This window comes from Culex quinquefasciatus, chromosome 2 (assembly GCF_015732765.1).
Source record: "Culex quinquefasciatus strain JHB chromosome 2, VPISU_Cqui_1.0_pri_paternal, whole genome shotgun sequence".
NCBI classification, from domain to species: domain Eukaryota; kingdom Metazoa; phylum Arthropoda; class Insecta; order Diptera; family Culicidae; genus Culex; species Culex quinquefasciatus.
Genome location: NC_051862.1, coordinates 182,496,364 through 182,639,242, shown reverse-complemented (window position 1 = coordinate 182,639,242; position 142,879 = coordinate 182,496,364). Strand labels below are relative to the sequence as shown.

General features: G+C 39.1%; 10 protein-coding genes across 23 annotated transcripts in view; 4 read left to right on the top strand and 6 right to left on the bottom strand.

Moving 5' to 3' along the window:
• Positions 1 to 3,596: 3,596 nt before the first annotated feature.
• LOC6041532 (cyclin-dependent kinase 9) lies at positions 3,597 to 5,295 on the bottom strand. Its single transcript, XM_001850728.2, has 2 exons — positions 4,918 to 5,295; positions 3,597 to 4,849 (listed from the first exon to the last, which is right to left on the bottom strand). Exons 1-2 carry the CDS (start codon positions 5,079 to 5,081, stop codon positions 3,817 to 3,819), a joined length of 1,197 nt encoding a protein of 398 aa, XP_001850780.1. The 5' UTR covers positions 5,082 to 5,295; the 3' UTR covers positions 3,597 to 3,816.
• Positions 5,296 to 6,537: 1,242 nt separating this feature from the next.
• Positions 6,538 to 7,933, bottom strand: LOC6041533. Its single transcript, XM_001850729.2, has 2 exons — positions 7,710 to 7,933; positions 6,538 to 7,648 (listed from the first exon to the last, which is right to left on the bottom strand). The coding sequence occupies exons 1-2, from the start codon at positions 7,783 to 7,785 to the stop codon at positions 6,636 to 6,638; spliced, it is 1,089 nt and encodes a 362-aa protein (XP_001850781.2). The 5' UTR covers positions 7,786 to 7,933; the 3' UTR covers positions 6,538 to 6,635.
• A 98-nt stretch (positions 7,934 to 8,031) lies between these two features.
• On the top strand, positions 8,032 to 9,492 carry LOC6041534. Its single transcript, XM_001850730.2, is given in 4 exon segments — positions 8,032 to 8,223; positions 8,310 to 8,396; positions 8,460 to 8,881; positions 8,883 to 9,492. Coding segments are annotated over 4 exon segments (1,155 nt in total). The 5' UTR covers positions 8,032 to 8,138; the 3' UTR covers positions 9,444 to 9,492.
• A 17,459-nt stretch (positions 9,493 to 26,951) lies between these two features.
• LOC6041536 (locomotion-related protein Hikaru genki) lies at positions 26,952 to 65,182 on the top strand. 4 transcript variants are annotated; one of them, XM_038253246.1, is made up of 13 exons: positions 26,952 to 27,124; positions 41,400 to 41,744; positions 48,461 to 48,743; positions 58,618 to 59,346; positions 60,206 to 60,412; positions 60,748 to 61,085; positions 61,150 to 61,312; positions 61,378 to 61,551; positions 61,787 to 61,921; positions 61,976 to 62,119; positions 62,178 to 62,387; positions 63,256 to 63,456; positions 63,886 to 65,182. In XM_038253246.1, exons 3-13 carry the CDS (start codon positions 48,587 to 48,589, stop codon positions 64,098 to 64,100), a joined length of 2,673 nt encoding a protein of 890 aa, XP_038109174.1. In that variant the 5' UTR covers positions 26,952 to 27,124; positions 41,400 to 41,744; positions 48,461 to 48,586; the 3' UTR covers positions 64,101 to 65,182. The 4 variants fall into 4 exon arrangements, with proteins under 4 accessions (XP_038109174.1, XP_038109173.1, XP_038109176.1 ...); XM_038253245.1 differs by having other exon boundaries at positions 60,194 to 60,412; XM_038253248.1 differs by lacking the exon at positions 60,206 to 60,412.
• Positions 65,183 to 67,905: 2,723 nt separating this feature from the next.
• On the bottom strand, positions 67,906 to 68,783 carry LOC119767723 (general odorant-binding protein 66-like). 2 transcript variants are annotated; one of them, XM_038257035.1, is made up of 5 exons: positions 68,681 to 68,783; positions 68,565 to 68,609; positions 68,377 to 68,499; positions 68,055 to 68,322; positions 67,906 to 67,996 (listed from the first exon to the last, which is right to left on the bottom strand). In XM_038257035.1, the coding sequence occupies exons 1-5, from the start codon at positions 68,717 to 68,719 to the stop codon at positions 67,944 to 67,946; spliced, it is 528 nt and encodes a 175-aa protein (XP_038112963.1). In that variant the 5' UTR covers positions 68,720 to 68,783; the 3' UTR covers positions 67,906 to 67,943. The 2 variants fall into 2 exon arrangements, with proteins under 2 accessions (XP_038112963.1, XP_038112964.1); XM_038257036.1 differs by having other exon boundaries at positions 68,380 to 68,499.
• Positions 68,784 to 69,326: 543 nt separating this feature from the next.
• On the top strand, positions 69,327 to 70,193 carry LOC6041538 (general odorant-binding protein 66). The gene is made up of 5 exons (XM_001850733.2): positions 69,327 to 69,432; positions 69,487 to 69,528; positions 69,591 to 69,698; positions 69,756 to 70,026; positions 70,088 to 70,193. The coding sequence occupies exons 1-5, from the start codon at positions 69,385 to 69,387 to the stop codon at positions 70,135 to 70,137; spliced, it is 519 nt and encodes a 172-aa protein (XP_001850785.2). The 5' UTR covers positions 69,327 to 69,384; the 3' UTR covers positions 70,138 to 70,193.
• A 2,231-nt stretch (positions 70,194 to 72,424) lies between these two features.
• Positions 72,425 to 73,297, bottom strand: LOC6041539. The gene is made up of 4 exons (XM_001850734.2): positions 73,204 to 73,297; positions 73,100 to 73,138; positions 72,921 to 73,034; positions 72,425 to 72,852 (listed from the first exon to the last, which is right to left on the bottom strand). Exons 1-4 carry the CDS (start codon positions 73,255 to 73,257, stop codon positions 72,532 to 72,534), a joined length of 528 nt encoding a protein of 175 aa, XP_001850786.1. The 5' UTR covers positions 73,258 to 73,297; the 3' UTR covers positions 72,425 to 72,531.
• Positions 73,298 to 75,449: 2,152 nt separating this feature from the next.
• LOC6041540 (homocysteine S-methyltransferase) lies at positions 75,450 to 79,142 on the bottom strand. Of its 6 annotated transcripts, none has more exons than XM_038256877.1 (4): positions 78,759 to 79,142; positions 76,218 to 76,771; positions 75,846 to 76,153; positions 75,450 to 75,786 (listed from the first exon to the last, which is right to left on the bottom strand). In XM_038256877.1, exons 2-4 carry the CDS (start codon positions 76,725 to 76,727, stop codon positions 75,630 to 75,632), a joined length of 975 nt encoding a protein of 324 aa, XP_038112805.1. In that variant the 5' UTR covers positions 76,728 to 76,771; positions 78,759 to 79,142; the 3' UTR covers positions 75,450 to 75,629. The 6 variants fall into 6 exon arrangements, with proteins under 6 accessions (XP_038112805.1, XP_038112803.1, XP_038112806.1 ...); XM_038256875.1 differs by having other exon boundaries at positions 76,218 to 76,759; XM_038256878.1 differs by lacking the exon at positions 78,759 to 79,142 and adding an exon at positions 78,611 to 78,730.
• A 10,794-nt stretch (positions 79,143 to 89,936) lies between these two features.
• LOC6041541 (protein phosphatase 1L) lies at positions 89,937 to 131,915 on the bottom strand. Of its 2 annotated transcripts, XM_038255033.1 has the most exons (5): positions 131,354 to 131,915; positions 95,554 to 95,740; positions 91,565 to 92,189; positions 91,163 to 91,479; positions 89,937 to 91,096 (listed from the first exon to the last, which is right to left on the bottom strand). In XM_038255033.1, the coding sequence occupies exons 1-5, from the start codon at positions 131,412 to 131,414 to the stop codon at positions 90,880 to 90,882; spliced, it is 1,407 nt and encodes a 468-aa protein (XP_038110961.1). In that variant the 5' UTR covers positions 131,415 to 131,915; the 3' UTR covers positions 89,937 to 90,879. The 2 variants fall into 2 exon arrangements, with proteins under 2 accessions (XP_038110961.1, XP_001850788.2); XM_001850736.2 differs by lacking the exon at positions 131,354 to 131,915 and having other exon boundaries at positions 95,554 to 96,860.
• The window catches only part of LOC6033224 (dedicator of cytokinesis protein 9), a 136,303-nt gene continuing 94,971 nt past the window's right edge, over positions 101,548 to 142,879 (top strand). For 2 of the 4 annotated variants that reach the window (XM_038255030.1, XM_038255029.1), the window contains exon 1: positions 101,548 to 102,462. In XM_038255030.1, coding sequence (XP_038110958.1) covers positions 102,364 to 102,462 — 99 coding nt within the window. In that variant the 5' untranslated portion in view covers positions 101,548 to 102,363. The remainder of the gene's footprint in view (positions 102,463 to 142,879) is intronic. The other 2 variants (XM_038255032.1, XM_038255031.1) reach the window with 2 other exon arrangements.

Here is a 142,879-nt window from a genome sequence, read left to right as displayed (position 1 = left end):
AATTTTTTACGGTAAAAAAACATAGGGTAAAAAAATTAAAATGCTTGAATCAAAGATTATTATACATAATTATATTTACTCTTCTGGATAGATATCAGAACGGGTCAAAATGACAAAAAGTTGCTCAGATCAAATTATTTGCTCGAAGTGAAGTAAACCAACTGGAATATCGAAGCAAACACACATATATTAAGAATTCAAAAATATATTTTTTTAAAAGTGGATTTTAAATCTGAGAAGTTAATAAAAATCGGAGATTTAAAAAAAATATCTTTACAAAAAATAATCACCAATTCTTAGTTTAATTATTCAAATAATTCAAAATTAAAAAAAATGCTTAAAAATTCAAAAATTTCAAACCGCAAAAAAATTAAAATATTTCAATCTAATCTTTTTAATCTAACACAAACGCAGCCAATCCGATGAAAGCATGCTGGAAAGTCTTGTGATTAGATTACGCCCCAAGCAGCACTTTTCTTGAAATTATTAAAAATTGCAGTACATCCAAGAACACCCGAAAATGTATTACAAAAATTAAAGCGGCTAGCCCTACTGCGTTATGTTTACCGCAAAGAGGACTCTGAGAACAGATCACATTTCACAAAATCTACAGGGGAGCAAGAATACGTGGACATACCATACCAAACGCTCCGATTTATAGTTGCATAGGAGCAACTCGACCATTTTTATTTTTCGAAAAAATCGAAGTTTCATGCAAAAACAAGTTTGACATTATTTTATAATGCAAAATTGAATTTGGAATCGAAAATTGCTTTACAGATTTTTTGATAAAGGGCTCCGTTTTCAAAATATAGCCACCAAAAGTTTGATTTTAGCGAAATATTTGAAGTTTTTCAATTTTTAAAAATAGTGACCATGAGTGACCATTTCTTAAAATATATTTTTTGAAAAGTTCAGAAAATTTGCTATAAAATTGTGTAAGAGACATTGAAGATTGGACCTCGGGTTGCTGAGATAGAGCCGCTTTAAGAAAAAGAAACAGGAAAATTGAAGTTTTCTAAATATCACCAAAACAACCCACCATTTTCTGATGACGATATCTCAGCAACTAATGGTGCGATTTTCAATGTTAAAACGTGAAACATTCGTTTTTTTTTTAAATCAAGACTAAAATTTTAAAAGGGCCAAACATTGAATATTACGCCCCATTTAAAATGCTAGTCTTGATTTTTTTTTCAAAATATTTTTTTCGAAAAGATCGGGAAATTTCACGAATGTTTCATGTTTTAACGTTAAAAGTTGGACCATTAGTTGCTGAGATATCGTCATTAGAATATGGTGGGTTGTTTTGGTGAGATTTAGAAAACTTCAATTTTCCTGTTTCTTTTTCTTAAAGCGGTTCTATCTCAGCAACCCGAGGTCCAATTTTTAATGTCTCTTAGACAATTTTGAAGCAAACTTTCTGAACTTTTAAAAAAAAATATTTTCAGAAATGGTCACTCATGGCCATTATTTTTAAAAATTGAAAAACTGCAAATATTTCGCTAAAATTAAACTTTCGGTGGCTATATCTTGAAAACGGAGCACTGTATCAAAAAATCTGAAAAGTTTTTTTCGATTGCAAATCCAATTTTGCATTAAAAAATAATGTCAAACTTGTTTTTGCATGAAACTTCGATTTTTTTCAAAAATCACTATTTTTTCAAAAATTCATAACTCGGCGGCAGATTTTTTGACCATGTTTCTCTATGCCTCAAAAGTTGCGGATTTTTGTCCCCTAAAATATATCAAAAAATCTCGAAAATCAAAAAATACGTATTTTGGGAAATTGAGTTTTAGTGAAAAAAAAGTTGATTAAAAAATCTGCAATTTTTTTCCTTTTCCCTTTTTTTCTCAAGAGTCCTCAACAATACCTACAACTTTGCCGAAGACACCAAATTGATCAGAAAATTTACTCAAAAGTTACAGCTGCTTGAATATTTGCGTACCATTTTTGTATGGACAGCAGCCAAAATTGTATGGAGACTTGTATGGGTGAACCTGGGTGCAGAATAGTTGTTCGCAAAGCGGCCTCAATTTAGAACTGTCAAAGTGGAACCAATTTACTGTTCGCAAAATGATACCAAAAAGTGACAAGTATTGTAATCGATCTATACAGGGCCCCGGCGATGGCCTAATATGAGCTACCAAACAACATTGGCAATATGGCGTCGTTTGTTTACAAACATGAGATTGTTTGTGGACGAACCGAAAAATTTACTTTTTTGTGAGAAATTCTATAACCATTGTGCAATAACATTGAGTCTTACAAAACAGACAAAATTTCCTTAAATTCTAGACCAGAATTTGCTTTATTATTATTTTTCAATTTAAACCGCTTTTACCGCGATTCTGATCAAGATTGCACATTAAATCATCGTGCCTTTAGTGTATCTTTTGTTTTCACATCGATTCGCTGTAGATTCGTGTTTAAATTTTGAAATTTAGCATAAATTAAATAAGTTGCCAAATTCCCAACTTCAGTCAGGTGCAACAATTTCCACATCACCCATGCGGGAAACCGATAATGGGGTAATTCATGCGTTCCAAACTGTCAAAATTCCAAAACGTCATTGCCAATCTTCGGTTCGCTGCTTTTGTTCGTGTTTGAAGTTTCGGGCCGAGACTCTGGATCTATAATTTATTTAGCCGGTGGTGTCGAGTTTTTGCGGTATCGAAGTAAACAAATCCTAAAGAGGGTAGAAATCGAGATTGGGTAAATTCGTCGCTAGCATATCAATAAGCGCTATGTCTTACGCAAAACCTACGTTTATGACGCTTTGTGAAATATTAGCGACGAATTATCAATGAATGGCACATGCCAAATAATATTGAATAATCTTACTCCAACATTATTATTGCGCTTCAAAGATACACAATCTCGGAACTTCGATTCGGTTGTTTTTCTGATTCACGAAATTCCACCTACTTCTGAAGCAATATTTCGTCACGTGGAAATCAAAAAAAGGCCTCTTTTGGCCGCCCATTGATTAGTCTACGAACATAAAAATTGCGAAGCCCTTAATTTTTCAACGAAAATTTAAACATAAACAGATTTAAAAAAAAATCAAAACAAGTCATTTCCGCAGCAAAAAATATGTCACGCTTGAGCTTGAACATAGCCTTCCACTTTGTTTATGTTTACAGCTGTATTGCAGATGTATTAGTGAGGAGCAGTGGGGAGCATTCAAAAATCACGTTACGCATTCTGCCTTTTCAGCACCCAGGGGTGAACCAATGGCACAAAATAGCTAAGGCCCCCACAAAATTTGAGTCAAATCAAAAAATACAAATAAAATCCATTTCCGGTTTTGGTAGAGAATTGCTCATAGGTGTTATTTGTTTAATTTCATTTTTTGTTTTATGAATTAAAGATTTTATGAATTTAAGAATTCTAGAAACTTAGAATACAAAAAAACTGAACTTTTGATTTTCCAATTTTAAATTCAAAACTCAGAACCGTTTCGCTCTTTCCTATCTCCATACTTGGCTTAACGCCGAAGGTGCCAAATACCCTTTTTTACACTTAGATTGTGAGTTCAGTGCGCGGTCCAATTTTCGAAGTGAACTGTGATATAAAATAAAATAAGGATAAGTTAAGGTACTTTATTGTTTTATTTAATAAATTCATTCGGCTGAAAAGGTAATTCAGGACTCTTTTTGGGAAAATAAATGTAAAGATAATATTGAACCCCGCGTAAATAACAAACGCGTTACTAAACTAACTACTTCCTACGATTATGATGACGTATATCAACTTCTACGCTGCGATTAAATAATAATGTGTGTAGAAATTGTATTCTTTTGTTGGACCTCCTAGTAAACGCGATCCTGATAGCTGTTGTCCTGGGGCCGAGGCTGCATGGTGTTGACCATTTGCTGCTGATACTGGCGCATTTGGCAAGCACGGCGCGGCGGAGTAAGATACTCGAACATACTCTGCGTGTGCTGGGACAGCATCTTGCTGAGATCACAGGGCATCGGGTCGGTCCAGAAGAAGTCATGGTTGAGGGCGGAATCGGCGTCGGTGCGCTCCTTCGGATCCAGGATGAGCAGCTTGTCGAGCAGATCGACGCCGTGCGAGTCTTTGACGTACGGCCGCAGACGGTCGCGCACCTTGCGCTTGTGTCCCATCGGCAGTTCCATCTTCTGGTACAGCTCGAGCGATTCGACGCCGGGCCACACGTCCGGTGTGAACGATCCGCACAGCTGTGAGATGAAAATGAGCTGCTGCTGCTCGGTGGCGCCCTGCATGATCGGTGATCGGGTCCACATTTCCGCCATGATGCAGCCGGCGCCCCACATATCAACGGGAGGACCGTAGTTGCGGTCGCCGAGCAGAAGCTCTGGCGGACGGTACCACAGTGTGACCACGCGGTTCGTGTATCGATTGGCTTGACCGTTTTTGGTAATGCTGAAGGCACGCGCCAGACCGAAATCGGCCAGCTTGAGGACACCGTTCTTGGTGATCAGCACGTTGGCCGCCTTCATGTCACGGTGCAGAATCTTGTTGCTGTGAATGTAGTACAGCCCGTTCAGCAGCTGCTGCATGACCTTCTTGATCTCGCCGAGGCTGAACTTGACGTTGATGTTCGACAACAACCCGGCCAGATCGTGCTCGCAAAAGTCAAACACCAGATAAAACGTAGACCTGTAACGATTGTTGGCCGTTGCCTTCGTCCGGCAAATCTCAATCAGATTCACCACATTCTCGTGCTTCAGCAGCTGCAAGATACGAATCTCCCGCAGAGCCGTAATCGGAAAGCCCTCCTTTTCGTTGTCCATCAGCACCTTCTTCATGGCCACGAACTTTTTGTTGGACTTTTTCTCCCGGGCCTTGAACACCTCCCTAAAACGAAGCCATCGGAATTTCAATCAATGACGAAATGTTCCCTCCCTCTTCCAAGGTCAACCTACCCGAACGTGCCCTGGCCAATCTTGGCCACCTTTTCGTACTTGCTCGACTCGTCGCAGTACGGGAAGTCGTAGTCCTCGATGTACTTTTGCTTCTCCGCCAGGCTCAGCACCGTCGACGAGGTGGACATCTGCAGGCCCGACGAACCGGAAGTGCTGCTGCTCATCGTCGTCGTGGCTGTGGTCGCGGACGCGACGGCAGACGAACGGCTGCGGGAAACCTTTTTGGGTGAAATTTTGAATTGGACGCGCGTTGTTTCAGCGCTGCAGCAGATGATGGGGGAAAATGGAGGAAAAGTTGGTTTTTCTTTCGCGACGACGATGGAGATCTGCAGAACCAGCGCAGGAGAAAACACAACAATGGACGATTTTGGCAGATATGCGTCATAAACGGCAAGGTTGGTAGAAGTTGTGAGGTAGTGCGGAATGTTGGTTTTTGAGCGAGGGCTAACTTCACGCGTTATGTAGGTAAATTTGCTTACTTGTTGCTCACTCAATTTTGGGTAAAATTTGAACTTTGCCACGGCATTTAATAATTGGGTACTAAAGCCCTATGTAAACTTTATGTACAACCTCGTGTACAACGGTAAAAAACACGCTTAAAAAACATTTCTGATTAATTTTTTTCATTTTAATGCAATTTTTTTTTTGACAAGACAAATTTTTTTCGATGGATCAACTATGGTACCCTTGGAACGAGCTGTCAAGTAGGAGCTTTTCTGTCAAGAAGAACCGCGAGGTAAATTTTTCAAAATTGATTTAAAAATCCATTTTAAACTTTTTGTGGTCGTACAAAGGGTCATTGTACTCAGAAAAATAAGCTTTATCGCTGTAAACAATAATATCAGCAATCTAAGCTTCATTTTAGGACCCAATTTGGATACAAATTTGCCATTTAAGCATGAATTGGGTCCTAAAATTAAGCCTAAATTTGTGATATTATTGGAGAAAACGATAACGCTTATTTTTCTGAGTACAATGACTCTTTGAACGACCGCAAAGGATTTAAAATTGATTTTTAATTCAATTTTTAAAAATTAACTTTACGGCCCTTCTTGACAGAAAAGGTTCTTACTGACAGCTAGTTCCAAGGGGACCATAGTTGATCCATCGAAAAAATGTTGTCTTGTCATTTTTTTTTTGAGTTAAATGAAAAAAAAGTATTCAGAAATGGTTTTTGATCGTGATTTTTACCGTTGTACATAAAAATTGACATAGGTCTTTAGTACCCAATTTATCAGCAAAAATGGAATAAAAATCTTGAATAATGTCATATGGAGCTAAACGAAAGCATTTTTATTTTATTTTTTGTAAATTTCTTCTAAATTGTTATTATTTACGGCTACGATTGACTCCATTGAAAAATATTTTCTATTTAATCAGCAAAAGCTTATAAATACCAGTCACGATATTCTAGCGGGATTCTGACAGGGCTGGATAATATTACAAAATTCTAGCACAAATGTTCTTCCGTTCTAGTAGGACTCTGGCAGCCATAACCACTGTTGACAAAGGCCGTCGAAAATGTATTATTTATTTTCTTTCTTTCCCTTTTCCTAGCTGTTGACCGAAAAGAAAATCAAATGGGGTCTCTGGCTTGGTCTAAGAACATAAAAACTTTGCTTAGCTTTTATTCATTCAGTTTATTAGTACCTTCAACGTATAGAATCCTTACAAATCAAGCTTGTAAATAAAATCAAACTCGCGTACTTCATCCCACCTCACAGCACATCGGAAATCTCGCCTGGCCCGATGCCGAGCTGCTGTTCCTTCACCTTGCGCCGGTTCAGCTTGGTCGTGTGCGCTTCGTTAAAGTTCTGCAACGCGCGCCGCAGCTCCTTCTCGATGGAGTCCCGCGTCAGGTGGGGGAACTTGTCGCAGGTGGTCGCGACCAGTATTTCGATCAGATTCATGTTGCACGCTGGGAGCGGGGGCGGCGCGTCCGGGTTGCTGTTGTGGGGCGGTTTGCCCGTCCAGGTGTGCTTGGAGCAGTTCTCGAACAGGTTCGCCATGTTACGCCGCAGGAAGTCGTACAGGCTGGTGGTGGGACCGTCGGAGAACAGCGTTATGACCTCCTCGCGGATGTCGTCGTCGGTTTGGATGAGCTCTTCGAGGCGGTACAGGTAGTTGTCGTCGGGGACGGGGAACAGGACGAGGCGTTTCTTCTCGCGTTTCATTGGGGTGTTTTTTCGTTTCTGAACTTCGAATGAGCTGACTTCCGCCTGTTGGCGAGTGCTGTTTTTGAGGTCCACCCGCAGGTCGCGAATGTTGTACTTTAGAACTTTTAGGGCACCGTCGTGTTGGTTCAGCTTTTCCAGGATCATGTCCAGCTTGCTCTCGATGCGCTTCATCCGGGCTTCCGACGGATGGTACGTGCTTGTGGTTGCTTGATCTTCCGGATTTTCCACTTGTTCTTGGTCTGCTTCTTCAGCCTGTTCCTGATCCTCGTCGTCGAGTTGGGAACGGGAGTCATCGTCCGAGGTTGGGGGCGAAATGCGCTTCTTAATGGTCACTGGCAAGGCGACAGGTTTGCGGGGCAGTGACCTCACCGTTGGTGGAGTTATCTTGGACCAGTTTGGTTTGGCTTTGGGCTTGAGCATCGGGGAAACTTCGACGTTTGCGATGGTCCTCAGGTGCATCGGAGTGACCACCTCGCCGGCCTTTCGAATGATCGGAACCTTTTTCCCCGATGACGAGGGTTGTGGCCGAGTTGGTGTCATTTTCAACTTTTTCACTGAAATGAACCAGAAAGTTTTTATAGAACATTTGAGATAAGCGGAACCACCCCAACATACCCGGAGTTTCCAGCAGATACTCGGTGTCCTCGTAGACTTCGGCTTCGCCCAATATCACTTCCTCAAACTTCGACATGAACGCGGCGTGTGTTGAACATACGAAATCAGTCAACTTTCGTCAGCTTCAGCAGAAAAATTGACTAAATTTATAAAATTTACGCGCAACAAACAAGTTTCACGCGCAAACTGAAGCCAACACTCGGAATCAACAAACAAAAATTTGTAAACATGCCGCAGTTGACAGCTGCTTGTAAAGGGCTGACGTCGTGCGCCGCTGGTGACGCTACCTCGGCTGTAAACATTGCTCCTTCGTTTGTTCAAAACGTCAAACTGCTCAAAAGTTGTTTGGACGGCAGCGAGTCGATTTGGCCGCGGAAACAGTTAAATTTTTAGGTTTGAGTAATTTTGGATGTTTTAAACAGTGACCAAATGTACGAAATTGAGAGAGTTCTGATGGACAACGATCAAACCATTGAAGAGGAATATTTGGACGAGAATGAGCATTCTTCTGAAGGTATGTTAAAAAACATTTTTCCTCAGAAAATAGGGCTACCGTAGAACACCGTTTGTTGGGCAGTTGGTTTATACTATTATTTTCAGAACCGCCCAAGAAGAAGACTCCCATTATCCGCAGACCCGGCGAGGTCGTTACGCCGATTCCAAATCATCGCACTGGAACGGTGAAAGGTGAGTTGAACATACTAATCAAGACGTCCAACGAATAAACTAACTTCTGCTCCATCGTTCCAGTTTCACCCTCGGTCTACGCCCCCAGCCCAACCACTCCACGTGTGACTCCGAGCGGCCGTGTCAAAAACACGTGGCAACGGGTGGCCCCGTACGGAATTGACGTGCAGATGAAACCACCGGTCATTCGTTCCGCCCCGGTCAAGCAGACCCCGCCAGCGAAGCGAGTTCAGCAGGTCACTGAAAACAACGACAACGACGACTCTGCTGCTGACAATGACGACGATCGCAATGGTTTCAATGCCGTCTACAGCCGAATTAAATCCGAACCGTCTCTAACATTGTCGACAAGTATGGTAACGCTCGAGACGTTGGACGCCAAGTTGGACGCGTTGGATGAAAAACTAAACAGGATCGTGGCAAAACTGGGCGCGCACGACGGTGCGTTAAAGACGGTCAAGAACAACATCATAGACCTGCGCAGCGAGCTGGCAACGGTTCGCAGCGGCACCACAGGCTACAAAACGGAATTTTCCCCACGCAGAACAAACTAAAGCGCGGCCACTGAAGCGTCAGCCCCAAATCACGCTCCCCATCGCCGACGACAACTATCTGTTCCGGCTGGAGGAGCTAGTCCAGTCGGACAACGCAATCCGCGAAGAGCTGTTCGAGCGCTTCCTGGAAGCGAACGGCAAGAGCGTGTTCGCGTACATGCGCAAAAACGTAGGCTACCTGTTCAACAACACCTCCAAGTACACGTGGACCGGTAGGCCGTCCAACAGCCACAAGGACGCGGGACCATCGGGCGTCGCGAGCCAGCTGACCCTGGTCGACGTGCTGATCGACAGTGGGTGCGAAAAGTTTGCCGGTTGCAGCCGGGAAGAAATGGAGCAGGAGTTTCGACGCTCGCTGCAGCGCTTCAACGATGCAAAGTTTTTCAAGCGCAGGAAGCGTGTACTGGAGCAGCTAGCGGCCGCTGCGGCGAGGGATGCGCAGGAGGACAAAGAGGAGGAGGAGGAAGAGGAGGATGATTGTGGGGAACATTGAAAAGAAGAGGATGCGCTGATTTGAAATAAAGTGTTACGAATAAAAAATATAATTACCATATTTTTATTTAATCCGATAGCCGTTCTGGAATTATTTGAGCAAAAAAGTTTGTAATTTATTTTTTGCAATTCCGTCGTGAAACTACTTTCTTTTCCTGTCATTCTTGAACGACAAAATAGCCTACTTTTCTGTACCAAAAATAACAGAATCGAATAGCAACACTTTTCAAAATAAATGCTGAAAAGTTCTACTTTTCAGCACTAAAATGGGTGCTGAAAAGTTGAACTTTTCACCACTTGTTTCGAATAGTAACACTTTTCAGCATTTTTTTGATTTAATCGATTTATTGACAAAATACATGAAAATTTGACATAACATTTCACTCAGTGTGTGTTTTTGAATTGCAAAAATGTTGTATGGAACTCGTTGCAAAACTTGATTTTTTCAGCACTTTTCGTATTTATCCAACTCGGTGAACCTCGTTGGATAAATGTACGACTCGTGCTGAAAAAATCCTCTTTTTGCAACTTGTTGCATAAACTACTAATATCATTTAAATATTCAGCAATTCCATTTGAAAAACGATACTTAATCCACCTTTAGGTGGTTGGTGCCTTCCTCACATTCATAAAGTCAATCCAGGTTTTTAAACGAAAATGGCGTTCGAATGATGAACACTTGAAATGTCAAAATCACGCGGTGATATATCAATATATATATCGGTGGTATACCAACATTACGAAAAAAAAGTGTACTATGGCATGACAGCCACATTTTTTTCTTATGTTGGTGCTACTGCGCGATTTTGACATTTCGGACGTTCACCATTTCGAATGCCATCTTCGCTTAAAAACCTGGATACATTCAGTAAAAATAGCAACATTCCCTTAACATGTTTAACAAATCAATTTTATTACTGATTTCTTTTGATAGGGTTCGCAGACCTTCAATTTTTCTGGTTCATCGGCAAGGTCTGATAAAAAAAACTATCCAACGAAAGTTCACATGGAAGATTCAGACAATATTTTTTATCACAATATCTCAGATCCGGCCTCATGAAAGTATATAAATAACACTTAAGTGCCACTAACTTTTGATAGGGTTGTCAGATCCTTGATGTTTTAGGCTCATTTGAAAGGTCTTTCGATTATCTAACTAACGATGGGTCGCATGATGGACCCGGATGTAGGAGATACAGCCAGCCAGGTAACGATTTATTAAAAACTTTCCATAAACATACTTTAATGAGTTAACACTCTTGATTATCGTTATCTGTGTCTTGTTACGGAAAAGAGGCACCCTGTGATAAAAGGTCTTTCCGGAAAGCGCGCTAGTTGACAGTTGACGAAAACGAAAGAAAGGGAGAAAAAGAGAGCGAAACAGGATAGTGAGTTCTGGCGTTTTGAGTTCAGTCTTCAAACGGAAGTAAAAGCGGAAAGACGTTCGCGGAATAAAAAAATGAGTGAGAACAAGTGCGACAATGGCGCGGCCAACTCGGTCACGACGAAGACGCGGGTGCAGAAAACGTCGATCGTGCCAGCGACGACCCCGGCGGGGGCAAAGAGGGCAAAAGTTGCCAAGCCCGACGGATCAGGGTAAGTGGAGCAAAGTTTATTGCAAGGTTGTGAATTCGGCAAGAAAGACGTGCTTCTGTTTTTTCGTCGGCGGTACTGTAAGCAAGGCCCAAGATGGCGTCGATTTTCGATGGCAAAAAAAAAGAAACAAAGTTAATAGACAGCGATATAGTGTTATTTTTTGCATTCAAATTTGACTTTATGCCAATTTAAACAATTATTATCACCGCCGACAAATTGTGCGTTGCGTGCGTGGAGAATAAAATCAAAATGGCGTCATAAAAATGTTTTCGTTGCTAGAGTTAAAGATGGCGTCTGCAAGGTTTACTTTGTGTGAAGTAAATAAAGAGAACTGTAAATCGTCACCATTGTGTCTATTCTAACAGGCAGCTTGCGAGTAAGACGACATCTCTCAGGCAAACTGAGCGTACCCTTTTTTGTAGCTCCGGTGGGTGTGTGGTCTGAGATTTTAATTTTCGTTGCGCCTAGCCTAAACTTTGAAATTGACGCATATTTGTCATTAATAGATCTTGAAAATTTGATTGTATGCAACGTTCAACCGTTTGTTTGGGCAAAACGAAGGGAGTGTGTCACAAACTCGAATAAAAAAAAAGAAATTCATTGTTTTGTTAACTTTAATTTATACGTTCATAATATTATTGTTGAATCAGTTGAGTTGGAAATATTAACAGTGATGTTGGAGTTGTGTAGTGGTGTGGTATCAGATGGCTTATCAGTCTGGGTCTGTGTGCGACAGTGGCGTCAATTGTGGTTGTTATAAAATTTACTGTAGAAATGGAGACTAAAACAAATTCTTGTCACTGTAGATCTTGAATCTAACTTTTGAATATGAAAGGTTCAAAATGTTATTAAATTGTTCAAATAAAAAAACTAAAAGAGTGAAAGAAAATTAAAACACAGCATTAAGGCCCAAATAGTTTGAAAACACAGAGTCTGACAGCCTTGAAATCTGTCACAGAGAACCAGAAAGCATTTCTGAGCTCAATAATTAAATCAAATTTTGTATGAAGTTGTAAAACACAATAGTTATAAAAAACTAAACACAGAGAGTTTAAATTAATAAATAAACAAAAGTTTATAAGCAGTGGTAAGATAATACAAATAAAACTAAACGCATAGAGTGAAAACATAACAAAAAAAAAGTGAATCCCAAAATAGCTTGGAAGTTTGAAGACTCAGAGTCTGACAGCCTTGAAACCTGTCACTGAGAATCTGAAAACATTTCTGAGCATAATAATTAAACAAAAGTTTATAACTTGTAGTAAGATAATACAGATAAAACTTAACGAATAGAGTGAAAACATAACTAAAAAAAAACAGCTTAAAATAGTTAGGAAGTTTGAAGACTCAGAGTCTGACAGCCTTGAAACCTGTCACTGAGAATCTGAAACCTTTTCTAAGCATTATAATTAAACAAAATTTTGTATGTTGTAAAACAAATAAAAAACACAGAGAGTTATAATAAATAAATAAACAAAAGTTTATAAGTTGTGGTAAGATAATACAAATAAAACTAAACGAATAGAGTGAAAACATAACAAAAAAAGTGACACCCAAAATAGCTTGGAAGTTTGAAGACTCAGAGTCTGACAGCCTTGAAACCTGTCACTGAGAATCTAAAAACATTTCTAAGCATAATAATTATTCAAAATTTTGTATGAAGTCGTAAAACAAAATAAAAAAAAAATAAACACAGAGAGTTATAACTAATAAATAAACAAAAGTTTATAAGTTGTGGTAAGATAATACAAATAAAACTAAACGAATAGAGTGAAAACATAACACAAAAAAGTGACACCCAAAATAGCTTGGAAGTTTGAAGACTCAGAGTCTGACAGCCTTGAAACCTGTCACTGAGAATCTGAAAATATTTCTGAGCATAGTAATTAAACCAAAGTTTATGACTTGTAGTAAGATAATACAAATAAAACTTAACGAATAGAGTGAAAACATAACTAAAAAAAACAACCTAAAATAGTTTGGAAGTTTGAAGGCTCAGAGTCTGACAGCCTTGAAACATGTCACTGAGAATCTGAAAACATTTCTAAGCATAATAATTAAACAAAATTTTGTATGAAGTTGTAAAACAAAATAAAAAAATAAACACAGAGAGTTATAATTATTGACTAAACAAAAGTTTATAAGTTGTGGTAAGACAATACAAATAAAACTAAACGAATAGAGTGAAAACATAACAAAAAAAATATAACCCTAAATAGTTTGGAAATTTTAAGACTTAGAGTCTGACAGTCTTGAAACCTGTCACTGAGAATCTGAAAACATTACTTCAGCATTAGCGATGAATAGCGTTTGCGACGAACAGCATTTGCGAGTCTTTGCGATGAACAGCATTAGCGATGAATAGCGTTTGCGATGAACAGCATTCGCGAGTCTTTACGATGTACAGTAAAGGCGATTGAATAGCACTTGCGACGGACAGCATTTGCGAGTCTTTACGATGTACAGTAAAGGCGATTGAATAGCATTTGCGACGGACAGCATTTGCGAGTCTTTGCGATGAACAGCATTGGCGATGAATAGCGTTTGCGATGAACAGCATTCGCGAGTCTTTACGATGTACAGTAAAGGCGATTGAATAGCACTTGCGACGGACAGCATTTGCGAGTCTTTACGATGTACAGTAAAGGCGATTGAATAGCATTTGCGACGGACAGCATTTGCGAGTCTTTGCGATGAACAGCATTGGCGATGAATAGCGTTTGCGATGAACAGCATTCGCGAGTCTTTACGATGTACAGTAAAGGCGATTAAATAGCATTTGCGACGGACAGCATTTGCGAGTCTTTGCGATGAACAGCATTGGCGATGAATAGCGTTTGCGATGAACAGCATTCGCGAGTCTTTACGATGTACAGTAAAGGCGATTGAATAGCATTTGCGACGGACAGCATTTGCGAGTCTTTGCGATGAACAGCATTGGCGATGAATAGCGTTTGCGATGAACAGCATTCGCGAGTCTTTACGATGTACAGTAAAGGCGATTGAATAGCACTTGCGACGGACAGCATTTGCGAGTCTTTACGATGTACAGTAAAGGCGATTGAATAGCATTTGCGACGGACAGCATTTGCGAGTCTTTGCGATGAACAGCATTGGCGATGAATAGCGTTTGCGATGAACAGCATTCGCGAGTCTTTACGATGTACAGTAAAGGCGATTGAATAGCATTTGCGACGGACAGCATTTGCGAGTCTTTGCGATGAACAGCATTGGCGATGAATAGCGTTTGCGATGAACAGCATTCGCGAGTCTTTACGATGTACAGTAAAGGCGATTGAATAGCACTTGCGACGGACAGCATTTGCGAGTCTTTACGATGTACAGTAAAGGCGATTGAATAGCACTTGCGACGGACAGCATTTGCGAGTCTTTACGATGTACAGTAAAGGCGATTGAATAGCATTTGCGACGGACAGCATTTGCGAGTCTTTGCGATGAACAGCATTGGCGATGAATAGCGTTTGCGATGAACAGCATTCGCGAGTCTTTACGATGTACAGTAAAGGCGATTGAATAGCACTTGCGACGGACAGCATTTGCGAGTCTTTACGATGTACAGTAAAGGCGATTGAATAGCATTTGCGACGGACAGCATTTGCGAGTCTTTGCGATGAACAGCATTGGCGATGAATAGCGTTTGCGATGAACAGCATTCGCGAGTCTTTACGATGTACAGTAAAGGCGATTGAATAGCATTTGCGACGGACAGCATTTGCGAGTCTTTGCGATGAACAGCATTGGCGATGAATAGCGTTTGCGATGAACAGCATTCGCGAGTCTTTACGATGTACAGTAAAGGCGATTGAATAGCACTTGCGACGGACAGCATTTGCGAGTCTTTACGATGTACAGTAAAGGCGATTGAATAGCATTTGCGACGGACAGCATTTGCGAGTCTTTGCGATGAACAGCATTGGCGATGAATAGCGTTTGCGATGAACAGCATTCGCGAGTCTTTACGATGTACAGTAAAGGCGATTGAATAGCACTTGCGACGGACAGCATTTGCGAGTCTTTACGATGTACAGTAAAGGCGATTGAATAGCATTTGCGACGGACAGCATTTGCGAGTCTTTGCGATGAACAGCATTGGCGATGAATAGCGTTTGCGATGAACAGCATTCGCGAGTCTTTACGATGTACAGTAAAGGCGATTGAATAGCATTTGCGACGGACAGCATTCTTTACGATGTACCAGTAAAGGCGATTGAATAGCATTTGTGGCGGACAGCATTTGCGAGTCTTTGCGATGAACAGCATTGGCGATGAATAGCGTTTGCGACGGACAGCATTTGCGAGTCTTTACGATGTACAGTAAAGGCGATTGAATAGCATTTGCGACGGACAGCATTTGCGAGTATGTGCGATGGACAGCATTGGCGATGATTAGCGTTTGCGATGGTCTTTACAACATAGGGTAATGTTTATCGATATTTTGAGTGGTAGAAATAGTTTTAATAATTAAAATTATATTAATAATAATAATACTGAAGATCTGTATATTTCGATGAAAGCAATTGTGTGTTGCGAGAAGAATGTAGAATATTACGCATTTTATCAATCTTAACCAAAAACTATCAGTAATTTGAAAGTCTTACACAGTTAAAACTGCAAGAAATAAATGAATTAACAGCAACAACTACACAATTATTTCAGGAAAAAACGTCTGCGTAAGACAGCAGCGGATTCGGACGACATAGCTCCACTGGTCGGTTCGACAAAGTCGAAACCAAGCAAAGCGACTGAGTCGCTAACGAAAGAACTGGCTGCACAAAGGGATCAGAATGCGATTCTGTTGCAAGAGCTGCAGCAGGCGCGGGAAGCGCTGCGAGTCCAGCAGGCAAGCTCACCGCCAGCCTCGGCATTTGGTGACGATATGGGTCCGTCAAGTACCGGATTCAGTATGTTGGAGAACAGCCGTCTTCTATCTTCAATATACCAACTGTCGGCGAACTCGATCAACGTACCTGAGTGTAAACCGATGGCGGGAGATGAGGAGATTCATCGGGTTACTTTCGAGACATGGAAGGACCTGCTGATTGACAACATGAACTTGGCCGGGATAGAGGATGAAAAGACTAAGTTCACACTCTTCAGGGTGAAGGCTGGAACGCAACTGCTCGAGGTCTTCAAGAACACGATCTCGGACTCGGAGGCTCCGGATGACACGCGATTTCCCTTCCAGAACGCGATGCACCGCCTGTCTGCATACTTTGCCTCAGGCTCAGACATGATGCTGCAACGGCGCAGGCTGGCACTCATGGCACAGCAAGCCACAGAATCGGATCTGGCATTCGTCATGCGAGTTTCGACGATGGCTCGCCACTGTGGTTTTGATGGATCGAAACAATTCGAAGAAGTCGTGAGTGTTATTTCGCAAAACGCGCTTGATGAAAAAGTTCGAGCTATCGCCCTGAAGATGACAAGCCAGACACAGCAGACTGACAAGGAGGGGAAAGCCAACTTCAAAAAGCTGACGGACAAGGTTCGAGAGGTGGAGGCAGTTCGTTTGAACGAAGAATTGGTGTGGAAGAAGAAAGGAACGCAGGAACCAGCAGTCATCGCGTCTGTTCGAGCAGATCACCCCTCGCAGAAATCTCTGCCGTACGGGAACGCTCAGCGGTTTGGAGTCGGAAACAACAGATACCATCCATATGGAAACCCTCAGTGGCCCGGAGCCGGAGACAACAGATATCATCCGTACGGAAACGCTCAACGGCCCAAAGCCGGAGACAACAGATACCGTTCGTACGGAAACGCTCAGCGGCCCGGAACCGGAGACAACGGATACCACCCGTACCAAAACAATCAGCGATTCGGCCCCGGTGGTAACCGGCAGAGGAACTTCTCGAATAAAAGAACACCCACGAACCAGTTCGATGGTGCGAAGCAAGGTGGAACAAGCAGTTATCCGTCAAAATCAATTCCTCGGCGGGATCCCCCGATCGAAATTTGTTGGAGATGCAAGGGCAAGGGACACACGCCAGAGCAGTGTTACGCAGCAGACAAAGATTGTCGAGTTTGCGGAAAAATTGGCCATTTGGGGCGAGTGTGCCCTCCGATTATACCAAAGCTGGCACCGGGAAAGATTGCTATGGTGGAGAAGGACGATATCGAAGCAGAAGCGGATGAAACTGTAAGCTATACAGAAAACTAAAATTATATTTTTGAAAGTTCGGTAATCCATCTGAATTTCTATGGTATTGAACGTATTATAACGCTGAATGATAAACCGTTTCTAATAAATGTTATAAAGAATAAGTGAAAATGGATGTTGTTTTCTCTCGTTTATTGGCAACAATTAGAAGTTCAGATAGATTTCGGATACACCAGGTCCAAAATTCAATTCTAATTTGTAAATATTGAATAGGTTATCAAACACCCCGCGGATTACGAACAGTGGTTTCCGATAGCTGCTCTTCAACAAGCGAACGACGGTTTCATTAAGGCTAGGGTTGCGGGCATGGAGTGTGAATTTCTCATTGACTCCGGAGCCATGGTGAATACCTTTACCAAAAACTGTTCGACAGATTAAAAGGCGATCCAGCTTTGAGTAAAAGCCTACTTAACGTGAGAGATCGGGCAGACATTCCGTTGAAGGCCTACGCCTCACAAGGTAATGAAAATAAAACTAAAAAAGAAATTAAACAATTACACAGAAATGTGTTTTTATCGATAGGTAACATCCACGTGCTAGCAACGTTTGAGGCAGACCTGTACATCACAGAAGATAGGCCTTATCTGGTAGAAAAGTTTTACGTCGTTGACGAGAACCGTTCGCTGCTTGGGATGTCTACAGCGACCAGGTACAGTGTGCTGCTTCTGGGGTTGGGCGTCCCGGTGGCTTCTCACGATTATCGGGCGTATGGAGGCGAAATTTCGGTGGTCGAGAGGAACACGCTCTTCCCTAAATTCAACATTCCGCCGGTTCATATCAGTTACAACAAGGAACAACCTCCATGTCGTAACATCTACATGAACATTCCTCTGGCGTTAAAATTACAAGTACACCAGAGGTTGCAGCAGTTGGTGACTGCGGGTATAATAGAGCCGGTGACAGATGGAATGGAGTTGGGATTCTGCTCATCGATGATCACCGTTCCCAAAGGCAAGAATGACTTCCGCTTGGTGATTGATTTGCGAGGACCAAATAAATACATCTACCGCACTCCATTTGCGATGCCTACTCAAGAGAAAATTCTTGCTGAGCTGAATGGAGCTACTTGGTTCTCAACGATCGACCTGGAAAGCGCTTTCTTCCATGTCGAGCTGGACGAAGACTCAAGACACCTGACAAATTTTTGTACGGAATTCGGAATGTTTCGCTGCGTGCGGCTACCCTTCGGTCTCACAAATGCACCCGACATCTTCCAGGAAAGCCTTCAAAGAAAGATTCTGGGAGGTTGTTCAGGAGTGAAAAATTACCTGGACGACGTACTTGTGTACGGCCGGACGAAAGAGGAACATGATCGTAACCTGGAAGCGGTGCTGGCACGTCTGAAAGACCACAATGTTAAGCTCAACATAGCAAAGTGCGTGTTTGGAAGCAGAAACGTCAAATTCTTGGGGTTCACGCTGACGCCAGAAGGATGGAAAATCGAAGACGACAAACGGAGTGCGATCGAGAACTTTCGTCGACCAACCAGCTGCACCGAAGTGAAAAGTTTTTTGGGTCTTTTGACGTTTTTCGATCGGTTTCTACTGAATCGTGCTGAAGCTACACTGCAGTTGCGTAACTTGGTAAAAGCTGACCATTTTTACTGGACAGACGCCGAAGAAAAGGAGTTCCAGTTCCTGAAAAAGGCGGCGTTGAACGCTATAAGCAAGCTTGGTTATTACAGCCCAACAGATGAAACTGAACTTTATGTGGACGCGTCACCTGTCGGTCTAGGAGCGGTTCTCGTGCAGTTCAACGACAAACGGATTCCGAGAGTGATCGCTTGCGCTTCAAAGGTTCTTACACCGACCGAGCAGCGTTACCCGCACACCCAGAAGGAGTCATTAGCGGTAGTGTGGGAGTAGAAAGATTTTCGTACTACCTGCTGAGCCGATCATTTGTGGTGCGGACTGATTCCGAAGCTAACGCGTTCATATTCGACAGAGATCACTCATTGGGTAAAAGAGCCATTTCTCGGGCGGACTCGTGGGCACTAAGACTCCAAGCATACGATATGACGATAAAAACAGTCCCAGGAAACGAGAACATAGCTGACGCGCTGTCTAGGCTGATTTCGAAATCCGACGAGGCGCTACCGTTCGAAGGCGACGACGATCAGCATTTTCTGTACGCAGTGGAAGCAGGGAGAATGACGATCGATTGGAATGACATTGAAAGGTGTTCAGCGGAGGACGAGGAACTCCAGGCAGTACGAGCGGCAATTAATGGCAAAAAGTGGCCGAAAGAACTTTTCAGGTACGAGGCTCAGCAGGCTGTCTTGTACAGCAGAGGAAATTGCGTGTTTAAGGACAATAGGATCATCTTACCAAAGGAATTACGAACAAAATCACTTAAGTCGGCGCATGAAGGCCATGTTGGAGAATCCGCTATGAAGAAAATTATGCGTGACTATTTTTGGTGGCCAGGGATGGCCAAAGAGGTGGCAGAATTCGTTAAGCATTGTGGAACCTGTGCGGTGTTGTCTAAAAAAAATCCTCCTCTACCGTTGTCCTCACGCGAGTTACCAAGCGGCCCTTGGCAAATACTTCAGATAGATTTTCTGGCTCTTCCGGGATTTGGCTCCGGAGAATTCTTGAGTGTTGTGGATACCTATTCAAGATATCTAACAGTAACCGAGGTAAAACGAATTGACGCAGAGTACGTGAATGCTGCATTGTGCGACGTGTTCAAGCAGTGGGGCCTGCCACTTATACTTCAAAGTGACAACGGGCCCCCATTTCAAAGTGTTGCTTTCACACAGTTCTGGGAGAATAAAGGGGTAAAGGTCAGGAAAGCTATCCCGTTGAGCCCGCAATCCAACGGCATGGTTGAAAGGAACAACCAAGGAATCACGAAGTCAGTATCGGCCGCAAAGATCGACGGGTCAAACTGGAGGCATGCGATGAATAACTATGTACACAAGCACAACACGCTCGTTCCACACGCTCGCCTCAACGTGACTCCTTCGAGCTTTTGGTGGGGTGGAAGTTTCGCGGATTGTTCCCCAGCCTAGGCAGCCGACAGGAGAACGATCTGGATCGTACCGATGTTCAGGAACGTGATGCTGAAGCTAAACTTAAAAGCAAGAAATACGCGGATTCATCAAGGGAGCTAAAGAGTCAAGTATTAACTGCGGTGACGAGGTGCTTGTGTGGCAGAACAAAAAGCACAAAACCGATCCAACATTTTCTTCCGAGAGGTATCGAGTGATAGCAAGGGAAGGAGCCAAAGTCGTTATAATGAGCTCAACTGGCGTACATTACACTCGCAACATCCAGGACGTACGTAGAGCCCCGGAAAATTGGCGTGAAGTGGGTGTCTCTACCGAAGAAAACGAGTTAACCGCGGACAAGGGTACAGAAGGCTTCGTGGAGCTTGCCGGTGAAGCAACGATCACTGAAGCAGGATCGAGTGCGCTCGCGGATCGAAAGGATCCGCATCAGGTTGCAGGTCGTGAGCTGCGACGTAGAGACACCATAAGAAAGCCAACAAAGTACGATGACCGGTTTGTGTATAATGTGTATCAGTAGGGTAGAAACGGCGACCGATGAGAAGATAGAACAGATAAATAAAGGCGTACTTAAACACTAATCTAACAGGGTTATATATCTCTTCTGGTCGAATAGGTCTACGAATAGAATGGATAAATACGACGAAAGGTTTCAATGAAAACAATGTAAGGGTCTTTAAAATAGAAGTGATAGTGATTTATTTGATAACATTAGCGACAAAACCACAAGTGAACCTTTGCGATACACACAAAAAAATCCGTTATGAAGGGTTTATAAGGGTCTTATCTTCGTTTATTTATACGATGTAATACGTCCAGAGTGGAGCAGAAGGAGAATGTAGGAGATACAGCCAGCCAGGTAACGATTTATTAAAAACTTTCCATAAACATACTTTAATGAGTTAACACTCTTGATTATCGTTATCTGTGTCTTGTTACGGAAAAGAGGCACCCTGTGATAAAAGGTCTTTCCGGAAAGCGCGCTAGTTGACAGTTGACGAAAACGAAAGAAAGGGAGAAAAAGAGAGCGAAACAGGATAGTGAGTTCTGGCGTTTTGAGTTCAGTCTTCAAACGGAAGTAAAAGCGGAAAGACGTTCGCGGAATAAAAAAATGAGTGAGAACAAGTGCGACACCGGACATCATTTTTACTGAAATATCTGAGATCCGGCCTCCAAAAAGTGTATAAATAACACTTAAGTGCTAATAACTTTTGATAGGGTTGTCAGATCCTTGATGTTTTAGGCTCATTTGAAAGGTCTTTCAATTATCTAACTAACGATGGGTCGCATGATGGACCCGGACATAATTTTTACTGAAATATCTGAGATCCGGCTCCCAAAAAGTGCATAAATAACACTTAAGTGCTAATAACTTTTGATAGGGTTGCCAAATCCTTGATGTTTTAAGCTCATTTGAAAGGTCTTTTGATTATCTAACTAACGATGGGTCGCATGATGGACCCGGACATAATTTTTACTGAAATATCTGAGATCCGGCTCCCAAAAAGTGCATAAATAACACTTAAGTGCTAATAACTTTTGATAGGGTTGCCAAATCCTTGATGTTTTAAGCTCATTTGAAAGGTCTTTTGATTATCTAACTAACGATGGGTCGCATGATGGACCCGGACATCATTTTTACTGAAATATCTGAGATCCGGCCTCCAAAAAGTGTATAAATAACACTTAAGTGCTAATAACTTTTGATAGGGTTGTCAGATCTTCAATGTTTTGGGCTCATTGGAAAAGTCTTTTTAATACCTTTATAAAAATGTATAACATGATAGGGTTTCTTGCAAAAACCACCCTTTTTACAATCTTCCGGACATACGCCAAAATCGTTTTTTTAGCATAACTTTTGAAGTACTTAACTAAACTTGCTGATTTTAAATAGAGACCTATGGGACCCCAAGACGGATCGAATGAGACTAATACGGTCAAAATCCGTTCATCCAGTCCGGAGATAATCGAGTGACAATTTTTTGTCCACCCACCTACACACATCCACACAGACATTTGCTCAGAACATGATTCTGAGTCGATAGGTATACGTGAAGGTGGGTCTACGAGGTCGAATTAAGAAGTTCATTTTTCGAGTGATTTTATAGCCTTTCCTCAGTAAGGTGAGGAAGGCAAAAAGCCTAAACCGAAAAAAAAGTTCTCCGATCGGGCTCAAAACTTTTCTGGGGGTTCCTTGGCCAAAATAATTAGACCCGTATTTTTTTTGTTTGGCCATTAGGGTGACCTACATCGTGCTAGGGTGGATCGAAAAATGGCAATTTTCGTCATTTTTCGCAAAAAACACTTTTTTCGAAAAATCATGCCACCGCGCCATTTCATCCGATTTTTGCTGTCTTAGACGCAAAAGAAAGGTAATGAAAATCTAGCTTAACTATTGAAAGATCGTATGAAAACTTAAAATGGCGTTTTGAACCGTGTCTGGACCAAAAAGCCTATGCCTGAAAATATTTTTATCGGATTCCTCGGAAAATTTCACATAACATATAAAAAAATTGGCGATGTCGAACCGTACCACCCTAGCACGATGTAGGTCACCCTAATGGTCAAACAAAAAAATACGGGTCTAATTATTTTGGCCATGAAACCCCCAGACAAATTTTGAGCCCGATCGGAGAACTTTTTTTCGGTTTAGGCTCTTTTCAAATGGAATTGCTGTATTTTTAAAACATAATATTGTAATTAAACATAAAATAATTCACGTCAGCTGATGTTTACATTAAGAAAGAGCTGGAGTATTTATTTAGAAATCCATTTTCTACATTTTACGGTCGTTAAAAAGTTTCATATTCTTCAGTAAAATAAGCTTTATTGTTAAATAAATTTAAGCTCGAATTCAGGACCCAATTGCCTGAAAATTATAATATTAAGAAAGGTTGTTCACGAAAAAATTATCAATCGTTATTTCGATGATTCTATCAGCAATAATCTAATAGACGACAACATACGATAACTATTTTTTAAATATGTTTCTCGATTTAAACCAAATTATGTTTAATTTTAAAAGCATTCACTAAGAATGTAATTTGATGTTTGTCTGATTTTACAACATTTTTTGCGGAGTATCCTCGGGAGTATTGACTCAGAATCAAATTCTAAACAAATGTCTGTGCGCCTGTCTGGATGTGAGTCCGTGCACCCAAAAAATGCACTCGATTATCTCCGAACCGCGCGGGTAATCGGCCTCCCACTAACATTTTCACACAAGATCCTCTGTAAATACTCTTGCATAGCTTTAAAAAATTGTAATTACAAAAGCCGACTCGGTCCTAACCAGGTCCCAGTAGAGAGCCTGGAGCATATTAATAAGCTCCAAGCTCTCTAGGTCCCAGTACCGAAAAGGACCTAATAAAAACAATTTTATGAAAAAAAATCTCCGAACTGGCTGAACCGATTTTTACTGTATACTCAACCCCCGGTGGTTGGAAAGTTTTTCGTTTGACACTTTTTTAGTTAGGGAAACAGCCTCTAATGTTGGCAGGTCAGAACTTTGACATTCAATTAAAGCTAATTAAAAGTGTTTTCAACAGAAATCGAGTGATAAATAGCTCAATAAGAAGTGAGCAAGCAAGTTTCTATCAAAAGTGTTCCAAAATTAGTTGTTTAAATAGTGAAAATTAGCAAATTGGATGGAGTTAGGAGCGAGTGCTTAACCTGCCAAACATACGAGAATTTCCCCTAGTACCCCGTTGGTTGGTCAAAGTCAAACTAAAAAGTGACAAACTGTCACTTTTTACACGGCGCTCACGCACACTATCAAAACAAACGTTTGGTAGTGCGTGTGAACTACGTGTAAAAGGGGAGTCAAACTAAAAAGTGACCCCGTTCGTTTGACAACAGTTGGTGTCAAACCATCGGGTTTGAGTGTATTGGTATCATATGATCCGTCTTGGGGTCCCACAAGACCCTAGTTAATATTATGAAGTTTAGAAAAGTACTTAAAAGTTATGCTAAAAAAAACGATTATGGTTAAACTCCAGAAGATTGTAAAAAGGGTGGTTTTTGTCAGAAAACACGGCTTGTTATATATTTTTAGGAGGGTATTTGAAAGATCTTTAAAATAAGCCTAAAACATCGAAGATTTGAGAACGATATCAACAGTAATAAGCACTTAAGTGCTATTTATACACTTTTTGAAGTCTGTTGTAAAAAGTTAAGTCGTGTAACAAGATAGTACACAAGCGACGATGTACTATATGAATGTGAGGAAGGCATCAACCTCGGGTCATTCCATCTGAAGTGAAACATCATTTAAAAATGATCTTCTCCGATCCTTCAAATCAAATTTAGCAGGGCTATTGATACTATCAAAAGATGCATGAATCCCGAATTTCATCCAAATAGAACCACTCCCACCTTTTTAGTACCTCCCCAAAAAACCAACTTTTTGGCGATTTTTGAGCAAACCTTAATCTTAGAAGATCGGTCAAGCTCAATTTTGATGGAAATTGGACGTAGAATCTATTTCCGTGATAAAGAAGTACACAGTCGTGCTGATCAATAGCTATGAGAAAAAGTCAAACCAATCCGGGATATTTATTATACATTTTATAATGATGTGTTAAGATTTTTTTTATGTTTTTTGGAACCAAAACATCAAACCTCGTTTGACCCCACTTCCCTTTGACGTAGAGGGCTCATATTTGGGTCTCGTGGCGCAGGGGTAGCGGCTTCGGCTGCCGATCCCGATGATGCTATGAGACGCGGGTTCGATTCCCGCCTTATCCACTGAGCTTCTATCGGATGGTGAAGTAAAACGTCGGTCCCGGTTTCTCCTGTCTCGTCAGAGGCGCTGGAGCAGAAATCCCACGTTAGAGGAAGGCCATGCCCCGGGGGGCGTAGTGCCAATAGTTTCGTTTTTTCATCTCATGTAGGGGAGAGTGGGGAGACTTGATCCCCGGGGAGACTTGATCCCAAGCCTTTATCTCGTCAGCATGCGGGTAAAACAATTAGCTTTGTTCTAGATAATTGTGTGAAATTGACTAAAACTCATTGTAGAAAACAAAGAAAAAAATTAAAAAATGTTTAGATTGAGTTACACACATTTTTCTAAGAAGTACTGCAAAAAACTTCCAAGAGATCTTTTTTCTTTGTTTTGATAAGTATAGAAAACACTCAAAAATTATTCAAAAAAATATTTTTTATACATGAATTGTTTGATAAACATATCAACTCCGAAACCCTTACGCATTTGACGTTAAATTTATCGTCATACTATTTTTACAATCAATTGTTTAAAAAAGTGCGTTTAGGGAGACTTGATCCCTGCATTTTTACAGTCACTGGAATCAGCCTCAAGATTGAATAATTGGGCTGGGTTTTCCTACATAGCTTCCTTTAATATAGTTGTACATAACTTACTGCAGTTTGAACCATTTTTCAAAAGTTTTGTGAACAAAAAATAACAGCTTTTGTAAACATGCTAAATTTTGGTCTTAAAAAGATAATTTTAAGTTTTTAAATACTTGTTATATTTTGAACACAAACGTACAGGTTTAATGTGAAATTGTGTAACTTATAGAAAATTAAAAGTTTTGATGAATAAGAAACATTTTGCTTACGATTTCTTCAAAATTTTGATAGGGGGATCAAATTACACCCAACATTTTGAAAATGCCGGTTTAAAATATTTTTTTAAAACGCTTGGCATGATTCGAAGAGTTTATCTGATGAAGTGCCCTTATCAGCCAAACATAGTTGAATGTTTAAGCTTTCTATTCATGCAAAAAGTTCATAGTTTTGTGAGAAATTGACAGAGTTATGTGCGATACAAAAAAGGGGATCAAGTCTCCCCACTCTCCCCTATAGACAAACGCTGAAAGTTTCATCCAATTCGGAGCACCTCTATACGACCTGTTCCACATTGGGACATCAGCCGGAAACCCATCCTCGATTTTGTTTTCTTCTGAAACTGGTATATCTCGAAAACTACAAAAAAATATCAATTTTGATATCGATTACAAATTTTGAAGTTTCGTTAAATTGCCGTCCACGTGTAGACGTGGACACCTCAGGGGAGGGGGATTTTTGAGAAGGTTTCATGAAAAAAAAACTGGATTTGAATGTATAGCTTGCCAAAGGCAAAAAATGCCTTCTAGCTTCGCATTTCCCTGGATGGACCTCAATCTGAATTCCGCCTAAAACCAACCACTTTCAACTTTTGGCAACATCGGTCTGGGTGGTCCACACACAACCCATATCATAACAACCCGTATCGGTTACAGCAGCAGCTTCCAGCGAAACACTCTCTCTTTTAGATGGCGACGCCGCTCGCAGCAGCCGGAAACGTAAACCGGAAATTGAAAACACAAACGACGCGTGCAGCCTCCGCCGCCCCAAAAACGAAAAACTGTTTATAAACTTTCCCACCCCCTCGGGCTGCTTGCGAGATCGAAAGGGGGTGGCATTTTCCCCACTCCCTTCGCAAAAAAAACGACTTTCCACATGAGAGAAAACGAACTCGCAGGAAATGAGAGTGAGCTTTTGTGTTCACGAAGGTTGGTTTGTTTTGATTCCTGCCCGCTGGCAGACGGCATGGTGCCACCGGGTCCCACGTGGTCACTCGGAAAAGCTCGGAAAACGGCATGGTCGGTCGGGTTTTTGAGATGAGTTCGGCAGGATGAGAAAAAAAAAAAATCACGCATGAGCTTTCCATGCGCTCGTTGGAGAGCAAGCTGATCTTGCCATGCTGGCTGACGACTCAGTCCTCTGATGACTCGCGAGCTGTTCGGAAGTGTTCCGTCTGACCTCCGGTGGTCCCCGCCCGTAAAAGGCCAGAATCTGGTCCAGTTGGGGCAAGTGCAGGCCAGTCTTACCTGGCAGTGTGAGTGTTTGTGGCGCTAAAGAGGCGCCTGTGTAATTTGGGGTTGATTGCTTTCTGGTAGGTGAAAAATCGCGTGAATTCGAGCGGAAAATTCGCAGAACAAACTTCGGAAAAGTGCAAACAGCGCAGAAAATTAAAAGCGCTCAAAACAAAGACGAATCGCCCCCTCCATTTTTCGTGCGGACAGCATAACCAACATAAACTTTCCCAAGCCTCCAGCAGCAGTGTCGAAAGTGATTACATAAACTAGTCCCCCAGGAAGGTAGTAATCCTTTTCGGTGGGGTTTCCCGCCAGAATGGAGGTGGTGGTGGTGATGGAGGACATGGGTTCGGTCTAATCATTATGCAGAGCACAGAAAAACGGCAAAAGTCAATGTTGGTTTAGAGATAGCATAAAATGATAAATTGAGATATTTGCGAGCGCATCGGTCCGTGCGACGGGAGATGCTGGTGGGTCTGGATAGTGGGAGTGAGTGTATGGTTTGGTCAAATTTCCATTTGAAGTATGTTTATTAGGGTGTTAATTGAACAGAATTTTTGAGAACATTTTTATCGATGAATTAGGCAAAATTCAGTATCTGTGTCAAATATGAGCAGTCGCTGCAAAACATTGCAGTTAGCTTAACCCTTTAAGGCCTGAGGGTACAAAAATTGAAATTTCCAAATCTATCCAAAGTTCATATGGTCATATAAATCATTTTTTATTTCAGGCCTGAAAGAGTTAACAAACTTTTTCATACAAAAAGTTGCTTTGCATCGCTGATAACTATTTAGGCCAACATGAAATCGCGTTGGACTCTTGAAAAAAGTTGTAGGGCATTAAACTTTACTCTTATATTTGACTTAATTCAAAATGTTGAAGCTATTATCCTAAATTATCAATTTTACATCTCTCAAAATTGGGCTGTGGAGTAAGATACTATTTTAAAGAACTCCAATTTCAACTTCGGATTCTACAAATATTGCGACTCCAATACTGAGAGTGAGTAACTGATATCGAAATCCATCCCGAAAGATAAAAATATGAATATTTACTGCATTACACCTGCACCTAATTTTGTTTTTACGATTATTTGGACATGGCTTCGGATAAAAATAAAGTGAAAACTGGAATATTTGATGAATTGTATTGGAGGCTATAGTAAATACCAAAAAATTATAAAATAATATAAAATGAGTACCGTAATCTGGGGTGAATCGGGACTAAAGTCTGAATAGGGACAGCTGTTTTAAGAGCACTTAAAGCTTTTAAATTTGAAAATGGATGTACACATTTTGTTGGCCTGAGTCTGTTCTAACCAAAACCAACCAGAAAAATCAAAATATTGTGCTCCAACATGGTTAAAACTGCTGTCCCAGTTCGCCCCATGTGTCCCGATTGACCCCGGTTTACGGTATGCTTAAAATGTGAAACATGCTACTGATTTTTTTCTTTTTTTTTCAATGTTAACAGCTTTTTTGAAACTTAAAGAACAAACACAAGATTTTTGGCAAGCTATATAAATATTTAAAAGCTATTAAGGGGTTACATACATGTCAAAAATCACAAAAAATCATATTACAGAAAATTGACTAAATCCACTAAAAAGATGATTTTCAATTACTCTTGAAAGCTTATTGTATGAAAAACATAAAAAATATGTTTATCTTTTTTTTATTAGTTTTTGAAAATTGGCCATCGTCATGCACCGGACTCGTTGAACGAGTCTTCACATAATGTTTGAGCTGATTGAAGTGTTGAGATTTCGTGGCATCCGTTTTTTGAAATAACTAACTTCGATTTAATTTTTTTTAAATTTGCGTTTTTATTAGAATTTAGCAGTTCTGTTTCAGGATGTCACATTTGCAATTCAGAGATTTGGAGCATCTTTCAACTGGGATCAATTCATAAGTCTTTGCAGAAAGGTTACATATTTCTACGATTAGATTTTGCTAGCTGGGTGCTAACTTCGAAAAAATATTTTGAAAAAAAAATAAATAAAGACTAACATTTTAAATGGGCGTAATATTCAATGTTTGGCCCTTTTAAAATGTTAGTCTTGATTAAAAAAAATTCAAAATATTGTTTTCGAAAAGATCGGAAAATTTCACGAATGTTTCATGTTTTAACATTGAAAATCGGACCATTAGTTGCTGAGATATCGAAATTAGAAAATGGTGGGTTGTTTTGGTGGGACTTAGAAAACTTCAATTTTCCTGTTTCTTTTTCTTAAAGCGGTTCCATCTCAGCAACCCGAGGTCCAATCTTCAATGTCTCTTAGACAATTTTATAGCAAGTTTTCTGAACTTTAAAAAAATATTTTTAGAAATGGTCGCTCATGGTCACTATTTTTAAAAAATGAAAAACTGCAAATATTTCACTAAAATCAAACTTTCGGTGGCTATATCTTGAAAACGGAGCCCTTTATAAAAAAATCTGTAGAGTACTTTTCGATTGCAAATTCAATTTTGCAATAAAAAATAATGTCAAACTTGTTTTTACATGAAACTTCATTTTTTTCCAAAAATCACTATTTTTTCAAAAATGCATAACTCGGCGGCAGATTTTTTGACCATGTTTCTCTATGGATCAAAAGTTGCGGATTTTTGTCCCCTAAAACATATCAATAAATCTCGAAAATCAAAAAATACGTAATTTGGGAAATTGAGTTTTTGTGAAAAAAATATTTTTTTTCTGTGTACCTATTTTTTTCTCAAAAGTCCTCAACAATACCTACAACTTTGCCAAAGACACCAAATTGATCAGATGTTTGAATATTTACATACCATTTTTGTATTGAAAGCAGCCAAAATTATATGGAGACTTGTGTTGGTGAACCAACGAAACAAAATAGCTTATTTGGTCATAGGGAAGGTCCCCACAAAGTTTGAGCCAAATCAAAAAGTACAAAAAATAAAAATGGTTGAAATCGGCCGATTTCGTAGAGAGTTGCTCAGGTGCCAATTGTATGGAGACTTGAATGAACGATCTAATGATAACAATAAATCCCCCTCCCCAATCCACCGGGAGGGTTAACTTTAAGCCAAACCAAATTTCGTACACAGTAAAAACAAAGTTGTATTTTGGACAAGATTTTGGAAGGTTGAAAAATTTAAATGTAGACTCTTTTTGAATATTTTTTCTAACGTAATGTGTAAAAAGGTGAGATTCAACAGACGAAATTTCCGCAAGTACCAGATGTACAATTATACTTTTTTTGATACAAAATCTGTCACTACAGAGAAATCTCTGTTTACGCGGTGAGTTACGTTTTATAATTTGTCGATTTCTCTGGAATGACGCAACAATTTTGCAATCTTTTCAAAGCAATTTGTAGGTTATGTTCAGAACTACAAAACGCCTTTTGAAGTTGCATTAACATTAAATGGCTTTAGAGAAATCGACGAAATAAAAAGCGTAACGCCCTCGCGTTTAAAGAAGTTTCCCTGTATTCCCAGATTTAATGTTATCATTTGTACTGTGTAGAAACATATTTTTCTTACAGTAAAAATTTCAGTTGCTAGTTACAAAAACTTAGCTAGTTACAAAAAACTAGCTGTTTTCAAGGTTTTTGGGGCAAATAAAAAATAATGCATAGTAATCGCATTGATTCTATAGGGGAGACTTGATCCCCGGGGACACTTGATCCCATGCCTTATCTCGTCAGCATGTGGGTATAACAATTAGCTTGGTTCTAGAAAGTTGGGTGAAATTTACTTAAACTCAGAAAACAGAGAAAAAAAAAATTAAAAAAATGTTTAAATTGAGTTTCACACATTTTTCTAAAAAGTGCTGCAAAAAACCTCCAAGTGATCTTTTTTCTTCATTTTAATATGTATAGAATACACTTAAAAATTTATTCAATTTTTTTATATGCATGAATTGTTTGATAAACTTATCAACTAGGAAGCCCTTACGCATTTAACGTTAAATTTATTGTCATACTATTTTTACAATCAATTATTTAAAAAAGTGCGTTTAGGGAGACTTGATCCTTGCATTTTACAGTCACTGGAATTAGCCTCAAGATTAATTAATTGGGCTGGGTTTTCGTACATAGTTTCCTATAGTATAGTTGTACATAACATTCTGCAGTTTGAACAATTTTTCAAAAGGTTTGTAAACAAAAATTACCAGCTTTTATAAACATGCTCCCTTTTGGTCTAAAAAAGAATATTTTATTTTTAAACATTTTAAATACTAAACTTTTTATATTTTGAACAAAAACGTATAGGTTTTATATGAAATTGCTGTAACTTATAGAAAATAAAAAAGTTTGGATGAATAAGAAACATTTTGGTTGAGGTTTCTTTAAAATGTTGAAAGGGGGATCAAATTACCCCTAACGTTTTGAAAATGCCGGTTTAAAATATTTTTTAAAACGCTTGGCATGATGCGAAGAGTTCATCTGATGAAATACCCTTATCAGCCAAACATAGTTGAATGTTTAAGCTCTCAATTCATTCAAAAAGTTCATGGTTTTTTTTGAGAAATTCACAGAGTTAAGTGCGATACAAAAAAGGGGATCAAGTCGCCGCACTCTCCCCTATCTGATTTAATAAAAAAAGGAAAGGAACTTTTTAAAGGAGTGAATAATATATACAAATGCAAATTTTTGAAATTTATAAGGAAAATAATAACAACAAACTGTTCACATGAGTTTAACCTTTTTCAAGCTTTATATTTTTAATATTTTTTTCCATTCTTTTGCTAGTGTCCTTCCCACTGTTCGAAATGGTGCCAAAAGCTGCGCATGTTCCGAAAAATGTTGCCAGCCTCTTTGTGCCTCGGCTCGGTGTGTGTTTTGTAGCTTCTACATGTTACGATTATACTTTTCCGTGCTGTTGGTTTTCCAGCGAGCTTTTTTTTTGTGCACTTTTTATTTCATTCCCTCCTCTCTCTACCTACCAAAAAAAAGTCTCACAAAAAAAATAAAAAGTTCTATGTTTGGACAGCCAGTGATTAAGTGGCATGGAGATTTTCAGAGCTGACGCGCGGCCAACAAGGTTTTACGTTTGAATTATGGCGAAAGGGGATCTTCCGGTGGCGGTGTGCTGCTGTTTGTTTTGCGAATGTGCTGAGCTGTGTGTGTGTGTGCAACATTATGGTAGGGGCAGCCTCGTAGCCTAGCATATGCAAATGGGCCCCTGAGAAGTTGTTATGCTAAACAGCTTTTACGTGTAGGTATTTTTGGTTTTTCTTTTTTTTGTGTGTTTGCGAGTGCGACCGACGAAAGTTATTATGACTGTTGATGGGGGCAGGGGGTGAGAGTTAAAATGCTCAATGACTGTGCAGGATGAAGTCGTTAAGTGTCGCGTCCTTCTTGAGAACGGTTTGAAGGAACTAGGCACCTGACTTGGTTGATTTTTTTTGTTTTTTTTTTATCTTGACGTTTTTCTATATTATACGGAAAGCAAAAAAAAATATTGAGGGCACATTTTTAAACTTATATATTTTACAAAACACTTTTCCAAAAATGATACGCAATGGAAATGGTCCAAATTACCTTAAAAAGCTTATAAGTGAAATGCTTATGGTTCATTTCATGCCTGAATCATTTTTTTGTCATAAAATTGAACTTCTTTTGTACAAAGGGTGACATTAAAAAAATCGACATTAGGGATCAGGGGCGTCGACTCTGGGGGCACGGTGTCCCCCCCCTAAAAATTGAAAAATAGGACAAGGAGGCCAGTCCATACCCCCCCCCTCCTCCCTTTTCCCATAAATATTGGAAGAAAAATATTGTGATTTCACATAGTAAAAATAAAATTTGAAAGATGTAATAAAAATTATTATTGACATTGTTTGACAAAGATACAATTCTGGCAAACTAATCCGTTATGTTATAATAGAGAAATTCTCACCAACACGTTTTTTTATTTTAATTTTTTTATTTTTTTATCCACCTGAAACTTTTTTGATGCCTTCGAAATTCCCAAAGCAGCCATAGGCGCATCATTAGTTTGTCCATATAATTTTCCATAAAAATTTGGCAGCTGTCCATACAGAAATGATATTTAAAAATTCAAAAATCTATATCTTTTGAAGGAATTTTTTGGCTTTCGCAAAGCTGTAGGTATATACTATACTGAAAAAAGGTGCAGGTGGTTATGTTACACATGACCAGTATGACAAAGAACTTTGCAAGATGATTGTTGAAATTTTCGATTAGAACGTCCGGTCCAAATTTCCCCCTTATAATTACCGTCCTCTCGAACTAAAGGGACGGAAATTGCTGAAATAGAAATCGAGGTGAAATCAATTGACTTTCCTTCACCACTCGAAAGTTATCAAGATGCGGGAATGTTTTTGCAAGGCTGTTGCAAGCAATCGGCGGCAGTAAAGGAAATTTGAACAGCAGACATTAAATCTGCCCTTTACAGGGCTCTAATTGATTACGAGATCAAAATCAAACCATCCACATTAACGACCCCCGGGTATTTTGTGGTCTCTATTGCAAGTTTCTGTTCGAACCTAGGAGTCCGAATGCTTGAATGGGGAGAGCACCCAAACCTCTTTCTATTCCAAGGAACCTTTCACCTGAGTGTTTGAACTGACGACCTTTGAATTGCGAGTCCAACTGCCGCCAGCGATTCCACCGGAGTAGGCTTGGTTTGATGTGTTGTTTGTACTTATGGCATGGAGACGACTCCTACGCCTGGAATGACTTAACGGCCTAACAACCAAGGACGGTTCCGACATTTTTACTTCCTCATCCGATGGAAGGTTGCAGCAGATGGGAATCGAACCCAGAATCATCCGCTTACAAAGCGGACAGCGTAACCATTCGGCCACGCACTGCCACGAGATTACGAGATAGTTATTCTAAATTTCCAGAAACAGCTTTTCGCAGTGGCACAAAAAAATGTGCATCGCAGTAATCTATTTATTATATACTTCCTGCCTAATAAGCAATATATTTTAACTGCTTAACTTCAGATAATGGCCAAATGCAACAGTCCAGTCCAGCCAAATGTCCAGTATCAAAAATCATAAAGTTTGATACCCATATTGCCAGAATTCTTACGGTTCGGCAAATGTCCCCCATCGGAACATCCGTGGGGCCTCCGGCCACTCCGGATTGTGGCCACTACTGCCGAAATGTCAAATTTCATATCCAGTATCAAAAACCATAAAGTTTGATACCCATATTGCCCCAACTCTTACGGCTCGGCAAATGTCCCCCCATCGGAACATCCCCGGGGCCTCCGGCCACTCCAGTCCAGGTGGTGGCCAGTTCCAATGATCGACTCCCGCGACTGGCATGTCTTAGCTGGTCCTTGCCTCCAAGCCATCTGCTCCCGGACCTCCAGGCCGTCTGCTTCTGATGTGTTCTCGTCGACGTCCAGCAATAGAATGAATTTTCGGGACCGACCGAGCCGCGTTTTGTTGCCTCGTCGACGATCCGAAAATTATGAGGTGGAGTGGAGGTGATTTTAGATACATCAATCTCACGTCTCTCGATTGAATGATTGGGAAACGTTCGTTCATCCAACCAGCGTGCACCAAAAAGAGGGGAAATTTGCCGAGAGGGGAATTCGTCACGTAACGTTTTCGATTCGCGAAAATTTTGGATTGACACCACGTATAGAAACCTTAGGACAAAGTTCTTTGTCAAAAATGATACTAGGTATTTTTTGGTGATTTTCAGTTTCACTTTTTGTCACTAAAATTTGATTTGCCAAAAAATAAATACTATTTTAATAGTATTATATTTATAATACTATTTATTTTTTTATATGTTTTAGGAGACATAAAATGCCAAATTTTCAGAAATTTCCAGAATATGCAAAAAATCTTAGACCGAGTTATGAATGTTTGAATTTTATACAGATTTTTTCAAAAAATCGATTTATTGGGCGTAAAAAATTTCCAGCCTCATTTTTCGATCTAAAATCAAATTTGCATCAAAAACGTTTAGTGAAATTTTGATAAAGGGCACCGTTTTCAAGTTTTTGCCTTTTTTATGTATCTTTTTTGAAAATAGTCGCAGTTTTTCATTTTTTTAAATGCGAATGTTTGCCCACTTCTGAAAAAAATATTTTTGAAAAGCTGAGAAAATTCTCTATATTTTGCTTTTTTGAACTTTGTTGAAAGGACCTTTAGTTGCTGAGATATTGCAATGCAAAGGTTTACAAACAGAAAATTGATGTTTTCTAAGTTTAATCTAAAAAAACTAATGGTTCGATTTTCAAACATTCGTGAAATTTTTCAAACTTTTCGAAAACAATACTTTCATTCTTTTTAAATCAATACATTTCAAAAGGGCGTAACGTTCAATGTTTGGCAAGGTTGTCTGTAGAGGAGACCAAAAAATCGCATTTTTTTAAGGCTTATAAGCCCCATGAGAGCAGAAACCAGTTATTGTCAGCGTTCTCAGCCATGATAGACATGTTTTTTAAACACAGATAATAGTTTTGCTTTGCTGCTCGTCTTTTTATTAGATGTTTCTAACTTTTAGCATCCAATTTATATTTCGTGAGAAAAATGCGAACATGTTCCGCACAAAGGTGAATACAGCCCAAAACTACTAACTAATGCTATTTTCAGTTCAAAAAACGTTTTCAGTTTCAATTCATAGCCGGTGTTTTTTTTTTCAAATGCGGCGCAGCAATTAATATTTTCGACAAGACAACATCCTCTATATTGCTCCCTCGATTTCCGACCGGAGCTATCACACCGCATCCGCTGCTCTCTATACTGTATGTTTTATGTTCCATCAGAAACCATTAATCCTGATAGAGGGGGCCAATGACTGTGTCTAGAAAATTGAACGGCACAAAATTACTGTGCACTAGAGTATTTTAAAACGTTTTTAGATTTTATGATTTTTTCTAAGGAACATTTCCAAAAAAGAGCGAATTTTCGAATTCAGTTTTTTGTCTAATAATTTTGTTTTAAAAAGATTGTTCAACTCAAATGACGGTACTTTTCAGCTCGCGATGAATTAGAGGGAAAACTGGGAAACCCCCAAAATTGGGCCCGCTGAGCTGAGGAATTGAAAATATCTCTTCCTGGTCACGATTTCGATACGGTGCCTGCCTGCAGCATAGAATAAAAGCACCAAACCACCCCCTTTCATATGATGTATGATACCGAAGCTCGCTCAAACGAACAGCACATATAAAGCTCCCTGATGCAAACACACACACTCTCTCTCACACACAGGATGTGTGAACACAGAAAGAAAGCCCCGATGAATGCTTTGTAGTCGTCGGTAGGTTTTCCGAGCCGGAACTTTTGCGGGAAACATTTTCGAGAGGTGGTCGGAAGTTGAGAGAACGGTGAGGAGGGGGCGAGAAGAAAAACAATGAATTTATTTTTCCTGTCATTCACACGGCGCACACCCACGGAGGCAACCTCTCGCTTTCAAGTGGGTAAATGGAAGGAAAAAGGATTGCTTCCAGCAGGAAGAGGGGAGCTGAAAAGCAGCAAAAAATAAAAAAAGAGTGCTTCTACATGTGTCCAACTTGTTCAAATACCCACTGAGAAAGGGGGATATTCAAATTCAATAGCTATTGGAAAATCGGAAATGTTTGTTTTGAGCGAGTCTTTGGATAGCGGAATTGTAATGCTGTGAATGGAATTTCTAGCTAAAGGAGAGAACTCTTCTTTTGATCAACTGAAACCTATTCTTTACCCCGGCAAGGAGGAAATGTATTGATCGTTGGAAATTGTGTCAATATGTTGCAAACCTTTATTGCGACGTTTTTTACATTCTTAAAGCGAACATGTTTCCTAAATTCTGTTTGATTCCCATGTATTTTCTTAATCGACAAATGAAGCCTAACATTTCAAAAGGGCAAATAACTTTTATAAACATTAGTGTGTGAAAGGGACACACCCTTGCCTAAATTTTTTTCCCCCTAATGAAATGGCAAACACGAAATGTTCATGTGAATACACTCAGAGTGATTATATTCGTGAAAGACAACATGACCTTTCTTAAACTAAGTTTTACTTAATATTGAAAGAAGATAAAGTTTTTTGATTCCATTAAAGTGTTGAAAAATTGGTTCGAAGATCAGAAGGCAAAATTTTTTTTCAAAAAAACATCAAAATTTCAATGGAAATAGAAGTCTAATCAACTCAAAACAATCTAAAATGCCTTTTACTGCATTAATAATCTTATTTAGCTTGTTTGGGCTAGCATTATATTTATATTTTGAACTTATATAAAATTATATATTCTGCACCGAAGAAAAAAAAATCTCCCAAAAAAGTTTTTTTGACAATACTTAAAAATTTATGTATTATGCATTTTGAAACACTTCTTGCATTCAAATTTTGAAACAGTGGCCTGTAATTTCAATATTTTAACTTTATTTTTTATTATTTTATATTATTAAAATATTAAAATGTACATGTTTGCAAATAAGTCAAGATATCAGAGAGCATTTTTTTTTATAAATTTTAATAGTCTTAAAAAACATCGAAGAAATTCGAAGAATAACGATTTAAAAACTAAAAAAGATATAATTTTCCACACTTTATAAAATTTGAACATTTTGTAGAATAGTTGAATATATGTGCACAACAAAACAACAAGTTTTTTTTTGTACAGAAGATTTGGATCCAAAAGTTTATTCAATAAATGTTAACATGTCTATTAAACTTAAAAAAAATGAAACGATCAAGGATATAAGATTCTTTAAGTAAATGATATTAGGGTAATTAGTTGTTGGCGATAAAAAAAATAACAATAAAATTTTAAACAAAACATAATAAAAATAAATGGAATAAACACATTTTTTTTAAATTTATATTAGTTTTTTTTTCTTATAACAAAGATCTATGAATCTTATTTTCTAATATTTGTATATTAATTTGTTTACCGTAAAAGAACCTAATAAAAAAATAATGAAAAAAATAGTTTGTTTTATCAACTCTTATCAAACATTAATTCAGGCCCGCCGCTGCTTCAGAAAAATCAGGTCCGACCCGCAGAGCCAAAAGTTTGGGCACCCCTGAGCTAAACCAAAAGAAAAAGAAAGCGAAAAAAGTTTTTTTTTTGCAATTCCGTCGTGAAACTACTTACTTTTCCTGTCATTCTTGAACGACGAAATAGCCTACTTTTCTGTACCAAATATAACAGAATCGAATAGCAACACTTTTCAAAATAAAAAACAAAGTTCTACTTTTCAGCACCCATTTGAGTGCTTGAACTTTTCAACACTTGTTTCGAAAAGTAACACTTTCCAACATTTTTTTTGATTTAAACGATTTATTGACAAAATACATGGAAATTTAACTTAAAATTTCACTCAGTGTGTGTTTTTTGGAATTGCAAAAAAATGTTGTATAGAACTCGTTGCAAAACTTGATTTTTTCAGCACTCTTCGTATTTATCCAACTCGGTGAACCTCGTTGGATAAATGTACGACTCGTGCTGAAAAAAACCTCTTTTTGCAACTTGTTGCATAAACTACTATTTTGTTATTCCGCTATCAAACTGTCAACTTTTCCTGTTCTTCGGGAGAGACGTAGAATTTTTCAGCGCTGTTTTGAAATGTATCAACTAGAGGAAAAGAATGTATTTCCATCGGAACCTGATGTTGGCATATTTGCTTCTAAAAATCATTTTAACCGGATATCAAGTAGAAATCAATTTTAGAGGAAACAATTATCTTTAAAAACATAAACAAAAAGTTGTTTGTATAGTGAAAACTGCAAGTAGCAAAGCATGAGTACGGCGGGAAAAGTGTCTTCGGGTTTCCGGAAGCCATTCATTGCTGCTCCGCCCGCTGCTTCAAAACCCATAAATGTCGTAATCTGTGAGTGAATCAATCATCTTCACAAAAATCAACTTCATCCGAAGGTTGGTTGAAAAAAACATGACAAAACAAAATATTTCTGTGCTCAGAGACTACTGCGTCAGAAAAATGTAAAAAATGGCTAGATGCTTGGACGTCAAAACATTTTGGTTTCTTTTCGAAAACTCATTCAGCGATTATTTTTCAGAACTGCAAAAAAAATTTGTATGGAATTCGCTACAAAACTTGATTTTTTCAGCACGAGTCGTACATTTATCCAAGAGGTTTACCGGGTTGGATCTTCTTTTTGCAACTAGTTGCATAAACTACTCCGAAGTGATTTTTTTCGCGGCCTTCGGATAAAAGATTCTGGACTGTATTTGCATTCCATGTTTTAATCAAATGTGATCAAAATTGAGATTTTATTAATTATTGCAAATCAACTGTAAAGGTGCATTTAAAGTCCCTTTTTTTATTGAAATGTTGAAACCTTTGCTTTTTGTTTCTTTTTTTACAGACTTTGGTCAAGGAACGAACAGTTAAAAAAATATTTGCATCGGCCTAAATTTTTTTTAACATAAACATTTTGCCTGAAGTGCAATTTTGTTTAGTTTGCAACCAAATTCTTTTTTCAGTACCATTTGAAAATCGAAAATTGGATTAAAAATGGTTTTATTTATCGAAGCCCGTCTAAAGGTTGTGGAGGGTAAAATTGGCAAAAAGTGTTCTTGGTTTGTGGATGGTTTGTGTTTTGAGATTCCTCGTAAATACAATCCCCCCCCTTAGCAATCAATGAACAAAACCTTAAATGCTTATAGGCAAAATCAAAATAAATTTATCATTTGACCTCAAGCTGATGTCAAAGAAGAAAAAAATGCTCATGTCTAATTTTTTAAATGTCCATGCGAAAAGTTTCAGTAATGCTACACAATAAAAAATAATGTAATTTTGAAAGCTGTAATTTGGGAAGGTTGAATATTACCTCTTTTATATTACAGCAGAAAAGTCAAATCAAATTACACATTTGTTGTGACATAAAAAATGTACCCCTTCCCAGATGTAATATTACCATGATTTTTTTACTGTGTAGAAACACGTTTTCAGTTACGGGTGTTTAAAAAAAAAAAGAATTTTAGTAAATATAAAAATAATTATCAAGTCTCCTTGAATACTTTTTTTTAACAACTGATTGTTGAGGCAATTGCAAATCTCTTTTTAAACCTAAGCTTCCATCAAATCCGGGATTCGAACTGACGACCTTTTTCTTCCCTATCCGACGGAAGGCGTGGTCAGCCAAATCTCGTCTCGAAAATTGCCACCGGGACCGTCTACGATCGAACCCAAGCCGACTGAGTGAGAGGCAACCAAGCTTAACCCTACACACGCTGTACAGGCTAGTAATTGAAAATTGGATCAGTTTAGAATTGAATATGCTCGCTTTATATCTCTTAAAGCTAAATAATCAAATTCCAAAAGCAGTTTGTTTTTCAGCTCCCTTAGTTTTTAAGAAAATTTAAAGGGGGAAATGAAAATATCAGTTTGACAATGTATTGGTGAAAGCCTGTTTTACATCCAATACAAATCATAATATGTGATTCAATTTCCAAAAGGAGACATTGAAATGAGCTAAACTTGTTTATCTCAATAAATTATTCCCATTTCAATATGCGATGAGCACATACCCGTGCGCCAGATTGTGAACATTCTTCGTTGGCTTCCATTTGTCAGCAATTTTTATGGCACATGCTGGTCTTGCATATTTCATTTGCAAGGATCGCTTTTGCATTCCAGCTTTTTTTTTCTTCTCTTACTTCACCATGCTCTGGTAATGTCACCGATGTAAGATTCTTGCCGCTGATGCTCCATACATATTTCACACAGAGCACAGGGCACAGGGAACCATCAGGAAGGCAAATAATGTCCTCGTCCTGCTGCTGATGCTGCTTCATGCAGGAAGCCTCGGAAAAATCATATCAGCCGCTACTAAAAATATCCCATCTGAGCTTGTTTGGTGTTTGCTCAAAGGGTTTGCCCTTCTTCGTCGAACAGCGCCGTTGGCCCCACTGCAGCCGCTGGTGATGAAAAATTAGGGGCCAGGTGGGGTTCAGCTGATGTCTTTAGATTGTTTTTGCAGAAATGTGTTTAAAGAAGGTATATAAATAACACAAAATGTATGATTTTTAACTATTTTTCCATTTACATTTTATAACTTGACGTATCAAATCCTTTTTGAAAAATCTTTACTTGCAAACAGTTATAAGGCAATCTCACCATCCTTGCAGTCAAGCCGAAGGGCTAACATTCGACACTTTTCAGCACAAAAATTGGTGCTGAAAAGTGTTAACCAGTACTGTTTTATCAATCAAGAATGACGAGATAAGTATGAAGTTTCATAAAGGAATTTCAAAAAAAAAATCATTTCCAAAAAAAATATTAAATTCTAATTAGCAATAATTTCCATGGAGCCGCATGGTACTTCACAAGCAATTTTCCCACGTTTGCACCGGATGGCGACCAAATTCAACCCCGTTCTAACCCCTTCTGTCCTTCCCTATTAGTGAGCCAGGTTTTCACCTGTTCATTTTATCCTCCATTCCAGGGGGAATTACCAGCAAACACACCGGCGGCCTCCAACCCCTTGGCCCGTGGAACCCGTGGTGGCGACGGAGCGTGTCACGGCGGAGATTATATTTCCATATCACTTTGGAATATTATTGCCGGTGCTGGTGAAACCTGGGGACGACGACGACAACTGTTTGCACATCCACACACAACAGTCGAGGGAACGGACGGAACGGTTTCTGCATGAGCAAACAACATCCTGCAGGTCCTCTCGTGGCTGCCAACCGGTGGAACCGTTCCGCGTGCCAAGTGCCAAGCCAACTAGAGCGCGTGAAATTGTCTGCCAAGTGGAAGAAATCAAATTTCGTCGAATAAACCGTGTGTGAGTGTTTGTGAGTCGTACGTTGCCTCTTAATCGAGGCCAACAGCCCAGGTTGTAGTGAGTGTGTTCCAGCTTGAGCAGTCCTTCTGGGAACTTGCAAATGAACAGTTCTCGAGAAAATCAGCTCATTTTTTAATATAATTTGAAAAATCATAAGCTTTCAATGACCAAAGAAGCCATTTTGTAATTTACAAATCGTGGTGATCATATTATCTTGTGCCACGTCGATTTTGGGCCAAATTGTGTCCATGATGCCATTTCAAATTCAAGTATATTATTTATATTCAAAATATTCAAATATTCTTTAAAAACCGTCAACACTCTGTGTAATGATGACCTGAGGATCAGATCGTGTTATCTTGACACAGCTTGCAATTGCGACAAGTTGGCAATGGAAAAAAGTTAGAGGTTGTATTGACATTTTTGCATGCACACTGACACTGTTTACATTTTATAATTCTTATGGTACGTTCGTTTGAAGAACCGGTGCGGCACCGAGTGTCACACTCGTCGGTGCCAGTTTTGGTTCAATCGAACGTCATTTGTCAGTATGCGTGGAACTCGCATGAAACTAAAAAAATATCGAGTGCAGCACTAGAGTTTCACTTCCAAGATGGCGGCGAAACTCGTGCGGAACTAGCGCGAGTTTCTTAAAAAAAAAAACACTGACAGTTCCGAGTGCGGCACTCAGTGTGGTACTAGCCCTCAAACGAACGTACCATAAACTTCGGCAATTGAGGTTAACTGCCCATAAAAGTTCACACAATTGTCACATACAAGCTGAAAAATGGGCAAATTTGTCCAACTCATGTTAGGATTTTGTGAAGAAGATTCGTTTTATCGAGCTAGAACGAAATCATTTTTTTGCGGAATTTCTGATGTTTTAGAACCATGACTTCATCAATATCTCAAAAGTAATGAAAATGTATATGTGTCATGTTTGCGAAAAGGAGCTGTTATGTTTTATTTGTTGAGATTTTTTTTCAATTTATTAAGAAAACAACGATAAAAAATTTCTCAAAATGATGAGCTTTGCAATCAATAATCTATGAAGTCGTTGCTAAAATGATTTTCATTTTTTGAAGTTTCTGAGCACAGAACAAAATGATAGTATCCGGGAAGACGGTAATAACTGTTAAAATAACAGAGTGTTATGGTATCTTCTTGAAAAATCCATTTTTGCATAAGAGATCAATAACAGTTTATGTTATCATAACAAAATGTGTTATTGGTCTGATATTCGTTGAAAGCCAAAACAACTTTGGAATAACACTTTTTGTTATGGAAGAATACCTCCAACTGTTATTGGGATGATCGGATTAGTTGTTAAAATAACGAAAAATATTAACAAAGATTTGTTCGAAGAATAACTAAAAATGTGATTAGTCTGTTATTACAATAACAATCCAATAACAAAAAATGCATAACGGCGAATTACAAATCTTGTTATAAATAACATAAAATGTTATTGGCTTAGTATTTTCAAATTTCAAAAAATGTTTTACCCAAGTTATTTCCGTCTGCTCGGGTACTACAGATTTTGCGCCAAAATAAATGTGTTATTTAACATCACAAACCCGTAAAATTTTCATCAGTTTCTGAATTTAACATCTTTGCACATTTTGGTAAAATTGCTTTTTTCAAAAATTATGTTTTTCAACCATCCCAAATTCAACTTTTTTTTCTGTGTAATATTTTGTACAAACCTTGATTTTAATTGTTGTATTAGTTTTATTTGTATGAAACTATGTCCATCTATTATTTTTGTTCAAATAAGCTATTAGTTTCTTCATACAAGTCTTCATATAAATTTGGGGGCTGTCTTCAGAAAAGTTCTGTAAAAATATAGAAAATTATTGCTGGGGGGACTGATCCCAAATTCGATTTTCAAACTTAACCATCTTTTTTCTTTTTTTATATATGTTTTTGTAGACAAAAAATGCATACTTTTGAACAATGGGTATGACAAATTGTGGTTTGGTTGAGCGTTTTAGCAGAATGCATTACTGTGAATACAAAGAGACGAGTTGTTCCTTTTAATTCCGCTATATATTTTTAATATCTTGACAGATACGTATTTCGTCTACTACTTGCAGACTTCATCAGTGTTCTGTTCTCGACTGAAGGTTCATCGCTGGTGTATCCATATTTGTAGTTACTGTAGGTACTACCTCCTCGTTCTTCTTTTGTGCCTGTATAGGTAACAGCTTAAACAGCCACGTTGAGCCGTTACCTGAATCCTTGTTGAGTAAACGTTTGTTGCCTGCCTTGAAGATTTCCAAACTTTCAGCGACAGCCAGCTTCGATGGGTTAGTGATGTGTCTTAAGATGACCGCGTCGCTAGTTGTGATGTTATGTTTTTCCTCGATGATGTGTTCGGTTACTGCTGACTTGAAAAGGGGGGACAAATCCTTTCCGTTTTTCCTCCATGGCAATTTTGACATATGTGTGTATATGCTCATCCAACCTGGTTTGCAGCAATCTCTTAGTTTGTCCAATGTAGCTCATATCACAGTGGCCGCAGGATACCTCGTAGATGCCGGGTTTGCCTAAAGTCGGTATGGGGTCTTTCGTTGAACCTAAGATGGATTCCAACTGGCTGTTTCTACTGCTGAACACTAAATCGATGCCAAATTTAGCCAGTTTTTGTCGTAATGGGCGTGTTATCCTGTAGTCGAATTCTACTGCTGCTCTTCGCAGTGGCTCTACTGATGGCGTAAGGGTTGTGAGTGAAGTTCTGTGCAGTTTTCTTTCCTTCTTATCGATGATTGCTTGGATAGTTATTCTGCTGTAACCGTTGATTTCCGCTGTTTCAAATATGTACTCCAATTCTTTCTGTTTTCCTGCTTCGCTGAGGGGTAAAGTTGTCATCCTATGTATAAAATAATGATATGCTGCCATCTTATGTTGGAATGAATGGTTTGACGTGGCTGGGATTGTTCTTCTGGTGTTTGTTGGCTTCCTGTATATCTCGAAAGAAAACGAAGATGGGCAACCTGGTTCTCTTAGGATCAGGATGTCTAAGAAAGGTAACTTTCCTTCGACTTCCATTTCGTAAGTGAACTTGATGCTCCTGCGTGCACTGTTTATGGTGTCCAGTACCGTTGTTAGTGAGTCCCTTTTGATGATGCAGAAGATGTCATCTACGTATCTCCACCAACGTTCTGGTAGTAGGTTTTGGTTTGTAGTTCGTGTTCCAAAGCTGCCATATAAACATCGCTCATGAACGGTGACAGTGGGTTACCCATCGATGCTCCCATCCTCTGTTGGTAGATGCAATCCCTGAACTGGAAGTAGCTCTGTTCCATGCATAATTTGACGAATGTTATATACTGGATCGTTTTTTGTCTCCAAGGTTCTCCCTCGTATTGTGATTGCAGCCAATCCCGTAGAGTTCCTATTGCGACGAAGGTGAAGGTAGCCGAGAAGTGCGAATCAGAAAGGAAACGCAAGATACTGGACAACAAATTCCGACAACTGATTTCCCACAATGCCCCTACAATGAAACCAGTAGTTAAACCTTTAGAAGAGTTCGTTGTTAATCGTTCTTCTGAAACTTTTTCAGAAGAACAGTTAACTTTACTTAACAAAGGTCTTAAGTACGCGGTATCATCAAAACCAAACCTGGAAAACATTGTTATCGACATCGAAACTGTTATCAATGCTAACAGCATCGACGGAAAACAGACAAAACCTCCCCCGCTCCTTCCAGCACAAATCAACAGCGTCAGGATGACGGTATCCAAATTAATACGAGAAGCAACAACAAAACACCAGGACAACGCCGAAGTACGAGTAGTGAAGGAACTCAAGGAGAAACCCGTGTACTACCTAAAAGCGGACAAGGAAACCGGGTAGTAATCATGGACCGGGACGAATACGACAAGGAACTTTGAGAAACTCGGAAACAGGGAAAAATATTCACTACAACGAGGATACACGCTAATCGATATGGTCAAAAAAGTAGAGAACACCATCAAAGAATGTGCAGGCCTTTTGAAATCGGTTGGGAAAACTGCAAAATCGTTGAGAGTACCGAACCCAACTCTACCAAGGATTAAAGCACTACCTAAAGTGCATAAACCAGGCAACGAGATGCGAGAAATCATTTCAGCAGTGGATGCCCCAACCAGTCGGATCGCAAAGTGGCTTGTCGAGGAATTCAAGAGTATGCCAAAACCCTTCCCGAGCCGTTCGATCATCAGTTCGCAGGTGTTCACAAAGGAGCTCTTAGAGTCGGGACCGATAGCTGAGGATGAAATAATGGTTTCCTTCGACGTAACAGCACTGTTCCCAAGCATACCAGTAAAAAACGCAATAGGAACTCTACGGGATTGGCTGCAATCACAATACGAGGGAGAACCTTGGAGACAAAAAACGATCCAGTATATAACATTCGTCAAATTATGCATGGAACAGAGCTACTTCCAGTTCAGGGATTGCATCTACCAACAGAGGATGGGAGCATCGATGGGTAACCCACTGTCACCGTTCATGAGCGATGTTTATATGGCAGCTTTGGAACACGAACTACAAACCAAAACCTACTACCAGAACGTTGGTGGAGATACGTAGATGACATCTTCTGCATCATCAAAAGGGACTCACTAACAACGGTACTGGACACCATAAACAGTGCACGCAGGAGCATCAAGTTCACTTACGAAATGGAAGTCGAAGGAAAGTTACCTTTCTTAGACATCCTGATCCTAAGAGAACCAGGTTGCCCATCTTCGTTTTCTTTCGAGATATACAGGAAGCCAACAAACACCAGAAGAACAATCCCAGCCACGTCAAACCATTCATTCCAACATAAGATGGCAGCATATCATTATTTTATACATAGGATGACAACTTTACCCCTCAGCGAAGCAGGAAAACAGAAAGAATTGGAGTACATATTTGAAACAGCGGAAATCAACGGTTACAGCAGAATAACTATCCAAGCAATCATCGATAAGAAGGAAAGAAAACTGCACAGAACTTCACTCACAACCCTTACGCCATCAGTAGAGCCACTGCGAAGAGCAGCAGTAGAATTCGACTACAGGATAACACGCCCATTACGACAAAAACTGGCTAAATTTGGCATCGATTTAGTGTTCAGCAGTAGAAACAGCCAGTTGGAATCCATCTTAGGTTCAACGAAAGACCCCATACCGACTTTAGGCAAACCCGGCATCTACGAGGTATCCTGCGGCCACTGTGATATGAGCTACATTGGACAAACTAAGAGATTGCTGCAAACCAGGTTGGATGAGCATATACACACATATGTCAAAATTGCCATGGAGGAAAAACGGAAAGGATTTGTCCCCCCTTTTCAAGTCAGCAGTAACCGAACACATCATCGAGGAAAAACATAACATCACAACTAGCGACGCGGTCATCTTAAGACACATCACTAACCCATCGAAGCTGGCTGTCGCTGAAAGTTTGGAAATCTTCAAGGCAGGCAACAAACGTTTACTCAACAAGGATTCAGGTAACGGCTCAACGTGGCTGTTTAAGCTGTTACCTATACAGGCACAAAAGAAGAACGAGGAGGTAGTACCTACAGTAACTACAAATATGGATACACCAGCGATGAACCTTCAGTCGAGAACAGAACACTGATGAAGTCTGCAAGTAGTAGACGAAATACGTATCTGTCAAGATATTAAAAATATATAGCGGAATTAAAAGGAACAACTCGTCTCTTTGTATTCACGGTATGACAAATGTTTTGATTTTGGCAAAGCAATTTATGTTTAAAAAAAATCATGAGAAAATTTGGAAAGCATCAAAAATACACACCAAAAAATTTCAAAAATCATTTTTAAAATTCTAACTTGAAAAAAGGGAAAACTCTCGTATGTTTGGCAGCTTTAGGACTTGGTCCTAATTTCGTCCAATTTTCAAAATCTCACTATTGTTTAAAAAGATTTTCATAAAAAAACATGCATACTCCCCCCCCCCCGCCCTTCAAAATTTCCCCAAAAAATCTGGGGCAAAAAAAGTTAATGAATGAAGTTTAAATATTAAAAAAAAGACTTGTAAAATCGATTGTGAACTTTTCAGAATAGATGTGTATAACGCTTATTTTTTTTAAAATAATTTTTACAAAAAAAAAACATATTTTGATAAATTAATTGATATTTTTCCAATTTTTGTTAATAGCATAACTGTAATGATGCATAAAATCAGGTTTAAAATTTGTTTTTCTTTTATTTATCTGTCCCACTCATCAGTCTCGGCCTCTACCATTGCCGAGGACAACTTTTAATAAAATTTGCACTATCCTCAACTAGTATTCACATCAATTAGGATGAACACACTTTTGAGGAGCCGTAATAGAATGCCAAAATACTGATATGTCAAAATTAGGTGCCCGATGGAATTACATTACGATCTCCCCCTTTGGAAAATTTTGAATTAATGAATTGAATTAATAAATAGTGTCCATCATTATCAATCTCTGATAAAAATATTTTCGAAAGGCTGAAAAAATTCTCTACAGTTTCCCTTATTTGACATTGATAGAGCCATTTTCAATCGATGTTCAACAGGTCGTGGAAATTTTTTTTAATGATTTTAAAGTGATGATTAAAGCCTTGAATCCAAATATCAGACAAATGGAAAATATGTTAAAATGGCTTCTTAAAACCAACGGAGTTAACAAAAATCTCAAACAATTAATTCAAAACTATAATTAAGCAAAAACGTATTTTCCACAGAACTGTTCACTTGCAGGAAAAAAACGAAGTGTTTCATCCAACATACGTAAACCCATCGGATTCTGAGAAGGAAGCCAAAAAAAAAGACCCCGTAAAAGTGTGTGTCTGTGCTAAAGTTGATGGAAAATGGCGACGGCAACCGGGGAAATATGTAAAATTGAAATCGGAAAATGTTTGCTTTTCGTCACGCTGCTAACGAGTGTTTGCTTCCGAGCCATCCGGAGCGATGAGGCGGCCGCGTCGGCCCCGGACGCCAACCATCCGCAACCGTCGGCGGAACCGGGTAAGGATTCTGCATGATTTTTTGCGTTGTTGTTGTTGTAGTTACTCTTGCTGCTGGGATTTTTCCTGTTTATCTTTTTGTTTGTGCGCCCGCTGACTGACTGTTTCTGGGAAATGTTTGCAACCGGGGAAGAGTTTTTTTTTCACACGCGCGCCAAAATTAAACCCTACTTTGCGCGCTGTGCTGGAGAGAGTTTTTCTCCCCTCGGTAGACAAACAGTCGACCGGGTATTACTTTATAGATTCTTTTGCAAGGAGGGCCATTGCAGTAAAACATCATTGTTATCCGAGCATTCGTTGGTGAAGGTTGTCTGAATCAACATGACTCGTCGCGTCCCGGCGCAAAACGCCGGCAATATTGCCCTACCTGCGGCTCAAGCAGGCAAAAAAGTGGGAATTTCCAAAAGGAAGGTTGAGGCCTCAACTGATGGCCAAAAACCGGGAATTTCCAAAAGGAAGGTGCTTTTGGAAGTGACATCGAACAGCAAAAAGACGAAAAAGAGCGACGGTACTGTACCGATGGATGAGGAGGAGGAGAACTCTTCATCGCACGAGGAGCAGCTTTTGAAGAACAACAAGTTTGCTGGACTGCCTGACGAGGACCAGGTAGCGGAAGCAAAGGAGAATGAAGTGAAACAGCGAAAGGAGAAACTGCCTCCTTTTTATGTGCGGCAATCAGCAGCAACGATCGACTTTCGAGCGGGGCTGGTTGAACTCATCAAGTCTGGGAAAGTCCAAGGCAACATTCGTCTGTGTCAGGACGGATTTAAGGTGCTGGTGCAATCCAGGCAGCACTATCAACTGGTCAAGGATTACTTGACCGAAAACGAGGCGGAGTACTTTACCCATGATGTCGTCATGGATAAGCCGTACAAAATCGTCGTCAGAGGTCTGTACGACATGCCAGTGGAGGAATTAGCTGCCGAGCTAAAAGTTTTGAAACTGGATGTGTTGGCCGTGCACAAAATGAGCCGACGCAACAAAGACATCAAGTACCGTGACCAGCTCTACCTGCTGCATTTGGCTAAGGGATCGACGACGCTTCCTGAGCTGAAGGCAATTCGAGCGGTTTTCAACATTATCGTGTCGTGGGAGCGATACCGACCAGTGCATCGTGACGTCACACAATGCTTCAACTGCCTGGGTTTCGGGCACGGAGGTAAGAACTGCCACCTGAAGCGTCGTTGCGCCAAATGTGGTACCGATGCGCACATCACATCCCAGTGCATCCAAGATTCGCTGGTGAAGTGCCTCAACTGCAACGGTGAGCACTCGTCAACCGACCGAAAGTGCCCCAAGAGAGCTGAGTTCGTGAAAATTCGGCAGCAAGCATCGACGAAGAATCAGCCTCAGCGTCGTAGAACTCCTCCAGCCCTGGTGGAGCAAAATTTTCCACCTCTTCAACCGCGACGCCAGGTCCCGAACTTGGCACCGTTGCCGTTGGATCCCAGGAAGAGAGCTGAGATGAATCATCCACGGCCGGGTTCCAGCCAGGAGCCGAGACCGCCACCACCGGGCTTCAGCCAGGAGCCAAGACCAACCCAAGAACCAGCAGTTGAGGAAAATGGTAATGATCTTTACACCTCAACCGAACTCCTCAATATTTTCAAACAGATGTCCGCTGCACTGCGTGGATGCAAAACCAAGACCCAGCAGATTGAAGTGCTGACCTCGTTCGTCATCCAGTATGGATCGTAGGTCCCTCAAGCTGCTGAATTGGAACGCTTGCTCCATTAGGAGGAAGAATTTAGAGCTGGTGGATTTTCTTCGCGAGAAGGAGATCGACGTAGCTGCCATCACGGAAACTCATCTGAAGCCCGGTGAAAAAGTTTATCTGCAAAACTACAAGATCGCGACGCAGCTCGATAGGACCACCTCTGGAGGAGGAGGTGTGCTTGTCGCTGTTCATCGTGATCTCAAGCCACGCCGGCTGCCACACTTCAAGCTGGACATCATCGAGGCCGTTGGGGTGGAAATTCCCACTTCGGTTGGCCCAGTACTCTTCATTGCTGCATACTGCCCACGTCAGGTGAATTCCAGAGATGGTTCAGCAGCAAAACTGAAGAGCGATATCCAGAAGCTGACACGGCGGAGCGCAAAGTACATCATCGCTGGTGACCTCAACGCGAAGCATGAAGTTTGGGGCAACAGCAGGAGGAATCGGAACGGAGTGATTCTGCACAACGATCTGCAAAACGGATACTACAACGTTGTGAGTCCGGATCGTCCAACGAGGGTGGCTCGGTCTGGGAATCACTCAATCATCGACTTCTTCATTACCAATATGGCTGAGAACGTGGCTCATCCTGAGGTGTTTGAAGAGTTGAGTTCTGATCACTATCCGGTGGTTGTGGAGGTTGGAGCTTCCGTTACTCCGCAGCGGCAACCAACCCGGAAAGATTACCACAACGTTGACTGGCAGCAGTTTCAGCAAGTGGTCGACAGCAACATCGACTATGATCAACACCCGGAAACTTCTGCCGATATTGATCGTTCGCTGGAGGTGATCCAGCAGGCTATCAACCAAGCAGAGGCTGCCAACGTTCGGGAGGTTCCTGTTAATTTTAAGGTAACTGATATTGACGTAGATACTAAACACTTGATTAGACTTAGGAATGTTTATAGGAGACAATATCAACGGACTGGGGACTATGACAAAAGATTTCAGTTAACAATTTGAACAAAATCATACAAGACCGACTTGACAATATCAGAAATCAAGAATTTTCAAAACATGTAAGCCAGCTTGGGAATTATTCAAAACCATTTTGGAAACTTTCAAAAGTTCTTAAAAACAAACCAAAGCCTATTCCTCCTCTTATTGTTGAGGATTCTCCTTTGATTACATCCGAGGAAAAGGCAAATGCACTTGGGCTTCATTTTGTTAGTTCACATAATCTTGGCGCTTCCATGACCAGCCGTAAAGAAACATCAGTTGCCAATAGTATTTCAACAATCAATGACTCTACCTTTGAATTTCCTGCAGATTCCCATGTTTCTGGTGAGGAAGTCAAAGTTGCAGTTAAACAAATGAAAAATATGAAAGCTCCAGGCTTTGATAACATTTTAATCTAGTGTTGAAAAAACAGAGTGATCAGTTCTTTCAACATCTAGCCAATATTTTCAATAAATGTTTGCAACTTGGTTACTTCCCCACCAATTGGAAACTGGGCAAAGTCATACCAATTTTGAAGCCTCAAAAGATCCAACATCGCCAACAAGTTATCGTCCCATTAGTCTTTTGAGTAGTCTGTCCAAACTCTTTGAGAAGGTCATCTATTCAAGGCTTTTGGATTTTACCAACGATAATAATATAATTTTGAATGAGCAGTTTGGCTTCCGAAAGGGACATAATACTGCTCATCAGCTTACGAGAGTAACTAAAATCATCAAGCAGAACAAGCTTGAGTCTAAATCAACTGCTATGGCTTTGTTGGATGTTGAGAAGGCTTTTGACAATGTTTGGCATGATGGTTTGATACATAAACTGTATTTATACGGTTTTCCAATGTATCTTATCAAAATTATCCAGCACTATCTTTCGGAGAGATCGTTCAGGGTTTTTCTGAATGGGATTGCTTCTGGATTATTCAACATTGATGCTGGGGTTCCCCAAGGAAGTATTCTTGGCCCACTTCTGTACAATATTTTTACATCTGATTTGCCTACTCTTCCTGGTAATGGTGTGTTGTCACTTTTTGCTGATGACACTGCCGTTATTTATAAGGGTAAAATAACCAGATATTTAGTTGGCCGTCTTCAGAAGGGTCTTGACGTTCTTTCCGAATACTTTGGCGACTGGAAAATTCGCATAAATGCAGCCAAAACTCAAACCATCATTTTTCCACTTTCCAAATCGGCCCGATTTGTCCCAAAGGATGATGTTTTGATTAAAATGAATGATGTTTCAATACCCTGGTCAAAGGAAGTTGTCTATTTAGGTCTCATACTTGACTCGAAACTATTGTTTCGGCAGCATGTAGATAAAATATTGAACAAGTGCAGCATTCTCATCAGGTGTTTGTATCCTTTAATTAACAGAAAATCAAAGCTATCTTTGAAAAATAAGCTAGCAGTTTACAAACAAATAATTTACCCCGTTATTGAGTATGCAGTACCTGTTTGGGAGTGTTGCGCTAGAACTCATAAATTGAAGCTCCAGCGTGTCCAAAACAAGGTACTCAAAATGGTTTTGAATGTTCCTGGCTGGACAAGATCAAGTGAGGTTCATGAATTAGCAGAAGTAAAAATGTTGGATCAGAAGATTCAAGAAAAATGTTTGAAATTCAGGGAAAAATGTGCTATATCTGAATACCCCTTGATTCAAGGATTGGTTTAGTTTATGGTAAGATTAAGTTAGTTTTAGGTTAGGTTATGTTTTCTTAAATTTTTTTCCTCATTGTACCTAGTGTTACAAAAATGATAAATCATATACTTTTAAAGTTAAGAAAATGAACAGTGTTTAAATCACGAAAAGCAAACTAAAGCTGAAGAGCCACAGCTGACCACTTATTATGTAAACCAAATGTAATTATTATAAGAAAGATTCAATAAAGTATATTTAATTCAAAAAAAAAAAATGCAGTAAAACAGTTTTCATTTTTATGGAAAATACACGTCATATCTTGGAATAGAAGTGGTACTATCAAATCTTTGATAGAATATAAGAAGGTGTTTTGTGTTGATGATAATATTAACTGGTTTAAACATGGGTTTAATTTTTTTTGTAAAGCGTTAAAATGGATGAAAATAATCACTTCTAAGCATGTTTCTATTGTGAAATTGACTCAAGAACATTAATATGAGCAAAAATTTACACCCAAAAAATCCTCTAAAAGAATAAGTGTCCATTTTATGTGTGTCTGCCTTACCTAAAGCGTTATCAGTCTCAGATGGTAGTTCCAGATGTCCCCTACAAGCTCCAGGTCTAATCGAGTTGATATCTGGATGGAACACTTTTTTATTTGAGTTTGTAAATTGTGCTATTTTTTCACTAAATTGCCACTATTTTTTTTATTGTAGAGCCTTAATAACCCCTGCGACGAATTATACGAATATTGTGGTGTGACCCATTTTTATGGCAAATCAGGTTAACCCATCACCATGGAACGGTGAGAGGCAGCTCCTGTTTACTGCATTTTGTCCCAGTTAGGGGCGACTCTTTTGATGAAGTCTATTACCCTACTGTGACGGAACCTAATAAAGTTGGAACCCTTTTCCGAAAAATATAATTCTGCTTTGAATCAAGGCACCAAAATTGCATAACAAGTGCTCTGATGTTTCTGTTTCCATTTGGCAAAATCGACAAATAGAATCTGAAGTTTTCCCCATATTAAATAAGTGGTTTACCTAATTTCAGTAATTCCTGAGTTGATTTCTCATTCGGGACGATGATTTTTTTAGCCTGTCTAGAAGTATCAGTAGTGTTCCAGTGTTATGGTATGTATGTTAAGCTCCATTTTCATAGAACAGTCAAGAGCACCAAAGAAAGGCTCCGGGCCTATAAAATTAGTCTCCGATTATTTCCTTGCCAAACTGTTTGCTATTTCATTCCCTAAGAATCCACAATGCCCAGGTACCAAGTAGAGATTTACCACGTTGTTTTGGGATAATTTCTTAAGTAAACTAACACCTTCCCAAACTAATCTTGATTGACAGGTATACTCTTTGAGAGCATTCGAAGCTGTTCAACTGTCAGAGAAAATACAAAAGTTTGTGAATCTGTAGTTTCTTATCAGACAAATACACGCACAATCCAATATTGCCTATATTTCAGCTTGGAAAACTGTTGGGTATTGTCCCATAAGAATAAATTTCTTAATTCCTGGGCCAAAAACCTCAGCTCCCGTGTTATTATTCATTTTTGAACCATCCGTGTTAAACTCAATCGACCCTGGACGAAGATTAGGCCCACCGTTATCCCACTCGTAGCGACTTTTAGCGTCCACTCCAAACGGAATGTTATAGTTTGCCTTGGTCGGCATCCAGTCTACTATTGAGTTTAACGCAGGATTCAGATTTAAGTTTTCAAGGACCTCTAAGTGGCCCGTAAAATCTTTTCCTGAATCTTTGTGGATCGATTCATTAACAGGGCACTTTTAAATGCCTATGAATTTGTGAAGAGGAAATAAATTTAGCAAAGAGTTTAATGCTGCAGGTGAAGTGCTATGCATAGCACCTGTTATTGAAATACTGGCTGATCTTTGCAGCTTATTTATTTTGAGCATATTTTTTCCTTTATCTTTGGCCACCACACAGATGAGGCATATGTAATTCTTGGTCTAACTATACACATATATATCCAGTGAATCATTTTTGGGCGGAGACCCCACTTTTCCAAAGGTTCTTTTGCACACGTATAAAAGCGTTAATTCCCTTGTTTAATATATTGTTTAAATGAGCATTTGAATTGAATTTCTTATCTAAGATGACTCCCAAGCAGGGATGGAATAATCGCACAAAAATCAATTTCGCTTGCGAACCTTCTTCACCCGCGAAAGAGAGAGGAGACAAATCACGCAAAAGAAAATCGCTCCCGAAATTCTCCAAGAAAATCAATCTGCTGATGATTTTTTGTGAATTTTCTTGTCAGCACCACTTAATAATATTGATTTCACTTTGTTTACACACATTTCCCATCTACAAAATGTGACAGGTCATTTTTCGACATGTGACGTTACACTTGCAAGTGTAGTAGTGAAAAAGATGTTCCGCCGAATATTCAAGATGATGCTGGAGGAGAACCATGCTCCCTTCGGATTTTTTCTCTTGATGAACATCCAAAGATTTTCTTTTGATGATGATTATTTCATCGGTGCTCCCAAGTATTTAACTTCATTTGAAAAATCTATCGATTTTTTAGATCGAAGCCCGTCTAAAGGCGGAGTTCAGTTGTAGAGGGTTAAGATTTTTAATAAAGGGGGAAGGGGGGGGGGGGGGGAGGTTAATTGGCCTTTGTTCACGCTTAAACAAAAAAGATTTTATTTGTATGGAAATTGTCCACGATGGGGGGCGGGTTGAGATTATCAAAAAAAAAGTGTCCCCGTGGTTTGTGGATGGTCCCTTGACCATCATATTTGGGCCAGATGCTAAACAACCCTCAAAAATGTCAGGCAGATTGGTGAGGTCATTGCGAGATGGGTATTCTTTGCTTGTAGACTCGCTCCTAATCCCATGGCTTTAATTTTTTTAAAAAAAAAAAAGGTTTCCTTTACGCTGCAAGAAATAAACAAACAAACAATATCAATTTTTGTTTTTTTCGTTGACTTCAGTCAGAGTGGAGGGACATAAACTTCAAAGATATTTGCAGCAAGCAAACTGTAAACAAAAATTAATTTAGATAAAACATAGAACTTTTATTTGACACACAAATTGCAACTGAATCTAAGGAGTGTCGTCATCTGGGGCGAATTGTTTTAGACACTATTTATCAGAAAATTCAACAAATGCTTTTCTGTGGTTTTATTATTGAATTTTGTCTTTTTTATATTTTTGAATATCATTTGGATGCGGTGCATTATTGAACATAAAGCACCATGCGTTTCCAGTAAAATGTACTGAGAAGGGAACTTATATCAATGGAGAATCATAGTACTTTAAGTTCGATTGAAACACCGAAACCAGTTTTTTTTAAATATCATATCTCATAATCCTATTAATGGATAATCACCATTTTTGGATATGTTACGTATGTTTTAAAATGTGGCGAACTAAAATTGGTTCAGCCGTTCCGAAGATATGATTTTGTAAAAATGTGGTTATTTTAGAATCTAAAATAATGATCAATTATCCTGAAAATGGTGGACGGCTTCACCTTAACAAAGTTTCAAACTGTCAATGAATAACACAATCAGAATAATAAAGTGATTCTGTCAGATTTTGGACTACCATTTTTTCTGGCCAAAATGGTAATATTTGTGTACTTGAACATTTATCGTTTTATAAGTCTAGTTTGAGGTTTCAGAGATTTTTCATGATTTTTGCCGCTCTTCCTAACAAACTGAATTATTTTGAGGTAAAAATATTAGATTTTATGATTCATTGCAAATCAAACCAACCAAGGCTAAAAATAAGAGTGGCTGGTTTCAATCTGTTTCCTTTTTCATTAGGATCAGATTTAAAAAAAATGATACATTTTCATCCCTAACTTATTCGAACTCATAAAGAGAAGGATAGTGAAAAAACTCATTCTCGATGTCCGCCAAGTCTGAACGACAAGGTCGATGTATCGAAGATGTTTCCATGGTGGTTGCTTTCTTTCCCACAATGTCTCAAGATTGTGTGGTTATGTTTGGTGTGTGTATGTGCGTTCTGTGTACCGTAACTGGATTAAATTGAATCAATTTTCTATTTTTGTAACCACTCTTACTCCGCTCCACTCTGCTTCATAACAGAGGGAGCGAGTTGTGCCAATCTTTGGTTGATACGTTCCGTAAAACATACAACTCCAACCAGCTCTTCGGCAGCACCGGGTGAGGACGCCAGGGAACGGGATAAATTGCAGCCGAGTTTGCTCCATCATTTTCCACAAGACGTTCCCGGGTTGGCATACAAGAGGGATGTTCCTTAAAGATGCCATTCACTTTCAACACCCCAACGCTGCCCCCAACCCTGCTTACGTGTCCTCATTTCAACTGGGGGAGGAGGAGATGTTATGTTTGGTAGCAGAACGACCCCTTTTACAGTGTTGACTGTAAGATTACGATCCAGGAGCTCGCACGAAACTGTGCGCTGTGGGAACTTTTATGCTAAGTAATGCACATAATGATGGGGTATTTTGAGCAACATTGATGTGTCTTAAAACGTATCAGAGATGATTTAATTTAGTTTTGAAAAATCAAACTTTTAAAACTTACTAAAATAAGATAGAATTGTTGCAAGTATCTTCAAGTATTTTATTAAAACGAATATATTAACAAAAGAATTAGTTGATCAATTTATTTACTAAGCTCAACGGTCCAATTCTACTGCTACTTCTACTGAAGAGATCACAATCTTCATATACAGCTACGTTTTTAGATTTTTGAGGAGGTCGTAAAAATCGAAAAGTTAAATAAATACATTGAATTTAGAATGTATTCAATTAGATGGAGTTTTTTTTTAAACTTTCCAAAATTGGATTATATTTTTGAGTAAATTTAATTGTTAGTTTATTTTTTAATGGATATTTTATATTTTCTTAATAATTGTACTTTTATTTATTTGTGAAAATAAGGTATCAAAATGAAGTCCTGTACTGTTAACGGTACAGTAAAGGCTGCTCTGTACGACGTAATGTAGTCTTTCACTTCCAATAATGCTCGAGAGTAATTAGATTTATAACCCGATGAGTAATGGGACTTGTCTTGTCCTGACTGTATGTGCGTGTGTGCCCTCATCTGTGAAAGATACGAGATCTGTTGTCGGGCCGGAGTTACGGCTAAGCTATCAACCCTGGCCCAAGAGTTCATCAAATTGTTTGCTAGCGAAGATGCGATGCGAGCATAACTCTGGCTTGCATGCAATGTGTAAAGGGCTTTGCGGTTGTCGTGGTCTTTACACAGCAAACGGATAGGCATCTTGACTCTCGGTGGCACAGATTCTTCCGACTGGATGAGAACGGAAGCCGACCGTATTGCTATAACAGCTATAGTCGGTAAATCATCTGTGAAATGTGGGCTCGGTCACGTGGAGCTGTGCAGCTAGCTCTGAGCATGAAGGATGTATCATTTCGAGTGGAATTTATTAGCATTTCTGGCAAGCAAATTAATATGAGTTCTGTGGAAAGCCGTTCCAATTATAACAGGATGTTGAATTCTTGGAGTCAGATGGAGTGGGAAATAACGGGATCTAAACATTTTTAAATTGACTAAACTATAAATGCGTTTCAATTTCAGAAACCTCCACCGGATGTCCGCCGCCGGATCTAAAGGTTTCCCGCCCGCGGAAGCATTACCCCACCACGGAGGCCCCGTTCGTAACGTTCGAAACTACGCAGATCTACGTGCCGCAGGACTTTACGACGGCAGACTTTGAGTTCGTGGACGGGAAAAAGTCCGCCGTAGCCGGTATCAGCCTGGACAACCAGGAGGCCCAACTGACGCACGATGACACACCATTCTGGTGGGAGATGGGCATCCAGAATGCCGAAGCTCGGGAATCGTTGGCCGCGGCCTCATTCCCAGGATCGTCGTACAAAAATCGAGCCAAACGAGCCCTCAGACGTCGACCGGCCCGTCGCTTCCGGCGTTCATCCCTTTCGGACGGATCGTACGGCCAGGACAACGCCCTGCACCAGGAACAAACGCCGGTGATCGTGATCAACAACGTGTTCAACGAGAACGACAGCGATCACAGCGTGTACGACAATGTCTTCCTCAACGGGAACCAGCTGGACGGTGCTGACGGGCAGGACAACGAGGACCGGGAGGATCGTTACGTGGATAAGAACGAGATCGGGGAGGTGCTGGAAGCGGAGGTCGAGGACGACGGACGTGGTGGGGTGGCGGGGATTATGGCCCGAGTCAAGCGAAAGTCGGGCAAAACGACGGGTGCGCTGAGCAGGGCCAAGGGAAGTGGCAGCGACAGCGGAGGCAGCAAGAGTATCACCAGACATAACAAGCAAGGTGAGGGCGGTGTGGTCGGGGTTGAGGTGGGTAGATAGGAGGGTGGGCACTGGAATGATCAGAAGATGGAACATTGGATATATTGCACTCAAAAGGAATTTTCAAGTTAATTTTCGAAATTTAATTCATTGTAAAAAATTATTTAAATGCAGTTCTAAAGAGCATTCAATCAAAAAATTTATCATATTTGAATTTCATTTGGTAATTTTACCTTATCGACAACTAATAATTGGTCTAATATTAAACTTAATCTATTATTTTTTTAAATTCAAAAAATATTGATGACACAGTCTAGATTTTATTATGCGGTATCCTGGGAAAAATGACACTTCAGTGATTTAGAAATTATTAACGATTAACATGAGAAAATAAAAACAATGATTGTTTTATGCCATGTTTCGATTATCCGAAGTTCCGAAACCTTCGGATAATCGAGGCTAAGGCTAATCGAGTCTGAACTGTATTTCAATTCAATTAAAATACTAAAGAAAGCTTTACAAAACTTCTGATCATTCCAGTTAGATAGAGGCCGGGAATTTGTTTGAAAGTTTGAATTGTTTGTGTTGTTGGGTGTTCAGTAGTAACAGCGTGTATAAAATCACAAATCCACACAACGATGAATTTGGTTTCGATCTGGAATTGGCAATCCGATGTACTTGGACATGACCTGCTGAAATTAAAATTCAAAATTTCGTATCATTAAAACCCCGGAGTAGGATTGACTGTGATTTTAAGCAAGGTTTGAAGAGTTTTATAGAGCGGAAGGAGCAAAAGAACGAGAGAGAGAGCCTGTTAGTAGTTTAAGAGCCAGCCGCAGTTCACACTTGTTTTATAATACTGAAACTAGAACACGATCTAGATCACCCGGACGACCCGGAGCAAGAGGACCGCGGCAAGGGCGGCCGTACCTCCGAGGACGCCACCCTGCAGCTGCAGGGGCTACCCGACCAGGGTGATTCCATGGTACGTGGTAAGCGTAAGTCCGGTAAGGCCACGGGTGCTCTAAGTCGTCCGAAGGGCGGTAGCGATAGTGGCAGCAAAAGTATCAATCGCAATTCCAACAAAGGTGAGCCTTACTTGGTAGTGTGACCCATCTTACTTTAGGATCATTCCTGTTTTTTTGAATTTCTTGCACTTTTTACCAACCTCGAGCATTTCGCTGCAGAATCCGCTAAGGAAAGCCGCATTTAAGCAACGCTTCTTCGACAGAAATCCGCGTGCCAAATCACTAGCATATTCCATCCTCAGCCAGAACCATAGCATTTGACCATTATTAGCCCAATAAAGAGTGTTTTCAGCTTTCATAACGCTTCCAAAACTCAGCTTTTAATTGCTTTGCGCATCAAACAACAAAGAGTTGGCTCAGTCCGGAAGACTAATCCCCCATCCACCAACCCCCAGGAAACTTTGACGAGGACGGAAGCTATGTTCCTCCGCTGCCGGACTCGCGGGAGAACCCCGACCGGGAAGAGTCCAGCGAAGAGATCGAGGAAAGTCCCGAGCTGCACCAGTTCCGCGAGGTCTCCGAGGTGCGTTTCCAGGGTGAGGTGGGACCGCTCGGGGGGCATCGGCTGTGCAAGATCCAGTGCGTCCGCGGCCACTGGGTGGGACCGGTTTGTGCGATGAACGAGCACGAGCAGGACGAAAACGGCCAGCTCAAGTTCGAACCGCTGTACAAGCGCTGCGTGGTGGACCACATTCCGCCGCATCTGCTGCTGAGCTACAAGAATGTTTCGGTGGTAAGATGAAGCTTTGATTTTTCTGTTCTGACAGTGGGAAAGTCACACTTGCTTACATTTTCAGACTCTGGGCTGGGATCTTCCCCATGGACATACCTTGCAAGCGCGATGCCGCGATTTGGGACTCTACAAACTGCTGGGTGAAACGAAGGTTCTCTGCTCCAACGGACTCTGGGCTCCGAAGATGCCATCCTGCGTTCCGACTACACTGCTGACCAATTATTCTGGTATTTTATATCCAATTTAATATTGATTATTCAAATTAATTTTGATATATTTTTTTAAATTTTAGATGATAGTCCTCCGTCAATCCGCATCAAGGTGGGCGTCGGTTCAGCGGCCTACGAGCCTTCCGGTGTGTTAGCAGTCCTTCCAACCAGTACCATGCACTTGGACTGCATGTATCCACGACGCCGAGGATCTCCCGAGTGGACCTGGACCGGGTGGTTCCGGCAATATCTAACCGGTAGGCGATTTGAATAAGGTCGTTCAGCATTGAACTGCTCATCCCAATTGGAGTTCTACCACCGTAAAAAATCTTGAAATTTCTGTTCACCTCACATCCTTGTTCACAGCAGCATGCGTTCCTCTATCGTGTGTTCGATCTTACATCGGTTGCTATCCTTTCTTCCCGCCCCTTGTAGAACAGCCCGGCAGTAGCGTAAACCAATTCAACCCAATACCTGATTTTTTCAATGTAGGTTGGTCTGCGGTTCCAGAGGAGAAGGCCTCCCGCTACCGGCTCACCATCAAGGACATCCAGGCGCAGGACTCGGGCACGTACACGTGCGCCTCGCCACGTGGCCTCACCAACAGTATCGTGATTGTGGTGGCAGGTGGGTGAATTTCCAGTTTGGACAAGCAACTGCAATAATGAGTTTCGATTTCAGTTTCACAGTGTGCAGCTTTGACCGAGCCAAGACCACCGTTATCACTACGCCTAGAAGGCATTAAACTTGGTCAGAGGGCACTTTATCGCTGCCCACTAGGGTACTCCCTGCAAGGAACAGCGAATGCAACCTGCTTGGCTTCCGGTGAGAGGTTGATCGATCTAACCTTAACTCCACATTAACAAGCATTTTTTTATATCAGGAAATTGGTCCTCGCCGCAACCCAACTGTCATCCGATCCAGTGTCCGCCGCTTTTCCTGGAAGATCCGCACCTGAGTCTAGTTGAGCTCAACACCTCGGCCTGGGGACGTGCCGTTTTCCGCTGTGCCTGGGGATACCGCCTCAGTGGTCCGCCCGGGTTGGAGTGCGAACCGAACGGTCACTGGAGCGGACCCATCCCAAGATGTCGTGGTATGAGTGCGCTGGCGTCCAGCAAGCAGAACGATCATGATTCATGAACATTCCTTCTGTACAATATGTTATCGCATCGCATCTCTCTATCCGCATATGAACCATGCTTAACTTTAAGTCGTCCCTCAGGGTTACATCTTAAAGAGCAAGCCAATTGAAAGCGATACTCATTCATCATGCTATCGTGTCTGTTCGATACTTACTGGAAGGCACCAATTTTCCAACAATGGCATACAGAGGTTAAGTGTTACTCACTGAGAGTTCAATATTGAATGACTTACCTTATCTACCCTGAATTCAATTGAATTCTCCTCGACATTCCCTAAAACTTTTTGCGCAGTGATGAAAGAATCTCAGAAAAAAAATCTTTTGATGCTCCTTTCTCGCGCACGAAAGATCCGTTAAAAGAAACTCAAAAAATCATCATCTGGATTATTTTTGCAGGTGTGACGTCCAAAAACGACCTGTCACTGTTCGTAAATGAACAATGTTTGTATGCAAAATGAACTAAATTAATGTTGTGATTCAAACTGATTTTTCGGCAAGTTCGTGAGCGATTTTGCGTGATTGGCCTCCTCTCCTCTCTTTCGCGGATGATGAAAATTCGCAAGCGAAAAAGGTTTTTGGCGATTCGAGGATTTGGCGATTTTTGATTCGACTCCCCGGATTTAAAGGATCTGTCGACATCAATTGCTTACTCTGACTCTGACTCTTCAGTTCTGTTCGAAACAGTAATGTTTTTCTTCAAACCGAAGCTTACCTCTGTACGCCACTGTCCACACCCTCACATCACCTTACAAATGAGCACTTGTCCTGTATGTTCGGTTTCTAATCCCTGCCTGCTCACCCGACTGCCATCATCCTCCAGCGATCCAGTGTCCGCAGCCGTTGATTCCGCTGAACGGACGCATCGACGGAACGAGCGGGCTGAACACGTTCGGCCAGCGCAACAATCGGTACGCCGTCGGTGCGCTGGTCACCTTTAGCTGCACCGAGGGCCACCTGCTGGTGGGGGAAGCATCGATAGTGTGCACCGAAACAGGCTTCTGGTCCCATCCGCCGCCGTTCTGTAAGTAAACGAGTGCACACACGTCACCTCGTCGTCGTCCGTTTGTCTTTGTAGCGTGACTGTAGAAGCAGATTAGTGAGTGTTTTTAGGGTAGTTTTACTGTTTCGAGAAATCATTTAAAAAAATCACAAATATACAATTTGCTTGCTCGACACACACACCCCCGATGTACCACGTGCGACCTCGATCAACTCCCCCATAATCTGACCATCCAATTGATCACAAATGACCGAATAAATTTCTGCTTCCCTCACGATTGGTCCGAGCACCTGCCAAAGTCTTCACGAGCTCTCGCTACACGTGTCCGGTTTGCGTGGCGTGGTGGTGTCAATATAGTGTTAGTGTCACGAATAAGTTACACCTCGATCCGGCCAGATTTGAACCCTAACCTTTCGTTTCCCGTACCTCGTTTTCCCTTCCACAATCCAGGTAAGGCCCAGTGCCCGTACCCGGGAGATCCCCCGAATGGATTGATAGCTCCGCTCAAGTTCCACTATGACCCGGGAGACTACCTGACGGTGCAGTGCCGACCCGGCTTCGTTGAGCACGGAGTCAACGGTGGACCGCCGGAACGTCCGCGCTGTACGCCCGAAGGAGACTGGTCCGGACCGGTGCCCCAGTGTCGAAGCTACGAGGAGATCTAACCAACCCAAGGAACCCGGACCCCGGAAGACCGCATTGTGATAACACAGTAAAGATTCTATACAGGAAACTCTTGTATGACAAGAGGAGCGGAGTGGATACGGAGCTACGTGCAGCCTGATCTCGTTACGTAATCTACGAATGGTTTGATGTTTTTTATGAAAGTACAACTTGAAACGGTTTACCCCATGTAGAGCAGACAAAAACACACACACACACACACATATATATATAGTATTTGAAGCCATCCAAGAGACACGTGGTACTGTACCTTATAGTAGATATCAGTAGTTTTCCAAAATAAGCGTTTAGGACGAGGATGAGAGCGACAACGCTCCGGAAGCAATTCTTTGGACGAATTTACCTTCACAATAATTATTATCCAACTGCAGCAGATTTCTAGCACGTAAACCTAGTCGTTTATTGCGAATCAGATAACATTGTCGACAAAACCGCGCAATAACAGAGATTGTTTCTATGTTCCCACCTATATATATCAAACAACAGCAGCAACAGCCTATATATCTCCTAACACACAACTCTTGATCAATCATATCAATCCAAATGTAAAACATTTACTTTGTCTAAAACTCTATCTATCAAAACAAAGAAAAAAAATCTATGTAAAACGCTTAGATCACACCGATCGACACAGAGAACAAACATACACAAACTCTATAATCAAAACCGCTTAACTTACCACATTTAACGACTATTCTTACTGTCACGCTTCACTTTTTCAAACTCACAGTTTGTTCAATAGTTTAAAACAAACAATGTCAGAATGATGGAATGTATAATTCCCAACCACTGACAACAGTTTAGTAAACCCAAGTAAGTTACAAACAGTTTACAAGTTGCATAAAAAAACAGACTCAAAACAGATTGTTTTAACAGTATAATCAACCTTAAAAAAGGTCCTTCATTACAAACATAGCCCTTAACTCTAGAGAAACGCTTGAGTTTGAGTAACTTTTCCGACTAACAGATGTTCCATTTAAAAATCAAATATACATCCCACTGTTACTGTGAAATCAATTATTATTGCATGGAGAAATAAAGTACATGTATTAAAAAAAACCTGCGAAAGCGTTCTTTTATTTGTTATGAAATGCAGGTATTACCAAACTTGAACGAGTGTGAGATTCTTGTAGGGAATTAAATTCCTTACACTTTGTCAAAGGGTCAAAAACGATCCCAGTTGATTTTGAATATTTTTCTATTAGTAAAATATGTATTTTCTATACTGATCCTTGACATTTTTTAAATGTGTTTCATAAGAACGAAATACCGTAAGAGCAATGTCGTACCGCCCCTTACAATTGTTGCTTCAGATATGAGCAATTCTCTACCAAAACCGGAAAAGGATTTTATTTGTATTTTTTGATTTGGCTCAAACTCTGTGGGGGCCTTCCCTATGACCAAAGAAGCTATTTTGCGTCATTGGCTCACCCATACAAGTCTCCATACAATTTTGGCTGCTGTCCATACAAAAATGGTATGTAAATATTCAAACAGCTGTAACTTTTGAGTGAATTTTCTGATCAATTGGTGTCTTCGGCAAAGTTGTGTGTATTGTTGAGGACTATTGAGAAAAAAATAGGTACACGGAAAAAAAATTGCTGATTTTTTAATCAACTTTTTTTCACAAAAACTCTCGGCTCGTGGATGTAACTTCTGGAGGTCCTGGTCAATAACGGAGTAGCAACTGCGGGTGGGCACCTATGATTATGCTTATATGCTAACTTTTTTTTCACAAAAACTCAATTTCCCAAAATACGTATTTTTTGAGTTTTGAGATTTTTGATATGTTTTAGGGGATAAAAATTAGCATTTTTTGAGCCATAGAAAAACATGGTTAAAAAAACTGCCGCCGAGTTATGCGTTTTTGAAAAAATAGTGATTTTTGGAAAAAAAGGAAATTTCATGCAAAAACAAATTTTACGTTATTTTTTAATGCAGAATTGAATTTTCAATCGAAAACCACTTTACAGGTTTTTTGATAAAAGGCTCCGTTTTCAAGATATAGCCACCAAAAGTTTAATTTTAGCGAAATAAGTGAGCATGAGTGACCATTTTTAAAAATATATTTTTTTAAAAGTTCAGAAAATTTGCTATAAATTTGTCTAAGAGACATTGAATATTGGACCTCGGGTTGCTGAGATAGAACCGCTTTAAGAAAAAGAAACAGGAACATTGAAGTTTTCTAAGTCTCACCAAAACAACCCACCATTTTCTAATGACGATATCTCAGCAACTAATGGTCCGATTTTCATTGTTAAAACACGAAACATTCGTGAAATTTTCCGATCTTTTCAAAAAAACATTTTGAAATTTTTTAAATCAATACTAGCATATTAAAAGGGCCAAACATTGAATATTACGCCAATTTAAAATGCTAGTCTTGATTTAAAAAAATTCAAAACATTTTTTTCGAAAAGATCGGAAAATTTCACGAATGTTTCATGTTTTAACATTGAAAATCGGACCATTAGTTGCTGAGATATCGACATTAGAAAATGGGTGGTTGTTTTGGTAAGACTTAGAAAACTTAAATTTTCCTGTTTCTTTTTCTTAAAGCGGTTCTATCTCAGCAACCCGAGGTCCAATATTCAATGTGTATTTTTGGAAAATGAGTTTTTGTGAAAAAAAGTTGATTAAAAAATTTGCATTTTTTTCGTGTACCTATTTTTTTCTCAATAATCTCAACAATACACACAACTTTGCCGAAGACACCAAATTGATCAGAAAATTCACTCAAAAGTTACAGCTGTTTGAATATTTACATACCATTTTGTATGGACAGCTGCCAAAATTGTATGGAGACTTGTATGGGTGAACCAATGACACAAAATAGCATATTTGGTCATAGGAAAGGCCCCCACAAAGTTTGTGCCAAATAAAAAAATACAAAAAATAAAAATGGTCGAAATCAGCCGATTTTGTAGAGAGTTGCTCATATGTCCATCGGAGCTAGCGGGATAAACTTATTGTTTACATTTGTTGCCGTGCTATCTTGTCACACGTCGCTTTTTGACGTTCTGGGAAAACGCGTTTTAATGTTGGACTTAGAATAAACAAAAAATAGAGCACGCAATGCAAACAATAACAAACACAAGAACAAGCGCATTTTTTTGTTCACCATTCTGTGTATTGTCCCGAAGTTTTGTTGAATTTGGTTGCCGGAGTCATAGTTACAAATAAAAATGTTTATGGTAGTCGGGAATGTGCGTATGACAAACTCGTTCTGACCAGAAATCCCTTTACCCAGTTGTCACACTTACATACTATTTTCAGGGTGTGTCAAGACAGCACGACAAGATTGAAATTTCTTTCAATCTGACAACAATGCACGTTTTTTTTTTACACCCAGAACTGGCCATCGGCATACGAGAGGATAAAGAGCACGATTCGGTAGTAAAATGGTACTGTGTGCGAACGGAGAGGATAAATCCCGAAATTACCAAGAGTACTTTACTCATGGGTTCATCTTCAAAAAAAGTTCATCTATAAAAAAAAGTACCGGTACCGAAACTCGAACCCAAGACCTTCGGCATATTGTACCGTGCCTTTGCCATATGGGCCACAATGGTTCGGTGACTAAGTGGCGGTCATGTGTCCATATAAGCCACTCAAATATCTCAGGGTTGAAACCGAATTTTGGGAATCTGTTTATGGTATAAAATGTGGAGATATTGTATTTATTCCTAGTACAGAATAGTACAGAGTTCCTATGCACCTCTTGATTTTTTTTTCATATGTTAAAATAAAACATAGGTAAAACTAAAGTTTTAAATTATTTTATTTAAAACTGGTTAGATTTTGTGTTCATGAATGATTTTTTTTTAGTTCCCATCATCGCAGTATCCGAGTTTATCCCATTGGTCGCAAATTCCTCCTGGAAAATATAATTCCACGTAAATTAATCGAAAACCAACTGTTATAAAATACTTTACCGCTCTTCCAATATTTATCCGGACAATTGGCGCGCATTTTTTCGGTAAGACAGAGCAAAAAACCATACGCAAAGAAGCTGCACTTGTACTGGGTTTTCGTCAAGTGCGAGCGTTGCTCGTTGGTAATCCTGACGCACATCTCAATGAGCCGTGCCATAACGTCCCTGGTTTCCTCGTCCAGGTGCTTGGTGAGTTCATTCGATTTTTTGACGTCCACCCTGTCCTTTTCTAGAATACCTTGCTTTTCCATCTGACATTTTACGGCACACTGGAATTTTTAACATTTTTTAAAATGTCATATTCTTTCAATTTTTTGACTTACTACAACTTGATTGTTTCTATCCAAGGCCATATTTTTCAGTTCCTCCTGACAAGCTTGCCGTTGATAAGTTGACGGTGAAGTAAAAAATTGAGGAAAGTCACAACAAGCATTGACTTGAGCTTCCTGAAAGAAACAAAACGAATTTTGAATACATAATTTAAAAGTATCAAATGAAACCTTCAACGAACATATTTTTTCCTGTCGATACATTCCTGGCTGTTGGCTTGATGAAGCTGTAAAAATGTTCAAGAGTTTTGATATCAGCGCATAAAACTAAACAAAATTATTAATTAAAAAATCATACGGATAACACTAGAAATCCCAAAGCAACTGTTGTAAGCATATTGAAGACGGAAAATGATGCTAGCTTTTAATTCTGAACGTGTCAATAATCTGAGTATGGTTTGCCTTGAAGCTTTCATGAACATTACTTTGTTGAGGGCAAATTGTGAATTTTTAATCGAGAATTTAATTATTTTGAAAATGAAAAAAATATGATTTGTTTTATATGAAATAATAAAAATGGAAAGATATCATTCCATATACTTAAAAAACCGATAAATAGAATTTTCACCTAAAAAGTTAACTGCAATTTGCCAAATTGGTGTAAGTTTGTAATTTGTATCACTGTGGATTTCAAAATTTCAATAATTAGATGAATATGGGTAATTTTTGATCTAGTCTATTTAAATTAGTCACATTATTTTTCCTCAATCAAGTCAAAGTGAAAATGTACTATCGTAGTCTGTTTTTTAAACGACAAAAAACCTTTTTTTGTAAACAAAAATAATCTACAATTTCTAAAATAATCTGATAACCACTTTCTGCCTTCCGGCAACAGCAATCATTTGTGCGAGATGATATCGTTTGCTTTTCACACATTTTAATTATTGTTTACCTTAGTTGAAATCGAAAAACGCGCCATATAAAAGTTGAAACGCTGGAAATATTTCTTTCAGAAAGACTGAAGCTTTCCCAAAAGTTTTGCTGCTAAAAAAAATTATCAAGATGCATTTCTTTGGCTTGATCATTGTTTTGCTGGGCGTGTCCTTTGAGGTATTTGATATTTTTTTATTAGAATGATCGTTTTAATACAACAAACATTTTCAGGCCACTGTTAATGGAGAGGACTGCATTGATACTAAGACGCAGGTATTTTGGACATTATTTGTATTTTGAATCTAACTTTAGTTACAGATTGTATTTTCCAATAGGCAAAGGAAATTTCCGAGTGCTGTGATATGCACAACCCAATCGATTTGTCCGTTGCCGAGGAGTGTGTCGAAAAGTACAAAGATCTTTCCGGGGAAGAATTGATCGCGGTAAGAAGTTTTTTGTTCAAGTTTGAAATTCATTTTGCATTAACAAAACAAACTTAGTGCATCTACGAGTGCGTGGGCGACAAAACGGGCGTCATTCAGGGCACTACAGTGAGCAAGGACAAGCTGTTGGAAAATGCCAACAAGGTACCGGACGAGGAGATGAAGAAGGTGGTGATCGCCGCCATAGAACTGTGCGCTGAACAGGCTGCCAAATTGGCTGAGGAAACTGCTAACCACAGCATGAAGTGCAGTCCTTTTGCGTTCATGGTTGGGGAGTGCATCATGCGGCACATCTATGCCGAGTGCCCGGAGAATTTCTGGAAGAAATGTGGGTTTTTTTGTTGCTTTTGTGTGGACTCAGAATAATCAAGTAATTTGTTCAATTTCAGCCGATGTCTGCGATAAAATCAAGGCCGGAGTTCCAAAATGTCCTCAGTAAATGAGAAGTGACGACGCTAAGAGACATTTTCAATAAACCATGTTTGAAATAAATAATTATATTCGTTTCATGAGGTGCTGGTCTTTTATTCGAGAGCCCATTTTTTGACTGGTAAAAATTTTGAAATTGAAATTTGACTTGTGTCGTAATATAAAATAAATCTCAAAGTTAGAAAATAATAATTCTATCAATATCTGTTTATTTTAAATTGTTGATTGAAACTAACAAAAAGGGCAATAGAGGGTTGAGCTTTTGTGTTCTGCAAACTGATTACATCAGAGCAGTTCTCTACGAAATCGATCTTTTTTTTATTTGAATTTTTGTATTTTTTGATACGGCTGAAACTTTTTTGGTGCCTTCGGTATGCCCAAAGGAACAATTTTGCATAATTAATTTGTCCATATAAATTTCCATACAAATTTGGCAGTTGTCCATGATATATGAAAATTCAAAAATCTATATCTTTTGAAGGAAATTTTTGATCAATTTGGTGTCCTCGGCAAAGTTGTAGGTATGGATAAGGACTACACTGAAAAAAAAAATGATACACGGTAAATTTTTTTTTGGTGATTTTTAATTTAACTTTTTGTCACTAAAACCTGATTTGCAAAAAATTACTATTTTTATTTTTTTATATGGGACATAAAATGAAAATGGTAGAAAATGGTGGGTTGTTTGGGTGAGACTTGAAAAACATCAATTTTTCTGCTTTTTAAGCCTTGCCTTATCTTAGCAACTAAAGGTCGTATCAACAAATTTCAAAAAAGCATAATATAGAGAGTTACCTACAAATGGCTATAACTTGAAAACGGTACACTTTATCAAAATTTCACTAAAGTACTTTATGATTTGATTTTACATCGAATAATGAAGTTGAAAAATTTTTGCGACCAATATTTCGATTTTTTCAAATAAATAGTATTGATACAAAAAATCATTACTAGGTCAAAGATTTTTTGCACAACCTGGAAACTTCTAAAAAGTTGGAATTTTTTGTCCCCTAAAACATATCAAAAATTAAAAAAAATAAAAAATAGTTTTTTTTTTGCAAATCAAGTTTTAGTGACAAATAGTTAAATTAAAAATCACCAAATTTTTTTTACCGTGTATCATTATTTTTCAGTGTAGTCCTTATCCATACATACAACTTTGCCGAAGACACCAAATCGATCAAAAAATTCCTTCAAAAGATACAGATTTTTGAATTAAAATGTACAAAAAAAATCGAATGACCGAAATCTGATAGAATTGCTCATCAACATATTTTACTTTCGGGCACAGTTTTAATATTGAGCACATTGACATTTATTCAATTACGAAATTTAATAAAAAAGTGCACGCAATTTGGTGGTAGACACACATAATTAAAACACGTATTTGATGTCAAGCAAGTTTACAAAATAACATCAACTTTTCATTTCTGCGATTACACAGAGAGGTATTTTTTTCTTTTCGAACATATAGTTTTTGTGGTTTGGATGAGTGTTTTAGCAGAATATATTTTTTGTTACTTTGTAGAAATAAAGTGGAAATAACTTTTAAACATAAACAAATTTCAGAAAAATAATTTAGAATTGTTATGACTAGTGGAAAGCATACCTCGCACTATAAAAAAAAAATGTGTTTGAGTAATGCTATTTTTTGAAATTAATTTTTGATATTTTTATGATTTCTGATAATTTTTGATTGAGTTTTTCAGATAAGTTTCAACTCTTCCTCACACCTACGCCATGTTAAAGTTGTCCAAAAAATTGCAATTTTCGTAATTTTTTTTTTGCAAAAACCACATTTAAAAAAAATCATTACTCAACGCAGTTTCAACTGATTTGAGATTTCTTAGGCTTATGGTGAAAAATATAAGTTTCAAAAGCCTAGCTTGGCATTTAAAAAAGAGACTTCAAATGCTGCATTTAAGGACTCGGGACCAGAGAGTCTATGTTTGAAAATATTTTATCGGATTCCTCGAGAAATTTAACATAACATATCTAAAAATGGTGAAATTGTAACTACTGGATTCGGAGTTACAACTTATTGAATATAAAAACTGGGATCTTTGACGCACCTCGAGTCAAAACAAGAAAATGACGAAAACGGGAAAAGTCTACTTCTTTCACTAAGATTGCGATAACTTTAAAATTTAAGCGATGACCTATAATTTTTTGAGTACTAAAAGTTGCGTCTTTCATTACAGTCTACTCTTAATATAATTATTTTTAATTCATGCAATTTTTAAGTGTTGGATAGATTTCAAAATCACTATCTCTGCTATTTAGAAAAAAAAAGTAGATTAAGCATGGATTTTAGTACCTTTATTTCAATCAATTTAAACATAATCTAAGCTAGCAGAAACCGATCCTTCATCATTTTGCTCCAAGTGTTCAACCCCTGCATCACCTACTGATGGTGGCAGTACGGAGTTCCTCCCCGAATCTTGTCGCACAGCTCGCTGGACTGGAAGTACTCGTCCGGGCAAACCCGATCGATCTCGAACACGAAGCACGTCTTCAGCTCCAGCGCGTACGGGTTGCACTTCAGACTGTGGCCCTGGATGCTCTGGATGATCTCGTCCGACGTGCCGGCACACTTTGCAAACACGGCCTTCCAGGCGTCCCCGACCGCGCCTCCCTGGGCGTCCGCAAACCCGTTCAGCGTGTCCAGGTTGACCGAGTTGCCGCTCACGATTCCGTTCCGTTCGCTGTAGCACTCAAAGAAGCACTATTTGGAAAAAAAAGTTGAGTTGTTTGTAGAAATTGAAAAATGCCTAGAGTGTGGAGTTCTCTTACGGCATACAGGTTGTGCACATCGGACGCCTTTCCCTTGGCCTCCTCAGCACATTCCTTGGCATTGTCACCTGGCAGAACCGGAGGCAGTGAGCAACATCCTTCTATCTCGTCTTTCTATAAGATTTGTTTTTTTTTATGAGTTTCCATTTTCAAATGTAACTTTAAAATTGTATTCTTACATGCTCATCGTAGTCAATGCAGTCTTCCCCAAGTGCACTCTAAAAAACAACAATCAAAATAGTTTAGTTAAGTTTGTGATGGAGAGATTTGTTTTAAAAAGCACCTTTGCCAAGAGTAGAACACACGACAGAAGTAAAAATGAGCTTATGTGCTGCATTTTTGTACTAACGTTGAGCAACTGAAATGAAGCTGTAAAATTTTGCATTTATAGGCTTTATTTGCTTGCTAAAGCCAAAGTCATGGTCACATTTTTAGCTAAAAGGTGTTATTGTAATAAATTGATGATCTACATTGCATTTAATGATATAAGCTTAACATATAATTATTTTGAACTGAAAACTGTTAGTTGGTCGGATGGGTATTATAGATTTTAAACAAATCAGATTACACTCAGCTGTATTTATCATTTCGGCGTGCTTGTACTTTCTGGCCATTCGCTCATATTTTTTTTTTTTAATGCTTCATATTATCTCAAATTAATAAAATTATTTGCTATTAAGCTACAATTATTAATTTTTGCATTTGTCAAATGCATCTGTATACATAATAAAAACTCAATAATTTGGGGATACGACATTTGATACACAAATAACTGCGATTTTTTTTTATTATACAGCAATTCCCCACGAAAACAGCATGATTCGAAAAAGAAGTTCTCCGATCGCTCTCAAAAATTTTCTGGGGGTTCCTTGGCCGAAATAATAAGACAAATATTTTTTTTTGTTTGGCCATTAGGGTGACCTACGCCGTGTTAGGGTGGTCCGAAAAATGGCAATTTTCGTCGATTTTCGCTAAAACTACTTTTTTCAAAAAATCATGTCTCCGCGTCATTTTATCCGATTTTATCTGTTCTAGACGCAAAATAAAGGTGATTAGTTTGGCTATTTGAGAAAAATAGTAAGAAGTTTCAAAAATATAGCATAACATTTGAAAAGGTCGTACGAAAAAAAAATGCTGTTTTGAAGGTCTCGGGACCAAAGAGCCTTTGTCTGAAAATATTTTTATCGGATTCCTCGGAGCCTTTGTCTGAAAATATCTTTATCGGATTTTTCGGAAAATTTCACATAACATATCAAAAAATTGTGAAGTTATGTTTTCGATACTCTGAGATACGATTTTTTGAAAATAAAAACTGGGTTTTTCGACGCGCCACGCGCGAGAATGGTAAAATGACGAAAACGGGAAAAATTGTATTTTTTCACTAAAACAGCGATAACTTGAACATTTCAGCGATAACCTATAGGATACCAAAAGTTGCGTATTTTAATTACGAAAATTTTTGGTACCCTAACATGTATAGGTTATTGCTGAAATTTTCAAGTTATCGCTGTTTTAGTGAAAAAATACAATTTTTCCCGTTTTCGTTATTTTCCCATTTTTGCGCGTGGCGCGTCTAAAAACTTAGTTTTTATATTCAAAAAATCGTATCCCAGAGTATTGAAAACATAACTTCACCATTTTTTGATATGTTATGTGAAATTTTCCGAGGAATCCGATAAAAATATTTTCAGACATAGGCTCTTTGGTCCCGAGACCTTCAAAACAGCATTTTAAGTTTTCATACGACCTTTTCATATGTGAAGCTAGATTTTTGAAACTTCTTACTATTTTTTTTCAAATAGCCAAACTAATCATCTTTCTTTTGTGTCTAGGACAGATAAAATCGAATGTAATGGCGCGGAGATATGATTTTTTGAAAAAAATCGTTCTTGCGCAGATCGACGAAAGTTGCAATTTTTCGGACCACCCTAACACGGCGTAGGTCACGGGTACGGGTCTAATTATTTCGGCCAAGGAAATTTTGGGCCCGATCGGAGAACTTTTTTTGGAATCATGCTGTTTTCGTGGGGAATTGCTGTATAAAGACAATGCACATTTACTTGATACACCTACAATAAAATTAAATGATTTAACTGATTTTGTTTAGGGATTTGACAACTTAAGTTTAATTTTTCTTCGCTGTTCAAGCCGGTTCTGGCAAAATTGCATTTATTGAATTTTGAATGTTTCACATAATTTATGTGCTCCCTGTAGATTTTATTTCCGAGAGCTAGATTCGATCAATATGTCAGAATATATAAATTTTGAAGTTTCCATTACTAAAAGTTGTTCAAGAGTCTAAGTCAGTAGTTGAAAATATTCAAAAATGCTTATCCTCGTGTATCTATGCTATTTTTCATCAAATCTTTACGGGCCTAACTATTTTCTTCAGGGAACCCCCAGAACAATTTTGAGCCCGATCCGATAATGTTTTTTTTCGAAACATGCTGTTTTCATAGGTAACTACTAAATACAAAAAGTTAACAATTAGTAACAGTTTGTCTGGATTTTCGAATTGAATACAACAGGTTCACTTTTTGTAGACATAAGCGTTTATTGAGTAAATTTAAAAATCATTAAAAAACAATTAAAATAAAGTCATAATTTCAAATCCTAAGAAATAAGAGATACAAATCTCACTGTCACAGGCAATCATATCGAAGAAAATCTCATCAAATTTTTTTAACGAACAGCATACTACTTCCCCAATCACAGAGTTCCTGTCTGCAGTGCGGTCACAGCCTGCTTGATCCGCTTGATATCACGTGCATAGGTGCGGCAGCACCCGCCAATAAAACGTGCCCCTAGATCGATCCACTGCGGCACGTACTGTTCCAGGGGGACGCAATCCTCCTTGCCTTGCCATCTAAAATTAGGTTATTTTTAAAGGTTTTGCTGTAACAAATAGAAAAATCACAAGCTTACCCAGTTTCAACGCTGTAAACCTCTCCCGAGTTGGGGTACACGATCAGCGGGATCCGTTCCACCGGCGATCGTTTCTCGTTGACAGCCCGGAATAGAGGCGTCACAAACTGCGGATGGACACAGTTGACACCGAGCGCGATAAGATTGTCGTTTCCTAGTAATTTAGCCTTGTTCCAGATGTACGAGACCGTCTCGGCAAAGTTCTCCCCACGTGCAAGGTGGCCACTGTCCTTGCACTGGAACGAGATCCAAAACTTTACGTGCGGGTAATCCTCGGTCATCATCTCCAGCATGGCGTCGGCTTCCATCTGGGGGGGAATCAGTAAGACGATTTAACCATCATTCACAAATTTGTATATCAAGAAAAGTTACCTTGCACGGAATTGTTTCTATTCCCAGCACATCAACGCCAGCCTCCAAACAGGCGTCGATTCTACTGCGGTGCCATTTCTGAATAGTGTCCGCCGAAACGTAGTCCGCGTACTCTCCGGTATACTCGGATCCGTCATGCAGATGTGCGCCGTACGGTCCAATCGAGGCCACCACCAATGGAATCTCCCGGATGTCACTTTCCGCCAAGTGCTTCGTGCGGGCCATGTGGGCCAACTTGACCGTCGATTTGATCAGCTGAATACTGGCCGCTTCACTAAGGTCCAAGTACTCCCCGTAACCTTCGATACTGGCCTGGTAAGTGTTGGTCATGATGCACTGAGCCCCAGCCTCCAGAAAATCCAGATGGGTCTTGTACACTGCGTTCGGATTGGTCGCGTTGAACCGGGCACTCCACAACGGATCTCCGTCGACATGTTTTCCCACATGAACCGACAGCTGGGTCGCGAATCCACCGTCCAAAACCGTCACTGGCAGTCGGCTGCTGGTCATCTTTCCTCACTTGGTCAACGGTAAAACAAAGACTGAAAGTAAAGCTGGGAATGATGACCGTTTAAAAGAGCAGGAGCGGGACGTTATCAGTGAAATATGAAGAACAAGGGCGATAACAACACTGTGCTTTGGCGAGCAGTGTTAGACTTCTAAGGGTCAATTGGTGGTAACCTTTGTAGAGAGTGCAATTAGTGGCTTTCTATAGGAGATTTCATGCAAACAAAACATCAAATTTGCTTAATATTGAATTTAAATTCACTTAGATTTAGGGTTTTTTTTTCTCAAGAATATCAGCTAACAAAATCTAAACTAAAAAATATATACCTTCCCTGCAAAGGCTTTTGAACTAATCTCAGTTGAAAGGTTCTCCAAATCTCAGAATTGCAAATGTAACATCCTGGAGCAGAACTGTTAATTTCAAATAAAACACCAATTGTATTGAAATTGATATTTCAATTCAAAAATATTTCAAGCTGATTTGAAACTTTTGACCCAATTCTCAAGGCCATACCTTCGAGTACGAGTTGAATAAACTGTAAGGCTTTCTTTTCCGGCTACAACCAGTATAAATGTGCTGATAAAGTGACGTTGTAGCTGCTTTCAGAAGCAAACACTGACCTCTGATAACCTGCCAAACTCACCGGGTGTGGATCGGGCTCGGACCAACTGCTATGGAGAATGGATGATGCAAGTGTTGCTGCGGGAGAGGATTCTTGACCTTGTCTGATTATAATTGTTGTTATTGAAATTTAGTGGTAAAATGAGTTTAAACCCGTTAAGAATCAAATGTTGTTGGTACCGTGTGTTCAAGTCTATAATAAAAAAAGAATTTTCTGAAAATGTTGCTTCTGCTGTTCTCTATTCTGCTATTTTGCCATAACATTTGTTTGCAGTTACACTGAGTAAATAAATAAGATCTCATCTCAGTCTGGCGGGATAATCATCGTTTTAATTATTTCGTTGCATATTTAGTTTAAGTTAATTTATTTCACCGCCTCCATCTAAAATGCTCAGGCTGTATCTTAACACTAACTAATTATGCCATATTATTAGATAAGTAGGAGCAACAATATATAGCTTTTTAATAAGTTTTATTTATATATCTATATAAAAAAATCCAGGGATTTTTTTATCACCCATGGAAATCAATGAAATTTTTTCACGTTGATGATAAGAAGCAGTCTATAAAGAATTTGTACTAGTTTGGAGATGAAAATAACGATCAATTCCCTAATGACTTTTCCTTTCAAGGTGCTGTCAAAACCCCTTCTGTCGTGACAATGTATTTCAATTTTGGAACACTTTTTTTAATGTATAATGGGAACAGCATCTAATTCCAACGTGCCTTATTAAAAGCGTTTTCAACTGAAATCGAGTGAGCTCAAAAAGAAGTGAGCAAACAAGTTTCTATCAAAGTTTTGCAAAATTAGTTGTTTAAATAGTGAAAATCAGCAAATTGGATGGAGTTAGGAGCGAGTGCTTAACCTGCCAAACATACTAGAATTTCCCCTATTTGAAATGAATAAATGAAATCAAGTTTTTGTAGAACAAAATTGTATAGTTCTACATCTTAATCACTGAAGATATATTACAGCATGGTTTGTAGAGGGCTACTCAATAACTAAATGTAACAACAAACTAGTATGCGACTACAATAACAAAATATTTCTCCTCACAAAATTGAATTCATTCACTTGAGGTAACGGCACAGTCTTGGAGCTATTTCGAGATGATTGGTAAATATTTACATACCCACCAAGCAAGCTCAACAAACTGTAACAATGTCTTATTTGTAGCCAACGTGTTCAAAACCAATCCAACACTATTGAGTAGTAAACTCATTGTTATTCTTTTGATTTGCATCACTATACAGAACAACTAACCACTGCCAAGGTCTGCAATTTTGCCTCAACTGGAAGTCAACTTGAAGTCCTTGGACGCGAGGTTGAACAAACGTTCACTCTGTGTCTATCTCCTTCAGCACGACAGACATCACTCACTGGGGTATGGTCTATTAGAGATTATACTTACATCGAACTAGTCTCGTACTATACAATAAAAGAGCAGCAGGGATGGGGAAGGCAGCACGCGCGCACAGCACTTTGCCCGTTGATACAATTTGTTTGGGTCGTTTAGTCCAAGCCAAGCAATAACAAAAACACCATTACACTGAGAGAAGACACCTTATCACGCTTCCCCACAGACTCAAACTATTATCAAACGTGATGGACGAGCGGGCGGCACTAAACAGACATAAAGATTAGTAGATAACGCGCGAAAATGAAGTAATACTTGGGTTGGATTTGAAAACAAACAATCCGAGTTTAGTTTGTTCCTTGGGGGCAGCGAAAATCCGATGGCGATGATGCTTCCAAACGGATCGACGGTTGGACGTGCAATGCAATATGGTGGTATGGCCCTCTCTCTCTCTTGTTTGAGTTTACTCAGTTAGTACGTGCTTTCGAAGTGTTTCTAGTGTGCACCTTAGTGTTGTGAGGTGGAATACTAAACAAATTTCTGTGAATATATTAGTGCAGGGACAGTAGACAGCTGTGCGTAGGATCGTATGCAATTTCAAAGAAAATGTTTCTATTTGAAATATTTTTGTTTTATCAGAACGTTGAAAACAGTTTATTAACATTAACTTTTGTTAGCTGAGCATTTAAGGCAGTGTTTCTCAACCGGTGAGGAATTCCCCCCTGGGGGGGAATTTGGCCATTCTTGGGGGGAATGGGGATGCAATAGAAATGTAATACCTTTTAACAACGAGCTTGCAAAAATAATCCATGTCTAGAACATTCAACCAAACTATCCAATTGGAAAGAATATTAGAACTTTTAAAATAAAAGTCCTTTGGGTTTTGATACCTTTTCAAACATAAGCTGTTTTTACAAAATAGAATGGGTTTGTAAACACATTTTTTTTCATGTATTTGTTCTTTTTCCAAAAGATTGTTGTTGGCGCCAACGCCAAAGTAGATTTAATTTGCCCAATTTTCAGCTCAGAAGATATAGTTTCCAACCGATATGATTTTTTAACAGTGTCAGGTATAGTAAATTTGCAAGAATAATCCATCCATTTCCACAGTGTCGATTAATCCTTCCATTGTTTCAAGCACATAACACAACACAAATGTACCCGCACATACACGCCACACATTGAAGAAGAAAAGAAACAATAGCATGTAAATAACCGCAGACCAACTCACCATTCGTGTCCTTTCCCTTTCACACATATTTCATTCATGTATCTCACAGCACACAATAGGCTCAAGGACGCGCAGCGCGTCTGAACAGGCAGCTTGCGCAAACAGACCAATAGGAGAACAGGGAGTAGGGATGAACGAAGTAAATGAATGGAAAGAAGAAGTGGCGTGTACATGGTTTAGGGAAAAGGATTGCGCACCCGAGAGGAGATTAAAGAAGAAGAATAATTTTGTTGCAAGAAGAAGATTCGGCAAATTTGGCCGAAAATGTATGCTTTAAAACTAAATGAATTTGTTAGTCCGTAAGTCAGTTTAAGCTTGTAAATATAGAAGTTAACATCGTGAAACAAGCTGTTTTCTTGCATCCTGGCCAAAGGAGTCCACTGAAGGAAAAAGTTGTGAATACAGTCCACTCGCCGATTTTCGCCTTGAAGCTGTGTTGTGCCACGGAATTCCCTGCAACACAGTGGAAAGGTTGGACAATCATCAAGCCCTCCTGGAGCCGGGCCTAGCGCTCCTTCATGGTCCGTCGAGCCGGATTTGTGCGAAAAGTGCTGACCTTCATGGTTCTTCAAGTGAACGTTCAACGAGAGTCGCCAACCGGAAGTTAAAGTGGTCCGTCAATCCGGACGAGTGAAAGTGGCCTTTGGCGGATGCGAGGAAAAACTGACAAGTGGGTCTAAAGAGACCAAAGTGAAGCACAGCCAAAGTGTTTTACAAACCAAAAACTCGTGTGCCAAAAAGTTGGCAAAGTGCGTCCACGCCGTGGACAAAAAGTTGCAACAAGCAAAAGGTTGCAAAAGTGAACTCAAACTTTGAGACACAAGTGAAGTGAAGTGAGAGCGCCAAAATGGTGTTACACACGCCAATGAAGCAGCCCGTGAATCCAGATGAAGTGAAGTCGCTGATTCATCAGCGGGGACAGGTCAAGGGAAAAGTGACGAGAATTAAGAACGCCCTTGACGAAGCCAAGAAGAACCCGCAGAGGATAACCAAGGCGACGCTGAAGGTGTACGAGAAGAAGCTGGAAGCGCACTACCAGGAGTACGTGTTGCGCCATCGTGAAGTGATCGAAGCGGTTGACAAGAAGGAGGAACAAGATGATGTGCTCGACGTGTTTGACCAGCTTCACACCGAAACGCTGGTGCTGGTCGAAGAGCTGATGGAGATGTTCAACCAGCCGGTCGCTGGACCGGCCCCTTCAAGTCGGTGCCAACGGGTGGCGCCTCAAGTGATCGTGCAACAGCAACCTCTTCGAGCACCGATACCGACCTTCGACGGACAGACGGAGAACTGGCCAAAGTTCAAGGCCATGTTCGAGGACCTCGTCGGTCGCACCCGCGATTCCGACGCCATGAAGCTGCATCACCTCGACAAAGCTCTGGTCGGTGATGCAGCTGGGTTGATCACCGCAAAGATGATTCAAGACAACAACTACGAGCAAGTTTGGAAGGAGATCAGCGAGCAGTTCGAGAACCAACGTGTCATCGTGGATACACACATCGATGGATTGTTGCAGCTCAAGCCAATCACCAAGGAAACCACAAGGACTTGCAGGCGCTCACCAAAGCCTGTGATCGCCACGTCGCCGGATTGCAGTACCAAGGACTCGTCGTCGACAGGCTGTCAGGACTTATCATTAACAAGCTAGTGGTAGGGTGCTTAGATGATAGTACTAGACAGCAGTGGGAAAGGACGCAGAAACAAGGTGAGTTGCCAGACTTTAAACAAACATTGCAATTTCTGAAAACCGAGTGCCAAGTCCTTGAACGTTCCCAAAATTCGCGCGTCTTGAGCTCAGCAAAGGAGCAAAGCAACACCAAGCCATCTTGCCCCAAACCAACCCCAAAAGCCCATACTGCCACATCTGCAAAGGTCGCCAAGTCATGTCTGGTTTGTGGGGCGGATCACCGTCACTTTGAATGTTCGAAGTTGCTGGCGATGACAGTTCCGGCGCAATGCCAAAGTTAGTGAGTTGAAGTTATGTTTTAACTGCCTCCGAGCTGGTCATCGACTTTCTGGTTGCTCCAGCAATCTGAAATGTCAGACTTGCCACAAGAAACACCACACCTTGCTCCATAACGACTCTTTCTCCAAAGCTCAAAGCGTAAGACCAACCCCAAGCCTCCAAGTAACAAACCCTACAACACCTCAGTCTAAATCTCCCAACCTTCCCACGTCCACTACACTGAGTCAGAACCTGCAGCAGCAAACCCCTCTCAACTCTTCATGTTCATCCAACCATTCCCAGAGTTTGAAAACTGTGATGTTGCTGACGGCTCTTGTCCTGATCGAGAATGATGGAGATCCCGTTCCTTGCCGTGCGCTTCTTGATAGTGGTTCGCAAGTGAACTTTCTCTCCGAGCGGATTGCCGACAAGTTGAAGGCCCCTCGTGAGTCGCTGTACGTTCCAATCGCTGGTGTAGGTGGGTCAAAGGTGTATGCTAGGGAGAAAGTCAGGGTTACCGTTCATTCCAGATACTCGGCCTTCGCCGCCAGTATCACATGTCTGGTGGTTCCAAAGGTGACTGGAATCATCCCCGGATCGAAGATTGATGTTTCCTCCTGGTCGATCCCAGTGGGAATCCAACTTGCGGATCCAGAGTTCAATGTCCCCGAGAGAATTGATATGTTGATTGGTGCCTCCATGTTTTTCAGCCTGCTTAAGTCAGGACAGCTGCACCTGGCAGACGGTCTGCCAGAGTTGCGCGAAACTCATTTCGGCTGGGTATTTTCCGGCGAAATCGAGAATTCTGTGAACCATTCACACATCGCGAACAACGCTTCGTTGGATGTGCTGAATCAAACGATTTCCAAGTTTTGGGAGGTCGAGGATCTTGCCGATCCAACGCCCCCACCCTCTGATGTTGATGAATGTGAGACGTTGTTCGTGGAAACGCATAGTCGTTTGCCGTCAGGTCGATTTGTTGTTAGATTACCTTTTCGAGAAGATGTTTCAGGGTTGCCAGACAACCGTTCGCTCGCTCTTCGTCGGTTCCTGCTGTTGGAGCGCCGTCTCAACAGAGAACCAAGTCTGAAGCAGCAGTATGCTAAGTTCATTGATGAGTATGAAACCCTTGGTCATTGTCGTGAGGTTGATGAGTCCAAGGATGTAGACCAGCATCGGTACTACATGCCCCACCACGCCGTCCTGAGGCCGATGAGCTCGACCACGAAACTGCGAGTAGTGTTCGACGCGTCGGCCAAGCAAGGTTCTACGGCGAAGTCGCTCAACGAGGTTCTCCACGTTGGAAAGCCGGTCCAAAGTGATTTGTTCAGTATCCTCCTCAGATTTCGTAAAAACCCCATTGCATTCACTGCCGATATTGAAAAAATGTATCGGCAAGTGCTTATCGACTCGTCTCAGACGAGGTTCCAGAGAATTCTGTGGAGGAGTGACTCTTCAAAGCCGATTCGCGTGCTGGAGTTACAGACGGTAACTTACGGTACAGCAGCTGCCCCTTTCCTCTCGACCAGATGTCTAGTTCAGTTGTGTCAAGATGAAAGAGAGAATTTTCCGCTAGCATCTGAGGTGGTTCGTGATGATTGTTATGTCGATGATATCCTTTCCGGTGCTAGCTCCGCTGACGAAGCTGTAGTCGTCCAGCGGCAGATTCGAAAGATGCTTGAGTCTGGAGGTTTTCGTGTCCACAAATGGAGCTCGAATTGCCAGGAAGTGTTGAGTAGTGTTCCCGAATCTGATCGCGAGAAACTTGTGTGCCTCGATCAAGGAAACGAGGTCGTCAAGGCACTGGGTCTGACATGGTGTCCCCAGTCTGACGAATTTATGTTCGTGGTGCGTCTTCCAAAAGATGTCATCGAATTCACCAAGCGAAGTATTTTCTCTGAAATCGGCAGGTTGTTTGATCCCATCGGATTTCTATCCCCCGTGATTGTTGTTGCGAAGCTTTACATGCAGAAGTTGTGGTTGATTGAGTTGCCATGGGACGCTAAGGTCGAAGGAGATCTTCTGGCGTCGTGGTTGTGTTTCCGTAGAGCCCTCCCCAAGGTTAGTGAAATTCGGATTCCACGCTATGTTATCAGCCCGTCGACTGTCGCGATTGAGCTTCATGGATTTTCCGACGCTTCCGTTGTTGCTTACGGTGCAAACATTTACGTCCGATGCATCTTGTCCGACGGTAGAGCTCAACTTCGCCTCCTCTGCAGCAAATCAAGAGTTTGTTCGCCCAAGAAAGATCTCAACATTCACCGCAAAGAGTTGATGGCGTGTGAACTGTTGGCTCGCATGATGGTTAGAGTTCTCGAGACTGTCAAGTTTAAGGTAAGCCAAGTCGTACTTTGGACTGACAGTCAGGTTGTCCTCGCGTGGCTTAAGAAGTCCTTGGCGAAGCTCGATGTGTTCGTCCGAAATAGAGTTGCCAAGATTTTTGAGCTCACTGCAGAATTTATTTGGAAATATGTCAGGTCAAAGGACAACCCCGCTGATATTGTTTCCAGAGGCATGCTTCCCGAGGCTCTAATGTCGAAGTCCGAGTTCTGGGAAGGCCCATTCTTCCTGAGAATCGAAGTGTATGATGAGGAAATCCCCCCAGAAATTCCAGATGATGAACTCCCCGAGTTGAAGCTTGGTCCGATCATTGCATCCCCAGTGTTCAATGAAGACCAGCTTCCGGTGTTTACAAGGTTCAGTTCGTTCAGAAAGCTGCAGCGTGTGATGGCATACGTGCTTTTCATCCAAAATTGTCGTCAGAAAGATCCGTCTTGTCGAGTGTTCATGATTCACCCAACGATCCCTGAGTTGCGCGCTTCGCTGGAACTGATCGTAAAGATTATTCAGCACGAAGCACTCAGTGACGAAATCCACCGTGTTCAGAATGACGAACCGTGCAAGAAGATTGCAGGTTTGCACCCGTTCTACCAGGACGGTGTCTTGAGAGTTGGAGGTCGGCTTCAGCAATCCTCACTGTTGTTTCACTCCAAACACCCCTACATTTTGCCGAAACACCCTGTAGTTGACCTTTTGATTCGCGCTTATCATGAAGAAAATTTGCATGTTGGTCCCAAGAGTCTGATCGCTGCTTTGAGGACAAGATTTTGGCTGATCGACGGAAGGTCGTCAGTTCGCAGAATCACCCATCGTTGCGTCACGTGTTTTCAGTCTCGCCCGAAGGTCGCTAGTCAGTTGATGGGAAATCTTCCTGCATATCGTGTCAACCAAGCTCTGCCGTTCGAGGTCACAGGTGTGGATTACGCAGGTCCAGTTTATGTCAAGGAAGGTCGTTACAAGCCCAAGATCGTAAAGGCTTACATCTCGGTGTTTGTTTGTATGGTCACTCGAGCCGTACATTTGGAACTCGTTTCAGATATGAGTACAGAGACTTTTCTCGCAGCTCTGAAACGCTTCGTAGGTCGTCGAGGACTTCCCCGAGAAATCCACTCCGATAACGGAACCAATTTCCGCGGGCGAAACCGAGCTACATGAGCTCTATGAATTGTTAAAGTCCCAAGTCACAGTCGATGAAATCGCTCAGTTCTGTCAGCCTCGTGAAATTAATTGGTCGTTCATTCCCCGAAGCCCCCAACTTTGGTGGTATTTGGGAAGCCGCCGTTAAGAGTACCAAATTTCATTTGAAGAGAACTCTCAAGGAAGCCAAGTTGTCCTTTGAAGAGTACGCTACAGTTCTGACTCAGATAGAAGGAATTTTAAATTCTCGTCCTCTCTATGCTACCTCTTCAGAACCTAATGATTCAGAGATTCTCACCCCGGACACATTTTGATTGGTCGTCCCTGACCGCCGTACCTGAACCCAGTTGTGAAGGTGTTCAGATAAATCGGCTCAGTCGCTGGCAGTACATGCAGCGATTGCGCGATGAGTTTTGGAGAAAGTGGCATCGCGATTATTTGCAAACCCTTCAACCCCGCGGTAAGAATCGAGTCAAGTCCGCCAACATCAAACCAGGTATGATTGTCTTGCTAGAAGAAAAAGATGCGCCCGTGCAGGTTTGGAAGTTGGGAAAATCACAAAACCTTCCCGGGAAAGATGATTTGGTGCGTACGGTAGAAGTGCAGATCGGTACAGTAGTGTACAAGCGGGCGATCCATAAGATTGCTGTTCTGCCAATCATTGATAATGCAAATTTGGTTAAGGTCACAGAGATTCCATCTCTGCCCGGCGGGAGTATGTTGGCGCCAACGCCAAAGTAGATTTAATTTGCCCAATTTTCAGCTCAGAAGATATAGTTTCCAACCGATATGATTTTTTAACAGTGTCAGGTATAGTAAATTTGCAAGAATAATCCATCCATTTCCACAGTGTCGATTAATCCTTCCATTGTTTCAAGCACATAACACAACACAAATGTACCCGCACATACACGCCACACATTGAAGAAGAAAAGAAACAATAGCATGTAAATAACCGCAGACCAACTCACCATTCGTGTCCTTTCCCTTTCACACATATTTCATTCATGTATCTCACAGCACACAATAGGCTCAAGGACGCGCAGCGCGCGTCTGAACAGGCAGCTTGCGCAAACAGACCAATAGGAGAACAGGGAGTAGGGATGAACGAAGTAAATGAATGGAAAGAAGAAGTGGCGTGTACATGGTTTAGGGGAAAAAGGATTGCGCACCCGAGAGGAGATTAAAGAAGAAGAATAATTTTGTTGCAAGAAGAAGATTCGGCAAATTTGGCCGAAAATGTATGCTTTAAAACTAAATGAATTTGTTAGTCCGTAAGTCAGTTTAAGCTTGTAAATATAGAAGTTAACATCGTGAAACAAGCTGTTTTCTTGCATCCTGGCCAAAGGAGTCCACTGAAGGAAAAAGTTGTGAATACAGTCCACTCGCCGATTTTCGCCTTGAAGCTGTGTTGTGCCACGGAATTCCCTGCAACACAGTGGAAAGGTTGGACAATCATCAAGCCCTCCTGGAGCCGGGCCTAGCGCTCCTTCAATTGTTTTTATACTCTCCTAAAATTTAACAGTTCTTTGAAGAATTACATTGAATTTAGAAATTCTGAAAGTTTTTGCATTTCATTTTGAAAAGTAGATTTTACATTTTTTGTGAGTGCTCTCATCTTGGGTTTTTTTTAAGTATTATGATTATTGTCAGTTATGTATAGATTCATACACGAAAAGAAACTCGGATTTTTTTCAAGGAAGCATTTGCATTAATTCAATCAGGAACAGTTGGTTTATGAAAAAAATTCAAATGTTGAAGATAACTGAACTGCACTTATCGCTTAAAATTGGAATATTTTTCAAAACATGAATATAACCAGTTAATTTAAGTTTGCTCAAGTCTTACTTTTTTTATAAACTTTTCAAGCGTTTCTTTCACATCCAGATTATTTTAACTATATTTGAAAAAATCTCTCTGAATGAAAGTTTTATTAATTTTGGACTACATTGTGAAGTGTCTTATGATAACAATTTAATCTTAAATTATGAAATTTGTTCCAAATTTAAGGGGGGAATGGAGTTCATGAAAATTAGCCAAGGGGGGAATGGAACGAATAAGGTTGAGAAACACTAATTTAAGGAGTCCACTACCAGGGGGCTCAATTATGAGCTTTTTGGTGTGGGGTGTGATGGAGGGTCCTAAAAAAAAAAATAAAAAAAATACATTTTTTGTTAATCGATTCGGTAAAGATAATAAACGATTTTGAAGGTCGTTTTCGTAAATCAGATTAAGGCAAAATGGATGGTTATTCAATGTAAAAGTATATCTATCCTTCAAACACCTAATTGGTGGTTAAAATTTTCATGAACGCATGTTCACGATTTTTAGAACTCTTTTTTGCTCCGTGTACAGAGCTGAAGTAAAATAGGGACGTGGCGTTACATCGTGCTGCCATCTGGTTTTTCTAAGTGCAAGAGTGGAAAAGTGCTGAATCATCGTCTAAAAATAGACGGCGTCCTATCTCGCCCAGCAAAATGAAGTCGATAAAGTAGTCGGTTTCGATGAGAAAAAGTGGAAAATGTGGTCTAAAAATAGCGACGCCATCCCCCTATTGAACTCGAAAACGATGATTTTTTTAAAGTTAAAAATTGTGTGTGATTGTTTGCGATACTGAGTGGTTCCCTACGGGTCGGTTCCGGTGGTGTAGTGGCTAGCGTGGTAGTCTCTCACCCCAGTAAGACGTGGGTTCAATCCCAGACGGTGGCATTTTTCGAGACGAGTTTTGCCTGTTCACACGTTCTATCGGATGGGGAAGTAAAACGTCGGTTTTGGGTGACTCACCACACATAACCTTCGGACGCCTAGAAATGAGCCGTAACTTGCAACAGGGACCACAGGGGTCGTTAAAAGGGATTGCTTTACTTTTGGTTTTCGCAAATCGACCATTGTTTGTATTTTTTGATTTGGATGAAACTTTTTCCATGCATTTCCTATGTCAAAAACAATTTTGCATCATTAGTTTTTCCGTACAAGTCTTCATACAATTTTTGGGGACTGGTCATACAAAATGGGTATGTAAATGTATGAAATTCTGGGGGGGATTCCTGATCAATTTGGGCCATTTCGGAAAAATGGACGCGTATTTTCCTATTTTTATTAAACTTTTTATCACTTAACTCTTAAATTTTTTTTTATTTATTTTCGATATTTTTTATATATTTTAGGGGACTAACAAATCTTTTGAACTCGATGAAAATGTGTTAATTTTAAGTGTTATCTCATTATCCAGTAATTTTCAACTGACGATATCTAGGAAGCCTTTGGTCTTTTTATCAATGTTAAAAAATGAATCTACTGTGAAATTTTCTGATCTTTTCAATGTAAATATTTCAAAAAGTGTATAATTTGGTCTGATTTATTAAATTATATCTCTTCAAAGAAAAGCTTGATTTTATAATTTTGAAATTATTTTTGTTGAATTCAGTTACAGAAAGCCAACATTTGACCAAACGGAGACGGAGGAGTTGTTTTGACCTGCTCATGATTTTTTTAATTCAAGATAGAGTATTTCTCTACGATTTCGCATGTTTTTTCACGATTATTTTTTTATTTTGATGAAATTTTGTCTAATTTTGGCGTCGGAAAACGACGTATATCATTTTTATGTGACAGATTTTTATTTTTTTAGAGAGCCAAAATGCCTCTAAAGTTGGCATGAATCGCAAAAAAAATTAAAAAATATTTTTTCCCATACAAAATTGTACGGAAAATGTTGATTGGATTGGAATGCTCGAGTTTCCATCAAAGTACTTCAAATTTATTTAACCCCTTCCCAAAGCAAAATCGAGATTTTTACGTTTTTCCTTGCCATTTTTTACAGACTTTACCAAATTGGATTAAATTTGAATTAGAGGCAGCAAACATCCTAATCAACACTGTGCAAAAAAATCGAGTTCATCTGATCCAACAGTTTTCGAGAAATGTAAATTTGAAGTTAAAAAATAGTGGTGCTCTGGTGCAACCATGGGCGTTAGAGAGATAAATAAAATCTTAATTGAATAAAATATTACGTAATATCGTAATATTGGAGAGAGAGGGGGTTGAAACCCTAGTAACATTTTAGGTTTTAAATAGGCCATAAAAGCCCATATAGGCCGTATGAAGGTTTCCAGAACCATGATAAAACCTGTAAGTTTACAAATGTTACTATGGAAACTACGTACGTATATTTAAATTTAAATTGACAATTTGTTACACGAAGAGTAGGGAGAGTCAGCAAAAAAAAAAAAACAACTCTATCCATTTCAACGAATTCTCACTGTGGTAAACATTACGCAGTAGGCCTGGCCCCTTGAACGTTCGGGATGTTCAGATGCAATGGCGTATCATAAATTGGTAAATGACAAGAAGTGGGCTAGCTGTATTCTAACCTATGGCATGATTTTTTCCAAGCCAAAATCAAAGAAAACAATGTAAAGGGGCCAAAGCCGAAGCGCAAACAAAGAGTATATTTTGCTCATTCCGAATGTAAACGTAAACTGACGTGAGCAAGATAGACTCTTTGTTTACACTTTGACTTTGGCCCCTTACAATGTTTTGCTTGAAATGTTTTCAAGGGATAAAAATTACACTTCCATTTATTGTATACAGAATATTTTTATTCACAATTTTCGTAGAGATTGATTTACAAAAAAATCTAGCTTCCAACTATGTGAAGTTTATTCTTTGCTCAGATTAAAAAAACAGTGCTAGATCGCGAATTGTTATATTGACGTGCAAAACTAGCTGCATTAGTTATTATTATTCAAAATGTACATTGAAACTGTTTCTGATTTTACCGTTGAAATTACATCTGTTTTGATCTAATTCTACTCCATGTGAAAAGTTGATTACACTTGATATTCTCACTCAAAATTTGTTGAGCAAATCGAAGGTTATTTATTTTTCCGGCCAGCAAGATTGATCCGATTGGTTTAGCTTTATTCGCACTTTTTTGGCACCACAATTGCTCATTACTCCTCACAAAACATTTCCTTTTTTGAATATCTAGTCCACACGAGAGGCACAGTGATAGCATTCCAAAAGCTCTTTTGTATTCGTCTCTTAGTTGTTAATTTTACATGCTCTGGGAATCGGCAAGCAGCACATCCTTTGTAAGGAAACTTAAACATTGTTAAGGGTTAAAATCAACTGGATGCATCGCACCCTCGTTTGATATCTTGAGGTGTTTCGCAAAACTTAACTTTTAAAGTTTCTTGATTTTTTAAACTAAACCTAACGGGAACTATAAACTATTCAATGTGTAAAACAAAAAGAGAAAACTGCATTCAACGTATGGCTGGCTCTGGCACAGCTCCTAACTATGCACATGCTTGGTTCTGATTTTGCCTTAATTTTAAAGAGCAGGACAGAAAAACTGAAGGAGGGAGATCGACCAAATCTTCTAAACACAGCACACGTTTGTCAAGTCAAGAAAAGTCAGTGCCTAACCTAAAGTGTCTCCTCAAAGCTACTAACTCTAGCGTAGAACGGCCGCAGCCCTAAGAAGTGTCATTCTTAGTCTAGTCATACAGGTCAGATTAGTTTGCGTTGGACGATCCAACCTCGTACCGGCCATTCTTGAAGACAATCACCAGCACCGTAATGTTATCCACCGAACCTCGGTTGTACGACTGTAGCGTGATGCTTTTAGCGCCAAAATGGGGCTCATCTAGCCGCTCTCGGATGTATGCCACCGCTTCCTCGTTAGTGAAGGTATCCCAGAGACCGTCCGAGGCCAAGATCAAAAATGCTGGCCTGAAAAATAAAACAAAATAATTTTGAACAACTTTTCAAAGCAATCGTCTAGCAAAACACCCCTACCGATGGTCCACCAGATCAAACGACAGAATGTCCGGCTCGGCTATCACAAGATTCTTCTCCTTCAACGGGTAATCGCCAAGGGCCCTCGAGGTGGCCAAAATCCCGGCCACCCGCCAGACGCCTTTGAACGAAATGAACCCGCCGGCGTCGGCAATACGCTTCTGCTCACGCACCTGCTGCGGCTTGTGGTCAAAGGACAGCGGGATGGCGTTGCCCTTGAAGTCACACATGACGCCGCGCGAATCTCCGACGTTCGCCACGATTAGCTTGGTGTGGTGCATTACCGCGATGAGCGCCGTCGTTCCGGCGAAGTTGGACTGGATGGAGAGAAAGGGTGAAAAAGGTTAATTTTTGAACGATTCCGGCATCAACCACGTCGGTTAGTTTAGTTAGTTCACACACCACTTTTTTCGCCATCTCAACCAGATCGTAGTCCGCGGCAAGCACCTCGTCGGTGATGATCTTGCCGTAGTTAATACTGCCGTTCTGAACATAGCACTTCGCCTCGTACGTTTTGGGCTTCGGGTTTGCGTTCTGCTGCCCGGTGGTCCCGTTGATAAGATTCTCCTTCGTTAGCTGCCGCTGGGGGGACGCATTGCCCATGTACTTGCTGAGCAGGTCCGTTTCCAGTTTGTGATTTGCGTTGGTGTTGCCGGAGTTGCTTCCACTGTTTCCGCCCGAGCTGACCACTTTGTCCACCACGTCTTCGGTTTTGGACTTGCGGAAGCTTTGTCTTCGCTGGGTTAGGCTTGAGGCTGCGTTGACCTTGTGCCGTTCGTTGACTTCATGGTCCTTGTCGTCGTCTTCGTCTTCGTCCTCACATGCTTTGGCCGTTTTGACGGGGGTCTCCACTGCGGCCGGTGGGGTCGTTTTACCCGTAGCGATGTTGGACGACTGGGTCAGCTTGAGGTTCAGGTTCTTGACTAGTACTGCCTTGGCAAAGTCTGCAGCGAACTCCCCGCCGTGACCGTCGAAGATGGCAAACATGGAAATCCCGGTGCCGTTGATGTTTTCGTCTAATACGAATCTGCAATCGAGGAAAAAGAACATACATTGTCTGAGTGGTTGACCTTGCAACAAAAAAAAAAACGCGAACAATCAGTTGTCTGGAAACAGACAGCTAAATTCAATCCTCCACAACAGGCTCAATCATTAGTAATCTGATTGACAAATCACCAAGAATGCTATCCATTCCGTAGCTCGACAGCCATTAATCAAAATTTGACATAGTTCACACTTCGCCCAAATCTTCCGGATCTTTGCGGAATTTGCCATCATTTTATCTGTGAAGGGATTATCAACTGAATCACGACCGGTCGTTCAAGTAATCGGCCGCAAGGAACAAAGTGTCGTCTTTTGCCGCCACTCATTCTCGAGTTGTTGTTTACAACCTTTGTAAGAGGCAATTCGCGAGTTCAAATCCTTAAATCCACCAAGTCCACCCCCACTCGACAACGCTGAAGAATGCCATCGGACATTGTCCGCGTACACATTGTCAACGACTTTTTCTTTACCATCTTGCAAAGTAGATCGATAAATTCGCGACCGTTCTTCAAGTGCAACTTTGCTCTACCTTCGTTGGCCATGGAGAAATGGGTGTTTTCACCGCGTGCGCGCTGGCTGTCCTTTTGGACATACATTTTCCGCCGTTTATGGCCATAAATAGACGTCTATTTATACGGACGTTGACTTTATTGCCTTCCTCGTACGTTCTGAAGAGTAAGCAGCAAAGTTTACCTTTTTTTTCTTATGGCTTTTCTGTGGTTTCCGGGGAAAATTTTACCGGGTGGTTGTATGTTCCGATAATATGGCTATTATTTTGTAAAATTGTCGAACAGAACGTTCTCAAACACCAAACAGTCACGTTGTTATGACTGGCTACATAGTTGATCCATTTTCAATTAATCTATTTCCACGACTTCCATAGAAGAAAGACACGTTCCGAAGTTTTTTGAAAGTAGCTTAATTATCGCAAAAAGGTGGCAAAAATGTGGATATCGACAAATACTTTAGGTCACGAGCGAGTTCTTCACAAAGTGACAGATGCGGGTATCAACAGTCGAACGTGCCGGGATATTCGAGAAACAATATCAGTTGCACTTAATTGGTAGTCATCCAAATTCCCCAATTTATTAGTCATAAAGCATTTTGGTTGACTTCTGTACGTCACACAAATCTCATCAACTCATCGTCACTTTTAATGTCAGCCAGTTACAGGATCATTCAACGTGTAATCCATTTGCTCGGTACCAAAACATTAGCTTCGCGTTTTCTTGTGTCCCCTTTTTCAGCATGATTCTATCAATGGCACACGTTCGATTCAAGTTTTGCACTCGTGGTCTCTCTCTTGATTCGCATTTAAAAATAATTTGAATCCGCCGAGTTAATCATACCGTGAAACCACCGGTTAACTAAAATCACAATTAAATAGATGTTGCACAGTGGTGATTTGTGCTTTCTTAAAAGCATCTTTAAACACATTAATGTAGGGTGCAACAAAGATAACAAACCCACAGGAGGATTAGAAGCACTGAAACCTTGACCTACAACCACAGATTTGATCGTGGAGGCACTTTATGGCAACTAATTGTGGCGGCATGCCGCGCTCAGTGATAATGAAATTATCTTCATGGCGAAAATAACACAATTGGGTTTGGCAAAGAACCTTACGTCACGGGGGGGATTATCCCACACTTACAGTTTAATTACTGCATCAGATTCTGCCAGTCATTGATGACACAAGTGTTAAGCAGTTGGGTAAGAAACAAAAACGGCTGTTATTATTATTTTTGTAAACAATAAATTTATTCAATTTTGGGAAAGTAAGGTAGAGTGTGGGATTCTTATCCCCTTTTTACGTACCTCAGACAAAACTTTGGCAAAAAAACTTTAATTTTTTTGCGTGATATAAAATAATTTAAACTAAATAAATTCATAGTTATTGTTGAATGTAACATGATCATTTCCAAAAGTATTTGTGAAATACGATATTTTTTTGCCAAATTGTCAGTGTTCTTTTTGCTTGAACATTTTACTCGAAACCTGCATTTTTTTAAATTTAATCCATTTCAAATAAAAATAAACCAAACATGTGTTAATTCATTTATAAAAAACTGAAACAATAATTATTTCAGTTAAAATTTAAAAGGATTTGTCTATATATTTAAAAAAATGTTTTTTTTTCTAGATACCTATTTTTTATTAAAAAACATCTATGTTTCAAATTCGAATGTGTAACGTCGAAATTACTGAAACCTATTTTGAATCATTTTCATGAAATTTACCACCCACTTTACACACATCATATGTAATTCCAATCAAAAATTAGAATAGCCAATGAAGCAAGCAACCAATAAGTTACTTTTCTACACATGTTGATACTTTGTGCTGTAAGTCCACAAACTTTGTAATCAAATTTAATTGTGTAGTATTAACCCTCTACAACTCAGTTCGCCAAACCAATTTTTGATCTTCAAAATTATGCTAAAATTTAGAAAATTAAGGATTTGTTATTGTTTATGAGAATTTGCCAATGTTAAAGAAAATGACATTTTTTCAGGGGTCAACATTGACTTACTATCACTTTCTTTATTTTATGTAAAAATAAGTATGCTGCCATTTTTGTTATGTCCAATACAGACGCATTTTATATTAATTTAATTATTTAATAAAGGCAAGCATATAAAAGTGACATAAAACTTGAAAAAACTATTGGAATGAATGGTTGATTAGGTAAAAGGTAACAAGTCAAAAACAGATTTTTTTTTCTAAAATTACCTCCAATAGAAAAATAAAAAAACCGTAAAAATCGTTCATTACAACATTGACGGCATATTTTAATTAGGTAAACTGTACTGTCAGTCTAAATCCTCGTATTTAACCCTCAATTGCCGTATTTTGATCCAAATTACTAATTTGGGAGGCCATTTCAAATACCTTTTATTCCGCGATTCTCTTGTTAAAAGTTTGTTAAAGGTTTAATCTTGGGACTTATATGGGAACAAGTGACAAAACGTCGTGATCTTCTCACTTTTTGAGTTTTCACAACAACAAAAACTCTCTGAAAAATTGAAAAATTCTTCGGCAGTTGTGTAGTATGTACATCATTTTTACCAAAATACTTTGCCAACAAAATTGTTATTCGATCTGAAATATTTTGTCTCATAATACAGACGTTTATTTATCAGTCTGAAGAAATTAAGGCAGGGAAAATTACACATTTTTAGCCGATTAAGAGGGCTGACCCATTTTCCAGCATCATTACTTTGTCCTCAGTACGTCAAACTATAATATCCGCAACTGTCTTACTTATAAGTACGTCAAACTATAATATCCGCAACTGTCTTACTTATAAGCTATCTATAAAAGTAGTCAAATATTAGTTCACTCACCTATCTTCCATCCGTGGCCTCCGTCCCTGCACCGCGTACACCGCACTCGTGCTCCTTTTATCGTCCCAGCTGTGCTTCTCAGCCGCCGAGGTCAGCAACGCCAGCTTGCCGGACCGCGTAGCCCCGCGGGTCAGCCCCAGCCCGCTGCTGATCTTGCCGATGAACCCGCGGCTCCATACCTCGCTCGCTTGAAGATAGAGCACAAACACAAAGATCAACAGACCGGCCACCAGCACCTCCGGCTTCAACAGGTACACCCGCATCACCTTCCAGACGTAGCCAACCGAGCTGTTTAGCGGCGATACGCCGACTGCGAACTTGGACAGCAGTTTCATGTGCGACTTGAAGAAGGTCTGATACAGAATCTTATCTTCCAGCTCGTCTTCCATGCCCGCGGACGAGGGGGAGGACGCGGCGGCGGTGGCGGACGAGATTGCCGCCGTTTTGCGAGACTTTGATTAAGCTATCAAAGCGGTTGCGGTAGGGGAATTGTATGCGGTGTCGATCGAGGTCGAGGAAACTGGTCAAGTGTTTTTCCCTTTAAAACTAAAGCAGGAAAGCAAAACACTCACACGACGGTCGATGGTGGCAACGGGACCATAATACCAACAACGAGTTATACCCGAGAGAGTTTCGTACGCTGTGCGAACGAACGTGTGCCAAGCAGCTGAGCCGTCTTCGCGGACGCTGCTGGCGCGCAATCAGCAGAGTACCGTGAACCAGATTTTTTGCTCTCTACACTTTCGTTTTTCGAAAATAGACTTAAAACACGCAAAAGCGGTGGTATTCTAGGCGGCGAATTTGCGACAAATCCGCACTTGTCACACCGTCCTGAAGAAGACGAGGCGACGACGACGAGGTGACGACCCGCAAAGGTGGCAGGAACCAGTTCTGCGAAGCCTACGCAGTGCAAGGTCTCCAGGTCCAGCTCTTCCAGTTGCTTCTTCTTCTGCTGCTGCCGTAGCCGTCCGTATCGAATGCGGAAATGCTTTGAATCGCTGCGTAAACGCGCCTTAATTCCGATGCCAGGATTTGCGATGACGGAACGCGACTCGCGCGGGTTCGGTAAATATTGTACAAAGACCGCGTATTACATCCGCGGAAAATCCTCCTGATACGCGGAATATCTGCGGCCCGCGGCGCACTACAAACTTACACTACTCTCGACCGCACAGCAATTGCCCATGACAGCTGCTCTAAGCTCTCTGCTTTCTTCACGGATAGACTGAACAGGGCTTTGTGAGATGTACGGCGGTAGACGTAGCAGCAGGTAGAGGGTATAGCGAGGTAGAAGTGAATGAAGGGTGGTATGCGGTATTGCTGTGTTTGGTTCTCTAGCTGTAGAGGAGGGTTTTGAAGTCTCTCGCGCTATTTGAGGCGTACGTACGTCAAGCATGGCGTACTGGCGAGGGATGGAACGATGCCAGCGAGCGAAAAGATCGAGAAAAGTATCGAAGCCGAAACGAGAGTGAAGTGCGGGTTTGAAATGACCGTTTGAGCATTCGTGAATTTCGATTGAATTTCAGAGTAATTTATGCTCAAATCCATCAAATACACTACACTGAAATGAACTTTGACATTGCTTCCAAAATGTGCTTCATCGCTGAAAAAAAAAATCTATCAAAATTTAAATTTAATGCAAACCGATGATTGTCCAGTCTGTGTGGATGAATCAATCGGACCGCACAGCGGACTCACAATACGGAGGCCGCTGGTTCGATTCCCATAACTGGGCCTAGAATTCTAAAGGTAAATATCGATATGGGTCGATCTACGCAAACTCCCACAGTAGTAAAACCGACCTCTCTACGATTTATGTGAAACTCTGTCCTAACGGGTAATGTTGGTTCCCAACCAAGAAGTCCCTTTTTCGATATCTCGTGATGGAGGGGAGGTACGACCCCTTTTATTTTTGAACATTCGCAAAAATACGTGTTTTTCAATAATTCGCAACCTGAAATGATGATAATTTGGAAATTTGGTGTCAAAGAAACTTTAATGTAAAAATTGATAGCCCGATTTGATTAGATTCTCTAAATAAAAAAGATGTACATTTAATGGAATAAATAGTAAATAGTTTTAAAAACTTCTACCATTTTTCGTTACTCAACTGTAAAAAAGATCGGTTTTATGAGAATTTTTTTATACTTTTCAAATCTACAATAACTCAGAAGATTGATTGAAGATTGTGATTGTTTCATTTAGAACAAAAAAATTCATTGTGAAATTTCATGTAAATAGCAAATAAAAAAAAACATACAAGTTGAAATTACAAGCTATGGTTTTATCAATTGAATGAAAGAATTGTTTTAAAATGCATTTTACACCAGCCTAGATGTTTTGCAATCTTTAGTTTTCAAAATATCAAAGTATTTGAGATGTTTATATATATACACAGAAAAAAATATGTAAATTTACACAGCACGTAATTACTGTTTCTTATGTAAACTCACTCAATGTAATATTGAAATATGATGTAAAGAGTAAAAAGTCATGGAAATTACTCCAATGTAAATCTAAATCTAATGTAAATCATGAATCTAATGGAAACGTTGAGCATGGAAACTCAAATCTGATGAATTTCTACCCGTGTTCAGCTTCCTGTAAATTCCTATTTAATGTAAATCATATATCCAATGTATTTCTGCCAAACGTTGACTTCAAAACTACCCGAACTAAAAATAGTAATATTTGGATCTCTTTCTATCGCTCTCATACTTCGCTGACCCACTGCTTGAGCCTCGACCTGAACAAGTTGATGCTTTAGCCGCTCGTTTATAAAATGCGAAGATGGCTCAGTCGGCAGCGGGTAGCAGCAGTAACACCGAACATTCTACCCGTCGTTCGTTCGATTCCAGTCCGGCGTTATTAAACTTGGCCTTCTACGAGAAAGCGTCCCCTACCTGTGAAACAACTTTTTTTAAATCCGAATTTCCTTTTGCTGCCCGCTTCAATTATTTTAAAATAGAACATAGGCCACACCCTTTTCCTACTGCAATCCAAGTCGAGCTTCTCATTCCCATTGGCCAATCAGAATTAGTGGATTTGAACTAATGTAAATTCCAAAAGTAATGTAAATTCCAAAACTAATGTAAATTTTCAAAACTGATGTAAATTTCCAATGAATGTGATGTCAATTTCCAATGAACCTAATGTAAATATACATCATTTATCATGATACCTTTTGGTACATGATAAATAATGTAAATTTACAGAAATATTTTTTTCTGTGTACAGCAATGGAGCACTTCCATTCGAGCAATTTTTGCTTTTTTTCTACAATGTATTCCTTATGGGAGAACAGTCATTTCTACCACTCGAATCCGGTGCTCCATTCCTCACGAAAACAGTATGATTTGTAATTGAAATACGCAACTTTTGGTACCCTAACATGAAATTTTCAAGTTATCGTAGTTTTAGTGAAACAAGTAAATTTTTCCCGTTTTCCTCATTTTCCCATTTTTTCACGTGGCGCGTCGAAAACCCCAGTTTTTATTTTCAAAAAATCATATCTCAGAGTATTGAAAACATAACTTCACCATTTTTTGCTATATTATGTAAAATTTTCAGACATAGGCTCTTCGGTCCCGAGACCTTCAAAACAGCATTATAAGTTTTCATCCGACCTTTTCAAATGTTAAGCTAGATTTTTCAAACTTTTTACAATTTTTCTCAAATAGCTTATCGCTAAAAAAAACTAATCACCTTTCTTTTGCGTCTAAAACAGTTAAAATTAGATGAAATGGCGCGGAGGTATGATTTTTTGAAAAAAGTTGTTTTTGCGAAAATCGATGAAAATGGCAATTTTTTGGACCACCCTAACACGATGTTGGTCACCTTAATGGCCAAATAAAAAAAAATAAGGGTCTAATTATTTCGGCCAAGGAATCCCCAGAAAATTTTTGAGCTCGATCGGAGAACTTTTTTTTCGAATCATGCTCGTGGACAGGGATGGAATAATCGCAAAAAAAATTAATTTCGCTTGCGAACTTTCTTCACCCGCGAAAGAGAGAGGATGCAAATCACGCAAAAGAAAATCGCTCCCGAAATTCTCCAAGAAAATCAATGTGCTGATGAATTTTTGTGAATTTCCTTGTCAGCACCACTCAAAAATATTTATTTCTCTTTGTTTACACTCATTGCCCATCTACAAAATGTGACAGGTTATTTTCCGGCGTGTGACGTTAAACTCGCAAGTGTAGTAATGTTCCGCCGAATAATCAAGATGATGATTTTTTAAATTCTTTTCACCGATCTTTCGTGCGCGAGAGAGGAGAGACATGCTCCCTTCGGATTTTTTCTCTTGATCAGTCTGGACCTGAAACCTGATTTTTTCTGTTACATTCTTATTTGAATTCCATATCAACTGTAACGGGAACTGGAGGCAGGAATCCAGACAGTTAATTCCAAATTATATGAGTCCAGAACTTCCTCGTTGGAAGCAGATGGGGAATCAAACCCAGGACCATTTGCTTATAAAGCGGACATCGTAACCATTCAGCCATGACCGCTCCTGAAGCTTCTGCTATTAGCGTTGGCATACACAGAAAAAAATATTTCTGTAAATTTACATTATTTATCATGTACCAAAAGGTATCATGATAAATGATGTATATTTCCATTAGATCCATTGGAAATTTACATTAGATTCATTGGAAATTTACATTAGTTTTGAAAATTTACATTTGTTTTGGAATTTACATTAGTTTTGGAATTTACATTATTTCAAATCAACTAATTCTGATTGGCCAATGGGAATGAGAAGCTCGACTTGGATTGCAGTAGGAAAAGGGTGTGGCCTATGTTCTATTTTGAAATTATTGAAGCGGGCAGCAAAAGGAAATTCTGATTCTAAAAAGTTGTTTCACAGGTAGGGGACGCTTTCTCGTCGACGGCCAAGTGGAATAACGCTGGACTGGAATCGAACAGACGACGGGTAGGATGCTCGGTGTTACTGCTGCTACCCGTTGCCGACTGAGCCATCTTCGCATTTTATAATCGAGCGGCTAAAGCATCAACTTGTTCAGGTCGAGGCACAGGCAGTGAGCCAGCGAAGTATGAGAGCGATAGAAAGAGAACCAAACATAACTATTTTTAGATCGGGTAGTTTTGAAGTCAACGTTTGGCAGAAATACATTGGATATATGATTTACATTAAATAGGAAATTACAGGAAGCCGAACGCGGGTAGAAATTCATCAGATTTGAGTTTCCATGCTCAACGTTTCCATTAGATTCATGATTTACATTAGATTTAGATTTACATCGGAGTAATTTCCATTACTTTTTGCTCATTACATCATATTTCAACATTACATTGAGTGAGTTTACATAAGAAACAGCAATTACGTGCTGTGTAAATTTACATATTTTTTTCTGTGTATTTAAACTCAGAAAACTAAAATAAAAAATTGAAAAAAAAAACTTGATTCAATTCCCAGTGGTTGAATACCATCCGTCCCCATAATAATCAGTCAATGGAGGTGCATGGTTAATCGAACCAATCTATACTACATCATCGAGAAATCTATACTACAACATCCCTCAATTTCCACCCCTACAGCATCCCTTCGGCAGATCAATTTCCTCCCCGCGGGGTTTGTTTACAAACAAACTGTCCCGTTGTCGTCGTTCGTAAACTGATCCCAAGATCAGGTTGCAGCACGATCCTCACTTTTTGTCGTAAACAAACCACTTCCTCAGCGCGAGAGAGTCACCTTCCATCTTCGCCCATGTATTGGTTGATGATCTCATGAACACACCACACACTATCATGCTTCGCCACGAATGAATTCATTCAACTCACGTGGTGCGCATGTTGAATGAATCCGCCGCTGGATGAAAGCAAAACAAAACTCGCACTTTTTCGGGGTGGTTATTGCGGGCACACACAAACACCTCGTTGAGATTGGTATTGGTGTCGTCGGGGGCGCCGTCGCCACCGCCGCTCCATAGATCGGCCGTCTCCATACAACATAATAATGTGCGGGCAGTTCACTCGCAGGGTCGGATTGTATTGGACGTCGCCGCGGTCGTCACGGACTTTTTTTTTCGCTCACTCTGTCTTATTGTTCTAGAGATTTTCATTGTTGGGAGTTCGTTGTGAGCAGGACGTGCATTGACGCGTTGGGGTCGATTTGCGATCGCTTGGTTCGGGGGGAGCCTGCAGGATGGGATATTCGCGAATCAAAGTGGATTTTCGGGCGTTTCTGTTGAAATATTGGTGAAACGAGTGAAATTTACTGAATAATTTACGTGCGATTGTGAGTGTGTGTGTGTCGGTGAAGTGTGTCTGGTGCATCTCATCTGGTCAGATCCAGTCAAAAATTCTTTCTTCTCGTGTGTCTCGTTCGCGTACGGAGTTCATCGAGAGGATTCGCCAGGCAGGCCGTTACTCCTGGGTTTATGCAACCCACCAACCTACACATAGGAAGAATCCTTCTTGAGGATGTATTGGTGTTCCAGATGCTCCTGTTTTGTTGATAGTGGGTGATGTGTGATGATGCATAACAACCAGTTGTGGGGTGTTTGTCTAGAAGAGTGTACGGTGAAGTCCTGCGGGATAAAAAAGGATATCCGCTCCTGACACTGTCAGGAATCCCAACCTTTCTGCACGAAGAAGAGTAATGAGGATGCTGCAGTGGTCCAGCCGGTGAAACGAAAAGTGAAAAGGCCTTGAATCTGGCCCCTGGCCAGACGACCAGAAGGGCAACCTAGCGATACCAGCTTTCACATGTCGTTACGAAAGTGATCAATCAGAAAAGTGGTGATAATTAAAAAACCAACGCAGAAGAAGAGTATAGTGGACGCGATGACAGAAAGAAAGTTTACCCGAGGGTTGAACAAGCCCGGGATGGCCGCCCAGCTGAGGGAGAACATCTCGCAGGTTGTACGTGAATCTGCTTCACTTGTATGTATTTTTTTGTTATTTCTCAACTCTTGGTTTGCCACTTCTGATTTCTTCTTTTGCTGAAAATTGTTGATTTCGGGGTGTGGGTTTCATCATCTCTCGCGCTTCGCGTTATTGAATTATTATCAGTTTTTTTTCTGCTCTGCAACAAATGGAGCGTACTTGGTTCATATTTTTTCCGGTATTTTTCCTCCCATTCCAAGCTGTTTTTAAAACAACACCAGGCGAGTGATTTATTTTAAAACTCCTTTCGCTGTGTGCATTTATTCATCGGGAGAAATTGTTATCGCGCGGGAATGGCACCAGTGTGCAGCGAGGAATTTGCACAATCGGAATCGGTTGGCTTACATCAAGGGTGCAGCAATTTATACTTGAAACGACTTCCTCTTGATAGTGCATAATTCTGCTTATATGACTAATTGGACTTGGGATTGTCCAAATAAACGACCTTTGATCAATAATGTGTGATTGGGTTGATTGTTTATTTAATTTTGAATGAGTCCCGGATGACTTTTTTACAGTCATGTTTTTGAAATTTTCGATGTTAATATTGTTTTCAATTTTACATAATTAATATTATTTATGTTACATATATATTACATTATATGGGTCGTATCTGATCAAATAATTCAAATAAACTAAGAATTATTTGATCAAATACGACTCAGAACTCGACGGGTTAAATAAACATTCATTCATTTATTAGAAAACGCAAAGCATATAAATTTTCCATAAGAAAATCTCTGACATTTTTTTCTGAAATAGTGTAAAAAAAATCTACGTCATTTGTGCACGCCCTTTTTTATATTCAACGTCCTATGCAAGTTCGACATTTTTTCCAAACATTACAAAAGCGTGCTTTTAGTCCTTTTTAATCAATATGATATCTATAATTATAATTTCGATTACATATGAAATTGCTTCAATCGAGTAAGATCGTGAGTTCCCTTGGCTCAAATAATTAGACCTGGTTTTTGTTTGTTTGAGGTGGTCTAAAAAAATGTCAAAATCAGAATTTTTTTATTAAAATGGGGGAAATATACTCTTTCTTGGCCCATTTCTATCATCGGTTCATATATTTAACTATTTAAAAGTAATAGCTCAAATGAAAGAGAGCAAGAAACTCCCTATTGTTTATGTAACTGAAAATGTGTTTCATTAGCGGTATACTGCAAAAGTTTGATGAAAATGGGAGGTATATTTCCCCTATAATCTGAATATTGAAAATACTCCCCAAAAGTAAGAAATAAAAACTTTTTTGCATGAATTTAAAATTTCTACATTTGACTGTTATTATTATTGGTTTTATTAAAGACACTTTACCACTGCACTGCCGTTTTACGGCGATATGATGTATACGCCATTTTGGACATTTTCAATTTTATTGCACAGTCTGATAAAGAATCTTAAAAGCTACCTCCTGACGAAAGATTTTTTCAAAAAACTGCTCTGGGGCCCATTTTATTAAGCAAACAAACAATGATGTATACGCCAATTTTACTCATCATGATGTATGTATACATTGAGAATTGATAGAAGTCAAATTCAATACTGTTTGAATGTTGATTTGAGGGTTTGGGACCAAATCAAGACTGGGCAATATTTTATTACATTATTTCGATTTGATTCTTAAGGGGACGTCCATTAGGCGTCATCCATAAAGTACGTCACGTTCTGAGGGAAGAGGGGGGTTTTGAGCAAGCGTGACGTTGTGTGTTAAAAGCATAGGAAATCGTGACAAAGGGGTGGAGTAAATTTTGGCTGATTTTAATGTGACGTACTTAATGGATGACACCTTATCCACATCCACGTAGACACTTTTTTGAAAATTCTAGACCCACCCACCTCTCTTGCGGACAATTGTTCATGCAAAAAATGTGTTTATGGAGCGTAGACAATCGCTAAGGGAACGTTCTTTTATTACGTAACGCAAAAAATCGGATTTTAGACCCCCCCCCTCGTAACAAAATTTCCATACAAATTTTAAAAATTTTGTATGGAGCGTAACACGGCCTCCGAACCCCCTCCCCAACTGCGTTACGTAATAAAAGAACGCTCCCTAATACCCTCCCCCCCTTAAAGTATCCACGTGGACAATGCATTACGGGATCCGCACAGCTATCAAAATAACTGGCACAAATAATAAAGCCAGCTTTGATCGAGCAATGTATACATACATCATTGGGCAGGAAAAGTAATGATTTTTTATTGCTATTTTTTCGGCCAAATGATGTTTGTGGTTTAAAATCGTAGAGAATAGGAAAAAACAAGAAATTTTGTAGGGGCCACATTTTTATTGTACTTTTTAACAGTTTCTACAGAGCAGACCTTAAATTAGTCATTTTAAATAGAAACGAGAAATGATTTGGGAACGAAGCTTGATTTGGCGTCGGAGCCAAAAGCAAATCCTATACCTTTCTTTAGTAAGAAAGGCAAAAAAGAAACAAAAACAGAAAATCGTGTCTACAGCAAAATCGCCTCAATGGCGTATACATCATATCGCCGTAAAACGGCAGTGCAGTGGACAATTGATTATGTTCGTCACAAATTTACCATTGGGTAATTCTCCGCCAACTCACACAGCAGTTGCTCCGACCCCTCTTCGATTTGCGTGAAACTTTGTCCTAAGGAGTAACTTTTGTCCCTGATCACGAATCTGAGGTCCGTTATTTGATATCTCGTGACGGAGGGGCGGTACGACCCCTTTAATTTTTGAACATTCGAAAAAAGAGGTGTTTTTCAATAATTTGCAGCCTGAAACGGTAATGAGATAGAAATTTGGTGCCAAAGGGACTTTTATGTAAAATTAGACGGCCGATTTGATGGCGTACTCAGAATTCCGGAAAACGTATTTTTCATCGAAAAAACACTAAAAAAGTTTTAAAAATTCTTTCCATTACTCAACTGTAAAAATTTTTGGAACATGTCATTTTATGGGAAATTTAATGTACTTTTCGAATCTACATTAACCCAGAAGGGTAATTTTTTCATTTAGAATGAAATTTTTCATTTTAAAATTTCGTGTTTTTTCTAACTTTGCAGGGTTATTTTTTAGAGTGTAACAATGTTTTACAAAGTTGTAAAGCAGACAATTACATAAGGGGTATACTTATAAACTTCACGAGTTATTGCGATTTACGAAAAAACGTTACTCAATCCACCATTAGGTGGTTGGTGCCTTCCTCACATTTTGAGTGTAATCCTAGGTAATATCTGAGATCCGGCCTCCAAAAAGTTCATAATTAACACTTAAGTGCTTATAACGTTTGATAGGTTTGTCAGATCTGCAATCTACTGAACTCGTTGGAAAGGTCTTTTGATTACCTATCCAACGACAAGTCGCATAATAGATCCGGACAACGTTTTCATCGAAATATATGAGATCCGGCCACTAAAAAGTTCATAAATAACACTTAAGTGCTTATAACTTTTGATAGGGTCGTCAGATCTTCAATATAATAATTTCGTTGGAAAGGTCTTTTGGTTACCTATCCAACGACAGGTCGCATGATAGATTCGGACAGCGTTTTTGTCAAAATATCTGAGACACGGCCTCTAAAAAGTTCATAAATAACACTTAAAATCTTATAACTTTTGATAGGGTTGTCAGATCTTCAATATTTTGAACTCGTTGAAAAGTTCTTTCGAATACCTTTCTAAAAATGTATTACATGACGAGGTTTCTTACAAAAACCACCCTTTTTACAATCTTCCGGACTTTTGCTAAATTCGTTTTTTTACCATAACTTTTGAAGTACTTAACTAAACTTTATCATTTTCAATAGCGACTTATGGGACCCCAAGACGGATCAAATGAGACCAAAACGGTCCAAATCGGGTCAGCCAGTGCACTATGGGGTTTCAGGCGGCCATAAATCGAAAAACCGACATACTCTAATTATTTTTTTGGTATTTTTTTCGAAAATAAACATTCAAACTAAGAAAAATCCGGAGTTTGAAAGTTGTAGATTCAAAATTCACTGAATTGCAGACCTTCAAAGGCGAAAATGGTAAGAAAAAACATGTTTTTTGACAAAAAAATGATTATTTTCATAGTTGTACTGTGTACCTGTTTATGTTTTTTTTTCCTGCATCATTATATATATTCAGAAAGGTAATTGATTAAACTTTTCAATAAAATTTTACAAAACACACTTTTACAGGCTAAAAAAATAATAAAAATCAAAAAAGATGGATTTTTATTCAAAATTTAGTTTTTTTCAACTTTGTTAATGGAGTACTTTTTTTTGTGTGCATTTGTGCGATCTGAAAATTTTGCAGCTTAAAATTTGAACCATGTCCTAACTTGTCTCCAAATTTCAAAGTGCACTTATGTGCACTTTTTGAGCTATGCCATTTTGAACATTTTGATTCATGCAAGAAAATTAATGATTTCGCGTATACGCTTGGTTAAAATCACACTATTTACCTGCAGAGGCAGAAATGACGTACCTGCTATGTATGTTTTGAAATTGATTTGATATTCATGACTTTGTGGTACTTAGGTACGTTTAATAAAATTAGAAATTCCTATTCTAAGTATTTTACAGAAACGATTCGTCGAATATTCATATCAGTTCGTTGTTGTGTTCTTTTGAAAGTATGGATAATAATACCGTAGTGTCCCTGTACGATATAACGAAGCACTATTCTGAAAACGTGAGAACTGCTTTCGAGTATATTTGTAAGAATTACAACATTGCAGAACCGTCGCATGATCAACTCAGGGAAAAACCACAGAGGAAAAACTACGCATGTTGTTCTGTAGCTTCAAAACGAGGTATACAAAAGCCCATAGAAGAAGTTCATATTTTAAGTAATCTAACGACAATCGGTTACATAGTGATTTTGATTTAGAAGAATTTATCGTGGAAAACGTGAATTTTGCAAGTGGATCAACAAAAAACGTGGATGAGAATCCATACAATGTTCCATAAAATAAACCGTCTAAAATTCTAAAACACCGCAAAAATCAAATTTTAATTGGAGGGGGAGGGGGTCTTCGAAGAGAGGTGGATTTTAACTCAAGAAGAAGGGGAGGGAGATTGAACGTAAATCAGAAACTTTAACAAATAGACAGACCAAGAATATTAAAATTCACCACTTTAATGCATGTGGCCTCAAATATATGAAAAAATCGAAAATTAAACTTTTTTTTTGGAAAAATATCAAAATTTATTTGTTTTCATTATACTAAGTACAAACAACACAAAAAAATCACAAAAAAGCAAACAAATATTTTTGGCCGCTCGCTTATATGGAAATACCCCATAGTGCAGTGCCGAGAACACTCAGTGCAATTTTTTTTATCAACATCCCACCACACACACAGACATTTGCTCAAAAATTGATTCTGAGTCGATATGTATACATGAAGGTGGGTCTAGGAGGTCAAATTAAGAATTTCATTTTTCGATTGATTTTATAGCCTTTCCTCATTAAGGTGAGGAAGGCAAAAGCCTTTTAAAATTTCCAAATTTGCCAGGAGAAGAGTGTTTTAACATGCATTTTACACTAGTTCATTTTAGCAAAAATAATTGCGATACTAACATGATTCTAAACGCAGGGGAATGCATTTTAAATTGATTTCAGCTGATTGCTTTTAAATTTCCATTAAAATTTGCTCCCTGATTCTTAAGGCCAATTTTGAAAGGAGTGGAGGGGGGGGGGGGGGGGGTTACAAAAACTTTAAATTTAAATTTTTACGAGCCCAAAGATATTGTTTAAAAAAAAAGTAATTTTTGGAAGTTTTCGAAAATTTACTCAAATACAGTGGACTAATTCTCCAGCTGTCAATAAATTTTTCAGTCCCTTCAAATAGACTGCTTTGATTTTTTGTTCTATAATTTGATATCTCCCGTTCTCGACGGTCCCTTCATTATTGACAACGAGAGAGTCCACTGTAATATCCAAAGGTCATTTTAAAATTGAAATAAAAGTCAAAATAAAGTCGAAATCAAAATCGTTTTTTTCTGTAAAATAACCGATTTCCATCTTATAATTTCATTTTAACATTTATTTTATTTCTGAGTTAAATGGATTTGTACAGGAAAAAAACAATGCTGGTTTGTGATTTTCGAATGACATCAATCATAAAATTTCACTCTGTGCATTTAATTACTTCTTCCAAATGGGTGTTGAATGTTAATTCACTCGTCGAGGTTTATCATGTTAAGGTATAGCGTTACACTTTCCCCCGTACCGGCAACAGTAAGTTAGTGGGGTCGACCCCACTTGTTGGGTTGGGTCGGAAAAGTAGCACTCACTTCATTTTCTCCACTCCATTATCTCGCCATTAATTTGCTTAACATTAAAGTACAGGCAAAAACAGCAACGGCAATCTATCATCAACTTGAGAAAACTAGCCTCACCCCAGCCGGTGCAACATTTTCCCACACAAGTCATTTTTTTTGCTCGCAAACTTTGTGACAAACTTGGGTTCACCACGGTTGAAACCAGACCTTGCTGGCCCAGTATAGAATTACATAACGCCACCACCACCCTGCCAAACTTGTGGCCAACAGTGTCCATCCTCGGGAGCTGTCCTGCTGGAGTAGCCTCGTGAAGAGCCGGGCCGAGCCAACAAGGGAAAATGCAAAGTAAACATCTGTGGAGAGCCGGAACGATGACCTAGTTCCGTGCCTCGGGCTTTTGCGAAAGTGTCCAAGCGCAGAATCGCCCACACCGGTGTGCACCACAAGTTGTCCTCTGCCCTGCTGTCCCACTGACTGTCTCCAAGTTGGTTGTTGCTGTCAACGAACTGTGGGTTGGGTGAGCTTTTTTCGTACATGGGTCGAAGGGTACTTCTGGTGGACATGGTGGATTACACTTTGAAATTGGTTTCTAAGATCATCTATTTTTTTTTACTTTTTTTTTTTTTTTGAAAAAAACAGGCGTTTTCAATTTCAAGACATAAAATGGTTTAATAATTGCTGTATTTTGTCTGCAGTCTGAATTCTGCGCCACAAAATCCAATGTACCAAGTTCAGCCAGACAGACAAGAGAGCAGACAAACGGAACCCTTCGGCCTTACTTCCACCTGCCGCTCGGCAATACACCGGGGTCGGGGCACACACACACCCCCTCACAATACGGCGAGACCCACCCACACAATTGCTCCGTTGAAAAACGAACCGCCAACAAAAACTGCAAATTATGACGGAAAACTAGAGCACCAACAATACAGAGGGCACAGTAGAGAAAAAATTATGTTATTTTTTTTTGCATTAAAAATTACAAGAAATTTCAAGCAAAATTTTCAGAACGAAAATTTTTGTAAAAAATTTGAAATGGAAAATTAAACCAAATTTTCAAAATTTTCAATTTTGTAGCCATCTACATAATATTGTTATCTTTAAACGTTGATGATGATGACTTCCATAAGACATTATATCACAGATTCTACGGTTTTTTTTTTAAATTCTACCGAAATTTATCAGAACATTTTCTCTTTGCACTTGGGTAAATTGTTTGGGGATGAGAATTATCACATAACTTGCACTGTAGAGATGGTGCTCAGTTTCTACTTGGCCCCAGGGTGGATAGTCGGATCTCGTTCTGGAGGGAAGAAATTTCGCATCGCTTGTCGAGTCCAAAGTGCACATTTACGCTTTAGCTTTAGTATATACTGCTAGAGTAAATACCTGCAAAGACGATACCGACCTGTTGTGGAGTATTTATTTTTGCCTCTCGCGATAATCGATAAAACGCGCTTTGGAGAACTTTTTGGTTAAAGATCAGAGCAAGATTTTTGCGTCAAAATGCTTAAACTCAAACATAAATAACAAAAGCTTATAATTCAAAGATTTTATAAGGACTTCAGAAAATTTACATGAAATTCCACAATTCAAACATGATAAATATTGTAAAAAATGTTGCAAATGAGTGATAGAAAAAAAAAAACAATCAACTCGACGTCGTCGTGCTATCTTGTCGCACCCACCATTTCGGCGTTTCGAGAAAAACGCGTTTTAATGTTTGATCATGGATAAACAAAAACTAGAGCACGCAATGTAAATAAAAACAAAAACGTTTTTTTTTTCAATTTGGCCCAAAATGCACGTGCGACAAGTTAGTACAACGGCGACGATCTGATAATTTCTGCGTCAAAATATCTATAGCTTGCAAGATGTCTTCTTTTGTTTTTCTTTGTCTATTCTCTTTCTATCACTCTTACTTTTTACTTTACCCTCACCGCTGAGTATTTTGTTCTCTCAGCAAACTGCTATGAAAAACGCAAGCGGGAGTAAAGAGTATTGATATTAGCGCATGAGGTTTCAGGTATGGTATTTGTAGTCGCTGAACACTTTTTACAGCCCTGATTGCAATGAAGATTTTATTAGGGTTTTAGGAAATTTACATGAAATTCCTATAATGGAATAGTGTGTGTGTGTCTTTTCTGTAGTTGTATTAGTTCTTGGAAGTCCAATAAAACCATTAAAGATTTGTTTTAGTTTTCAAGTTGATCAAAAATGTAAGCAAATCTCCAATTCCTTAATATGAATATACTTGTTCGAGCCATGCTTATCTCATACACAGGCATTCATAGGGCGTCCAAATTTCCCGGGTTTTAAAAATATTTTTGGAATCCCTGAATTTTTTTTATTTGAAACAGTCTTAAAATCTATGTTTTCATAATATTTGTTATGTTTTCAAGCCAGAATAAGCTCAATATAATAGATTGGTGATAATCTAGACTTCAATACAAACAAGGAGGACAGTATTTAGCTAGATATTTAGAAATTAAAACTGTTTTTTGTTCTTTGTCGTGCAGTGGATGTTCTATGAACTACAAATTTCAATCCAATATTATTCAAATTAATTTATTCCTTTAAAACTATACTTCTTATGTATTTTTTATATGACATGACTAAAAAGGCTTGAAAAATTTATTTGCAAATGCCTGAAAAACAAGAGGTGACATCGAATAAAGTGATGCCAGTCAATGTATAATTTTAGATAAGTTACCAACAACTTGTTTTATATAACATATATTTTACAAATTATCTTTAAATAACTACCGCCTGGCAAAAATCGGGACTACAGTCTCAATGTTTTTTTTTTCGCAATTCCGTCGTAAAACTAGGGGAACAGCATATAACTCCAGCGTGCCTCTAATGTTGCCATATAAGCACTTTGACATTCAATTACAGCTCATTAAAAGCGTTTTCAACTGAAATCGAGTGATGAATAGCTCAATAAGAAGTGAGCAAGCAAGTTTCTATCTAAAGTTTTGCAAAATTTGTTGTTTAAATAGAGAAATTCAGCAAATTGGATGGAGTTAGGAGCGAGTGCTTAAACTGCCAAACATACGAGATTTCTCCTACTTACTTTTCATGTCAATCTTGAGCGACGAAACGGCCTACTTTTCTCTACCTAAATTAACAGAATGGAAAATTCGTACCTTTCAATACCAGTGCTGTAAAGTACTGCAAAATTGAACTTTTCAGCACTTGTATTGAAAAATAACAGCTTTATTTTTTTTGAACGGTAGATTTACTTAACATAAAATTCCATTCAAAAAGCGTTTTTTTGGAATCGCAAAAAATGTTGTAAGCAGCTCGTTGCAAAACTTGATTTTTTCAGCACTCGTTGTATTTGTTCAACTCGGTAAACCTCGTTAGATAAATTTACGACTCGTTCTGAAAAAATCTTTTTTTTTTTGCAACTTGTTGCATAAACTAATATCTTTATTTCTGTTTTAACCTTAGTCAATCAAAACATTATTCAAAAAATGGCTTGAATAGCTGTCTTAATTCGTTACATTTGTCCTGATTTGCTCCAGATGCCGGTGTTTGATGAAAAATCATTCAATATGTTTTTTTTAACTATTTTTGTACAATTTTCCCTAATTAGCCAGATTAATACTGATATATGACGAATACAAATTTTAATGCTTTAAAATTTTTATCGATTACTAAGTATTCAACTGTTCATCTATTTCCACAACCAAATTTGAATTTCAAGGCCAAAATTTAATATTTTTTTCAATTTCGGGAATTCCCGGGATAAACAATTAAAAATCCCGGGATTCAGGAATTCCTGGTTTTAGAAAAATCCCGGGATTTTTGTCCCAGGAATTCCCGGGATGAACGCACTAGGCATTCAGTAGTGGAATTATGATTATGATTAAGATTGCGGTTAAAAACTGGTATTGGAAGTTTTTCGTACGATATTTTTGAACTCAATACCTTAAATAAGTCCAAATAAAGTACCCCAACGCCTCAAAAACTCACGCTTCTTTCCTGTTTTACTAAACGATTACGTCATACTTGGCATATCAACAATCGTCGTGTGAGCAAATCCTCAAGTTCTAACTCACCAGGTCCCCATAAAAACTGACGGACGACCGGCTCGGCGCGACGATGAAAGAAGTCATAACTTTCGATAAATTTACATAACAAGTTTTTTTTTGCCTAATCGACTCTAAAGGAGGGTGAGCTCGGACGAAAGGGTGTGCTGTGTGTGTTTGAAGGTTTTCAGGTTCAAGCTAAGCAGAGAGGATCATATAAACAAATATGTTGAGGTCAGGAGACTTGGGGGGAGCTACGTACGTGACGATGAATAGGAAAGAAACTCCGGCGCGGCACGATTGAGCAGATTTAGGGGAACTTAATAAAGTTGCAAACAATTGTGGAGTAAAGTGTGAATGTTATGCTTTTTTTCAAAACTGGAAAGTTTGATTGTTTTCGATTTTCTTCTAGGAATGTGCATTCCTTGGTAGTGTGGCATAATCTGAATTTAGTATGACCAAGCACGTAATACTGTTTAGCAGTATTTTCATTCGATAATTACCAAGAATCTTGTTTTTGATTAGCTACTGGGAAGTCATGTGACGATAAAAAATACTTGAATTACTCAAACAACTTATCGCAAGGTCCGTTACAAATTATGTTGAAAAGAATGAAACATTAGTTCGAACTATTGTAATTAGTTTTGGTTTGTTTCTGTTATTTAAAATGCTTTTAAAAAATATCTTACTTTCCCTTAAAAGGAATTGTCTTACGATATGTTTTCTTGCCTTCTCCAGCGCCCTTTTTATTGCAAATCATTGGGGGAAATAATCCTCAATAAGTCAAACGTTTCCATAACAGGCCATTACCAGCCACAGTGGCGACCTCCTCGTACGCGCTTCGTCCGGCAAGCCATCTGCTCAACGCTCTCTGTATACTACCACAAACTCACAGATTACAGACTGACTCGGTGTTGAGGTTGTTTGCACTGGTCAAGTGGCGCGGGAATTGGCGTACCAGAGTCACGCAAGAGGTCAACCAGCGATCTCTTCCACACTTTTCGTAACTATATATGTGCCAGAATTGGTGTTGATTTGGCTAACTTAGTTGCATGGGCTCGCAGAGCTTAGTCATATCAAAGCGTAAAGGTTTATTTTTAGAATTCTGAAGTCCCCCCTTTACCATGTTCAAGGGGTCCGGTGCTCATAGGAGGGATTGATCAATTTTAGGCATTGCATTGTACACTTAAAGTGTGCATTGTTCGACCGAGAGGAAAGAGCTCTCAATCTCAAAGTCCCTTAGATTCTTTCTTCGACAATTTTGTGCTGTTGTGCGCCGATCTGTCTTTCGAGGGAGTTATGCTCTCGGTGTCACCATATTTCTCCCAATTCAAATCTGGACAATTTTATTCTCGTTCTTTTTTCGTGGCAAATCGTCTGTATTCCTAAGTTTGACAAACTCTCTCAACAACCTGCTCTCCCGTACAACGTTAAGCCGGACGGGGAGCGTCATTGGATCATCACACTGATCTCTGCTGATCTCCGGCAACCAGGGTCCGTCCATCTGGCCCAACACATACATACGCGACGAGATCATTTCCACATGGAGCGCTTGGAGTTCTGTAGAGGCGATAAAGCGTGGTAGCTGAACGCAAACATTTACGAATGTGTATCTCAGCCCGGAATGAACCCCGGCTTCGGCACTGTATTGGTGTGCACAAGTGGGTTTTGTTTATCTTGCGATGACGAAATGTTTTCAGCACTTGCGCGCGCTCGTTCATCCGAGAGTACGCCGCGAGAGAGCAGTGCAAATATGAGGAGGGTTTTTGGGTGGAACCAGTTTGGAGTGCGAGAACATTCCGGCAAGTGTCAAAAATGTGGACCACTCGAGTATTGGGAAGGGGACTTCCTGCTTATAGTACACCCAAAACTGGGCAGCGGTTGTCCGAGAGAATAATGGCATCGAGACGAAAGAATAGTGTTATCATTTACGGACACAGAGAACACAGCTCGAGATGGTTGAAAGAATTATCCTCTCGAGGTTCATTTGCAAAAAAAGTTCATCCGTCAAAACAAAAAACCAAAAGTGTCGACTACGGGAATCGAACCGTAGACCTTTGACATACTAACCCATGGTCTTTACTGCCTCGGCCACCACAGCTTGGTGACTAAGGAGTGGTCAGATATCGATGTATGACACTTGTTGGAGATTTATTGTATCAATTAACGAATGAACTCATTTGTTATGGTGGTGTGAGTTGATAAAATTATTCTCTCGATTTTGGCTCTGAGCCCTCAATAAATTTTGAGGTAACGATTCTCTCGACTCGGAATTTTGGGTGTATGAATAAATTATATGGTTTGGCTCTGTGAGCACATTCTTGATGTGAATGGAATAGAAAACTAGAATGGAATCGATTGAGGCCAATTGGAGCATCTGACCCATTTCCCAAGATAATTTGATTTGTGTATGAAAATGAAATTTCAATCTGGGATGAGGATTGAGACAAAGAACTTAGAAATCGATAAATATTTGATGATAACATCCGAATTGATTAACCTCAACAATGTTGAGTCAACATGTTATGGTTAGTTTGGTGCAATATTTGCCCTTAAAAAAAGATTACAGGATTGTTTTAACTCAAGCTTAGATCTTAAACCCTCTACAACCCAACACCACCTATTATACACCCAAAATTCCGAGTCGAGAGAATCGTTACCTCAAAATTTATTGAGGGCTCAGAGCCAAAATCGAGAGAATAATTTTATCAACTCACACCACCATAACAAATGAGTTCATTCGTTAATTGATACAATAAATCTCCAACAAGTGTCATACATCGACATCTGACCACTCCTTAGCCACCAAGCTGTGGTGGCCGAGGCAGTAAAGACCATGGGTTAGTATGTCAAAGGTCTACGGTTCGATTCCGTAGTCGACACTTTTGGTTTTTGTTTTGACGGATGAACTTTTTTTGCAAATGAACCTCGAGAGGATAATTCTTTCACCCATCTCGAGCTGTGTTCTCTGTGTCCGTAAATGATAACACTATTCTTTCGTCTCGATGCCATTATTCTCTCGGACAACCGCTGCCCAGTTTTGGGTGTAGGTTGGCTTAGATTTGAAAATGCACCAGAATACTTTTTTCAACTAAGACCCAAATCAGTTCATCATTTCAGAAAACATAAAATCTTTTGATATTTGCAATAATTAACTTCGTCTATTGACCTCTGCTGAGTTTGCTTCCGTAACACCATAAAAGCATCCCAACGTCATCTTGTGTGGTCGGTCAATCATCCAAACCTCGTTCGCAGCTCCCCAACCAGATGCTGGTCTGTCCAGTTTTGAAGGTCTGACCATAGGCACACTGCATTCCATCGGCGAAAGTCCATTCCCTTCCGCAAGCAAGCATCGACACGATCACGAGCACTCACCGCGTATACTCTCACTATCACTTTGCACTATCCAAGTGGTTCTTCTCCTTCCTTGAGGTACAGGCCTGTAAGGTGTCATTCACCGTTCATCGCCTCGAAGCCCACGAGCTGATCAGCCGTGAAGCACCTGATCTCTCAAGTCATCAGCTGAAGAAAGTGTCACTTGACCACCTTGGAGGCCGTTGATTTGCTGGCTGATTGATAGGGCTCCATCATTAGTTTAAAGTTAAGTTAAACAGATTTCTCTCAACAAGACTTGAAACCTGATGTAATCAATCTCGAAACAAGTCGAAAGCAAACCAATTAGCTCAGACAACCTTTACATTAATTACCATACATCACGTAACTATCTCCCCAACATATCATGGAAAGTGAAGGATTATCCCCCCCCCCCCCCCTATCTATCAGGTACATCGTCAATTTGGTAAAGCTTCTTCAGCGGTGCATAAAATTAATTGCCCACCATCGAGTGAGCAGTCAGAACCGCGAGAACCTCGATTCGCCATCACACGCAGGTCCTCTCCCCGGTGGGCACAATTTTACGAGTCTATTGAAACAGCAAACTTGTACACTCTTTTTATTTTAATCAGGTTTTTCTCCCCCTGTTGATGCTCTTGAACCCAGCCAACCACCCAAAGTGAATGGGCCATTTGTGGGTACGAAATTGTGGTTAGATGATCTTTAGTTGGTTTAAGAAATAGTTTTTAATACAGTTAAACCTCGCATAAGAGCGCCTCGTATATGCAACTTTGCATATACGAGTCATTCCACCTGATTCGGTTTTGTCGCAAGAGTTGCATATGCGAGGTACAGGGCTTATGGGAATTTGGCTATATGGGAGACATGGCCTATATTGTTATAAAAAATCATCTTAACTATGCAAATTTATAGTGTTTTGGAATCGTTATGAAGTCAGCTATACAGCTACACCAAATTTACAAGGATTACGATGTTCTAGGTCATCCGAAACTTCCTCAAGTTAAGGCCTATGTGTTCACCGCCGTACAAGTATGAGGTAGCGATTGTGACTGTGGTTTTTGACCTCAGATAAAATCCATGTAGCCTCAGGGAGGTTCAGGGACTAGTCTACCGATGTGTTGTGATGTTCTGGGTCTTCTGTAGAGTCCCGGGAGTTACGACCGATGGGTCTACCGCCGTAACAAGATTGAGGTCGGAGGTTTTTGACCTCAGATCATATTCAGATAGCCTCAGGGAGGTTCAGGGACTAGTCTACTGATGTGTGGTGATGTTCTAGGTCTTCTGTAGAGTCCCGGGAGTTACGGCCGATGGGTCTACCGCCGTAACAAGATAGAGGTCAGTGGTTTTTGACCTCAGATCATATCCAGATAGCCTCAGGGAGGTTCAGGGACTAGTCTACCGATATGTGGCGATGTTCTGGGTCTTCTGTAGAGTCCCGGGAGTTACGACCGATGGGTCTACCGCCGTAACAAGATAGAAGTCAGTGGTTTTTGACCTCAGATCATATCCAGATAGCCTCAGGGAGGTTCAGGGACTAGTCTACTGATGTGTGGTGATGTTCTAAGTCTTCTGTAGAGTCCCGGGAGTAATGGCCGATGGGTCTACCGCCGTAACAAGATAGAGGTCAGTGGTTTTTGACCTCAGATCATATCCAGATAGCCTCAGGGAGGTAACTTCAACTCAAGTGTTCTCGGACACGGACACGATGTTTTCGGTCGCAGAAATTACAGATTTGTTCAAATCAAGTTCTGCAAAATTTTAGGATCATCTAGACATTCTTACAAATCACTGGAAACAAGAACGGTCCCGATTGGTTGAGTAATGTCCGAGAACCAGCGAGTTGAAGTTACCGTTCCAACTTTTTTGGGAGGCTTGGGCGTCCGTGTAAGTTGGACATGCGTTGGGCGTTCCAGTGTTAATTCAAATTTAAAAAATGATTCAAGACAAATAATGCGGAATTTACCGCTTATTGTGAAATCTTCTACTGTGAAACAGGTAATTATTTCAAAGTCACGCTTATATAGGTTCCAGCTTTTTGTTTGAAGGCTGATTTTTGAATGCTTTTACCCACGACAAAAAAACCAATTTCACTTTGTCGAATGTTTTGCTTTTGAATTCTCTTAATTGAAAACATTTGGCTTTTTTAAACAAAACTTTTATTCACCCAAAGGAAAAATGTATCTCAAAATCTGCAACATTGGATTTGCTGCAGAAAATGTCATATTTTATAACATTTTTTGCAGCAAGCCCGTAGATCATTTTTGCCCGCGTGTAAAAATTTCAGCGATCTGCAGTTCTCACCAACACATATAAAGCTGGCCCGTCCCCGACCAACACTCCAAAGAGAAGCATATGTTGGTGCTCTTTCACTCACTTTTCATCAAGCGTCCATGGTGCGATGGTAGCGTGTCGGATCAATAACCAAGAAGTTGGTGGTTCATTCCTCGTTCTGCTAAGTGTTTTTTTGTGAAATACAACCAAGAAGTCGTCGGTAATGTCGATAATTGTCGGTAACGGGCAAAAATGTCATACTCCTATATCGCAAAAAATGCATGAGGACAGATTTCATGCAGATTCTGATATACTTTCATGCCGCCATGCATCACAATCATGCGACTGCCAGTTGGGTGTTCAAAATTCAAAAAAGAATGCAAAATAGAATTCCATAATTTACAAAACATGCGCTCATAATCCCAAACTTCAAACCCCAATTAAAAACGCCACACATCTTCACACCTTAATTGAGCTGCCAGTTTGTACAATGAAGGGAACACTATACACCGGCCTCAATTTGCACCCCATGTTGCCGATGGGAAAAAGGCCATTGCGACTTTAAATCGAGTGTGTGGTTGAATCTGTCATAAATTGCAGTGCGAAGAAAGATGTACCGTGCGCGCGTACATCTGATTAAAAGTTTGTTTTTTTTTTTGCTTCAGCACGGTCACAAAAGCCTTTTGATCGCTAACAAGCTGGCGATGATGATGATGATGACGATTCTGCTTGCTGGGTCAGCTGGTACCGTACAATGGGAGATCTCTGTTTTTTTTTTCTGTGAAGATTTCAAGTGAAACATAGGAGTCATAACCAAAATATGAACAATCGGGATTATTCCCTTATTCCACACCCAGAACTGGACATCGGCATACGAGAGGATAAAGAGAACGATTTGGTAGTAAAATGGTACTGTGTGCGGACTGAGAGGATAAATCCCGAAATTACCGAGAGTACTTTACTCATGAGTTCATCTTCAAAAAAGTGCATCTATCAAAAAAAAAAGTACCGGTATCGAGACTCGAACCCAAGACCTTCGGCATATTGAACCGTGCCTTTACCGTATGGGCCACCATGGTTCGGTGACTAAGTGGCGGTCATTTGTCCATATAACTGGTCCAATGAACGAATGAGCACGCGAGAGGACTATACTGTCGCAGAATAGCACTTTCCTCGCGTTTCTTTTCGTGAGGACTATCCCCTCGTTCTTTAACTTTGGGTGCATAGTAAACTCCCTACATGCCCTCCAAGAATCAGATTGATACCCAACAAAAAACTCAAAATCACACAAATTGGTTAAGATGTGCCCTTTCCTTTTCCTTTAGTTTTTCGTACTTGAGAAGCTTTTTGTACACCCAAATTTAAAGAACGAGGGGATAGTCCTCACGAAAAGAAACGTGAGGAAAGTGCTATTTTGCGAGAGTATAGGGATGCCTGGTCAGAATTTGAAAAGTCTGGACTACTGCGTGAAAAAAGTCTGTGCATGTCTGTACACATACCTAAACTAAACCTAAACCTAAACTCGACCATCGACAATCCTCTCTTAAAAATTTGATGAGTGGGGGGTATTTTTCATATGAACATAAAAAAACTCCACCATCTTTTTAAAAAGAAATTAAAAAAAGTTCTTTATTTTTCGGCAGCAACTTGGGCCTAATGAAATGTTTTGCTCGATTTGTCGATTTTTTAAATTATTTTTGTTCAAAAAAAAAAACTTTTGAAGCTGATATTTATCTGCTAAGCTTTCATTTTGTTTTTAATAAATATAAATATTTTAGAATCTCAGAAAGATTTTTTTTATTATATTATTGTAGTTTGAACGTCTTTATTATTCCCTTGTAGAAATGGTTTATTTTTTTATTTTTTGAATGCTTGGTATGCTTTTTATTTTTTAATTTGATAACAACAAATTAAGAAATTGGAATTCTCTAATCATAAAAAGCTCGTGTAAAATATTTTTCAATTCAAACTATCCTCGCGAACACGATTGACTTAATGACTTAAATATTATAGAATTGAAGTAATTTCGATTATCTCCCAAAATAAATACCTCGTGAACTGAAAAGAAATCATTTTCCAAAACTAGAAAACATATGTGAAATTATCTCAAAAACACGACAGTGAGGTCAAAACCTTATTTGAAATCTTGGTTAAATTAAATATGCTTTCGAAGAGAAAATAAACCATATTCTGTTATGCATTTTTGCAAGGTGCAAAATAATTAGAGAATGAAATTCAAATAAAACAAGACTATAATTATTTTTATTTAAAGTTCCACGATCGAGGGGGTCGAAGTAAAAGAAAAATAAATAAAAAGAATAAAAAAATCGAGCATGATTTTCAAAAATTTCATGCTGAAAATATCACAAAATGCTTGATACATTATTATAGTTATGCAAGGGTAAAAGAATACAGAATTTCAATAAATTCATGAACTTATTTTAATTTTATTATTTTACATATTTTTCCCGATCTGCGTTCTTAAAATCTTCAAATTGTTCAAACTTGACTTAAAATGCAAAAATAAACGTTTTTCAACGTATTTATAAAAGTTTACATCTTATTGTACCAGTTTTACATATTTTGTATTTATTTTTTCAAGCATGTAAGTCAAGTTTTCATATTTTCAAAATATGCCAAGCATCATTTTTCCCTTGTTGATCTTTTGATAAAAAAATAAGGGAGACAAATTATTGGATTGCAAATTTTAATTTTCTTTAAAAAAATAAATCAAATTTTCCACTCTTCTTCCGTTATTGTTTGCGATCTTGATTTTAAATTTGACAGCCAAATTCAATTTAAACCAATTGAATCAAATAAATGTTGAAATCCCTTTTTCTTTAAACATTTTGAAATGGTTGTAAATATGTAAGGTGGATTTTTTATACAAAAGGTATTTTTTTGGTAAGAAAAAAATCAATATTTGATACATAAATATAAAAAAATATTGCACATCCAACAAATGTCCTTATTAAGAGTATTACTCTAGAGAGTTTTTTGTGTTTAAAAACTCTTTTGTGTAAACCATTGCAAGACAAACTTCTAATAAAAATTAAAACTGGCATAATAGTCAAAGGATTCAAGAAAAAACATAAATTTCAATAAAAATTAAATTAAACTTGTTCAGGTGGGAGCAGTTACTCCTAGTTACAGTTTCAAAATATACTAACCAATTTGCCACCACTGTCGTCAGTGCGAAGTTTTGAGGGTCAACCAGTTTGACCAGCTTGCTGCAGCCCATGACCATTGCCACAAAAAGCCGGGATGGCTGTAAATTCATCCGTCAAGGGTATAAAAAGCGCGAAAGATGTTGACCACATGCTGTTTGTGGATTGTTTATGGTTGCGAATTTTGATGAAAGAATAATTAAAATTTGTGTGTATGTGTGTAAAGTTGTGTTACAATGTATTAGAAAAGAACCATTATTTTCGATGTTATTTTAGAAAATATCCAGAACAAATCATTTCTTATTGTTTCACCCAGAAAATGATCTCTTAGAGGTTTTCCAGACCCTGGGCAACAACTCTAAATTATTTTAATAAACGGTCTACGCACACACGAATCGCAAATTATAAGCAAACTTTTCCGCGCAAAAAACCAACCAACCCTCGCGCAAGGAAAACGTTAGACCGGAGGAGCCCTTCCTTTGTCCGACCACGTCTGACGATGGCGGCGACGATATAATTATCCCGGCAAGCATCCAATTAAGATCGCAAAACTTCCATATCACCGCGCCATTGTTAAGCTATTGTTGCCGAGGAGCATCATCATCATCATCGACGGGCACACAGCATAATGCATCGCGTTCCTCATTTTCACCATCCCAGGCGCATGGTCAGTGATGGAAAAGTTAACCTTGCCAGTTTGGTTCGACGTTGGTAAAAGGAAAGGTGATTCTGCCATCCCTGACCGCGAACCATCCTCAATAATGGCAATGATTGCTTCGGGAGATTTAGCACAACACTTTCACACAAAAAAGCAGCAAAAAAACCAGAACCCTCTCGAATGCAAGTCCTGCATCAGCCGTCATCATCATCGTCGTGAGTTCGCGGGCACATAATTCCCATGTTGCGAACGTCCCCTGCACGACCAAGTATCTCTTTTTAAAAGCATCTGATTAATGCACTTTGCAGCATTTTCATCAACGTTGATGAGATGCACCAACTCGCGAGCTGCTGGTGGTGGTGAGAATCTGTGAACCTGCCGAGAGTTGAATCGTGAAAGGCAAGGCCAGGGTCGGATGGTCTGGGGTGGCCCTGGCGTTGGTGCTGGTAGTGGTGTGAGATGTTTGTAATTATAGAGGGTTTTCAGAAGGAATTCTGAGCGTCTGGCAGCACTAATTTGACTGATTCTTGGGTTGTTTTTAGAGAGACAATCTTTTATAAAAATGGTAGACGTGTTGTCAAATAATTTTAGCAGACATGCAGCGAAATTTAATGCTCGCAAATGGCATTTTAAACTACTTAAAAATAAAATGAGTTTAGTACATTAACCGTTTCAAAATGATTATAAATAAAAATTTATTTTTTCACAATTTAAAAAATCACACTCTTGAAACAGTCTAATCCAGACCATCTTTAGGTCAAACTGCGCACAGTCAGCTGCGCCGAGCGGAGAACTTTATCATCATAACTGGTTCACCGCCTCCAACCGCAAACGGACTGCTGGAAAGGTCGTCCCACCTGATGTAACTAGACTTGAGCGGATTTACGACGATAATACCACCAGAAGCCGGACGAGTTTGCACAGCAAACATTTGTTTTTCGTTTTTTTTTTTGTTGTTGCGAATTCAAACGACACTGAACCGTAGATAGTGGTGTCACTCAGTTTGACTTTTATCATGGTGAGAGCAATAAATTAGGAAAATTTTGGTTGAGTTTGGTATATATTTTAAAGAAATATTTTTTTGCTGTGTTTCGTACGTGACAAAACTAAAATAGAGCATCTCCTCAAATGCCTTCAATGTATTGATTAGTATTTTGCAGAAAATGTGCTGGTATTAGGTTAAATTAAAACTTGAAATAGTCTGAGAGTCTTGTTTGTTCTGAATGACTCCCAACCGAAAATGTTCCAGTCATTATAGTGACTCAGTTTTCATTGAAGTTGAGAAATGCCGAAGGAATGAAACAAACAAAAACAAACTGAATAAAAAAACAGAAGACCAACGGGACGAAGAGTTCTAATTTATGGGCATATTGTTTGGAGGAATTATGTTTTTTATGCTATCGAGTGACGCACGCGGGTCACAAAACAGTCAACACGAAAGTCGAGCATACACGGACTAGAATTCTTGAAAAATAAGCTGATGTTTTGTTGTTTTTGAATATTATTGATTATTTTACAAAAAATAAAGCGCTAGCATAAGATGTTGCACTTCAAGTCTTCAAGATGCTGATGGACACGTTATGGAGTCTGTGGTGCACCAAAATGAGCGTAATTAGTGCTGTTTTGTATAATTATATCCCAAAAGCCACAGCACGATGCAAAGGAAAACACCCCGGCCTATTATCGCTGGTCCTGGCACGTCTGGCACCCCAAAAGCACAGTTCTGGTGGCTTCCTGTGGTTTTTGCGGCCTGTGCCTCTTTGTCCTGTATCCGGACCATTAGTTTGCAAATGTTTGGTCGGGAATTGGAGGGGCATGAGCTTGGCTGGGGCTTGCGTGGTTCCATGCTATTGAGGAGGAAATTTGTTGGTCAAGGTGAATTTGTGCACAAATAAAGTGAACAACTTGAGAACAACATTGTTGCCGATTTAATTCAACGTACTAAAAACTTGATTTAACTTCTTAGTTTCAACTCCGATGCTATGATAACTATCAGAGTCAGATAATTATTTTATAAATAATAAAAAGAATTTGATAGTTTACTAAAACGCTAAAAGTTGCAATATAAAGAATTGTTTAGCACGTATATTAATGTGAGGTAGTGTAACGATACGAGGAGTGAAAAGTCGAGTTTTGTATTTAACAAGCACCCTTTAATTTTATTTTAAGGACATTTCGTCATTCGAGAATATCAGATAAAGTTATAACGCCCTATAGTAGTTTCACAACGTAATTTTAAATCCTGTCTTTTCAAACAGTTAGACTTTTTGTCAAAACAGACTGTAATTACTTGAATGATTTTGTTTACTTTTCAGAACTCAACAGAGTGCTTTAATGATTATTTTGCAATTCCGTCGTGAAACTACTTACCGTAAACTGGGGTCAATCGGGACACATGGGGCGAATTGGGACAGCAGTTTTAACCATATTGGAGCACAGTATTTTGATTTTTCTGGTTGGTTTCGGTTAGAACAGACTCAGGCCAACAAAATGTGTACATCCATTTCCAAATTTAAAAGCTTTAAGTGCTGTAAAAACTGCTGTCCCTATTCAGACTGAAGTCCCGATTCACCCCAGATTACGGTACATTTCCAGACATTCTCGAACGAAAAAACGGTCTATCCAAAATTACAGAAATAAAAATAATTACCTTTCAATACCAGTACTGAGAAGTTCAACTTTTCTGCAATGAAATGGGTGCTCAAAAGTTGAACTTTTCAGTACTAGTATCGGAACGTAACATTATTCAATATTGTTTTGTTTTTAACGGTGAATTTTCAAAAATTATACTTTTCGTATGATGTCAATTGCTGAATTGACCTTGAATGTCCAATGGTAATAAAGCAGGGGTGCTCAAAGTTTTTGAATGGCGGGTCAAAATTTAAGCTCATATGAGCTTGCGTGCCAAATGAGAAAAAAAGAAAAATATTCAATCTATAACACTGAAAAAAATTATCTTTTGGTTGAAGTTTTTTTTGTTTCGGTATTTCTAGAACAGTTTATAAACAGTTTTGTACAAAAAAGCCTCCAATCAATTGGAAGATTTTTTTTAAATCAGAAAATCAAAAAAAAAAACAAATTCCCACACAAATATTATTTATCTGATTTTCATTGCAACTTTCGTGCCTCAAAAATCGTGATTTCACAAAAATAAGGAAAGTTCAAAGATTGTATTTTAATTTATTTTTTTAAAATGTTTTTTTTTGTTATTTCATTCTGCATTAATCAGATGTTAGGTACTCAGATTTCTAACCCACACGTTATGAGTTCAAATCACGAGGTGGAAAATTCTAAGTGTACAAAATAATATTGAGGCCCAGATAATTAAAAATCGTACGTGATGATTTTTGAATTATTATATACCTATATTTTAGATATCCTAATAGATTCCTGCTCTAAACAAATTCGAATGTTCTATAACTCACTTCCAAAAATATATGATTTTTTTTTGCAAAAAAATAGTCTTTTTAATCGCATTTTAACGTGTCACCTACCTTATTTCAATAAGATAGATTTTCAACTCAATAATAGGCCGTTGTAAATATTTTTCAAAGTTTATGTCATTCCCCCCCCCCCCTTCAAAATTGGTCTAAAAAATCAGGGGGCAAAAAAAATTCAAAAAAAATCAAAATTTCCATGAAAATAGAAGTTTATCAACTGAAAACAATATATAATGCATTTTCCTGCATTGATAATCATATTTAGCATGTTTGGGCTTGTTTAAAAATGTTTTGAATTTTTATTAAATTGCAATGTACAGCACCGCAAAATTTTTATTTTTCGCAAAAAATATTTTTTTGTCAATACTTAGATATTTTGGAAACTAATGATGGCAAAACAACATATGAATAGGTGATGACAGGTGTATAATGCATTTTAAAGCACTTTTTGCATTAAAATGTTGAAACCATGGCTCGTAATTTAAATGGACTTTGATCAGAGTCGAGGGACATAAACTTCAAAAAAAAAATTTGCAACGGCCTTAGTTTCATATAATTGGGATCAAAGCAGGGATGGAATAATCGCAAAATATCAATTTCGCTTGCGAACTTTCTTCACCCGCGAAAGAGAGAGAGGAGGCAAATCACGCAAAAGAAAATCGCTCCCGAGATTCTCCAAGAAAATCAATCTGCTGATGATTTGTTTTGTGAATTTCCTTGTCAGCACCACTTAATAATATTTATTTCACTTTGTTTTGCTCATCACTCACATTGCCCATCTACAAAATGTGACAGGTAATTTTTCGACGTGTGACGCTACACCTGCAAGTGTAGTAGTGATAAAGATGTTCCGCTGAATAATCAGGATGATGATTTTTTGGATTCTTTTTACCGATCTCCGTGCGCGAGAGATGAGAGCCATGCTCCCTTCGGATTTTTTCTCTTGATGAACGTCCAAAGACTTTCTTTTGATAATTATTATGCCATCGCTGGATCAAAGTATGGAAAAACAATTAGTCTTTTATTAACAAAAACAAGAAAGGTTCACAAAAAAGCATAACTTTACTTTGGCCACCCCTGTAATAAATAATATTGCTTATATATTTTAATAAATTAGAGTTTTCATGGTTTTTTTTCCTATATTCAACATGTTTCCATCTGTATTTTTTTCTAAACAGTTCTAACCTGAGAAAATCGTGGTTTAACTGTGTCACCATCCAAACCAAATGACTCACCCACAACGCGTTGTCGCCTCGACGTGATTCCAACATAACCATGTACCGGTCTAGATTTAGATAACAACTGGGCTATAAACCACATTCGTTTGGTTGTCGTTCAAATATCCTTTTTATCCACGATTTCGTCCATGGTCGGCATCGTCATCGGTTTTTTTGTTGCTGTAGTCAGTGTAACACAAGGTAGACTTTGGAAACTTTTTTCTGGCAGTTTTGGTTCTTTTTTGGGAGCTCCAAATCACGAATTGACCCCGACTACGACCTCTCTGAGTATTTTGTATCTCTGAAAATCCACGTTCTGCAGCATGTTCTGGCAATCCTTGGTAGACGAGGGACTACCATAGACAAACAGACGAGCCATTCGAGTTGAACAAAATTGACCGGAAATTAACGGTAAATTTGGATCAAAATTTGTTCCTAATAAAACCACCCTTTAAGGTGTTCCTTTGAGTTCTGCTGCACTGACTCGGTTGATCTGTGAAACTGCGTTACAAAAAAGAGGGTCGCAATTTAAAATTCAAGTGATTAACTCTTGCCGGCAGCAGAAGCTGCGGTGGATATTTTCAACACCTCTGGCCTGACTTCTTGGAAGATCTGCCCTGATAGATTGCAGACCCTGCCCTGAGGGCGGCAGCATTCGGCAGCCCGTTGAGGGCGTGCTCTGTGGGTCGTGCCACTGCTGATGATCCGACGCAGATGCTCCTGCGCGTGGGGGCGTAAGGTGGTGCCGATCCCGGTGGTAGTTGTGTGTATTAATTAAATTAACAAATTAATTTCAGCGAATAACAAATTGTACCGATAAATCAGCGGGGTCGTTTTCGCGGTGGTGGGAGTTTTGGGGCCGTATCATGTGTCTCGTTCTGAATCCAACTTTGAAGATGGGATGCACTTTGGGGAAAGTTTATCCGGACTGCGCATGCACTGCACATTTTCAGGCAAGTAACGCTGTGTTCGAAGTGCATCGAACGATTTGCATTTTGTGTGTGGAAAGGGTGCTTGGACCGAGCCACGTAGCCCAGTGGTAACGCTTCCGCCTCGTAAGCGGTAGATCGGGGTTCGAATCCCGGCTCGGACCAACACAACTGGTGATCTTTTCCCTTCTGGAATCGATTGCTTAGTAAAGGGAAGGTAGTGTATCGTCACAAACTGGACCTTATCACGACACCTTAGGGAGGCGACCTATGGAATGTTAGCATTAACCTTAACATGTTAACATTAAGTTGAGAATGAAATTGCCACTGAATCCGCTTTGTAAATGCCGGCCCCGATACTCTTCAAGGGTGTTCCCCTCAGGAACTGGGAAAGATTTACTTTACTTAAAGGGTGCTTGAAATTGGAACTCCGCACGTGGAAGTGTACGCTAACGCACGATACACGATGAATTGGGGTCATTTGGGTTTGAAATTATTTCGATTCGATTTATTTAGAAAAATACAAAAATATCAGCACAAAAAATCTAGAACAAAAAAACTTTTATTGCGAGAATCAACAAATACCGGAACACCTTTTATTAAGAAGTTGTTGACCATTTTACCCCACCCCATCATCTATTACGTTCATCACGCGGGGGAGGTCCTCAATGGGAGGACTGCGTTTAATCGATTTATTCTGGCATGAAACCCAGCTCCATTGAGCTCCCCAATGGAGCTCCCCGTGTGTGTGCGTGGGAGGCCTATATGTGTAATCAAAGTGCCTATTGTTTGGTGTATAAAATTGAATTTCCCTTCTCTATGGAGGTGACAACATAAAGGCACCACCTCAGGAGTGTGGAGCGAAAGTATGGCGTCTGTTTAATTGGTATGCTCGGATATGCGGGTTTGGTACGGTTTTAGGGTCGCCAAAAAAAAAACCAACAACACTCACTAGTCGTCTGAATGCAAATGTGTTGCGTGAGCGCGCTCCACCACCTCGATTGTAATTATGCTAATGAAATTGGCAAATCTGCCGGTGGGGAACGACTTTCGAATATAGCTCAAAAGTAAAATTTTGAAGTTCCATGAAACTTGGTACTAACGCCGTTGGTGAGCAAACTGGAGCAAATTGGGGAAAAAAACTCAGTTTCCCAAAATACGTATTTTTTATTTTCGAGATTTTTGATATGTTTTAGGAAACAAAAACCGCAACTTTTGAGCAATAGAGAAACATGGTCAAAAAATCTGCCGCTGAGTTATGAATTTTTGAAAAACAGCGATTTCTGGAAAAAATCGAAATTTAATGCAAAACACAAATTTGACGTAATTTTTAATGTAAAATTGAATTTCCAATCGAAAAATACTTTACAAATTTTTTGATGAAGTGCTCTGTTTTCAAGATATAGCCACCGAAAGTTTGATTTTTGTGAAATATTTGCAGTTTTTCGATTTTCAAAAATAGCGACCATGAGTGACCATTTCTAAAAATGTTATTTTAAAGTTCAGAAAATTTGCTGTAAAATTATCCAAGAGACATTGAAGACAGGACCTCTTGGTAGCTGAGATACAGCGGTTAAAGAAAAAGAAACAGGAAAATTGAAGTTTTCTAAGTCTCACCCAAATAACCCACCATTTTCTAATGTCGATATCTCCGCAACTAATGGTCCGATTTTCAATGTTAAAACATGCAACATTCGTGAAATTTTCCGATCTTTTCGAAAAAAATATTTCGAAAATAATTAAATCAAGACTAACATTTCAAAAAGGCGTAATATTTAATGTTCAATTAGAACAAAAATTTTAAAATTTCGTATTTTTTCTAACTTTGCAGGGTTATTTTTTAGAGTGAAAGAGGGGTCGGGGCAACTGCTGTGTGAGTTGGCAGAGAATTACCTATTTACTATTCTATTTATGAACATAATAAAAATTAAATCAAGGATATTCAAAGTTTTTGTGACACGTCCTAACTTTGAACGACAGATGTGTTACAAGATAGCACACAAGCGACGATATTTCGAAATATATATTTTTTTTTTCAATAAAACGCTGTTTATCAAATGTACATCCAATCTTCTAGACCGTCAAAATAATACATTTTGAGACAAGGAGGAACACATTTATGAAGAAAAAGAATATAAAATCTATAACCATTTGCATGAAATGAGTTCATGAATTTTGTTGTTGATTTTTTTTTCAAATTACGAAAGTATGTCGTATTGTAGTCAAAATGTAGGACAATTCAAGTATTATTGAAAGTTTTTGTCTCTCCCCTATTCCAAAATATGAATTGAAAAATTATCTAAGTGTATTATAACTTTTTATCAATCACTTGGGTGCTTTCACAAATTTAATGTTTTGGGATCACAGAAGAAAGACTCCAGACTTGATTATTTGAAGCCTCGATTATTCGATGTTTCGATTATCCCTAGTTTGATTATCTTAAGGTTTATATGATACTTAGGATAATTGAATCACGAACAATATTTTTTTAATATATTTTTTATGACAAACTTGAGATCTGTGATTCTCTTTTGTGAAACTTTAGTGGTTGATTGCCTTTTTAATTACCAAATGCATTTTCTAAATATTTAATCCGTCATCCTGGCATTTTTTTCTAGTATAGTGTATTATATCTTTGTGCATATTGTGGTACTTTAAATTCGGTTTATGTGAATAATGGCAGCAATCTACATTTATTTATTTAAAATTGTATTCTCAATGGATCACAGATTTATCTCGATTTTCCTACAAATAAATACTGTCAATCAAAAAATCTGCTTGTTTAATATAATGTTCTTTATGAATTTGATTAGTATTTAAAACTTAAAGTAAAGCAAGAGAAATATTTCTACGGCAGTACCAAAACCATTTCAAATATTGTTCAATGAATGTCAACTTTTTAAAAACTTGCTGTCAAAACAAATATTTAACACACTTGGAATTTATAAAATCCCAAAAAATTTTTCTTATTTTCATAGAATATATAAAGTTATGATTGGCAATCATTTTGACTTTATCCAGAACCTAAATTGATACTATTTTTCGTTTGATCTTTTGTTCCGAACCGCAAACCAAATTATGGAATTATACCAATTATTAAATTTAACCATTTCAATGATCAAATCAAAAATGTTAATGTCAATCAGAAAATTTCTTTTTTCATCAGTGAACTTCTCTCATCCGAGAAAGAGAGAGGAGGTGAAACACGATTAGTATTTAAAAGGAGAGACTCGTGAGTGTCAAATAAATCTTTTGATGAGGTTTTTTCACTGCTGACGTCAGTAAAGTTTTAAACTCATTTGTACTGCCTTTGTTTGCTCCACGTGCATAATCATTACTGTATGCCCAGACGGTATACTAACAAGTACCTAATTCACGAAACAGACGATACTGAAAAAAAACTGCTGTTTACTTTGTTGAACCAGTCTAAAACCGCATTGTCATTCCGTACTGCGGCGGAAGGAAGGAAGCTAAGCTGAGCAGCGGTTGGCTAGTCTGGCAGGTAGATGCTCGCGAAGGTGCCTAACTTGTTACCACAGACAACTAGACGCCGCCTGAACTTACGTAGCTCGTTCTTCACGTACACCGAGTGCATAGCAAGCATATGATGATGATGACACATCATTTTCTTGCCGTTACTAGGTCTTTCTTTACTGTTTGTAGACGCCGTATTCGCCGTTGTGTGATGATCTTGGCACTGAACTTTCTCTGTAACGTTGACGTTGCGACACTAGCAATATCCGAGAATCTCTAACACTTGATGAGGAACCAGTCCCACCGCCACTTGGGGCGTCATTCCCACCTCGAACTTCACGCGAGAAAAGGTCACTTTCGTCACTTTTACCCCGTATTGCACAATTTGTTGCACTTTTTTGTTGTTGTTGTTGCCTCTGCCAAGACGGACGTTCCCGGTTCGATCCGCGCGCGCGACTCACGAGACACTGACCGGACGAGATTCCTTCCTATAGTAATCGGAGAGGCTGCGCAGCCACTAAACAAGCTCCGTGTGCTGCTCCTTGACACTGGCCAGACAGCGCAATCCGCGGTGGAATTGGAGCGAATCCGACTTGGACTGCGTGTGTCGTACGTAGCACAAGTAGCAACAGCGATTCGTTCTGTACTAGCCACCAAGTCGCGCCACTAAGCTGCGAGAGTTACTTGCTTGGGGCGGAGATGTAGCACCCTTGCATACTACCGGGGTAGAAATGCCGTAACGCTACAGCACCGCCACGACCACCACCAGACCAGTCGACCACCAGATAAAGGCTTGAAATCCCAAAAATAAACAACAAACTGGTGGCAAACGTATACAAAATTTCCTTCGTGCGCGCGTAATCAGCACGCTGCTGCAAGGTTCTGAGGGGTAGTAGTGATAGGGCTGCCAGAGGAACGACTGGCGGTGGAGGCTACTAGAAGATCACCGCGATTTGGTCACCTTGTTGCGCGGATCTTCTGTGGGTGTGTGTGCGCGCGTTGTTTGCAGTGAAAATGAAATAATGTAAACACTGAATGGTGATTAAGAATTCAGGGTTGGGGATGTAATATTTAATAATTAAAAAAAGATTCGTTGGAGAAGGTTCAACAAATGTGACAATTTCAATTAATTACAAATAAGTAACTGGACCTAATGAATAATTTATCACGCAGATTTGACATTTTGTTTCTAGGGCATCCCTAAACTATTTAGATGAAAGAACAATTTGACTGATCGTAATTCTGTCCCATAGGGCAGAAGTTTTAAAGCATTATAAATAGGAATTTCAGGTTGTACTTTTCTTCAATCACTATTCTAAAACCCGATTTAATCCCACCAGGGGTGAGATAGAGCCTTTCTTACAAAAGAATATAACTTCTCTCAATTCACAACATCAACTTGATACAAAAAATTTTATGATGAAAGCAAGGGATTATTAATGATGTGTTTTCTAAAAGAAATTGAAAACGCAATTTTCACCTATCGAATATTTTTAATCGTACAAATTCTTAGCTTCCAATGCGCAAGTGACGACACACACCGCGGTTTTGGTTTTCTAGTTTTGGTACGAGCCCAAAAACCGAACAAAGCAGGCGCAAAGCAAAACCGAGTTAACCGCACAGTGGGAAGCTTGCCATTCAGCGTCTACGAAAGTGAGAGAGTCAGAGATAGATATTTTTACAACCGCACCACTACACACTCAATCGCAATACCTTAGGTAGATAGCCATTGGCGTCGCGAGCATTGAAAACTTTGAAAACGATATAAAGCTTAGAAGCTTCGAAAGCTCCTATTGGAATCCAATGAACTCTGTTAAATAAAACGATACGACAAATGAAGCCTACTTAAAGGCGATTTGAGGAGCACACGGGAAACAAATTGATTGTACCCGGATGAATGTCCTATGTCAAAAAAGTTTTTGCATAAACATTGGACAGTTATGCAAAAACGGACAAAGCAAAAGAAACCGAAAAGCTACGATATCTTACATGTTGAAGGAAACATCGGTAGACAAGCTACTACGAACGAGTATAAGTCGAGCCGAAACTTATGCGCCAGCATTCTCGCGCCAGTATTCGAAGCTCAACTTGACAACTTGTCGACTTGGCGACGAAGCGTCGAAAATCGATGCAGTGTGATTTTTTAGCGATTTTTCGGTTTAAAATTCATGCTGAATCGACATATTTACGAAGCTGGAAATGACGTCCTGGCTTAAAGTAAAACCTATACCTTTCTTTAGTAAGAAAGGCAAAAAGTAAAACGTTCTAAAAATTGATCGGGATTGCCGATCGATGTCGAATTTGTTTCAGATGCTCACCCATGGTCTGTACTATGAATGTAGCAAGAAATTTCGAATAAAATCAGAAATGAAAAATGTTGGCGAAGGTCACCAGGTAGGCTTTTACCTTTTTTTAGGGATTTTGTTTCTTATGGTAGGTCAATCAAACGGCTCTAACTCCAGAACCATATTATGAATCTGGATGAAAATTTGGGAGGTTGTAGGGCTCGAAAAATGCAATTTTTGAGATAAATAAAAGGTATGAAAATGAAAAATTTTGACCATATTTTCATTTGAAAACTGTGTATTTTCTGGAAAAGTCTAGACACATCCGAAAACAGATGGATATTTCGAAATTTGCGCGGCAACTCGCCCAGGTTCAGCACACTAGCTTTCATCTGCATTTGGGAGAATCGAAATCGGATTTATGGGAGCTGAGAACGGCGCGACACAAAATTTTGTAAAATTTTACCACATACGAACATCACTCGACCTCCACGGAATTAATTTTCTCAAAATTCGAGGGTTCGAGATAGACGAGTTCTGTCAAGGTGAATCGATAGAGCGTCGAAAATCGATGCAGTGTGATTTTTTAGCGATTTTTCGGTTTAAAATTCATGCTGAATCGACATATTTACGAAGCTGGAAATGACGTCCTGGCTTAAAGTAAAACCTATACCTTTCTTTAGTAAGAAAGGCAAAAAGTAAAACGTTCTAAAAATTGATCGGGATTGCCGATCGATGTCGAATTTGTTTCAGATGCTCACCCATGGTCTGTACTATGAATGTAGCAAGAAATTTCGAATAAAATCAGAAATGAAAAATGTTGGCGAAGGTCACCAGGTAGGCTTTTACCTTTTTTTAGGGATTTTGTTTCTTATGGTAGGTCAATCAAACGGCTCTAACTCCAGAACCATATTATGAATCTGGATGAAAATTTGGGAGGTTGTAGGGCTCGAAAAATGCAATTTTTGAGATAAATAAAAGGTATGAAAATGAAAAATTTTGACCATATTTTCATTTGAAAACTGTGTATTTTCTGGAAAAGTCTAGACACATCCGAAAACAGATGGATATTTCGAAATTTGCGCGGCAACTCGCCCAGGTTCAGCACACTAGCTTTCATCTGCATTTGGGAGAATCGAAATCGGATTTATGGGAGCTGAGAACGGCGCGACACAAAATTTTGTAAAATTTTACCACATACGAACATCACTCGACCTCCACGGAATTAATTTTCTCAAAATTCGAGGGTTCGAGATAGACGAGTTCTGTCAAGGTGAATCGATAGAGCGTCGAAAATCGATGCAGTGTGATTTTTTAGCGATTTTTCGGTTTAAAATTCATGCTGAATCGACATATTTACGAAGCTGGAAATGACGTCCTGGCTTAAAGTAAAACCTATACCTTTCTTTAGTAAGAAAGGCAATTAGTAAGAAAGGCAAAAAGTAAATCGTTCTAAAAAATGATCGGGATTGCCGATCGATGTCGAATTTGTTTCAGATGCTCACCCATGGTCTGTACTATGAATGTAGCAAGAAATTTCGAATAAAATCAGAAATGAAAAATGTTGGCGAAGGTCACCAGGTAGGCTTTTACCTTTTTTAGGATTTTGTTTCTTATGGTAGGTCAATCAAACGGCTCTAACTCCAGAACCATATTATGAATCTGGATGAAAATTTGGGAGGTTGTAGGGCTCGAAAAATGCAATTTTTGAGATAAATAAAAGGTATGAAAATGAAAAATTTTGACCATATTTTCATTTGAAAACTGTGTATTTTCTGGAAAAGTCTAGACACATCCGAAAACAGATGGATATTTCGAAATTTGCGCGGCAACTCGCCCAGGTTCAGCACACTAGCTTTCATCTGCATTTGGGAGAATCGAAATCGGATTTATGGGAGCTGAGAACGGCGCGACACAAAATTTTGTAAAATTTTACCACATACGAACATCACTCGACCTCCACGGAATTAATTTTCTCAAAATTCGAGGGTTCGAGATAGACGAGTTCTGTCAAGGTGAATCGATAGAGCGTCGAAAATCGATGCAGTGTGATTTTTTAGCGATTTTTCGGTTTAAAATTCATGCTGAATCGACATATTTACGAAGCTGGAAATGACGTCCTGGCTTAAAGTAAAACCTATACCTTTCTTTAGTAAGAAAGGCAATTAGTAAGAAAGGCAAAAAGTAAATCGTTCTAAAAAATGATCGGGATTGCCGATCGATGTCGAATTTGTTTCAGATGCTCACCCATGGTCTGTACTATGAATGTAGCAAGAAATTTCGAATAAAATCAGAAATGAAAAATGTTGGCGAAGGTCACCAGGTAGGCTTTTACCTTTTTTTAGGGATTTTGTTTCTTATGGTAGGTCAATCAAACGGCTCTAACTCCAGAACCATATTATGAATCTGGATGAAAATTTGGGAGGTTGTAGGGCTCGAAAATGCAATTTTTGAGATAAATAAAAGGTATGAAAATGAAAAATTTTGACCATATTTTCATTTGAAAACTGTGTATTTTCTGGAAAAGTCTAGACACATCCGAAAACAGATGGATATTTCGAAATTTGCGCGGCAACTCGCCCAGGTTCAGCACACTAGCTTTCATCTGCATTTGGGAGAATCGAAATCGGATTTATGGGAGCTGAGAACGGCGCGACACAAAATTTTGTAAAATTTTACCACATACGAACATCACTCGACCTCCACGGAATTAATTTTCTCAAAATTCGAGGGTTCGAGATAGACGAGTTCTGTCAAGGTGAATCGATAGAGCGTCGAAAATCGATGCAGTGTGATTTTTTAGCGATTTTTCGGTTTAAAATTCATGCTGAATCGACATATTAACGAAGCTGGAAATGACGTCCTGGCTTAAAGTAAAACCTATACCTTTCTTTAGTAAGAAAGGCAAAAACGATGAAAAACATCTGTGATAATTATTTTTCGAACTATTTGGGACAAAGCCCCAAAAAATTGGCAGCGGTCATTTCTGAATTATTATTGAAAATGGGCTAAATTATCTACAATCAAAACAATAAACTTTAAATAAAAATTTATTAGAACTTCCTAATTAAGTTTCTGGACTTGGTTGAGAATATGTTGGACTAAGTAGTAGTTATAATTGAAAACTACTTCACAACAATCATTCAAATTTCATGCAACAAGTGACGTTTATGCGACTAACGTGAGGCATCTGCTAGTGACAGTGCAGTTAATGAACCAGGACAGGCGACGAACGACCACTTGCAGAGCCTGAACTTGACATTGCTTTATTTTTCCGCGTTCGCTTGACCGTTTCGACAACCAACACAACCAAACACACACAAACAGCCAAAAGTAGGGACGAAATTTGAGATAATATTCGGGACAATAAGATGAAATTTGGGTGAAATGGAATAGTTAATTTTAAAAGTAGGAGAAAATGTCCCAATAACTAAATTTCTGGGTTAATTACTTTAATTTGCACTTAATTTATTTCAATTTTTTTTTGCAATTTCCCACCGGATTTCCCAATGTTCATTAATAACATACATATTGCGATTCAGTTGTGTTATCTTTATATTCTAGTGTTGTTTTGCTTTTGCCATCAAAACATTCGCCGCGTAATCTTTATTGAATGGAAACGTTCTATACTAGACGAAGAAAAAAGAGTTCCCAAAATCGTGAACAAGCGTTCATGAAAATGGGAACCACGGACAAAGTGTTCAAATGCCATGGTACGTTTTTAAAAATCGTACCATGGGATTTGAACACTTTGTTCGTAGTTCCCATTTTTATGAACGTTTGTTCACGATTTTGGGAACTCTTTTTTCTCCGTGTACAGGATGATTTTCATACACTAATCGCCAGCAGGTTGTATGAAAATCAATGACAACGATCACGCTCCTAGGTCAATAACAAAAAATCGCCTGACGAGGGCGATGGAACCAAAATAATCAACGGAAGTTTTGTGTCCTTGAGATGAGAGTTTGAAAAAATATACAAATGAATCACATAAGGCTGATGTAATTTCAAACTGATTATGCATCATGTGTTTGTTATTTCTGCTTCGTTTTATTATAATGCAGTTCAGATTGGATTGATGAACAGTGGAAGAAATTCCCAACTTGGTACAAAAAACGTACAAAAAAATATGCAGAAACATCTACCCTTAGCCGAATAAAGTTCAAATGATTTTTTTAGATTATATTTAATTTTAAAGTTTTCATATAATTTCAAGCCTAATTCTTATTATAGTTAAGGAACTTCCGCAATCTCAAATAAGTTCGAATTCATGGAAAAAATATCATCATTAATACTGCATGTCAGTTCCCAATCTACGATCCAAACATATATTCATAAAAAGAATATTCTTGACAATTCAATTCATGTTTTTTTTCTGTACTTAAAATAATACAAGTTTGTTTTCTAAACGTTCACGTTGTCCAACAGAAGCAGAGCAATTCTCTCAGATTTCGGTCATTCGATTTTTTTTGTATTTTTTAATCCGACTGAAACTTTTTTGGTGCCTTCAGTATGCCCAAAGAAGCCATTTTGCATCATTAGTTTTCCATACAAATTTGGCAGCTGGCCATACAAAAATAATGTATGAAAATTCAAAAATCTGTATCTTTTGCAAAACAAAACACAATTTTATTTTTTTTTTATTTTTTGATATGTTTTAGAGGACATCAAATGCCAACTTTTCAGAAATTTCCAAGTTGTGCAAAAAATCTTTGAGCGAGTTATGAATTTTTGAATCAATACTGATTTTTTCAAAAAATCGAAAAATTGGTCGTAAAATTTTTTCAACTTCATTTTCGATGTAAAATCAAATTTGCAATCAAAAAGTACTTTGGTGAAATTTTGATAAAGTGCACCGTTTTTAAGTTAAATCCATTTTTAGGTGACTTTTTTGAAAATAGTCGCAGTTTTTCATTTTTTTAAATTAGTGCACATGTTTGCCTACCTTTGAAAAAAATATTTTTGAAAAGCTGAGAAAATTCTCTATATCTCGGGTGAGTTTTCAAAAAGCCGTAAGAGCCACTGTGGCCTCTGACACTAATTTTCGTTTTTCTCGAAAATGAAACAAAATTTCATTTATTTCAAGTATGGGACACTTGAAGGACGTGTAGATGAACAATCTCGAGCATTTTTGATATTAGTTTTTCGTAAGTAGATCGAATACCGATGCAAAAAGGACTTTGTTTACCAATGGCTCTTACGGCTTTTTGAAAACTAATCCGAGATATTTTGCATTTTTGAATTTTGTTGATACGACCCTTAGTTGCTGAGATATAAAAATGAATTTACGAGCCATGGTTTCAACATTTGAATGCAAAAGTGTTTTAAAATGCATTATACACCTGTCCAATTGTTTTGCAATCATTAGTTTCCAGAATATCTAAGCATTGGTGAAAATTTTATTTTTTGCGAAAAAAAAGTTTTTTTTTAGATTGTTTTCAGTTGATCTAACTTCTCAAGTTTTTTCAGGGATAAAGATAATCAGTTTTTATTTTATTTTTGTTGTCCCAAGATTATTTGGACCAATTTAAAAAAGCTGCAAAGATTGGAATTTTGAAATATATTTGCAATGGCCTAACTTCATATCATTCAAATTCAGTACTTGAAATTATCTTGTATAAGCTGCAGGAATTTTGCAAAAGAAATAAGAAGTTTAAATTTTAGCTTTTAACATTAATTAGTTATTTGTTTGCTCATCTCCCAATTCTAGTATAATATATTCAGACGTTGGATTTTAAATCAATCAAGTGTATCACGGAAATCGTTATTCTTGAATGGAACGAAAATGGTCAATTTGATGATAATAATTTAAAAGCCTAGGGTGGTCCTTTAAAATTTTCTCCGTATTGTGTCTTTTGATTTTAATCTTCGGAAATTTCGGAATTATGTTATTTGATTTTAATCTTTTATCAAAAGCTAAATTGTCCTGAATACTGACTGGCTGCTACAAAAAATTTTCCATCGCTTTTTTTTGCATGATTTTATTTATTTGAATCTGAGATATTTGGATAATAAAGCTGCACTGGTTTTACTTTTACGTTGATATACACAGTAAAAAATACGTGTAAATATGGAAGGTGTAATTTAGGATTTTTTATTACTTCTTTCATAATGTAATTTTACTTCAATTTAGACTGTAACAATGACATTGCACTAGAAAAGTGGTGAACATTCGCATTTTCAGAGGCAAATTTTTTTTTCTTAAATGAGCTAGATGTGAAATGACCTAGATTTTTTTTTACTGTGTGCTTGCTATTTTACATTATTTCACTATTTGATCAAGCAGTTCTTGCAACATTTTGAAACCATTTGAAAAGTAAGTGTTCTTGGTGTTTTATTTTTATGATTTCAAGTTTTTTTTTGCTTATTTTATCTAAGTAAAGTTGTTGTATTAAATAAAATCCTTACTTATGTGGTCCAACCAGGGTTCAATAACCACCCTATAGTATCATTTCAGCATCCTTCAAAACTGAAAAAAAACAAAACCTTAACCATGGTAGCATCTCACCAAAACCCCCAAAAACTCGTCATCAGATTGAAAGAAAGCGATGCATGCGTAATGAGGACCCGGAGATCAAACTGCTTTGGCCTGCCAGAATTATTTTTTTTTTTGCGGTGGTCCAAACTGAGGTCAAGCTTGTTTCAGTTGGAACTCATTGAATATTTAAATGTACACATTATTATTCAAGCTGCAGCATCAACAATGGGTGCCGCTCCCCCACCCCCGTCCGTGCCACCTTCACTGAACTCCTGAAGGTCCTTAAGAGGTCCCGAAAATGGTGCTCTGTTTTTTGGAGGGGGGACTTTGGTGCACTTTCTGGATTGCCGGTTCGTTACTTTGGCCGTTTAAAACGGTTATTTTTTTTCTCTCGTGATTTCCCGAGCAAGAAAGGGCAAAGCGCAAAATTTATGTCTTCCTTTGTTCCGTTTACTTTTCAATAAATTTAATCTGCAAAAATTATATTTTAAGATGCGCACGCGGCTCTCCTCTCCGTGTGCCCACTCTGGCCCAATTGTCCAAAAAGTTGGGCTGAAGTCGCTTATCCGGTTGGACCTTTTTCTTCAAGTTCAAGCTGCAGTCGTCCAGAACTCGGGATGATTTGGCGTTCTGAACGAGGGCCGGCGTTCTGCTGCTTTTTGTTGCTGTCTCGAAGTTGCCAAATAATTATCCGAATATGGAGACGCTCACCGGACGGTTCTGATTTGGTGAAGGGCTTTTTTCTTCCTCTTCCTCCCGCGGTGCCATTCCTGGATCATTCCGGAAAGCATGAATGAATCGATCGAACCTCTCTCGGAACGGAAAGGTTATAAATCAGCTCGAAGTCCGATGCCGGCTCGGGCACTTTTGAAATGCGATGAAATATGTGCAAAGTGTCTTTTTTTGCTGGTGGACCGCGGTGTGGAGTTAGTGTTGAATTTTACACATTCTCCAAATGCTTGATTTGTGCCCGATTGCTTTACAACTGTTTTATAAAATTCAATTAATTTGAAACTTATGCTTTGATGGGGGACACCTTTCTCCAGCGTGTCTGAAGAGCAGCTTTGGTCTGGATCTTAATGAGCTGGAAATCGTTTTTCATTTGAAATCTGCTCAGCATTTCCCCCCCTCTATGATGGGCTACAGATTTTATGACGGCGTTGACGCGACAACACATCAACATCGTTCAGTAAGCCAGTCGGATGGAGCTCCCGTTTAGGGAACGTTTGCCAGTTCTGTGAATAAAACAAAAAGTTATATTTTATGTTTTCACTGTTTCTGTTAGGCCAACACAAATATTATCTGCAATATTTATTTTATTATTTCAAAATGTTGTTTAATTATTAGTCAGCTTTTTTATTTGTTATGAGACACTTTCAGGCTATTTGTTAATTTTGAATTTTGGAACAGATCAAGAATAAACAAATATTTTCATGATTTTATGGATGTGTTGAAAGTTTGTGAAAGTAAACTTATTAAACAAAATTTCTTATAATAATTGTTTGGCCATTTTCAGTCAGATAGTCAGTTGAAAGAATTATTGAGAAATATCATCAAAAAGTGCAACATTTTGTTTAAATATTTTTAAAATTATGCTTGAATTATAAATTTTAGTTTTTTTCCAATGTATAATTTAGACAAAATCATCAAAAATGGCCAGCAATCTCCTAGCAATTCATTCCCAGTACAATCTAGAATATCTAAAACCCAGAAAAGAGGGGAACCCTTCCAACGGCCAGATATGGCGATTAGTCACGCAATTTGGAACGAAGCGCATCCGTCGTCGCCGCCGACGGCCGTAATACGTTTAACCCGAGGGGGGCTTCTCCAACAACAAGCCGACAGTTCTTGCTGTGTAACTACAGTGCTAGAGTTTTTACAACTAAAAAACTAATTTTGTTATGAAAAAATAAACTTTTTATTAAATATATTTATTCAAAAATAGGCTTGTTTAATACACAAATCTTGTATTAAAATTTTCTTTATTTTGTTTACTGTGAAGACCTGTGCAACATATTATGTGGTTTTGGAAGCGCGCGCAGACGTCCATTTGTCCGTCGTCGTCACCGGTTAAGGGTAGGTTGTAGGGCGAGGGGCCGTTCTAGGGCGTGTGACTCATTCCTGGACTGGCCTGGACATGTAGCAACTGGTCGACGAACGTCCATTCCATGGAACCAATGTTGGACGAAAACGGTAGCCTACAACCGGTTGATGGCATTAGTTGAAGACCATTTGGTTCTTCGTTCATCCTTATAGGGGGGGAAATGGGCCGTTTTTCGGTGGGAAATTGTGGAATAGTATATATCTTTGAAGTGGAAATGGTTACTTAATCGCTGCACCACTTCAGATGATTATTTTATTGCATTTATTCAACAGATATTTCATAAGAAAAATCATTGTTCTTTTCTAATTGGTTGTAATAGGTTTTTGCTTGGGAACCATCCATAAACTATTTCATTTGAAATATTTCTATCAAATCCTAGAACAAATAAAATGATGAATCTGTTGAAATACACACAAAAAAATATGTAAATTTACACAGCACGTAATTACTGTTTCTTATGTAAACTCACTCAATGTAATGTTGAAATATGATGTAAAGAGTAAAAAGTCATGGAAATTACTCCAATGTAAATCTAAATCTAATGTAAATCATGAATCTAATGGAAACGTTGAGCATGGAAACTCAAATCTGATGAATTTCTACCTGTGTTCGGCTTCCTGTAAATTCCTATTTAATGTAAATCATATATCCAATGTATTTCTGCCAAACGTTGACTTCAAAACTACCCGAACTAAAAATAGTAATATTTGGTTCTCTTTCTATCGCTCTCATACACAGAAAAAAATATG

Bases quoted from the DNA above. Each gene is read 5' to 3' on its own strand.
- LOC6041532 (XM_001850728.2), bottom strand. From the start codon at position 5,081: ATGAGCAGCAGCACTTCCGGTTCGTCGGGCCTGCAGATGTCCACCTCG. The intron at 4,850-4,917 runs GTAGGTTGACCT...GCTTCGTTTTAG, and splicing joins ATTGGCCAGGGCACGTTCGG to GGAGGTGTTCAAGGCCCGGG.
- LOC6041533 (XM_001850729.2), bottom strand. From the start codon at position 7,785: ATGTCGAAGTTTGAGGAAGTGATATTGGGCGAAGCCGAAGTCTACGAG. The intron at 7,649-7,709 runs GTATGTTGGGGT...GGTTCATTTCAG, and splicing joins GTATCTGCTGGAAACTCCGG to TGAAAAAGTTGAAAATGACA.
- LOC6041536 (XM_038253245.1), top strand. From the start codon at position 48,587: ATGGCGACGGCAACCGGGGAAATATGTAAAATTGAAATCGGAAAATGT. The intron at 48,744-58,617 runs GTAAGGATTCTG...TTTCAATTTCAG, and splicing joins GCAACCGTCGGCGGAACCGG to AAACCTCCACCGGATGTCCG. The intron at 60,413-60,747 runs GTGAGCCTTACT...ACCAACCCCCAG, and splicing joins CAATCGCAATTCCAACAAAG to GAAACTTTGACGAGGACGGA.
- LOC119767723 (XM_038257035.1), bottom strand. From the start codon at position 68,719: ATGCTTACAACAGTTGCTTTGGGATTTCTAGTGTTATCC. The intron at 68,610-68,680 runs GTATGATTTTTT...ACATTTTTACAG, and splicing joins TGGGATTTCTAGTGTTATCC to CTTCATCAAGCCAACAGCCA. The intron at 68,323-68,376 runs GTAAGTCAAAAA...TAAAAATTCCAG, and splicing joins ATAGAAACAATCAAGTTGTA to TGTGCCGTAAAATGTCAGAT.
- LOC6041538 (XM_001850733.2), top strand. From the start codon at position 69,385: ATGCATTTCTTTGGCTTGATCATTGTTTTGCTGGGCGTGTCCTTTGAG. The intron at 69,433-69,486 runs GTATTTGATATT...AAACATTTTCAG, and splicing joins TGCTGGGCGTGTCCTTTGAG to GCCACTGTTAATGGAGAGGA. The intron at 69,529-69,590 runs GTATTTTGGACA...ATTTTCCAATAG, and splicing joins GCATTGATACTAAGACGCAG to GCAAAGGAAATTTCCGAGTG.
- LOC6041539 (XM_001850734.2), bottom strand. From the start codon at position 73,257: ATGCAGCACATAAGCTCATTTTTACTTCTGTCGTGTGTTCTACTCTTG. The intron at 73,139-73,203 runs GTGCTTTTTAAA...GTTGTTTTTTAG, and splicing joins GTGTTCTACTCTTGGCAAAG to AGTGCACTTGGGGAAGACTG. The intron at 72,853-72,920 runs GTAAGAGAACTC...TTTTCCAAATAG, and splicing joins ATGTGCACAACCTGTATGCC to TGCTTCTTTGAGTGCTACAG.
- LOC6041540 (XM_038256877.1), bottom strand. From the start codon at position 76,727: ATGACCAGCAGCCGACTGCCAGTGACGGTTTTGGACGGTGGATTCGCG. The intron at 76,154-76,217 runs GTAACTTTTCTT...ATTCCCCCCCAG, and splicing joins TAGAAACAATTCCGTGCAAG to ATGGAAGCCGACGCCATGCT. The intron at 75,787-75,845 runs GTAAGCTTGTGA...ACCTAATTTTAG, and splicing joins GTTTACAGCGTTGAAACTGG to ATGGCAAGGCAAGGAGGATT.
- LOC6041541 (XM_001850736.2), bottom strand. From the start codon at position 95,942: ATGGAAGACGAGCTGGAAGATAAGATTCTGTATCAGACCTTCTTCAAG. The intron at 92,190-95,553 runs GTGAGTGAACTA...CCTCGATTGCAG, and splicing joins AGGCCACGGATGGAAGATAG to ATTCGTATTAGACGAAAACA. The intron at 91,097-91,162 runs GTAGGGGTGTTT...TTTATTTTTCAG, and splicing joins TTTGATCTGGTGGACCATCG to GCCAGCATTTTTGATCTTGG.